The following is a 139,292-nucleotide window of genomic DNA, read 5'->3' as shown; positions in this document are numbered from 1 at the left end:
ACTTTCCCCCCTTTTACATAACGAACATGCATAACATGTTCTGAAAACGGACCTCCCAAAAATATCGACTGCACACACTCGGACGAAAGTACGCTGGAGAGTCCGCTGGAAAGAATCAAACCTGTTTTATTCTTCTCACATATAACACTAGTCGCGCGCACCGTTCCTTTATCACTCGCCAATAAGCAAGAGTCCTCGCGTGACAAACGATTCACAAAAACAGTGTAACTCACATGCTCCTTTGGCTTGGAAACGGACAACAAAAGGTTCTCTTTGAAATGTGTCTTGGTTGTCGTGATACAAATAGCTGTCCGTAACAGTTACCTTGTCACTCCTGGCAGTCAAAAAGACAACTTGATATTGGTCTTTTATCATATACTTCCATTTTCAAATATCAAACCGTTTTTGAATCAAACAACCTGAGTCCGGTAAGGGGCAGTCAAATCATAAAAAAGTCGCTCAGGCGATCTCGGTCTGAAGGGCTTGGTTCTAGTTTAATACTGAGGGGGCTACTCTTCTACACTGACAATTGTCATATATTAATAACGCGCTAATAACATATATTTTGATTTAAGATCGGTGATATCGTTTTTGCTGTTGCCTAGTCACGACCACGCCCCCTCCCCTTCCCTCCCCCCTCTTGCTCAATAAACTTGAAAGGTATCAAAAGAAACATTTTCATGGGGTCTAAACCAAAAGCATTCTGTCTGATTTAAGCACCATCCTTCACAACACCTTCTAACTCAAAGGAGAATCAAAGTGTTCCTTACAAATCGGCTTTGAGCTAGTGTTACCATAGAAGACGGATTAGTATAGTTTTTATAACATAGCTCACCTGTATAAGAATGCATACTGCTCCTTGCTGGCTGTGCGACCAAGCCTGACACTCAACGCCATCTTATAGACGCCGGGGGGAGATGAAACCCTGACACAGGGCAAAAGAGAAACAAAGACTCTTAACTAGCTCTTCGCATTTGCTTTATAAAATACGTAACTGATCTGGAATGAATTAAGGATAGTACATATGAAAACTGAGATAAAAGTTACTTTACAAATGCATCTTAAAAAACGCTCAAAGTTTGCCTTTTGCCTGAGCATGTGTGGGGCAGGAATGGGAGTACTCTTAGGTAGAAAGTAGGGAAGAGTGGGGGGAGGGGAGGGGGGAGAAAGAAGGAAAAAGTGAAGAAAAAGTCTGGTGACTCTTGTGCAGCTTGAGCACATAACTGGAATAAGTTACCTAAGGAGAAGGCAGGTGAGAAGATGAGGGGTCCCTCTAGATTGTCGATAAATATTACTTGACGACTAAAATGAAGTTATTAAGTTAATTCATTACCTGTTGACATCCGCGAACAGCAAGTTTATCGGTCGATCTCTTTTTGAACGAATTTCTTGGATCAATATGATATCATACCTTAAAATCACCTGCAAAAAACATCAAACGTCAACGAAAGATTCATATATATATTTACGCTCATCAAAAGCGAACGAGGCGATAGAGAGGAAACTCTCCTAGCATTGGCTGGATGTGGAAGTTTTACTTCAGTGATCTTTTGTTCGGAAGTCAATTTACACAGACGTCCGCACTGTGAATATCGGACCGAGGCACCTTTGAGGTGAACGTCTTAACAAACAGACATCGGCTCAAGATGTCCCCCTCTCTCAGTCTGTCAGCTGTCAAACTCCCGAATTTCTTTCCTCTCAGTCACTGTAATTTTAATTTTCACCTCTACTTAGCGGTCGCGGTGACCTTTTACTAAGTCTCAACGGCATTTAGTCATGGTCCTCAACTTATATTGAACGGTCATAGAAAGCGGCCCACTCTGATGAAACTCAGAATAATATTTCAAGGATTTTTTGTTCATCTTTCTCTGCCAAAATCAAAGTGTGTAGTATTTGCGAGCGAGATTTTGTACATGAAGCGGCTAGTTATGGTATTAAATGGAGTTTTTTTTGAGTCTTTTATAATGCCCCTTGAACGGTAGGACCTGTATTAAGCAGCAGGTATGTGGTTGACCGTGAGTAATCGTATTTGGCCCATATGAGAGACATAAAAAAGAGTCTTCTCGGAATTTAGACTTGGATCGCAAAAGAGACAATAAAATTTTTGCATGTATATAGGAAGCCAGTGTAAGAGTTGGGCCCATTTTTTCCTACCAAAACGAGACAGCAATTGAAGTTTTGAGCAAGGACCTTCTTCACTATGAATAGTTCTATTTTATCATTCTTTTTATAAATATGACGGTTTTTAAATAATCACCTCCCCTGAAAAAAAAAAAACAAACAAAAAGAAACACACACACACACACACGTTAGCCGCTACGCCCCGCAGCCCTTGATCGAGAAAATATGGCGTTTTAAGGCATGAGCTATAAGCCTCCATCTGTGACTTCCAGTTCCATTATTGAACCCTTTTTAATGCACTAACATCGAAAAATACCTTGACTAATATTTCTCTGACCAAAGTATTTGCCATTTTCTTTGACCCAAATATTTGGACGTTAAATGTTGCAATCTTCAGAGCTGCTCCTTCAATCCTGTCAACTGAAGATGTTTCACTAGAGCATAGACATGAAAAAAAAGAGAAATGAGCCTTTTTATCATTCCATCAACTTTGTGCACATAATCAATACCTACATCTGGCCCTTTGAGGGGTAAATAAAAAGAAGATTTTAGCCAAACTAGTTAGAGCTCAGGTACTTTTCATGATCTTGGGATGAACCATTTAAGACAAGGGAAGTGAGTGTTCAGTGAATGATTTATTATAAAGCCAGAAGATTTTGCTGTAAACGAATTAAAAATGACTTGTTTATTTTTAAGGACTGGAAAAGAAAGTTGGATTTTGTAGCACAATAAACTCAGGAAACTCATTTTATATCTCCTTTATTTTGAGTGTGTTCTGTCACTTTACGACTCCCTTGCCTTCATTGTCCAAAAATTACGAACTTTGTAAATAGACTCCACGCGCGCGGAATCAAAGCGAGCAATCCCGAACAAGCAAGATGGCTCCGCCTGCCCGCTTGGTGAGCTAGTCAGAACACAGGATTCACTTCATCCTGCCCACGGGCGCTGCCAGCTACATAAATTAAAGTTGTAGATGCTGAAAGCTCAGTTGCAAAACAATATTCATATTCATTGCACACTCACCATAATTCTGCATAAAATCCGACGGCCATGAGGCAAGATATTAGCCAAAAGAGTTTGCTCATTCTTGCAGGCTTTGTTGCGACACTTCTTTCTAACGATCTGGCAAGGTGCAAATACAGGTTTATACTTCAAGTGAAGAGGAATATATCAACCGTGAACAAATTAATAAGGACGTAACTGTACCGTGAATTGACCACAGACACGTAGGATATGTTGTTTTTCTACCTCCTTTCAACCGGAAAATTACTAAGTTACGCCAAACGCCCTCTTATGTCGAAGTTTCGATGGCGTCCTTGAAGAGGGCGTTTTGTTGAGTTAAAAATAGCAAAACTTGAGGGACAGTGTTTGTTCATGCTACCTGAACTGGAGACAACACACGTCCAAATACACACAATTATTTGCCTCCAAATAATTGTGTTACTGGGTTTCCCTCATAACAACACAAATCGCTTCAGTTGTTGTGTAAATGATCTCCTAACCTGTTACAAGCTGATGTCTATGAGGGAAGCAAAAATGTATTTCTAAATATTTGAATTCAACAGCACACGATTTGAACCTTACAGTTGAGCGGGCAGCTTGATCGTCTGGGCGAGAATGTAATTTTTCTCATTTCTGCTCACTTCCGAACGATCAGGCTTGAGAATTAATATCTGAATTATTCTGCAAAACACTTCCTACAAAAAGTACAGTAAAACGCTTGTTACATCTTACCTTCCAGCTGTATGTAGATAGTGGAGGAGCCCAGAACACGCCAGAAGTTAACTCAACGCCTCTCAACCGCTAATGGTAATTAAGTATACGGACATTAGTATAACGAATTGATTATTCATGGTGCGCGTATTACAAGACCCCTTCTCCAAAATAGGCGCAAAACCATCTACAAATCGGAAGGAAAACAGGGTTTCAATAATTTTCGACTTTGGACATTCATATGCTCCATGCAAGAACAGTTTTACTAATTGCAACTGCGCACAAACAGCGTAACGACTGTGTGGAATTTACTCATGAGCACTTATCCCGAATCGACCAACACCGACACCTCATCCGACAAAAATATAATTCTGATATATATTACTACACATTATTTCGAAGTTTTGTGGCAATTTCGAAAATGCTTTTTCGAAAGTGACCTGGAAAGTACGTGACTTTAGTTTCTTCTACGGTTAAAGGAGAGTAGCAAGCGCTTCAATTTATTTTAATTCCTACTGTTCACAGCCGAATCAGAAGTATTTCAGTCCTTTAAATAAAAGAAAAAAGACTTCTAATATCTCATTTCATTTTTTTTACCTATGATATCTGTTGTACTGATATGATATAACTGTCTGATCACGTACAGATTTGTAACAACAAACTTTTTGAAAAGGGAGTGGCGTTTGTTAAATTGCTGCTAGTATACAGGAATCTTTCATTTTGAGTCACTGCGTGGTGTTCTAACGATTTGAATATGTGATTAAAATATGTCTAGGGGTGACAGTCATTTTCAAAGTGAATTAACAGCCAGGTTTAACTAGGATTTTACTAAGGAATGTTACAATGAGATACAAACTGTGAAGAAAGGTTTAAAGTTTTAGAAGAAAACAGGTTTTTGTTCGGTTAGATGATCGAATGATATATGTAAATGATAAAACAAGCGCAAGAGAATAATACTCACATGCAGTGAGCCTCGTGGCAACTACTTGTGATGTACGCTGCTTCTGTGAAAATGGCCTAACTGTCAGAAACTATTCGTAATATGCTTATCAAGAACCCTGCTAAAAGCCTCGGGCAATATTGAACTATTTTCGATTGAGTGCATGTGAGTAGACACAGCTTCAATAAACCGATAAAGAGAAACCGGAAAGAATTTTGAGGGTTGAAAGCAACGGTTCATTTTCGTACGCATATTAGAGGTCACTCACATGTCCAAGCATCTAATTGCTCAGAACAAAAAGAATCGTGGCTGAATACCTTTTTTTTTGGTCTGAAATGTATTGGCGACTTTTACCTTAAGGTGCAGAATATCGTATTTTACGATAACGAACGACTCGATTTAATGACAAAAACAAGCAAACAGGAAAAGTTAAGTAGAGCGTTGAAGACACTTTGGAAACATTTTGTCAATCAAGTTTTAACGTTTATGTCATTAAAATTGCAAATTTTTTTGAAACCAAATGAAAGCTCGATGAATAAATTTCATGGAGACTTAAACATCGAGACACTTAAGAAATGTTACCATAATTAAGAGTCACGCGATCAGGTAAAGAAACCTAGTTTCCAGTGTCCTTCCTCTTCCTCCCTTGAAAAAGTACTCTACTTTCTCGCGGACGGAAGAGAGGACTTTTGGTAACGAGATTGCCTCACTTTGATAAATGGTGGGAAACTCTGAAAATTCAGCTTAGAACACCGCCATTTTAAAGACAATTCAGTAACCCGGCCGCACACGCTTGCCATCCCAGAATTCAACTCCGATGGCGGGAACCAAAACTTACGGTGTACAAACAGCTGAGGCTTGGTTCGTCGGCCGTTCTTTTAATTAGCCTTGAATCAAGTTCAAATTGAATTAATTTGAGCAGACAAGTTGTAAGTTGAAGTCTGCTGAGATGAGGTAAGGGGCCAGGTTGCTAGGTTACATTCAAAACGGCCGCATCTAGGCGACGTCGTTAGAGAGCTGTTTGGTTGCAGTAATTATTTGTCCGGGTATAAATGTCCTAAATTAAGGTTTTATATTAGAGTTACCCCACTGAAGGTTTTAAAAAATGCTCTTCTCTCTCTCCTTTTTTCCTTAGCGCATATTGTTCCAAGAACTACGATCCCTCTGGTCAGTGTAACCTTACGATGTAAGGTCAGTACGTGATGTAATTGTCGTATAATGGTTTAAAATATTTCATAAGAGGTTTGGATTGTACTTTGGACTACATACCGGCACGTTTTAGTATCCCAACGGTCGGTTGAAACCAATTTTTTCTAAAACTAAATTGGGTGATGACAAAAAATAGAAGCAAGATAGAAAATGAGATTTTGTGCAAGCTCGAAAAGTCCGTTTCTACCAAACCCTCTCGACATTATTGACTTTTAGTGCGTGTTCAGTTTGGCGGGAAAATCGTTTGAACAAAGCAATGTGTCTATTATCGATATGACTTGATTCGAGTTGATGCAAGCGAAGAAAAGTTCATGATCAGATCAACCGTCCGTTGTAAAACGTTTTTTTTCCTTTTCTAACGTTTTTGATACTATCTAAAGACGTGTGAAATAATAAAGCTGGTATGAAATAATTGTTGACAATTTAGCATTTTGCTCTAACTTATGACAAAAGAGCATCTTCATAAAGCTTAAACATGATCAGAGAACTAAACTGCACTTAACACTACGCTTGCATTTTGTAACACGCACGTGAAGCACGCACATTACAAAGTCGCCTTAATTACATCACATTCACTTAAGGACAGCACGATTCTCTTCTAAAAGCTTATCGTGCATTCGGTACATAATAATTTTTTAGAATACTTTTATCAATCAGCTACTAAAATTCTTTTATATTGGTAACAACTTACAGAAAGCTGAAGAGTTTACAGAGTGACTTCGAGTTCGCGTGGGTCCCAGATTTTTACTACATAAGTCCGAAAAATGGCTGTTACGAAGGCAAAAGCTGTTTAACCAACGGTTATGGTGGTGCACTCATGACAATGAGCTCGTTAAGCGATAAAAGACCGTGCATGTTATATTGATTGATCGTAAGATGTGAGAATCTAGAATACCTATTTAAAATGCGTTTAGGTAATTGGTTAAAATCGTGTCGCACAACAACAAATGTTTTTTTAACAAAGTTTCACTGTTTGATCTCGTTTCTCTAAAAGTGCGAGAATATTGATACATAAAAGTTTGAGAGAGGCCTAAATCTGTTATAAAAAGTTTCGAAAATCATATCTTGACCTCGGAACCGTTCAATTTTCAATATAACTGTACAAATCAAATGATTTCGGGAAAGTCTAACACAATTATATGAGATGCAAATACGTCTTGCTGTTTTATGCTAATTTAAATCTATTGTATCTCCGATCATCCGCATCGCCCAATAATTGAAAATAAAATCATGTCGAAAATCACTAACGACCCAAACGACTGGCTTAAGTCATCGCCTAGATTTCTCCTTCGCGGCCGTTTTTTGGAATGTCACGCAATGCTCTCTCTCTCGCGGTAGGTGAGGGAGCTTGCATGACATCCTTAGCGGCTGCGAAGTTTACTAGAGTCTTTCCATAATCTCAGAAATTGGGACCATTGGTTAATGATCCATGTGATCATGTGGAAAACAAGTTTTAGCCATCTCTCCCTGCGTTTGGCGTGTAATGTTTTGGTCCGATTTCCAATGCACCTTTTCTGAGCCAGCAGAGAACTCCATGTTTGAATGTACCAGGTTCTTGTCTACTCGTACAGTATCGCATCAAGAAATCCGAAGAACTAAGAATCTTAATCCTAGAAGGTAACTCAATTTAATCTTTCTCCTACGCTTGTTTCGTAACCATAAGGGCGAATACTAACGAAGAAAAATCAAACGTAATTAGCTTATATCCAATTTAGATTTCTCCCTCCGATTTCGAGCACTTAAGTTTGTTTCAGACATCTCCTCCAATTTCAGATTGATCCGTGCCATTTGGACGGCTCTGCGCAATTTTAGTCCGTTTCTTCCAGTTCCGGTTGGTTCCGCTCGACTTCAGACGGGTTCTGTCCGTTTTCGAACGGTTGCCTCCAATTGCGGTTCCGCCCTATTTCGGACTGAAAGCGGCGTCAGCTCATGGAAAGTTCCGTCCGACTTCCGACTGTTGTTCTTGGATTCGGACATTTCTGCTGGATTTCGAATACTTCCGTACGATTTCATATTCTTCCATTCAATTTAGCAATATTCTGTCCAATTTAGCACACTTCCGTCTTATCTTAGACGCTTCTGTGTAACATCGAACGGATCCTTTCGACTTCGGGACTGTTGCACACACTACTGTCTAAGTACAGAAACTCTGTAGAGAATGAGAAATGATTTGAAAACGTAAATCGGGACTTAAAAAAATATTATTACCATCGACAGATTGTCTACTGCAATAGACCTAGACTTGACATCTAAAATTGACATCTAAGAGTTTAATTCCGTGAAAAGGAAGAAGAGAAAATAAAACTTTTACCAATTGCACGTAGAGCTCAACTGATCGCCCCATACGCTCATGAACAGGTATTTTAAAAGCTTCCATGATATGTTGTCCTCAGATTCTTTTCTTTACTCGTCAGTGGCTTCTTCTTAAATTTTTTGGAAGCCTTCATTTGTTTATGAATCAACAAAGTCCATTTGCTGTACATCTGTTCAGTAATAGATCACAGATGACGTCAAACGGCGACAAGAATAAAATTGTAACACACCAGGCGCAGCCAGGTGTGTCACTTATGTTCTTATGATCTACCGCTCGAATCTACTTGTTTTAGGTAATAAAGAAGCTAAAAATGGTCATGGTGACGTCATTTATACCTCTTTCCTTCGATAGCTCACTAGCAAGAACCAATTAAAATGTGTGTATAATTTACCTTATTACAAAAATAAATTTAATTTTGAGCCAGAAAACACTCCGCATGCTGATCGACCTATTGGAAAGAGGATATTATTGTTGTATGACGCAAGCGCCCATATGTTTCCATGCTGTCGTGTGTTTGTTCAACAACAGATCACAGACGGCGTCAAAGTGTGGTTGGAACTAAAAAAAAATGTCCCTCGACGCACAGCTGAGTGTGACGATAATGTTCTTACCGAGGGTAAAGTTGTTTAGAAAATAATCAGAAGGTAAACGAAAATCGAGTTGGAGTGAGCGAGGGTTCGAGTTTTCGCAGCTAGGTCGAACTACGTATGAAGGAAGTCCAGCGGAAATCGATTTTAGTTTGATTTAACTGGGGTGTGATTTATCGGGTGTCGATTGTTCGCAGCTAGGTCGAACTACTTATGAAGGAAGTCCAGAGGAAATCGATATTAGTTTGAGTTAACTGGGGTGTGATTTATCGGGCGTCGATTGTGTTCAGTTCATTGCAATAGGGGTTTGTTATACATTGGTCAATTAAAACCGTGCCCTCCTATCCCCGGACAAGGCGGGGAGTTAACGCAGTCATGCCCGGGTTTTAATACAGAGGCAGCATAATCCCACTGGCACAGGAAGTGCCCGACTAATCCCCAGCCGTCTTCAAAGCGCGGGCACACCGACGTGGGCAAGACGACTTGAAACAAGTCAGCAAGGGCATGGGGAAATAATTCACACATGACCGCGATGGTGGGGCATTTTAACAGGGATTCAGTAATGATCCATATTGGAGATAGCTCCAGTAGTCTACAGCCCGTCTTTAGAAAACAAAAGGCCAGATTGGGCCGTCTTCCTTTATGTCTTCAGCACACTTTGTTGTTGTCGGAGTTTTGCTTCTATTCTCTGTATCAAATTGCTTCCTTTTTCAATTAAGGGTCTCCGTCTTGAAACCTTTCCTCTTTTGTAAAGCTACTACTACTACTGTTGGTTCAATTTTCATCAGTAATCACAGGAAGAAATAACTCGGTGATGTGATGGGATTTTAACTGACGATGTGTCCCTACACCAAGGAAGAATTTCTGTCCTAAACACTGCGTAAATGTTTTAAAAATTCTCCGCCTCGTTCCAGGGTGCCAACAGCAGGGGCGGAGTTTCAATTGACTTCTCTCAGTATTGACGTTGGTGGTTATAAAATTTCTCAAATCACAGGAAGTCGATCGAGAGGAGTCTATCATGCTTTAGAAAACTTCAGAGGTCGAAAAAAAAAAAACGAGCGTCCTTCATTGTCAGTAGACAGTTTGGGCTCCCGCCAAGACGGAAAACATGCGATAAACAGGAAGAGCTTGGAGAGGTTATCTTACATACTTGAGTGACTAGTACAATCCCCACTCTTCCATTCTGATGTGTAACCGCTGAAATCCGGATGCAGCGTATAAATATTGACAGCGCGGTCGAAGGGAAGATCTCAAATTGCACTTAATCTCGTCATAGGATTAACATAGTGTTATATTCGTTTTCTTTGGTTTTCGCTCTACAGTGGAAGTACTAAGACATCGTCTTACTTCGCGTTGAACAAAGGTGAAGATGACTTCAGTATTGAAGCGAGCTTCCAAGAAGAGCAAGCCTCAAACTCAAGGTAGGCGAAGTTTGATCTGCAGATGTCGCAAACTGGCGCGGTATATTTGGGTTAAATGTTGTATTGCGTCTTTGATTCGCCAGCACTTTCCGCTTAGACTAAGGTTTATTTCGTTGAATAGAAAGTGGAACAGGAAAAACATGGCTTCATCCAGCCGAAACTTTGCAGCAAGGATCTGTAGTTTATTCTGTCAAGGTAGGATGGCCTGTGATTGTTTCTTCAGACTAATATTGAAGGTGTCAAAATCTATTCCCAAGGCCTCTAAATGCGTTTTATCATGGGGTTTTCTGAAACATATTGAAGACAAAATTAACCTATCAAAGGAAATTTATTCAGCAGACATTTCGTACGCAAAAGGTTAGAGAGTAGAATCAATAAAATTCGTCCCGTCTTGCTCTTTAATCAAGTGTTGTGGAATTCGCGATCACAGAAAGTTCAAATGCTGTTTTAGACAACCACGAGGCATTAGCTTGTGTTCATCTCCAGTTCTTTTAACAAACAGATCTTGTTTCCATTCAAAACACAGCCTCCGCAGTTTTAGTGAAAGAAACTGTCTTCATTCAAAGTAACAAAGTCGCCCAATTAGGCCCAAAGGAACAATAAATTTACTGTCCCCGGAAATTGCCTGCTCGAGAACCGTTTTCTCCTGCCTCTGATTAGTTGTTCACAAACTGTCGATGTTTTTGCCTTTTCTGAAGGTTAAACCGAAGGTTAAACTGTTCGTAATTGTTAAAGACGCATTTTTCTCTCAAAAGTTCTTTCGTAAATTATTTTTGAATTAGTGCTGGTTGATTTATTTTAAACATAATATAATCGCACAATGCACTAAAACTTATCCGACAACATACTGAGTCAACTTAATAGGTCTCGGAAAATTGAACCCTGGAGTGAAAATTGAGAATGCCAGTCCACCGGGAACCACTGGCAGGGAATCTTGGTAAAATGGCAAATGATTTCCATTTGGTTTGAGTCATTCATGTACAATTATGTTATAGTTTGAGGGGTTGTAACTTACTCAACAGTGGTATAGTTAATTAACATTCAACTTTATTGTGTTTTTGTTACTTTCAACGCGAGTACTTTGAGAAGAAAGAGCTCTCAGCTCAAAATAGCTCAAGTCTCAAGAAATAGTTTTGAAATTATATTTTGACTCACGATGGGAAATATATTTAATTTTGTTCTTAATTTGACAGCCCTATTCATTTTCACGCGTCAAGTGAAGAAAGTAATTGTGTGCAAGGTCGGCCAGATTGTTTATTAATGATTATGTAATCTCGCATTCTCTCGTTCAGCTTTTGGGGCATACAGATGTACCCCAAGCAAAAGGGACAGACATTGTTAGGGAAGCCATCAAGAAAGTCAAGGTGATTAATTTATGGAGAAAGATAGAATAATCCTATGCGGAAAGCTGTAGCCAAATAGCACAATGGGTAGTCTTAACTGGCAAATATGACTGTATACATGAAATTGTGTTAAATATTCCTACAATTATGGTGAAAATTCAATATCAATATTGTCACAACAACAATATACAGACATCCACAAAGAAAATTGTGAAATCGAAATTTTTTCCCTCTTTCATATTTAAATGATACAATGTACATCAGATCAGATGCCCAATATACTTTGATATTCAGCCAAATTCTTCCAACTGATCTTCAAGGGAACATAATGTGACTGTAAGGGAAAATTATTAATCCAATATTGGGAGTTACATGCAAGGGGTTTTAAAGCTTGATGTATTGTTTGCAAGCAATGAATAGATTTTTTTTTTTGGGAACTGTTATATTAACTTGCACATGTGCCTGGTTTAATTATAGAAAAAGTGCTGTCACTATTATTTCTGCCTAGATGCTAGATCAACTGATGAAAATAAACTTTATATGATAAGATTAAAAATGAACCGATCAAAAAGTATTTCATTTTGATTCGATAAATGACATAATTTCTGCAATTTTTAAGAACAAATAATTTTGAAGTTGTGGATTTTAGGAAACTCAATTTAATATATAACATCCAAAGGACCTAGCTGTTACATTAATACTTGTCCCATGAGACTTGTGTCTTAAAAAAATAATGACATCTGAAATGTTTTTGTAATACAGTCAATGGCTTTGTTTAAGGAGTAACATTTAAATGAATGTATTGGGTGATCATCCTGATAGAGGAAGTCCAGGAAACGACTGTTGTCTATAATATCAACTAATTAAGCGAGTAATCATAACTATGACAAAATTCCAGATTGTAATCTGTTACTACCAACACAATCTGGGTACTGATAGGAAAGTGAATGCATTATGCTTGTAATGGACAGAGAAAACATTACATGTGCATGCTCTGTTGCATATTTTTTGTTGAAACAACTGTTACTTTTTATGAAAATGTACAACTGATGCCTACATTGTTTCTCAAATTCTGTCATAGTTTTGATTAATGGGTAGTAGGAGTTTTTGTTGTTAAATTCTGTTTGTAATTATATTGGTAATGAATGAGTTGAACTCCAGCTTTATGGTGATCTGATTTTGTTAATCACTTGTACAATAACATTGTAAACTTATGTATGGTCCCAAGGGAAACTGTTAGTTTGTTTCCCAAGAGTCCTGATGTTTCCAGAGACAAATTTGAGGGAAACATGAAGACTCTAGGGAAAACAAAACTTACTAGTTTCCAGAGGGACCATACATAAAGTGCTTTGTAATATATTTAGACTTCCCCTTAAAAAATCGTATGGCAAAAACGTGCTGTTGTATTTGGTGCGTGGGCTACAACTGCAAAATTGTATCATGGTCGGGATGCATTTGAATTTGGTCAGGCACATGACCAGGAATCAACCAACCACAGTGCTCATTTTGTTGAGTGACAGTCTAGGTACATAACAAAATGAGTTGTACTCCACGTAGTCCTTTGAGCATCACAAATCTGAGTGGAGTTATAACTAGAGTCAAAGCTGTATGTTTAACAGGTTCTAAACACATGCAATTTGTGTGGTCGTAAGGGTTGCAAGTCTATGGTGACAATGTGAATTTCATCAGTAAGCAATAATGTTGAAATTTTCATTACTTGTAGTTTGCAAATCATATCAAAAAGAGTGAAGCTGGTGTCAAAGGCAGTAAATTGAAAAAGGTTGAGATCAAGATATCCATCAACAATATCAAAGTAGAAGATGTCAAGACAAAGGTAGCCTTGTTTTGCCTGTGTGTCTTTGTATCTGTGTTTGTCTGTACCTCTGTCTTTCACTCACTCTGTTATTATTTATTATATTTCTCAAATCATTCCTTTAAATTTTTACAGGAGGAGCTATACTCATACCCACTTCACCGTATATCCTATTGTGCTGATGACAAACGCGATAAGAAGCTGTTTGCTTTTATTGCCAAAGATTCTGGCCAACAGCATCATAACTGCTATGTTTTTGAGTGCGAAAAAATGGTAAACAAGATCATGGTTCAAATTAAATGTAGTTTCACAATAGTTAGATAGACCATACACTGTGTATATGTATATAAACATAGGGCCAACTGAGAAAAATCCCCAATTTTAAGAGGTAGTGCTTCATCATAGTATTCTGTGTCATTTATTGCAATGTCGAAAATCAGCTTGAACCCTTTCACTCTCGAGATCTCACCAGTAACTCTCCTTACCTGTCTGCCATACAATTCTTACAGTGCTAGTTCAGAGAATTTGGTATTGGATCAACCAATATTCCCTTAATTGATACTTTTCCTCATACTCATTGCTTGTACACTTGATATTGTTTTGATGATTTAAGGAGAAATTTCATTCTCAAAGGGTTTATCTTTTCACTCCCAAAATCTCATTGGTAATTCTCTTTACTTTGTACTGTACAATTCTGATGTTAGTTCTGAGAATTTGGAGTTGAACCAACTAATAATTCCCTCGCTGTTATTTTTCTTTATTCCTATTAATTGTCTGTTTGATATTGTATAGATATGGTAAGGAGAAATTCTGTTTTGGTCACTCTTGGGAGTTAAAGGGTTAAGGCCAAAGAGAACTTAAAAGACAGGAACTGGTGACTTTTGCTACAAATTTTAGTCACCTGAAAATGTTTTCTATTGCTATGGCAAGCAAAATTCTGATTTTCACTCTAATGATGGGCATTTTTTCTTCCTTTCAATTTCAAATTGAAGGCAGAAGAACTAACCTTAACTGTAGGACAAGCTTTTGATCTGGCTTATCGAAGATTCCTGGAAAAGAAGGCTCTTAATGACAATTCAAAGAAAAAACTTAATGAGATGGAAGAAAAAATCAAAACTGCTGAAGAAGAGAAAGAGGCATTGAAACAAAAAATTGCTGAACTAGAAATAGCTGCAAGTCATGGCTCAGGGCCCCCTTCAAGTAATGGAAGTAATGAGGTAAGGTGTTTTATTTTTTTCCCATAATTTAAATGTAATAATAATTGTTGTAATTTGAGTATTACCTTTCTAACTTTCTGCACATTGTCAGTCATTTTAAGAAAGGCTGAAAGTGACCTATAAACCAATACTATACATTCAAGAAAATTAGATTGCTTAATTGATTGGGGGGGGGGGGACTTTTTTAAAATAGTTTGGGAAATAGGCTGGGTATTTATCTCTGGAGAATGTCTCATTTGAGGTTGTATAATATAATTTTAGGAGAAGAGAACAGACAAAGTCAGCTTATAGTAATACTGCCTTTTTTTTTTTTTTTTTTTTTTTTTTTTTTTTTTTTCAGTGAAAGGTTCATTATGTAGTACCCACTGACAATTGTATTTTAAGAGTTAAATTAAAGGAAGGTTCTGATCTAAAAGGGATCTTTTTAAGTGTTTATGTGTTCACTGGTTTTGAGTTTCTCAGTGATAGTTTGAGAGTTCAGGGTAAGGTTTAGGAAATCTGAAGATCTTAGGTTCAATTCCTGATGGGAACTCAAGAGTTTTTTCTTTGTCCCATGCTTTTGACATGACGAACCACAGCCTTCTTCAGTTTAAGAGCTCTGTAAATCCTAAAGATCCCTTTATCAATTGTTATTATTGCTTTCTCAGGGTAACAGGAGCCAGTCTGATCCAGATGAATTTGATCTCTTGGGTAGTTTCAGTTCTTCTTCTGTGATGCCCATTTCACCGCTACAAGACATAGCACCTGTTTTCCCTCAGGATTCAGCCAGTCAAGACATATTCTTTGATCCTTTTGCACAAATACTGCCATCTCAGCCTCAAACAGCTGCTCCTACATCACCTGACCTAGATGAATTGTCACCATCACCTGTGAATCCATCTGTACCCAGACCAGCAACTGGGGGATTACTGCCAGTTGCTCTTCCTCCTCCTCCAACCAAAGAAAGTGTCAAAGCAGCCAATCGAATGAAAACAAACAGTGGTAGCGCAGCTCCAGTCATGTCACCCACGGCTATGTCACCCCCACCACAAGTAGAATCACCACCGGTTTCTCAGTCAGCACCTTCAGATGGTGAGAAGATCTGTTGACCTTTTAGCCCCTGTGATCTGATTTTTAATTCTCTCCTCTAGCTGCTACACATTTTCTTGTCATTTAGTAATGAGAATTTAGTGCTAGATCAAGATAACAATTCTTTCTGATACATTTGAGCATTCTCATTACCTGATGGTTGGGTAGTGTATGGATGTTATAGAGAGAAGTTATATGTCAATCACTTGTGGTAGTTGAAAGGTTAACAACTGGCCCTGGTTGTTGCAAGGGTGTCTGATCAAGTTCATTCTGTATGTGGAAAGTGAATGCAAAAGAGCTGACATTACTGGAAAAAGTGTTTTCTGGAACTTCTGTTTATATACTCTATTGGCCCCCAGCAGTGATGGAGAAATACTTTCTCCCTACAAAATCAATACAGTATCAAGCAGACAAGTGATGAGAAGTTAGAAAAATATCAATTAGTGGATTATCGTTTGATCTAATAATAAACTCCTAGAACTAAATATATAAACAGGAGAGTTACTTGATAGATCTTCAGATTGAATGAGTATTCAATCTAATAGCTAATTTTGAGGACCACAAGCTATCAAAATTGAGATGGAGAGTTCAGTATAGTACTTATACATACAATTCTGAAATCTGTGATTCACCCTGTTCACTCTAGTACAGACAATGTGCTACTTTAATTTTTACAGTTTTGGATACTGTCATAAAAGATTTAGGGCTGTTTTATAGTTTAATTATTTTCTTGTTACCTCAGATCTACTACAACTGAGTAGTGGCCACTCAGCTAATCCATTCTCCAGTGGTCTTAATGGCGCTGATCCATTTGCAGATGATGATCTGTTTGATCCTTTTGCTTCTAAGAACAACTTCTTTGACAGTGGGAAGGAGATCAATCAAAATTTACCGGTTTGTTTTTCAACCTTAACATACATATACTCTGTACCTATAACATAGAAATTCATTACCAATTACACTATCAACATTGCTAATCCTAGCAGTGTGCAGGACACATATCATATGAGCTTTGTAATAGACCTCGCTCTTTGTAGAGTCTCTGTGGCTCAGTGGTAGAGCATTGGAGCATGGAATCTGACAGTCTGAGGTTCGATTCCTCATGGGGACTCAGAATTTTTTTCTTTGTCCCACACTCGTCACAGGATGAAAAACATCTTTCTTAACAGAGAAATGCTTCTTATGAACAAGTTTGAGTCCTGTACAGGCTGCTAAATGGATTAATTATAGTGCACATGCTAACTGAAAGATATGATAAACATTGTTAAATTAATATTTAGCTATATATGGTTTGCACTCAACCTTCAGAGACTTAAATTCAATCAGGCAGTCAACAGACTTGCATTCCAAAGAACAGAGGGTTCAGAATTAACAATATTCAAGAAAAAAGAGTGTGCATCTGTTATTGAGTGAAAACAATTGCATTTTTCATGTAACATGAGTGCAAAGTTGCAACATAAGTACAAATTACAAATAGCACATATGCACTGCCAAAAATTTTGTTCATCTTGATGTTCTGTGATTTGTTTATGTAAATTATGTACAAGTGAGAACATGATTGCTTGTGCAATTTTTGTTGTCTTTGAAAAATTTACTTGTGCTTATTAACACCAAATTGCACTCAAAATCATGTTGTTACCTATATGTACTTTTATGTGTCTTGTCCCCACAGAGTGCATTTCCAAGTGACCTAGTCCTTCATTAGAAGAAGGAGAAAATTGGAAAATAAAACTACACCAGGTAAAATATGTCTTGTAAGAATGTGTCTAATGAAGGGTTGATTTAAGTGATAACCTTCAACAGTAGAGGACATTTTCTATATGTACATGGCCTCTTCTAAACTAAGCGATGCAGTAACATTATCTTCTGTTTGGCCTGCTGAGATGAAAAGCTGTTAAATCCCTGGTTATTTATCACCAACTTGTCATGCGCAGAAGGGGGGCCTACTAATAATTGAACAAGGTGTGTTTTGCCTTTGAAATGTGTGAGCCATCTGAAACTGTGTCATGTGTTGGAATGATCTACCTCTGTTACCATTTACACTTTTTAAGTTTAACCTTTCACTAAAACTTGAGTTTCTTGGTCTGTTCTGTTGCCAATTGATCCTTGATTTCCCCTTAATTTAGAACCTTTGGTCATTGATGGAAGGGTCAAAATTTGGTGTGTATCTTACAATATAGAATTCAAAGACAAAAATTAGTTACTAGAGTTATGCTGTGTTCCCCTTTTCACGAGGTAGCTGGTAAAAACTGTTGCTTTTAGTACCTTTCAACAGGTAAAAGGATTGTTCTACCAATTTGAAAATTTCTTTTACATCTTGTGCTTACAATAAGGGAGAACACTGGGTATGTAAACAACAAAGTAATGAAAACTGTTTCTTTTTTTATTTATTTTTTCTCACAGCAAGGGTCAAAGATGTTCTTAGACACCAAAAGTGGACAACAGAATTCATAGAGTTTTAAGTGAATCCAATACAGTTATTGTTCACAGTGCAATTGTGATTTGTATATTTAAATAAATGCAGCAATATTTCTGGATAATGAAGAAAAAAAGGATTGTTTTACTTTGAAGACTTTTTTTAATGAATGATCATTAAGTTGTTGATACTGCGGAATGATTTAACAATAAATAGAAGGATGCAATTGATAAAGAAGAAGAACGAAAAGAAAAAGAATACATTTTAAAATGTCCTTTTGATATTGTCCACTGATATTCCTCTGAAAATTATGTGTCAGATGCTAGATTTAAAGTTTATTGTTCTTTGGTAATACAGTTTGTTGTCATTGTGCATCAATCAATTGGAAGCTTCAACATTCCCCCCCCCCCCTCCCCTGGTCTGGGAATTTTATATTTTGAAGATGGGTTTGTTCAAATTCTGCCCATCAAGAAAAAATTTTGTTCGAATACCCATACAAATTTTTTTAAGGCAAAATCAGCTACTGTAATGCTTTACAAATTGACCAAGCTCCAAAACCTTTTCTTCTGAGCTGTTTTCTCATGAAAGTGGGCTATTTACCCTAATTAGCCTGCTATATTGAACCACTAACACTTGCATTCCACCAACAAGACCCATCTCTTCTAATTCAAATTTCTTACCCCAGCCAGGCAAGGTTCAAATTCTTTACCCACCCCCCTCCCCCTGGCATGGATGATTGTCAAGTCTGTATGGGAAGGGGGGGAAGGGAGTTGTTGAAACTTCAATTTGATGGATGCATCAGTAAGTCAACCTTGTAACTCCTAAGATGTTACATTTTGTAATCCTCCTATTGAGTTCCATACATACCCTTGTAAATTAGAATGGAGAATTTGGTGTTACATCAAGGCGACACCCTCAAGCTGATAAGCTTGTAAAGAGAAATTATGTGTCAAATACTTCAAAGGATTTAAGCATGAGATTTTATGGCAACAGTAAATGGCAAATATGAACTCCCAGCAGACATCTCTTGTTCCAGTTGATCCAAATATATATTTTATGCACTAAAAGGGTTGAAAATCAGTGATAGGTAGTTAAATTTTTTGTCACATCACATGGATGCATAACTTTTTTACTTTCAAGGAAACTGCATAGGATGAGCAAAAAAAGATTCAAGACAAAGAACTTGGCTTTAGTGAATTCATTTCCTGTACCTTGGTGTTATTGCAAAATATAACTATTGATATGAAACACATCTTCAAATGACCAAAGAAGTTTACTATAAACTGAAGACTGATTTGTTACCCTGAAATTATGACCATGTTGAATTTCTAAAGGATAACAGATTAGCCTCATAGTAATCCCTATATTTTTCAACTGTTTACAATGATATAAGTTAATTATTAATAAGACATAATAATTATTAACTCATTATTAATGCTATGGCTTTTGTCAAAGACTTTATTAATCTCCCTTTTTTTTTAATGAAAAGATTGCCTGGAAGAAAGGATTGATTGATCAGGAAGAGGTCATGATTTAATGTTATTCCTTGAGGGAAATTAATAGTAAAATTTCCCATGGGATATATTGTAAAGAATTTGGATTGTGATGTACTTTTAAAGAATTTGGATTGTGATGTACTTTTAAAGAGCATGATTTACAACAACAAATCAAAGAACAGATCATTATTCATTGCAGAAAAGAAATTGAGTGATTTTTTTTTCCTACTTATTGCAGAAATTGAGATTGTCAGATTGTTAAGCAGGCTATGGTTTTTAGGGTTTTGCCTAAAGGCACAGTAGCCTTTTATTCCATTGGCCACCTCTTAAAGAAAACGTCATTGAAACTCCTAAGTTAAGAGGAACCAGTCATAGTTCAGGAAAGTGTGTCGACAACTGACCCCTTTAAAAAGAAAATAGACTTCTATCAACAACTTTCTCTTGTGTAAGAGAGTTGTTTTAGTGATTACTTTCATAAGGTCACAGCTTGTGTCTACAAAATCACAAAGGAGTTGTTTTGTCTAATCACCTAACAGTGAGCCATTAAGTTTCTGTAATTAAGTGCTCTGAAAATGTTTTTTACCAACATATATTACTGGTTGAGTGGATGAGGCAACAAACTGAAAACAAAGTATTTATTTGATACAATGGATGTTGGTGTTGAATTTAGTATAGTTAATACATTTAAGCTCTTGAGTTAATGTTGTGAATACTAGTAACACTGAAATTAGGCAATAGCAATAAACTAGTGAATTAGCTCCATAAAAGCAGTAAGATAAAAAGAGTAAATTTTTACATGTATTTTACCATGAAGTGACCTTTAAAAGTACAACAAGAGACTTAGGTGTATAGTGGTGTCTTGGTTATATTTTTAATAAATAATTGAAACATGAGAAAATAATTCTGAAATAGTGTGCAAACTTCCTAATGAAACTGTTGTACTCTGTAAGCAGGCAAATGAAATTGTTGTTTGTCAACTACCAGTGAGCTTTTGTTTGGGTTTCATGTTACAGCCCTTTTTCTGGTCTTTCTGGACACAGTCACCTGTTACTCCATCAGCAGCTTTATTGAAACCTCTGAACAATCATTATGGTGAATTTTGAAAAGCTGATGTTTCAGCTCTCCCATTTGGATGCACAGAAAAACTCTTAATTCAGTGTCAAAAGTAATCTGAGATTACATTTGATTTGCTTTTCTTTACTTTGCTCTGTGATTGGTCCAGAAAACTCGCATGAAGCTCTTCACCAATCAGATGGAGAACTGAAACCAATCTCCACTTGATCGCCTGAATTTTCCAACTAAAGGCAGTTTGGTTGTTTTTACTCTAAGATCTCATTGGCTCTTAAAGGCACTTTCCTGTCTTCTAATTGGCTGTTGCAATTGCTTTAAGTTCTAGTTTTTCAACACTTAATCAAAGAGCACTGCACTCTTTAAATAAAGCAGCCAATAAACTCTCCCCATTTAACACAACATCTACACTGCAAAACTTTGGATAAAATAATCCTGTTCCCTAAGCTTGATTTAGTATTAGTGACAGCTTCAACCTAATTAATTAAAGGAAAATTTGTGTATGTTTACACTTTAATTTTATTCAAACGAAACATTTTCACATTGTTATCCAACCAGAAATTGTTGGGAATTATGTATATATTACTTACAAAAAAAATACCCCATAACATGAAAACTTCTTGGGAGTTTTTCCTTTACCGATTGGCAACATTTTGAGTTTTATTGAAAACAAGCTAAAAGGCTTTCCCTTCCCCTCCCCACCCACACACAATAATGACCTTCATTCTACTGTTTGGATGAAAGCAACTCAGGGTTCATTACATATAGTTAACATTCTTAGGATATTTATGTATTATTTAAAAGTTGAGTTTTCTTTCAAAGTTTGACATTTCTTTTTTAATATTTGAGATGCCAGAGTTAATAATTTGTCATTTCTCACATTTTTATAAAAAAATCTCCCATAAGCCTTAAACCCTTTTATACCATAAAGTCACCAACATTAAATTTTTCCTTACAGAGTCAGCCATGAATCAAACAAAGGATACAAGAATATAGGAAATGATCTCTTGCTGAAAAAGCTCTTGATCATCACACAGATTCTCCCTGTAGGTTCCATAGGAAATTTTTAGATAATAGTATGGGACATATCCATATTAATGTTGGAGTGTAATTAATGGATTAAAACTGTTTCCTTTATCTGCATTTTCTGACTCAAGTCTAGAAAAATTTAATGTTGGCTATCTGTCCCAACTTTCCAATAGCTTCAACCAATTTCACATTGATCTGACTTTTGGCCAGTATGATTTCTTTGTTAAAATCATACATTTCTCCTCTGATTAAAATATTTCCACAAATTTTAAACTGATCTGTGGTTTCTATGAAATGTGGTTTGTTGCACTGTTTTTCCAGATACCATCTGAGAAAAACAAAAGTTTATTGTTCTAGACCATGTTCCTGGGGTTCTGTTTGCTCTTCATTTGCTGCAGCTCTTGTTTCAGGTGGAATGGCATTTTTATCAGTGTCTGTAGACTCCTTATTGTCCATGTCTCTGAATCTTTTTAAATCAGAAATGACATTCTCTAGTGTTCCAACTCTTTTTCTCTGTAACCGTTCTGCAAGGTTATGAGAAATGTACAAGGTGAGAATAGGTGTACAATGTAAGAAACAGTGGCTCAATGGTGGGTCAAAAGGTCACTGGTCAAGACCTGGCTAGTTCTTCATGTTGTGTTCTTGGGCAAAACACTAAAACACTCCTAGGGGTGTAGCCAAGATTTTCAAAGGGGGTCACACTGCATCAAACAGAAAGTACTCACCAGATTGACATGTCAACCTTCATGCCTTGTTTTACTTAAAGTGACAAAAAAGAGCTAACAGAGGGAGATTCACAGGCACCTCAAGACACCCCCCCCTACCCCCCCAGCTACCCCCTTAACTCTTACAAGGCCTAACCTGCTTTCCCACCCTCCACCCAAAAAAGAGACCTGAAAAAAAACAAGAAGAGAAGCTTAAAGTATTCTATACAAAAGGGTATACATTAGCATTGTTACTTGTTCTGTCACAAGCCTGAGACAGAATATCTCATTTCAATGCTCTGTTGTTGAATTCCTGATAACTTTTTAGGAGGCTAAGCACCTTTTTATTACTTTTATTCGGCTCTTCACACAAATATGGTATTTCTAAACAGGTCAGATATACCTTTGACTATTGTGTAAACTAAACAATAAACAAACCATACACAAAAAAAAATTGTCATACCAGTCTTAGGAATTTTTCTTGTTATAAGAGATGTTTCATCTATGGACTCTTCAGTGTAATCAAATGCTGAGGGTTCATGTGCTCTGCAAAAAACATTATGTGAATGAAACAATGATGCATGAGAAGAAGATCATTGATAGCAAATCACAGTTACGCAGTATTATCCATGATCAAATCATAACTATAGAGCAGTGATCCATAGATGTCTGGTAGACTCTCTTCTGTGGAAACTGAAGAAAAACAGGATGCTGGTTTGTTTCTCTTTGGCTGCTCAGAGATGACCAGTGCTTGGCTTATCACCTCCAAGCTAGCCTATCAAAATGCCTGAAAGGCACTATTTGCCTGAGTGATATAAACTAATTACCAGTCATTGGATGGGTTGTGCACAATGTATATAAATAAATAATAACCTCTATTTGGTGAAAAAATATGCATGGATGTTTGTCCACAGACAAATTATAATCCTTCAAATATTCCACAACGCCCGAGAAAAAAATGTTTTCAAAGAGCTCACTCTTTGCTGCATGGGATGTTCTCTCTTGAGCAATCTCTGGTACAACTTCATGCACATTACAGCCATACAACACTCTCTCATCATGAATAAAATTTTAAACTGAGACTTAATGAAGTGGACATGAGTTTTGAAAATTGGGGAATATCACTCTATGGGTTATATCCTCGGATATCTCCCAGTTTCAGCCGGATAATATTCAGTCACGTGATCCATTTAGACCAACTGCGCGCGACCAAAAGCAATTGATGGATCATAACATAATTTGACAAGTCTCTCAGTTACTACGCGCTTTTTCCATTGATTTCTTCTATCGTAGATCTGTATACATTACGAAGTATACGGTTATATGGAAATATTGTCAAAATATTCTCAAAGGCTTAATATTCATAAATGTTTCAGCCATAAACTCACTTATCTTTATCTGTTGCGGGAACAGCCGAAGTCTCATCATTTTCAGTAGTTTTAATATCAGCAGTTGCCTCATCGAGTTCCTCAGCTTCTTCGTTTTCTTGCTCTCTAGCCTCGCTGACCACGTTGTTTACACCACTTCTGTATTCTTTAACTTTCAATTCTAAATACCCGTTCTTCTCGATCTCGCTGTAAAGTCGCAAAACATTGAGTGGAATTTCCCGTTCCTTTCCACTCTGGCTTTGTACAGCTTCAGCACTGTCCTCTTCGCCGTCACTACTTGGTACGTTCCAATCGCTCTCTTTGTCAGACATTGTTATTTCACGCAAGTTTATCACATTTTATTCCAAAGGAAAGCCCGCCATTTTGAACAAAGCGTAAGCTTTATATATGACAACACAGAAAGTATTCTAAGTCGTTCGTCATCCTTGACGGGAACGGTCAACAGATCTCTCGCGTGAGGAGCCTCCACGCGCGTTTCCATGAACGCATGCATTACGACTCCAACGATTCCTGAGAGGCCTATTCAAGCACTTAGTTCTTAAAGGACGCTGAGAAGACAATTTAGGCAATGAGTAACCACAAGAATGCAGAAAATAGTAGTCCGCGAGTAGCGCTGCAAACGCGCGTTTCTCCGTCCCTTGAATATTCGAGATGAGTCGCGGAGAGGTTTGCGGTGGGGGAGTTCTGGCTTAAATAATCATCGGTTTCAGACTCCTGGCATAATCTCTCTCCGGTTCGCTTTGCTTAGAGCTTAATATTTTCCCTCGGGCGAATAAACGCTTGTGCCAAAGCGTTAATAGGAAGGGTCTGCCCGCACGCTACGAAAATAACCACGTTGTTCTTCTGCTACAGAGATACCTTAATACGGGATGGCCGAATGTCAGTCGCTTCTTCCTTTTTTTTTGGTCTGTGGCCCAGCTTTAATGAATACAGAGTTTAGTGAAAATTTCTTTGGTTGTAAAACTTGTGATATTAAAGACCGAGATGAATAAGTGAACTTGAAATGCAAGTGGACGGACACTTTGCAATGGGGGTCCTACTTTCACCCTTTACACTCTAACATCAGTAAAGATATTCTCCATGCTGTTCTCCTTACATTCCCTAAGGTGCTGATAAGGAGAATTTCCGTAAAAATCAACAGCTTCTTTAGTTGCTGATCATTTCCTTTTTTCTCGTGACCTCAATGTTTGATTCAGAGGTGATATTGTAAGGAGAAATTAGATGCTAGTCACTCTTAGGGGTTTAAGGATTAAGAGGTTATTCTACAGAGGAGGGGAGATTAAAAAAACGCACTAAATTAACTCCTCTCCCTTCCCCCCGTATCATGTACGTTTTTCATCGTATCATAAAACTGAGAGACAAAAAGGCTGAGGCGAAGACTTTCCATGGGGGTTAGAAATCTACAATTCTGTTCCTGTTGGGAATGTCAGCTGTTTGTTTTTGAAGTTGCTCTTCACTATCAGGGAGAAAATTTCGACAACTCAAATAATAGTTTGTAAGATTCAATGGAACTCAAGGTTATCCTCATTGGTGTGGCCACCAATTTTGCTTTATTGTCTTATTAATACAGCTCACCTTTCATAGCTTCTAATTCTACCACTGTAGACATTATAACTTCACTTATCTTACTATAAAATTTGTTGATGACAAAAATAAAATACGAGTGAGCTTTAAGTGTATTTGTATGGCAACGAAACTCATTTCCAACACATCAATAAAACCTTTAAACTGCAATGACAGACTGAGTAAATACCAACAACAAATATAATAGAAAAAATTTTATTCAGATTCGGAGGATATTTGTGATTGGGCAAAGCAGTGCCTAGCGAGGCCTGATATAAGTTCTCTCCGCTACATCTAACTCAAGTTTAATTCCTATGTTCCATCGACTGCCATTGTCTTCAAACGTCTTTATATTAAAACACAATATACAGGTGGTTGTCAAAAGCTAAGCCGTACGAGAAAGGACGGTGTGATGGAAACAGGCTGGTCCAATTTCAAGCTTGAAGTCTTGATCTTTTCCGCCGATGTCATAGGCTGAAACGTCCATGATGGGTAGTCTATTCCTCTCTCTAGTATCAATCTCTAGAACTGTTTTCTCCCATTTGCCCGTAGAATCACTTTGCTGTAAAATCAATCAAAACAATTTTTATCGATGACTTTTGTGTGCACACTTCCGGTAAAATGGAGACTCATTTCCGCGTAAAATGGTAAAACTTCCAGGTGAATAAGGGCACATAAAAGGTTGAAATCTGATTGACGAAACTGATACTTCACGAAACAAAAATTCTCAGTGGGAGGAAAAGTATCCAGTCTTGAAGGCTAAACAGCCCATAATTCCCTCTGATGTGAGACGACCAGAGGTATGGCTACCCTCCCCTCCTCCCATGGAATGCTAGTCTATCATAGGCTAACCACCCTCACACGGGATTTTGTCAGCTTTCCCTAACAGTTCACAGGGCACTTTAAGAGTAAAGGGCCTTCGCCCGTGAACACAATAACCCGCCCTGAAGTCGAACCCAGGCCTTTTGATCGGAAGTTAAGCGCAATAACCACCAGGCCACCGCACTTTCAATTCTGGTGGAGAGAGTGGCGGGCTGGACGAGGGAGGGAAGAGGTAGCGATGATTTTCACTTACCATGCATCCGTTGGAGAGTACTTTGGGTCTGAGTGAGGTCTTAGATGTGGCATGATATTCCATTTCGTTAGAGCCCTTAAGTTTGATTGAGTATCTTCCATCTTCCCAGGCCATGGAGTTACGGCAGGCGTAGGTGATGTTCTGATTTGCAAAGTTGCTAAAGGTCTTCAGGAAGTTGAGCTGCGTGTAGTGGGCGTCGTATTCCAGCAGTTCGGTCTGAAATCAAACAAGAATACAAATACAAATTGAAGACGTAAAGCTCGCTCACACAACTTGTTGGCCAATGAAAGGGTAGGATTAGTTCCATTTGGTCAAAAATGACCAAACAGCCACGAATATGGATAATGACTTCTAGGAGACAAGAATTGTGATTGGCTGATTGGTACATTCTAGTCAGGTGGACCTAATCCTGCTTTCTCTCTCAGTAGGAGCAAGTTGGAATCGTGTAACAAGAGTGATAGTTCTATACTGCTTTTTAATTGAAGAGAAATTGTCAAGTGTCTCATGCAGTGCTCGGCACTGCATGATAGTGACAAAGACATCTCCCAAGCTTACCTCTTCGCTTTCCTTAAACGCTTGGCTCAACCACTTATCTTCCTTGTCTTGAAATTGTACTTTGATTGTAAGGTCAGAGATCTACGATGAAACCAACAGAATAACAACATTAGCGCTGGCCATTGTAAGGTCAGAGATCTACGATGAAACCAACAGAGAAACAACATTAGCGCAGCCACATTTAGCGCTTAGTGCTGACTAACTAAATCAACACATACCATATTAGCAAAGATTATTAGCTTTATTAAATCATTTCTTCTGGTCATCCGTTCACATAACGGAGAGCACACGAAAGTACACTATAGAGCCATTTCTACAAGAACCGAAGCCACCCACTTTCGAGTTCTTGGGGTAAATACACGACGAATTCTTGCCCTTGTCACAGAAAACCCAGATTGCATCCTTGATTGTTCCACCGTTAGGGTCGATCCAGAACATACCTTTCAACAACACAATAATATATAAAAATTAGAGCAATGGTTAATAGGACTGGTAGCGAGGAAGCGGTAAGGGCCTGAGGAAAAGTGTGGTTTTAAGATGATCCCCCCAAAAGATGACCCCTCGTTTCGAACCTGTTCCATGTCCTAGGTTAATGCAAACGAGAGAAAGAGCGGACAAATGAAAAACGGCGTGGGTTAGGTAGGCGTTTCCTTGACGACCACAACCACCATTTGTCACTTGCCTACTTCTTTCCTGGTCTCCTTTGACTAAGAGAGCCTGGAACAGGCTAACAGTGATGAAGGAAGAACCTACCGCTCTTGTAACTCTTGTGATCAAGGAACAGATCGTAACACGTTCTTGCAGGATATTTCCTGGTACCGTCTGGTTTTATTTTCAGGTCAATTTCTTTTTCTTTTGCATCTAACCCTCTGAGTATATCCATGGGCTAAAGGATAAAAAACATGGCAGATTTAAAACAAAATTTAGAGAAAGAAGAGTAAATGCAATATAACGCAAACTAACAAAGACTAATAGAGAGAATTAAGTTGGAGGCTAGAAATCAAACATGATTCTTTTTTCAGGCATAGCTTACCTTTATTTCTCGAGTTGGTATTTCCTGCAAAAAACGATGAAAAATAATTTAGAAATTGTAATGAACAAAAGAATGCTAAATTTACTCAAGCCTTCGCCATACATTCTTCACAACTGTCCTGGCGGAATATTGGTTACGAATGCATTTCTTAAAAAGTGCGTGATGTGGGAATCAGAAGCAAGAATTTGTTATTCATCATCAGCTTAACTTTCTGTTTTGTGTTTCACTCTTAAAAGAAACTCCGGGTCACAACTGGTTTCAGTTTTGAATCTGATTGGCTGAGAGGGTTGCCCGAGTTTTGTGACCAATCACAAAGCGATCTTATGAAGGACCAGTGGAATCCCGGATTATAATATAACCGTTGTACCACGCGCACTCTTAGTGGTTGATGGGTGTGTTTCAATGAAAGTATGAAGACACGATTGTGACGGTTAAGATTTGCGTGTGTTTTGAGAAGTATCTAGTAAAAGATATAGCGACCGTTTTGCGAATTCAAATCCCCTCATCTGAGCGCTTAGCGGTTAGGATATTTGTAAAAAGTTATTGAAAACCTTTTATTGTGTCTTTGGTTTACGTTACTTTAACAAATACTCCCAACCCTCTCGAGTCTAAACGAAGACAGTCCTCCATTGCTTAATTTCAGGCCAAATTAAAGTTTCCCTTACCTTTCCATTGCTCGAGTATAATCGGAATGATGGACCTTTTTCAACGTTTGCAATAGCCAAGTACTAAAGAAAAGGAAAGATTAGAGCGTGAAATCATCAGTAAAATGATTCCTTAGAGATGAATCAGGCACAAGTAAGAAAACTATTTAAACAAAATTTGACGCTATTTTTTTTACAAAATTACAGAGCGAAGCATAAATACTTACCTCAAGTAATCCTGGACGACCTGGTTCACCCTAAACAACACAAGAAGACGTGTTTCAGATCCTTATTGTTTGCCGTTCAAAGTTGAAACCAAAAAAAATTTTGTTGTACATATATTTTATAGGTTTGACTAGAACAGCGGGAGCAAGAACACGACTTCTTTCAATCCGGTAGTTTAGTTTTGATTTTCGTTCATTAAAGAGACCTAAAATTTGAAATTGGTATCGCGACATACTTTCCTAGGAAATTTATGAGACTCGACAAAAAGGAAAACCTCTACATCTTTCATACGGATAAAAGAATGGGCACATTATTTGGATTTCCAATGGGATTTTTTCACCCCAGAATTCCCTGATTTAATTCACAGTTCTTTTACAGATAACTTTAAGATTACCCACGACCACTGCAACTACTTCTGTTGTCATTCAACTATAACCGTCATCTGAACAGTGATCGTTATGAACACCGTTCACATTACTCATTATTTTGATCATTGTCACGATCGTCATGGGTATCAGTATCATAACCATTACTAGTACCCATCGTTATCGCTCTCGTCGTCTCTTCTTAAGGTTTTTTTTTTAAAAATGGTATGGTGCTCCGCTGAGCGCGAACCGAACTCCGCTATTATCACTGCCATTGCTTTTATCATTACCAATATCGTTCTAACGGGAAGGAAGTACAGTAATTTTAAAATCCTGAACTTACGGGAGGTCCCGGAGGTCCTGGAGGTCCGGGTGGTCCCTGAAAAGATATGATTAATAGTAATTAATAATGCATGAGAACGAGTACGAGTCTTGGGGAACAATGACAGACAAAAATTCATTTCGGAAAACTACAAAGATCCTCAAATCGATTGAAAATTTCGATTAAAGAAAGTTTAAACCGCTGTTTAGAAGCAAAAAAATTATATTAGAGAATATGTGTGTTCAGTGCTTACTTGATATCCTTCAGGTCCCTATGAGAAAAAAAATAAGAGAAAAGGAAATTATTATTTTCTGGTTATTGAATATTCATTCCTTGTACATAACAAAATGACTTGCTCAAGGCAACAGAAAAAGTCATCACAGAAACAAAGCCTTCCTTCCTTCTTCTAATTTATTAAAGCGTGATGCCATCCAACATGGCTGCGAGCATAATATTCCAGTTTCAAAATAGCTCACTTCCATTTATACCAAAAGAACGAATAAAGGAGGTAAGTTTCTAAAGAAAACGTGGTGTTGTGTTCTTAGAGGGTATTACAAGACAATTTGGTTTAACGACTGAGTTGATAATGTAAGTTGGCCACCGTAGAAATTCTTAGGCTGAAGTTTTGAGCGTTAGCCTTTCGACAGTGCGAGGCAATTTTCGATAATAATACGACACTGTCCCACTAATGGAAGTATCTTTCTGGGAATCTTAAACTTAAATGAAACATCCTAATTACTCCGCCTGGTGAAGCAGGAGAGAGCGTACTTACCGGTGATCCTGTCTCTCCCTATGGACAAAAAAAAAAAAAAAAACAACCACCAAAGAATTAAATTCGCGGAAACAGTGAAAATAAGCACAAAGTGATGAAGAAAAATCAAATAATTAAGACGGGTTTCATTTCATTTTTGAACCCTTCTTCCGCTCAGATCGACTAAAGCCTTTTTCCCTCAACAGAATCACCTTTAAATTAACCATTATGGTAGGCAAAATGAATAAAGGAAATAATAAACAGTCAAAGAAGCTCATTGTTGAAAGAATTCAACTTCACAGTACCTTAGAAAATACATAGAGAACAGAGTCGCAAAGATCATACGGTTTATAAGGTTAAAATAATTTCAAATACATACCACGTCGCCATCAGGTCCTTTCAAGCCAGGTTCACCCTATAGAAGAGAGAGAGTTCAGAGTTTTAAGTTTAAACCAACATACCATCAAAATTGTGCGCAATAATACATAACTACGATAGCTCAACCGTTCTGTGTCCCGCCGAAATCCTTTGACTCCCAACTTTGATTAAATTACAGATCTGTAGTAGAGCAAGTGTTGATGAGGTGTCGAAAGAAATTCAGAATGGCTTTAGTTTTGTTGCACTTCGCTCAGTAATGAGTATAAATAGCTCACGCTACTCTCGAAATTCATCTGCTGAAAAACTGAAACCAATCGCAATTTGGACATTTGCGTTTTCCCTGCTTCAAGCAATTTTCTTGTTTTCACTTTGAGTCCGTGTGATGTTTTCGGTCTTTGCTCTGATCAACTGCTGTGATTTCTTTGATTTGGGTTTTATGACAATCATATGGAAAACGTTCTATTACAGCGGAAGTATCTTCGCTTCCCATAACTTCAAGAATAATTCGCAAACACCGTGTTAAAACAGCGGTTCTTTCTTTATTTCCTCTACTAGTTTATGAGTTGAGCAATAAATTTCTTGCTGTTAAGGTATCCTACAATAGATAAATTCTGAGTGCGGGAAAAAAGCAATGCTTAGCAACGGGAATTAAGATTGCCTTCTGTATTAGAGATGTCCGAGGTATTACTGAAGTGTATTTAAGCTCGCTCTTGCAAACCATTTACAACTAAAAGAAAACACAAATTGACAGACAAACGAACACAAATAGGCTCACCATTGTTCCGTTTCTTCCTGGTGGACCAGGATTTCCGTTTTCTCCTGGCGATCCCTATAGCCGGGGACCAAAACAAAAAAATGTAACTTTTCCGCACAATTCCGTCCCGTTAACACGTAATAAGGACAGACAAGTCTTTGGAAGGAGAGAGGTGGGGGGCTGGGTAATCTCTTTATAACACTATACTCCCTAAACTCTTTAACAAAGAAAATCTACCGTGGCTAAAGCACATAGCTTTCGTAATAGGCATCTGCAAGCTATTTCGTCTGATTGTCGATCATACATTTCTCTCTGGACTCTTATCAATCCTCACTAAATTCAGATGTGCCAATCAATGCCTAGGAGCAAAGCTGGCAGGAATGGCAGAGGATTAAAAAGAATTGATCAGTTCCCTCGGCAAGTAAGTCAGCACAGAAATCCAACTTGCGATGATTTTCTAAATTCTTGCTTGAATGGGTATCAACAAATTGTGAATACTCAATAATTCATCCTAAGAGTGTAAGGGTTAAGTTAAAAGCAGCTTGAAAGACAGTCGCAAAATCTCTCTCTCTCTAAGAAGTTGATTCTAGCCACCCATTCATTCATTCCACTATGATAAAACTGTTATTTGTAAAATTGCTTCCGGTAAAAATGTTTTTTTCCTTTTTTCTCTTTCTCGTCAAAACCTACGTGCACCAACTAACAACTTCTGAAGCTTATTCAAAGAAAAAACGGCCCTTTAAAACGTGAAAGGAGTTCGGGCGAGGTTTTGACGCGCAAAGGTACTAACCCTCAGTCCTGGAGGTCCATCTGATCCTTCAACACCTGGTGCTCCTTGGTCGCCCTTTGAGTAAACAAAGCAATCAGTTAATAGCCGTGTCTCTCGCAAACACGAACATTTGAAAAACGGGTTAAATCGAATCTGCTCCAGAACTTGGTTCAGTGTCGCAGCGCTAACCAGGGAAAGAAACCCATCCACTCCTTTAGAGTGGAAATCAGAGAAAATTTGCTTTACCTGTGGGCCATTAGGTCCAGTCTCTCCCTTAAATCCCGTCCAACCTTTGTCTCCCTTCTCACCAGGTACACCAATTTCACCTTTCTCTCCTTTGGGTCCTTGATTTCCCTAAATGAGCAAATAAAGCAGATTCATAGTTGAATAAGTAAATAAAAGAATATCGAAGGAAGGGAGGAAGGGTAGAAAGTAGAAAGGAACGAGAGAGTAAGGGGAGAGATGGATAGATAAATAAGGAACGGATCAATGGACAGGGGAAAAGGGGACGGAAGGACTGAACAGGGGGAGGGGCGGTAACAGGAACAGCGGATGCAGACACGGAGTGAGAGACGGAGGAAGGAAAGGAAGAACGGACAAGCGTGGGCGAAAGGAAAGGAAAGAAAAGAGTGTAGGCAGACAAAAGAAAGGAACGACAGAGGGAGGGAAGTACGGGTGGGGAGACGGAGGGAGGTGGGGACGGACTGGTGGGTGGAAGGGAGGGAATACAGAATTTTCTCCATTAAAAAGACAAATCATAGACTTTTGAATAACTTTGACCTTCATTTAGTTTTGACTAACTTTTGACTGTATCATGGATTTCTTAAGGCCCACCACGATTGTTTATACACGCCCCCCATTTAATCCAATTTTAAAGATGAACTGGGCTAGCCTGTCTAACTATCGCAAATAAATAAATGTAGTTGAAAACCAAGATGAGGCCAGGGACATGAAATGCACAGGAAATAAAAATAGAATGAAGCTCCGCTTCCAACTATGAATCTTTTTCCTCACCGGGGCTCCAGGAGCACCTCGTTTACCAGGAACACCATCTCTTCCCCGACGTCCCTAAACATGGAAAAAAAAAAAGGAACTTTCAGACTTCTCATTAAAGAACGCTATTTTTACATACTTGTTTCTACGTCAAGAGCGCATCTGCTCGCATGTGGCTTAACTCTCTAAATACCTGGGGTGACCCACAATGAATTTATCTGCATAATATCCATAAATTTTCAATGAACGATTCGAACACGCGCGAGAGGGTAGTCACACGCACGATTGACAGAGGTAAGCTCTCTCTAACACCGCGGTCAAACCTCAAGCATGCGTAAGAGGGTCAATTTTGGCCTAACGGCGGTGTTGCGCAAAATGTTTAAAAAAAAAATCCAGTCGATTCATCCTTTTGTTTTGACCTTGACTAAAACATTTCAAAACATTCGCACCTTTTCTCCTGAAGGTCCTTGTGGTCCCTGATCTCCCTTAGGTCCCTCAATACCAGCAGGACCTGGGTTACCTGCTTTTCCTGGTTCTCCTGGGGCACCTCTCTCTCCCTACAAATTGATCACAGACGACTTTAAGAAAATAGCAAAGGATCACATGACAGTATCGGCACTACACGCGCGGAAGGAGGACTACACGCGCGGAAGGAGGACAAAGGGCAAGGAGCATATAAAAAAAGTTTATCATTGAGTCGGGTCAGGCCAGACGGGGAAATGTTTAGGCCTCGGTCATGACGTGAGCATTGTGCGCAATATTCTTCTCTATTCGGCTTTCTTGTTCAGGCAATAGGTACATATTAAGTGTAGCTTACAATACTGACCTTCAAACCTGGTCGTCCGTTTATACCTCTCGTGCCATTTCTTCCATCGCTACCCTGCAAAGGAAAAAAGACAAGGTGAGATGGATGGCCTTGTTAGAAGCCTGCTACCCGATGGGCAGTAATGAGCCCTCCCTTACCAAACCTTCAAGAATCTGTCAAGCTCCCCCCTTCCCCTTCCCCTCCCCCTTCATCAAAAACGCCAAAATAATAGTTTCTGTAAGTCTCCAGGCTAGCAGCACTCCAAAATGGGTGGTTGCTTGGGTTCCCTGTGTTGCTAGTTTCAGACGCTGACAAAATCTCGACTTGAGCGATTTTTGTTGGTCCCTTTTGCCTTATGTCCACCGTGAGAAGCAACTTTAACCCTTTAACTCCCAAGATCTCATTAGTAATTCTCGTTACTGTCTATCATACAGTTCTTTTGATGTTAGTTTGCAGAATTTGGTATTGGATCGACTAACAATCCCCTAATTAACATTTTTTTTCCTTATCACTTATCTGCTTGATATTGTATCGATATTGTATCGATAAGAAGAAATTATGTCTTGGTCACTTATGGGAGTTAAAGCTTTAAGGATTTTTGCTCTCTTCAACGGGATGTTTATTGAATCACTGGCCATCCCCATCTCCCTTAGCAAATCGCTTAGTTTCATCGACAGGTGGCAAGTGCTCCTGGGTGGAAAAGGGCAGTGTAACAACACAGTCTCCAAACGCGAATGTTTTAATTTCGCGTTTGTACGCTATCCCAACTAAGCTGAATGGGCCTTCCAAACGACCTAGGCCTTACACTAAGTTTACATGTGACAAACGTCTTGCATGCTGCTAGGACCAGCAGTGACCATGGCATCCAGAGAGGATGTGGAAGAGAGAAGACATCGGTGTTTACAGTAAGGATTCAACCCTGTCTTAGTACTTACGTCCCCTCCAGGATTTCCTGGTTCACCCTTTGATCCCGGTGGGCCACGACCTCCCTAAATAATAGCAAAAGAAACGATGTACTTAATGTGATTTACTAGAAGTGCACTACGAGTGATAGCCTATGCACATGGCAAACACCAGCAAGTACACTCCATCGTTAAGGACCAAAAGCAGTGACATTTTCTTTGTCTCCTCTCTATACTTAGAAATTATGACTAAATTAAAGGTCCTGAACAAAATAAAGGTTGTTGCGGTTTTCCTCAGTTTGAGTGTTCTCCAATTGCGCAGGTAAAGCGCGTTATTGTCGCAGATGTTTTCGCGAAATGGAGCGACCTTACCAAGGTGTAGACCCATAATTAAGAACTTGATGAAGATAGGGCAACAGCTCTAGAATCCCTTCTTTTTCCAGCCTGGGTACGGGCGCTTTATTTTTTTTTGTTCTTTCCTTAATTCGCTTTTTTAGCGAGAGGAAACGAGGGCGAGGGATTTACAAACGATCTTTACTGCATTAAAGCCAAGCTTACAGGTATTCCTGGTGCACCGCTGCGTCCATTTCGGCCTGGAGGGCCTGCGTCACCTTTGGGCCCCTGTGGTCCTGGACCTCCTCCAACTCCTGGCGTGCCGGGGGGTCCCTACATAAAGCAAAACAATTGTTGAATTCGCTGCATTTACATACATTTCAGAGCGCCGCTGAAAAGTAGCTGGGGCGAGGGTTCCCATGCTACGTGTGTCTTTTGTAGTTTTATTTTAGCGAAGTATTTTAAGTTTTTCTATAATTTCGAATCGCCGGATAGATCCTCGTATAAAAATCGTTGTGGCCGTTGTTTATGGGAACACAAGGAATCTGGGCGCATACAAGTTTTGTGTTGTATTTTGGCCTTTTTTTCGTGATAACCGATGTCTAGACGTTTTTTTTTTTTTTTTTTTTTTTAACAAACTGGACTTCAGCCTCGCTGTCGTCCGATTTTGTTAATCACTCGAATAATTACCGACCGAATTCGACTCCACTCAGTCCATTATCAACTATTTATGTTATTGTTTTTTTGGTTGGTGTTGTTAATATTGACTAAATACCATTGGTCCTCTGTCTCCCTTTGGTCCAGCGGGTCCTCGTTCTCCAACTTCTCCCTAGAATTGGTTGAAAAACAATGTTATTCCTAATAGTAAGCAAACAGCAGTCGTCGTCATCATCATTATCAACTGACGGCTGCCAAGAAAATCTAGAAAAATGCAAGGTACAAAAGTTGAGTCTTATCCAGTCTATAGCAAAACCAAACTCAAGGTATTCACGATGGCCGATCAGAGGAAAGGAAAACATCTTAAAGATCCAAGAAGAATTTAAAGTAGAAACAACCAAATTGCCTTAGGCGCGGGAAAACTGTTACGACCAAGCCATGATTAGCTTCAGTTTTGCATGTGATTTTTGGACAGGGTTGCTTAGGGTTAGGGTTAGGCCGCCTGAATATTCTGGATTAATCACAAAGTGAAAGCAAAACAAATGTAACCTTGGATTACTTTCGACACTCAATTGAAATTGCTCTAATATGCAAAGAATAAGTCAAAAGAGTTGTCAAAGTGCATATGAAGTAACAGGTTTACTCCTGTTTGACCACCCACCGGTCCACCATCAGAACCTGGAGGCCCAGGCTCACCATCTTTTCCATTGTTACCCTGACAACAAGGAAACAGACATTTTTAGCACTTTCTTTCATCTTTTGCAACCCCCCCTGGTGCATAGAGTACTGGAAATGTCTGGAAAAACGTATGCCATCTTTCCTTTCTATTTAATCATCTTGGAGTTTAGAAGTCTACTACACAACAAACTAATGAATGAAAACAATCATTGAGATTTATGCATTTGAATTTGGATTTTTTTTTTTGCTGGGGTGGGGGGGGGGGGAAGAAAACTATAGAAAAACCTTAAAGCAAGATTGGAACTAAGAACAAACCCAACCCACAAGTGATGTCACGATCAGCGATCAAACCTGCAACACAACTTGGGGAGGCAAGCGATCTCACTTTCATACCATCTTCTATTTCCAACAACTGCACGGTCGTGATTCCATTTGTGAAATTTAGATGTTTGCTTTGTTACTATCTTACTTTTGCAAGAAATTTTGAACTTTAAATGGTTTATGAAGATTGCTATTTACAAACTCGATACCCAAACTTTTCACATGTATGCCAGACTTGCTGGTCTCAAAATTCACTCCTAGAGAGTGGCAGCAGAAAATAAATTCAGCGGTAAAAGGTGAGCCACAGTATTTCTGTATTGATATCAGAGGAGGACATAAGTAACTACTCACAGGAAGCCCAGGCAAGCCATCTTTACCAGATCGGCCTGGTTCTCCAGCTGCACCCTAAAACACACAAAAAGGTGTTATATTTTTAACAAACATCTTAATTTACTTTCAGGAGTATCAAGAGAATATAAAGAAGTATTACATAACTTTCCACGCCAATAATATTATATTGAAAAATTCGTGTTTTGCAGGTTTCCTTACCCATAGAAATCTTGTACAAACATTCCAGAATTTAATTTAATTTAGTTCATCCCTTAACAATGATGAACTGTTTTAACAGTAATAAACATGATGTGATAATTCAGATGAGCTATCAGGCTAACCAGAAGCTTATATATATGGCTTTTTACGCCTCTTAGCCAATCAAACCTCTCAAACTGGATGAATTATTGATGCAATTTCAATTCAGCTCATGTGCATTTTAATGGAAAAGCGTTCCTACAGCATGAAAGATTTCAGAAGTTTTCGACTGAATTTCGACGGTCTAAGCTATTTTTCATTCAGACGAAGACAACATTCTCTTTCACTTTCACTATTTCCGAAAACTACATTTCTTCATCAACGCGCTGTGATACTGATCAATGAGTTTAAGTTGTCGCTCACCTTTTGCCCATCTGCACCATCTCTCCCTGATGGCCCGGTATTTCCTGGAGGTCCCTAGAAAGAACACACATACCAGGGTGAATTCAAATCTAAAAGAAAACAGCGATAAGTTCATATTTTAAAGAATAAAGCTCAGAGTGTTCTTATTCTTGCGATGTTTGCTTCCAAATTTAAGTCGTCTCTCATAATCTAAGAGCACTTTGCTTTCTGTTTTAATGCTTGAGTATCCTTTTTTTTAATTATTTTCCTTTTTCTGGCTTTTTCTTCTTACTGTTTTTTTATTATCTCACCTAAAGATTACCTTCTTCAAATAAAAAGTTCTACAGATGGCAATATTAGTCCTGATGGCGTCTCCAGCTTACCCTGCCTTCTTAATGTTCTGTTAATACTTCATTGTATGTGAGTGTGTGTGCGTGTGTGTGCTCAAAACAAAACACTGAAATATGAACATAGTGTAGAAAACATACAGGAGGGCCTGGTTGTCCTGGTTTTCCTGGAGGTCCTTGGGTACCTGGACTTCCCTACGTAATTAATAAAAATCAAACTGATTTTAGTAATTGTGACGAACTATACATACAAACTCCGAATATAAACCACAATTATCCTGGAACTTACAAGAGTAAACAAAACAGAATTTGACCTTAAATGTGTGTTGGTTACGTAAAAAAAAACCCTATCATAACAAGCAAGACCACCATGTTGTTTAACAAGTTATCATGATAGTAAGTTACCAAGTAACCACCTTCACAAGTTTACCACGCCCAGTGAACACATTGTATCTTAGAAACAGGAAATATGCTGTTATTTCAGTACATCCGAGAACAAAATTGTATTTCATACATGCTGAGATTGACACTGTGAAGTACTATGATCGTTCGTGTCTGATTGGACGAACGACGTATTTTCAAAGTCGTTCGCTTTCAATCTTTGAATTGAAATGTGAAAAAAACTCAGTATGGATGAAATAAAAACATCATACCATGATGCAATGCATCAAAAAACCCACTCGTTCGTTTTTTTGATGCATCGCAACTCGTGAATAAAAATCGTGCGTGCGTGCGTACTTTCCTTGGAATAATCTCTATATCCTCTAGCGCCTGGCATTTTACCTGCTGTCCCTGATCTCCTTGTCTTCCCTTAGCTCCAGGCGCACCAAGCTGGCCCTGTAGACAGGACGGCAGAAATCAGACACATATCAACAGATTGCCAACAAAAACTAATTTAAGACCACCTTTGTTACAAAAGGGATTGCTATGTATAAAGGAAGTAAGTTTCTATAGAAACTGTGATGATGCGTCGGTGGGAGAGTATAACAGGGTAATTTAGTATTACAACTGAGTTGCTGACGTAAACTGACGCCAAGCTTTCTTAACTAATTTTATGCAAGGGGAGAAAAACTAGTTAGATCTTGGGAAGTCAAGGTTTTGGCAAGATTTTTTTTAGACCATGTACTTACAATATCTACTAACGACTGGGAAGGTTAAGGTCTTGGTGACTATTTTTAGACCGAGTACATACATTAACTTAACTAAAGGTCCGAAATTTTTAGATCAAGTACCTTAAAAAATCTACAAACGGCTGTTGGGACAACTTGGAAGGTTAAGGTTTGGGTGAGAATATTTTTCACTCTATGGCCTTAGCTGTAGTTGTCTGAAAGCTTAAAAATTGAAAAAATAAAAAAAGAATATCTTACGAGTGTTCCAGTGGGGCCCGGCCGTCCAGGAGGTCCAGGAGGTCCTTTCACACCCTTTAATAAACAAAAGCAACGATAAATATTAATCACCACTGATGGGGAAGTTTGCAATAAAAAATTAAGTCATTCTAAAAATGCATTCATATTGGCAAGCACTAAGGTTAATTTCTATGCTACATGGCTGGTTAGTGGTGTAGATAATTGATACACAAATTGTTCAATTTAGGAGGCGGCGTGGCCGAGTGGTTTAGGCGCTAGACTGGCGCTATAATGAGCTGGTCTCGGGTTCGAGTCCTCCTCCCTCTCCTCCCTACTACTCACTGGATTTGTTCCCGGTCGCCCCGAGTTCAACCCCTCAGCTGCGCTGTGTGAATAGCTAACTGGTCTGCCTCCAGCTAGTTGGAATTTTCAAACACTATGTTTATTTGGAATATTTGTTTCACTCTTTGCGCATATGAGCATATTTAAATGAATATATGCGCGTTATAAGTATTAAATTTATTAAAATTTGTTATTATTGATTGCTTTTAGTTTTTCATGATCCTTATAACACCTTTGTCAGAGGCTTAGGGTGCCAAAATAAAAGGAATCCAGCATATTGAATGAGCATTTTTAATAAAAAAGAAATTATCTTCAGATAAAAGCTGTCATACCGTATCTCCACGTGGTCCACGAGGGCCAACAGGTCCTGGAGGTCCCCCAGTTCCCTTGAAATCAAATTGAACTCACAATTAACTTAATAAAGCAAAAACTTTTAGTAAACAATCATATAAATTTATCCCTACAGCAATTTTTTAAATATAATGTAGTACCTACCATTTGTCCTGGTCTCCCTGGTGGACCGGGATTTCCTGGCGGACCTTGAGGTCCCTAAAATATAATCAATTAAATTCCATTTTTAATAATGTTTTGGCCACCTGATGCAACATACACTTATGACTCACCTCTCATAAATTGAAATAAATTTGTTGCTAAAATAACCCCCAGATTAAAGTAAAAAGTGTGGATAAAAAAAACATGACGTCTGCATTCAAATTGAATAACTCCTTTTCCTGGAGGTTTTCCCAATTTTACTATAAACAATTGTAAAACTATGAAGGGAAAGACTAAGAGAGGGCGTGGCTTTGTATCTCATTTGGTAGCTGTGCTCACCTGGTATCCAGGAAGCAAAGGTTCAAAACCTGAATTTTTCAGGCTTCTTTTCTACAATTGCTAAAAATTTCAGCCACTTGGGATGATCACTGCTTTACTTGAGTCTTGACATTGTAAAGTATGGCATACAGTAACAGTATAACCTAACAACTTACAGTGTCACCCCGGCTACCAGGAGTGCCATCTTGACCATTCACACCATCCTCACCCTGCAATACAAAAACAACTTTCAAACATCACTATCATGTTTGAACAGAGGCACAACATCATGGAGTCTACTTGTTAATTAGAATGCAGTCAAAATTTGACTTAAAAAATTAACCTTTTCTCCTGGTGGGCCCGGAGGTCCTGGAGGTCCTGGCATTCCATCTTGTCCCTGTGAAAATCCAAAATGAACAAAATGTTAGGATGGTTACAGTTCTTAAAGAGCCTGGAATCTGAATAGAGCCTAACTTAACATGCAGTTCAAAAAAATTAGCATTGGCTTCATTGTCAAACAACCTGCCCAAAGAGTAAAGGGGGTAGGTTTCTCAGTAAAGAAACTGAGGTGCTGCAGCAGTGGAGGAGTAAAACAAAATAATTTGGGTTTATCAACTGAGTTGATAATGTAATTTGACCCCTATTGAGAGCTTCAAAGCTGATGTTTCAAGTTAACAAGTTCGGTGGGACAACTGCAGGCCTTTAGGATGGGTTAACCAGGGTTGTTAGGTTTATGGATTTTAGGTAAAAGTAAATACAAGAGGTTCTAGGAATGTTGATGGTGTGATTTGTGCAGTGCACAAAAACAGTGGCCATCAATTCTTGTTTAGCTATTAGGTCGTTAATTAAGTTTTGCTAATGTTTTGATTGATGGAAGTGAGATTTTTGTCAACTTTTTCATAAAATCAAGTGTCAGAAAGTTGCCACAAAGTTTCTCTTAGGTAGAGGTTGACAAAAAGCTACTACTACTTCCAAAAGCAAGCAAACAAAAATAGAACAAAAACAACAACAAATCTAACAGCAAAACAAGAGTTAGGACTTTTTCATACCGGCTCTCCGTCTTTCCCATCAGGCCCTCGTTCTCCAACAGGTCCACCATCTCCCTGTCAACAAAATAATTTGAAAAAAAAATCACATAACCAGATAAATGTCTGCTCACTTAAATTCAAATCTGTTTTCAAATGCTCTATTGACTGGAGTATTCATTAAAAGTTATCCTCAGAGGGGTACATGAACTTTCTTACAATCCTTCCTCCAGGTTCAGATCTCAGAGGGGAATGGTTTCCAAACTAATATTCCAATTCTTGGAAATAAGCTTAAAACCTCTGTAAGATTGGAATGTTCAATGTTATCATCAATCATGAATTGGGAATTTTCACACAATTCTACTAGTATTCTACTATTGGTCCAATTTTCTGGATCAAGTATTTACTTTTCCACATTAGCAAAGTTCATGAAAGGTTTTCTTCAGTTAAGGATCAGAATGTAAAGTCACCTTTGAGCCCTTTGCTCCAGTGGCCCCTTGTCGTCCTTGCTGTCCTGGTAAACCCTTAAGAGAGTATGAATAACATTAATATAAAAAAATTTGAATGTATTTTAAAATCATGCTTGGGTTACGTCATAAGCAAAAGCTTCCAAGCTAGCAACTTGAGGATCACCTCCAGTTGCAAACAAGGTTACAAAAGGAAGACAAAGAAAATGGCTTTCTGGAAACTACATCTGTCATGCTGAGTTCAGAGATAATTCACTCAAGCTTTAGAAACCCCCTCCCCCTCCCCCAAAGAGAGAAACAAAGAAAGGTAAACCACTAAAATAGGCAGCCACAGTAAGATTGGAGAGAGACAGAGACACAGGCTTTCAGGAGGTTTAAAAGATTTGAGCGGTAGTGCAGGACCAGAGGCAATGCAAAACACACATAAGAATAGTTTGAGCAGGATCTGCTGCAGACTAAGCTATTTAACAGCAATAGTATTGACATATCAAGAACTTCCTGTCCAAAATTAAGACAACAAATATGACAAGTGAACATGTACTTACAGCCAGACCAGGGGAACCAGCTGGGCCAGGTGGGCCTTGAAGACCTCTCTCTCCCTAAACAGAAATACACATAACAAAATAATTAACCTTCAATTTGTCATAATTATCATCACTGATGAGTTACAATTATGTTAATGCTTTTCTCAAACTTTGAGCTGTATGTTGCAGTCATAACTTTGATGAGAACCAAAAGTGCAAAGATTTGACCTAAAAATTGCGAAGTTGACCACGAAATGGCTGTTTTGTCTTTTCTATTCCTGCAGTCTGATGCACTGCCTCAGACAAGCAAAGTGGTTGGACATTACATTTCAGCGCTCTCTTCTGGGATGGGATATCAAGCAAATACTGGTGCAATTTGTGAATAAATCACACAACTAAGAGCAAGTAATATGTAAGGATCATTAACAAATGCATGGTTCACTGCCAGTAGTATGCAGTAATTCAGGAAACAACACATTTTTGACTCACAGCTTTGCCGTCAGCACCAGGTGTTCCAGGCTCACCAGGGTCTCCAGCAGCACCCTATGTAGATGAGATAATACAATGATATCAATAAATAAATATACAACAAAATAAATAGATAATATTAATCAAATATCCATAAATTTAAACTTGATGCAAATCAAATTGTGAATCAATTCACATCTCTTCTATTACTTTACCAAATTCCAAGCATGAGCATAGACAGTCCTACTGGTACTCAAATCACCAAGAATTAGATTTGATTATTCAAGAAATCAAGGTGAAAAAAAATACTTACAGCAGCACCTGGAGGTCCACGATCTCCTTGAGGGCCTCTTTCACCCTGTAAATAAGTACACAATATAGTAAATGACTTGAATCTGGTTTTGTCGAGGAAAACAGGGCTCTGAGAGAGTACTGCCATGATTAAATATCCTGCAGCTATACATGAACAATTTTTCAGAGCAGTAAGCAATGACCACTGATTTTGGTCTATTTGAAAAAATCAAAGAAAAACATACCCTTGCTCCTGGAGTTCCATCCACTCCACTCTCTCCTGATGCTCCCTAAAATGACAAAACTATCCATTTCACTTCAAAGATTTTAGTAGTAATTCTCCTGAACATCTTTCACATATTTCTGATGATGTCAGTTAGGAGAATTTGGTATCAAATCAAACAATACTGACTAATTTATACTTCTTTTAAATTCTTATGCCTTATCTCCTTCATAGCATTTCAATTTGGTAGGGGGAAACTATTGCTGGTGAAGAGATATCATACCATTGTCTCAGAAAAAATTCAAAGCAATGGTGTTTTTATTACAGAGTTGAACCTCTGCCACTCACATGCTGAATATAGAAAGTCCATAATTTCATGAGTTTAATTCAAGAAAATATTATATATTTTAAATGACCAGCTCCCAGTTGGCTTGTTGGTTCAGTTGGTAGAGCACTGCAACAGTTTCGCAGAGGTCATGGGTTCAAATCCCGTTTTTCAGGCCTTATTTTAACTGCTGCTTAAGTAGTGTTCATTACTGCCAAGATTGCTTTCATATTCACAGCAGTTACACCATAAGACAGCATTGTGGTACATCACACTCTCTATTAATAGATAATGGCACTTACAGTCTCTCCAGGCTTTCCAGGTAGACCTGGTGGTCCCTGACTACCAGGGGATCCCTAAACAAAAATACAAACAGAAGCGATTTAACAAAGCAAGTTGTAACAATGATTCATCACATCCACCACTTAAAAAAAATGCCACAAAACCCTTTTGATCTGTTACTTTGAGTATAGTAATTATATGTTGAATCGGAAGTCAATTTTTTTAACTGAATATATACCTGGGACCCTTGTGCACCAGTCTGTCCTCTTTCTCCGCGTTCACCTTGCCTTCCCTGTTTTGGAAAAATGAATTAATAAAAAAAACAACAAGAACATCAACAACAACTTGACAGGGGTACATCAACAAAGTCACTTAGTGACAACTCTGTTAATTATTTCCTCTATTGGCTTGTCTCCTTAACCCTTTAACTACCATAAGTGATTAACATGTAACTTCTCCTTATAACATCCACTCATTATCTTGCCAACATCTAATGAGAATATGCAAACTTATCAAGTAGGATTTAGAAGCCTTGATGTAACACCAAATTCTTCTGACTTATTTACAAGGAAACATGTAGCAGCTAGAGGAGAGAATTGACAATCAGATCTTGGGAGTTAAAGGGTTAAATCACGATTGCTTCACTAGTTAATAACATTGTATGACTTAATAATTAGGTAGCAACATAATGTCATCTCTCAATTTTAACCCTTTAGTCCCTGAGAGTGACTAACATCTAATTTCTCCATACTATTCACCCCTGAATCAAACATGAAAGTCATGAGAATAGACGAGATGATCACCAACTACAGCTGCTACAGGAGTATAAATTATACATACTGATGTTAAGGTGTAAAGGATTAAACCAAAATCTAACTGTTGTGGATCTCTCTGATTTCAAGTTTTCATTTGGCAGAAAAAAAAAATCTGGGATGGTTGGCAATCAGAACAAATTCCAAATTTTCTGGGGATTTTCTCCACATATGAAAACCAGTCACAAGCAGTTACATTATTTACAAATGGCATAATGGGCTCTCTGCAACTGAAAAGGAAGAAAAACACTATGAGAATCAAAATGTGTACTTGAATTTTAAAAAGCAAACCTGTTTTCCTGGAATGCCAGTCAACCCACGTCTGCCTGGTGCTCCAGTTTCACCCTAAGAAACATTAAAAAAAAATGCATATTATTAATTCCCACTATTTCATGGTATATACAGTTGTTGTAGAGTTATCATCAATAATCTTTCTCTTCTTTTCCTGTGCTTCATTTTAACATATTTTGAAAAAGAATTAACATCAATACTGTAATTAATAATATATTCAAAACAAACCACTCCAATTAAAATTGGTATGCAAAAATTTTAAAGAATTACTAAAATTTTTAGATTTTAACCTTTAAATTCAGAGTGCAAAGATAACCAGACCATGCCACAACTAAGAGAAGATAACTACTAATATATCTTTTATTTGTCTGTTACAGCTAAGAACTAACTCTGAAGAGTCAGTTACCTTTGCTCCTTGAGCACCTGGTGCCCCTGGGTCACCATCCACACCTGGTTCTCCCTAACACAATGTACAATAATATCATTACCAATAAATTATTATAGTTATTATTACTACTAATATTGATATCGATATTATCAATTTTATTATAGCTCAATGCAAAGTTGCTGGTTTACAAAATCAATTCTCTGGAGGGTGAAAGCCTCCACACTTTCAAAATTCTTTCCTTGAAAATAGCATCAAATAAGTGCCACATGATTGCTTAACAAGAGCTTATCTTTTACCTCTCTATCACCAATATTTTTTAACTTTTAATACAATTATCACAGTGAATATCACTATCATTTTCATTATCATTCACCATTGATCCTTTTGGTCCAGTAAGTCCACTTGGTCCTGGATTTCCTTGCGCACCCTAACAATACAAATAAACAAGTGAATAAATATACCAGTATCCAATGACTACCCTTGTATTGGGTCTCACTGAAATGACGTGAAAAGCCTTCAAATAACCCTAAAGTCAGTGACAAAATTGTTCCCAACTTTTTTACAAAAGGGATTCCAAGCATCTTAATTCTGCCTAATGAAAAAAATCTCTTGTATGTTCTTATACCTGCTGGCCAGGAGCTCCTGATGAACCATCTGCTCCAGGGTCACCCTAAAAGAACAACATCACCTTGATTTGATTAACAGGCAAATAAGAAAGTGACTGATCACAAAGTTTATGACATGCAAGTAAATTTTAACTCTTTAACTACTGAGAGTGACTAGCATCTAATTTCTCCTTAAAATATCACCCCTAAATCACAAATCACACATTGATGTCATGAGAATAAAGGTTCATTATCATGCATAAATGTACACAGCAAAATTAAAGCCCAAATCTGGTTAGCAGCAACCAATCAATTCCCAGAACTTCCGTATAGTTTGACAAACGGCAGAATGTTATATAGGGACTTTATGCCTTGATTAACTGTCAAGTTGTACATACCGGTGCACCAGTCTTGCCATCTCGTCCGGGTACCCCTGGTTGACCTGTGGGCCCCTAAGGAAGAAACAGCACATTAATATGGCATTGAGAAAAGTCTCAAAAATGTCACCTAACAAGCCAAGAACCACAGCATAGTCATATCTTAGGTTAATATAATCAAATAATACCCTGTCCCAATCATCCCGTTTCCATTATCCTATGACCCTTAAAAAATAATGCAACTCTTTCCCAGACCTAAATAAACAAGAAAAAGTTAAAAACAAAACGAAATAAAAGAATAGATATCTAACTTGTGTAAACAATGTAAACAATGTAAACAAAATGATGCTACCAGGCCCTTTCTTTCTTGAAAAGAGAGCAAGATCAGGAAGAATTGTCAAGAATATCTGGAATCAACCCTCTGACCCTAAAGAGTGACTAGTACCTCATTTCTCCTATCACCCGTAAATCACATATTACAGTCACAAGAATTAAAGATCACCCACTAAAGAAGCTACTGCATGTTACACAAATTCTCCTTGTCAGAACCCTAGGAAATGTATGAAGGACAGTAGAGAGAAAATGCATACTGATCACTGATGCGAGGGCACAAAGGGCTAAACCATGAATTATTACTTTCTTCATTTCTCACCTTTGCACCAACTCGGCCAGGTTCACCACGTTCACCTGCAGATCCCTAGAAAACAAGAGGTACAAGTTTTGTTAAGGGTTAAAAAAGTCATGCAAAAGATGACCTTATCAATAGATCAGGTGACTGTTTTGAAACCCACATCATATAGCCTATGGGAGCTAACTTGAAGTTTAATTTTGGATTTTCACATTTTATTGGTTCTCCTCTAGATACCTTAATACCATTAAAAAATCACATATTTAGAGATTGAGAATGATTTCAGCTTCAAAAGACGTTTGACTGGTTCTCTGTTTCTCAGCTTACCTTATCTCCCTTTGCTCCATTGAAACCATTCTCTCCAGGTGCTCCAGTTGATCCCTGCACAGTTCATAAATCATGGAAAAACTATTTAGTGCTACCCTTCAAATTAAGTGTGACTACGATCCTATACAGTCAGAAGTGAATTTGTCTAGAGCTTAGTTTCCATGTCTTATTTACTGTCCCTATTATCTTGCTTTCATTTTGTTCCTTTCTAGACTAGATAAGGCTTTTGAACAGATCACAGGATCATTTCTCTCTTTTTAGTAAGAATGGTTTTGCAGAACACTTCTGAGACAATTTTGCATCATTGTTCAAGTTTTGACTGCTTATTAGAAGACACATGTTTAGCTTATATGTATTTTGCTGAAACTGGATTTTTATCTAAGGGGTCAGAAGAATTTTGTCTATCAGCACATGTCGTTGTCTTTCTGCCTATGACTAAACAATGTTTTAGATGGGTGCAACTCCTTGCATAAAGTACAAGAGGCCAGCCAGAGTTACATTCAAACATAAACAGCAGGATTTGATTCCACTTGTCAGAGGAAATGAAGACAAATCTCAAAAAGTTACCTTTCGACCAGGAGTACCATCAGGACCAGGTGATCCACGAAGACCAGGAGGACCCTGAAATAAACAGTAACTGAATAAATACAAAAGTTTTCTAAATTGAAGCTGTCGAGCAAATGATGCTGGATCTCTGTCCAGTATCTCACTTAGCTGTCTAGGAAAGTACAGAATGAGGCTTATATCTTTTTTTCTCACAGTTAACCAAACTGAAGTTTTGATGTACTTACCTGAGCACCTGGTGCACCAACTGGACCAGGGGGGCCTGTTGCACCAGTTTGACCCTGAAAAAATTGATGAAAAAAATTGTGAAACTCATATATTCTGGTCTTCATTTACAATTAAGATCAATTCAAACCAAAGAGATAAGCAAACTTGAAAGGTTCAAGGTTGTAAATGCAAAATTCATAAAAACCCATATGGTGGGTAAATATGACAATTAAGGTTAAACCTCACCCGTCTGCCAGTAGAACCAGAAGGTCCAGGTTCCCCAATTGGACCTGGAGGTCCCTAGAAAAGATCAAATCAAAGTCAATGATATAAAAACCAATAAATAACCTTGCAATTTGCTATTCGAGGTTCATTTACACAATCTTTTAAACTGATATCCATTTTAGCTGCTCTGCTGGAAATTCATCATTAATGAGGTAAAACCCTTCAAAGTCTAGTCATGAGATAAAGGAAATGATTGCCTGCTAATAAAATAAGCTCTTGATTGTTCAAAAAATTCTCCTTATCAGTACCTTGGGAAACGTACAGAGAACTTTATAGAGAATACACAAACTGTTGTTACGATGTACTTACTAATATTAGGGTGTAAAGGGTTGAAGGTTTTCTTGGTTAATAACTTACTTGGCCTCCTTTTTCTCCCTTGGATCCTCGCAAACCTGGGCGACCAGGTCGACCCTATGGCAATGGAAGACATTTCAGTTTTTAAAAAAAGACACTGGATAAGCCCCAGCATACACAGACTTGCTTACAACCACTGAAAGGTGAAGTCAGCTAAGGAGCCCACAAACTGATCCAAGCTTCAATAGCATGACCTAGCTAGGACCTGGCATTTTGGCACCTGACAGTTTCATGGCGTCTATTAATAGTCCAGGATTGACAGAGACATTATGAGTGGGAAGTTTTACATGAGGATACAACAAAGTACCCCCAGGGCTTAAATAGAGACCTTCTTATCTGGAGTGACATGAAGTCAGTGACAGATGTTATACCAGTCCAATGCAGGTTCCCCTCCCCCCCCCAAAAAAAAATTTATAAAGTTTCCCAGACTGGTAACCATTCATACCCTTGGGTGGAGAGAGGCAATATGAGGGTGAAATGCCTTGCCAGAAACACAAGACAATGAACCAGCCAGATCTTAAACCTTCACCTCTCCATTTGAAGAAACAAACCACTATGTTTCCCACCTGAAGTCCAACACACTGACCACAAAGCCAGCACATCTACTACCATTGTACACTCTTAGCACTTACTCTGTCACCAGGAGGACCTGAACTTCCTCGAGCACCTGGAACACCCTGTGAGGCAAAAGAGAAATTAATTCATGCAAAGAAATTTCTCATTGCATGACAAAGTAAATCTGATAAACAAGAAAAACTTCTACTGAACACTTAAAACTGCAATACCAAGTCAGTAAGCACAGCGCTGAATACATGCCACATATCAGAGTAAGGAGCAAATAACAAAAAAATAATACTGGGGTGGGGATATCGAAACAAAGAATTCTTCTTTTTTGGCACTACATCCTTTATAAGCCAGAAGATATTTTGAGACAAAGAAATTTTCCCATATTCTCATTTTTTTTCCTGGCTTATTTCCCACTTTTCTCCCAACTTTTTTCTCAACTTTTTTTCTGACCATTTTCCTGACTTTTTTCTCAACTTTGATTTTGAAGGGGAATCACTCCAGCCCAACATGAAAATAGCTTTCAATTAGGTCATCACATCCAGTGTGGTATTCCTACAACAAAGGAATATAGTTTGCAAGTTGAATGCCATCACATGTGGACGTTTTCAAAACAAATGTCAGAATTAGAAGCATGGCAAAAGTGCTGGCCATTTTGGCATCCCACAGAAGAGAAAAATATCTTGTTTTAACAACAATATGAATCTGCAATGTTTGTCAAGTCAACAGCAGTAACTAGATTGGGGTCAGCAACCTCCCACAGAAAGTTGGAAAAAATGTCAGGAAAAAGTCAAGAAAAAAAATGAGAATATGGGAAAAACTTTAAGGAAGATTTAAAATTGAAAGTGTAATTTAATGCACTTAATAGGCTCTGTAAACAAACAATTCCCTTGTTGGAAGAATCTTGGTTTCAGACAAGTTTTAAAAAACACCCAAAGCTCTGATGGGGGGGTAGGGGGGGAGGCGGAGGAGGAGTTCTGGACTTTCTCCACCCTCCTCCCCTCCTCCTTGATGCTACAATAACAAAGTAAAAGCCAATGTGTCTTGGTGACAACAGTACTAACAGCATTTCCAGGAGCTCCTCGTTGACCTTGGGGACCTGGTTCTCCAGTGACTCCCTAAAATAAGGCAACAAATGGAGTTTTTCTAGTTTTCTTTACTCATAGTGAATCAAACACCTAGTTATCAGTACTTTGCAGGCAGAAGTTTATGAAAGAGATAGAGGTAATTCCCTTCTTTGGCAAATTTCAAATTTGAAAATAAAAAAAGAGCCTTCTTTGGTCCTGAGTTTGGTTTGCACACAGAAATGGGAGAGAACCAAAATATATTGTCTATCATGTATCAAACTTACCCCAAAAAATTGTTAGAGCAGTGAAAACATTAATATTGTTTCATTTTAAATAATTACTAACAGTTCTTTTAAACATTTTACATCAAAATCCTTGAAATGTTTCAGGTCCTTGGTAACAATCCTGAAACTATACAGATTTTTTGCAGAGCCAAATAAATAAAGTTTTCATCTGAGTAATACTGTTGTAGATATCATGTCTCTATTTGCAAAATGAACTGACTCATTAAAATTTTTTTTTACAAAAATTGTATAAAAACAAAGTTTATGTGGTAATTATGAATGGGTAATTCTTTTTAATCCTTGTCAAGTTTTATCTAATTCAGCTGTAGATCATAGGAGGTTTCCTTTAACTCTGTACTCCTGGTGAGTGACTGGCATCTAATTTCTCCTTACAAAAACTTTCATATAGTTAAATATAAAGGTCATGAGAATAAAGAAATGATCACCGATCAAAGAAGTTCTTGATTGTTACACAATTTCTTCTTGTTAGCACCTTAGAACATAAATGAAAACTGTAACGAGAATATACATACTGATGACATGGTGTAAAAGGTTAAGGACAAGGGATTGAAGACAACACATATACATACAACTGATCCTTTTTCTCCTGGTACTCCACTCTTGCCCGATGCTCCATCTCTTCCATTTTCACCCTTTGCTCCTGCTATACCTTGAGGACCTTGCTCACCCAGATCTCCAGTTCTTCCTTGTATACCTGGTTCGCCAGCATCACCTTTAGGTCCTGAAATACCTACTGGACCTGGAGACCCTCTTTGTCCTCTTAGACCCTGATGAGGAAAAGATGTCCATGTTTTTGGTTAATTCACTGCCAATAACACAAAGGAAATGAAACAGCTAGTAACTAAACTCAATTGTTTTTTGTTCTAGTACCCATCCAACAAAGACTGATATTTTCCAACACCTGGCATTCTCCTGAAACCTTTAAAAATTAAGAGTGACTAGCCTCTTATTTCTTCTCACAATATTACCCCTGAATCACATTTTTAAGGTCACAAAAATAGAGGAAACGATGGCAAACTAAAGAAGCTCTTGATTTTTAAACAAATTCTCCTTGTCTGCAACTTAGAAAATGCACAGATAACAGTATAATGGTGAATATGCATACTGATGTTAGGGTGTTGAGGGTTAAGGGACCTAAATGTTGAAATCAAGATGAAAATCCTTGCTTGAGATGTTTTGAAAATTTTGCATGCTTCTTAACTGGAGGACACTCATTCTTAAGACATTGAATCATCAGACTGTTCTCATGAAATCCTCAGGGAAGCAATTTTCAGAATACAAACTTTGTAACTGCTGCTGCATGCCTTCTTCCAATTTCTATCATTCCCATGAATAAGGCACCAATTTCTTTTGGAACAGAAGTCACCTGTGATGAGTGAGTCATGTGTCCTTGCTGTTCCAAAAAAGGTGAACCCTTGGGGTTTTGAGGGTAATTTGCCTTGGTTTTTTTTTTTAAAGACTTTTTGTATGTCACTTGGTTGTATTACACTATTGTCACAGGTCTTAAATTTATACAATGTTCAATAAGGATCATAGTAATTCAGATTTGTAGTGAAAGTTTCAACAGTTAAATTCAGTATGGAAGAGTTTTTTTTATCCACAGTTACAAACTTTCATAGTCAATCAACACATTTCCTCATCAAACAGAGGATTTGCTTCTTCTGAAGAGTGACAAAGCTTTCACAATGTTTTTGCTGTCTTTAAAGCCTATGTTGACGCACATTTATCCACTAAGGAAGTCACAAATTTAAAAGACCAGCTAGGAAGATGACTATCCTTTAGGTGAATGAGAAAACAAGAGGCTTACTTGAGACAACAGCAAATTTTGAGATGACAAGACTGCTATAGTATTTGCAAAATCATTGGATGACACAAGTTACCGCAAAATTTATAGGATTAAATTCATACCTGGCGTCCTTGTGGTCCAGGGGGCCCCTCATTTCCTCTCTGACCAACTGGTCCTTGTCGCCCAGGCTTTCCTGTGCTACCAACCAATCCAGGTTCTCCCTAAAATCATAACAGAAAGTTTGGTTAATCCTCTGAAACCAAATGGTAGAAAGTGGTAAATGTATCTGTGAAAAGGCAGATAAAACTTTTTACACTTTCTTGGTATTTATCTCCATCAATCCACTAAAGCCTGGTGGGCAGCTGGTGCACATTTGCTTGCTTGTGCTCAGCTGAAGGCATGCAAACTTATCACACCACAATTATGTCCGTTTTTTACTACCTTATTATTTTCTGTAAATATCAGCCTCACAAAGTCCTTGCCAAGAGAGAAGAAAATGAAGGAACCAAGGATTCAACTCTGCTACTTTAAGTCATTTCTTTGAAACAGTTCAAAGTTTCTGCTTATTGACACATATTTATCTAGTACAAACTAGCCGCAGGCCCAGTTGTTCTAAAGGGAAATAATGCTATGCTTTGGATAATTCGCTTTCCAGCCAATAAATGGTAACAGAATGCGTTGTGCCATCCACTGGATTAAGATTTATCCAGTGCATAGCAATACCCAGCCTTCAAACAACTGGGGCCAGAAAGTTAATTCAAGTCATGTTTCTACAAACTCATGAGGTACAACTTTCAAGGCAAAGATATATCTCCCAAATTATTGGTATTATTTTGCAATGTGATGAAGCACTGGATCTACAAACCATGTGCCAACAACTGTTTCAAGGACAGGTTTAAATGCCAAAGAGAAAACCAAAAGCAAAAAAAGAAAAATCTGGAAGGGATTCTACATCTTGAATGCACTCAAGCAGAGGTGAGCAACTAGACTAAAACACATATTTTAGAGTATTTGGGCAAGAAACTTACAGGTTGACCATCATAACCAGGGGTCCCAGCAGTACCAGGTGATCCCTAGAAAAAATATAGATATTTGTGTTAAGATCGTTTATTAAATAAATCAAATTAGCCTTGTCACTGATCATTACTTGCCAGATACATTTTCTTCATCCCAAAACTGTGCAACTAATCAAAGATTTTCCCTAACAATTTCACCTTAGAGTAACTACCATCCAATTTCTCCCTGAAATATCACCTCTAAATCCAGTAATAAGGCTGTGAAAATAAGGAAAATTATTGCCAGCTAAAGGAAATTGTGATTGTTGAACAAATTCTCCTTATCATTACCATGGCTAATGTTAAGAGAAAAGTATGGAGAACATGCATACTGATGTTGGGGTGTAGAGAGTAAAGAGATGCTTCAGGTTGGAATAGCTCATGCTACAAACACCACCAATCAGCAGCTTGAAGTTTAACTTACCAAGTATACAACAACAAAAATTCCCACAAGTTCTCAAGTTATTCTTTTGGCTAACAACATAATTAGCAGTGTCTTCCAAGCTATCCATTAAGAGGAATCAGCCAAATTTGATTGCCCACGGCACACAGCTTTTTCTGAAACACAGCGCTGGGCTTTGAACTTAGAATTGTAACCACTTAAAACCCACCATCAACCATTTACAAAAATGAGTGTGAAGATAAAATAAGAGGTTTTAGTCCTACCCTTTCACCAGGAACTCCAGAGTTTCCTTTACTTCCTTTAGGTCCTTTTTCTCCCTGAAGGAAAACCACAATAAAAGTCATTACTAACTGTCCCTTGGTTTTTCCTTTCAAGTTTTTCAAGTTGGAGTAGTTGACAGAGATGAACAAATTCTATTAAAGGTGGTTTTCTTGTTGACTATTGATAAAGTGGCAAATTAGTTCATCCTTCTGAGATCCTTCTCAACCACATTAATCACCAAATCAAGAAGGACAAAGTGTTGGTGACTAAATTTGCCATGTGACAAACAAAGGACAACCTATGTACAGAGGTCAGCAAACACAGATTAAAATTGACATTAATGAAGTCATTATGGTCTAAGTTTAAAGTGTGATTAAACAGTTGCATAAAATAAAGCAGTCTATCCTTCTCTCTTGCCAACCATATTGCTCATTTCAAACACAAGCTACTGTTTTTTTTTTTTTTTTTTTTAATAACCTCACAGTTGATTTCGAAAAATAATTACCCTGGAACATTGAAAAACCACCTCGATTGTTCAGAAGGATTTGAAATTACAGCACAAAGAGATTCAGTTTTCCATTCTTACCACATCTCCTTTATGACCAACATCACCAGCCAGACCAGGTGGTCCTGGGGGACCCTGAAAAATGGACATACATGTAAGATCACCTGCTAATAAACTAGATTAGAAAAATAATGATGATGATAAAATTTTCATTCACTGTTGCACATTACAGATTTATGATAGAAAACATTTATAGGCACACTAAGAAATAGGAGAAATGAAGGGCCAGAAGGCTAAAAGACTGTTAAGTATTCAAGCCAGCCTTAAGTGCAGTTAACTTGCTAAAATAAGACAAATGAGGGAGAGCAGAAATATGCTTCTAGAAAATAGTTAGTAATAATATATATATAATAATGATACCAAAGGAAAGGTTGATACTAAGACAAATGTTTGCAGTGTTGTTCTGGCAGTAAAGAAAGTTTTCCTTTTTTTGAAGACGTTAGGATTTTTTAAATTACCTGGGATTTTGTCCTAGAGATTATAGTAGCTGTATAGGCAATTGTTTCTTATAGATTCTTAGGATGATTAGTACTTTTACACTATTGGCATGCACACAAAGTGGTTCAACATTTGACACGTGTTTCCTGATCATTCATATCTTTTTGCATGTCATTCTTGCTCTTGTCTTCATCACTGACCCTTTCTTGAAGGACTACACCCCTTCTGGTGCTATTCAGTGTCAACCAACAAACAACACAACAAGTATTTCATATCAACACACCTTGGTATAAAGTCCCAACTGAATAAGGATCTCATAAATGTTACAGGTTTATAACCAGCAGTTATGAAATGCATTACTTACTGGTGCACCAGGTGGACCACCCTCTCCATTAAGTCCAGGTTCTCCAGGGTCACCCTATGACATACATTACACACTGATTCAGAACCACATTATAGATCATACATGCCCATCCTTATTCCCATGATGCTGAGCAGAAAGGAGTATCTGCTACACCTTCAGAGCAGGATAAAGGTGCATTATAAGCCAACCCCCCTGCATCCCCTGACAGTTGCTGGTACCCATTTACACTCCTGGCCACGAACAATGCTATGACAACCTATGAATGTCAACTAAGTTGATTATGTGTATTAGCTGCTGTAAGGAGTTTCTGCAGCTTAAGTTTCAAGCGTAAGCCCTTAGTCAGCTAATGACCAAGAGTTAACGCTCTTTTTAATTATCAGCTTTTGAAAATCTTGATGGTGGCCAATATCCATGATCAACTCAGTTGACAAAACTAAATCATCTTGCAATACTCCCTAACAACACAGCACCACCGTTTCTTCAGAAAATTACCACTTCATAAAACTTTTGATTTGGGTAGCCAATCCAAACAGATGCATCTTTGCCAAAATATAGTAGAATCCAGGTTCACATTATAGCTTCCTTAATGTAAAGCCCATGCAAATGACTAGATGCTACAATGCCATGAAAAGGCTATGAATAAAACTGTTCCATCACTTTAATTAGACTCATTTTCATTAAGGACCACAAAGGCGCAACATTTCAGATGTTAATTAGCTGATTTAGAGCTATCAATAAGAGCCCATCAAAGCTGTTAGCTAGCCTGCCATTTTTAGGCCAAGACTTTCACCTCATTTTACCATGATGGAAGGCCTAGTCCCAAATCTTGCAACAAAACAACACGGCATCCAGCACAACCTGGCTGCTGTGTGGTTTTGTCATTGCTGATGGCCCTGTTTAACCTGGCACAACTGTACTTTACTTTGACTTACATCAAAGCCATCACGTCCAGCTTCTCCTCTGGGTCCTGGCGGACCAGGACGACCCTGAAAGCAAACCAGAAAAATACCTTATCAAACCAGATTATGACACAGTTCAGCACAGCAATGAAGAGTTCCTAGGAAAATGTGATTGCAGAATCCCCCACTACTGTGCCAAATTCTCTAGCAACATTGTGACAACAAAGCTATTATATTTAATTTTATTTCCTGATACATTTCATAATGAGAACCTGAACAATTTGTATTAATGAAGAGGTGTTTTGAAGCCAATTCTACAAATCACAACTTAAAACTGGATGAAATTTCAACATATGTAAGCTATAAATTTAGTGTCCTATCCAAGAATTCATGGTGCTTTGAAATGGAAAGTTCAAACAATTCATAAATATATCTATAAATACATAAGAGGTACATGATTTAAAAACAAGAATTAAGATCTTTGAAAGTTGTTGGTACCCGGTTAAACTTTTGTTGAAAATTGTTACTATAGCATTGAATATAAACAGTTATCACAAGCACCATTGAAAGGATATCACTGAGAGTGGATGTCATGGCCCTGAAATGCCACCTTTAGTGCAACTGCTGTACTTCAAATGTGTGCATTAATTCATAGTTTTATCTCCACTTACAGGGGGTCCTGTATCTCCTTGTTTACCAGGCTGTCCTGCTCCCCCATTTGACCCCTAAAAGGTGAGAAAATGGTTCTGTTGCAATCAAAATGCATACAAAGTACCTGACCATCTTAATAAAGTACTGAGTACTGAGACATAAGGAAATAATAACCAAAAAAAGGTAAAGAAAAAAGTTTAAAGTATTCTGTACTTACTGGGGGTCCACGTTTTCCTGGGCTTCCTGGAGGTCCTCTGGGACCCTAGTTTTATAAAAAATTCACATAATATTAATATTTGATGACATTTTTTCTTACCTAACTCAAGAGTGCATTAATCACTATCACCCAAACCTTCTCTGTTTGTTACGACAACATGATCAACAATTACTCCACATTCTAGTTCACCAACTGTTTAATTGTCTTCTGTGCAATTTCTTCAATTGCAGCTCGCCTGCAAGGAGCATTTCTTTATTTCTATATCATCTGCAGTCACAATGTTATCTGTTTCACTGGATTGTAATCAAATTTTTTTAAATAGGAACAAAAATTTCTCTAGTATTTGCCAGGTTTCACCAAGTGACTTCATAGCTCAGTTGGTAAGTGGACTCAGTCTGAAAGGCAGGAGTCTGAATTCCAACCCAGCCTTCATTTTCCTCAGCTTTTTTGTCTGCAGTTTCTCTAATAGCAGTTCACCTGCTAGGATCTTAGTCAATCTGATTTACCAAACATACATTTTTTTTACATAATGCAGTCAGATATAAATGATGTAGCATTTTGTCTCAGATGAGGCACAAATCAGAAACATTTATGAAATTTCAAGCAAACTTGTTATGCATCATGTTCAAAGATACAATTATTTATAAAGTTCACTATGTTGGCATTCTAGATTTTGTACCGCAAAAGGATACCAAATAAAATTTATAGAAATACAGTTGAAGAGGGACTTACTGGAGGGCCAGTTTCGCCTTTGATACCATCCCGGCTGAGACCAGGATCGGGTCCTTTTACTCCAGCCTGAAATGATCAATATACACCTTAACCCAACTCCCAGAAGTGATCAACAAGTAACTTCTCCCTACAATATCCATAGACTATCCAGCAAACAGGTAATGAGGACACTCAAATGTATTAGGTAAAAGTTGTTATCTTCATCTAACACCAAATTCTCATAACTAATTTACAAGGAAATGTGTGGCAGCTAGAAGAGAGAATTAACAATCGGATCTTGGAAGTTGAAGGGTTAAATTATTTAAAAATATATACAATGTTTAACATTCAGCAGAGCCCCTTCCTTGCATGGACTTTTGAGTGTACTTCTCTCATAAATTACAGAAACTCTTTTAAAGACATTTCTCTCTTTTTTTCCAGGAAAGCTTCAAAATATTTTTTCATCCACCATATGCAACTAGCAAGCCATTTCCAAGTTCCAAAGACCCTCACTTTTAAAATGAGGCTGATGGAAAATATATCTCATTAGCATAAGAATGAACATCGATTTTCAGACGAAAGGCTTTGCATGTACCCCCATTAATTAACCCTTTAACTCCCAGATCAAATTTGTAATTCTCCTTACTGTCAACCATACAATTCTTACAATATTAGTTCAGGGAATTTACTACTGGATCAACTAATTATCGCCAAATCGACAGTTTTCTTTATTCTCATCACTTACCCGGTTGTTATTGTATTGATATTTTGAGGAGAAATTCTGTCTTGGTCATTCATGGGAGTTAAAGGGTTAATGACATTTTAGAGTGATAAACATCTAATTTTTCCCAACATCATCACACGTTGAGTTTATGAGAATAAAGTAAGTGAAGGCAAAATAAAGAAGCTCCTGATTGTTCGCTAAATCCTCCTTGTAAGTATCATTGGAAGTGTACAGAAAACTGTATGGAGAACTCAGAAATTTGTTATTTAGATGATCTCAAAAGACACTGCTAACCCATAGAGGCATGGACTCTATAGTTTATATTTGACACTCTATAGGTGTAGTTAAATATTAGAGATCACAATGAATAAATTGTTTCGTGAACATGGTTCTCCTCTATATCCCTAAAGTAAACAGCTCTCCAAGCAGTGACCATTTCAGTCACCATAGAAAGTTGAGGTAAAAGTTTTTCTTCCTTGATCTCAAACTAAAGAACTTCCAGAAACAATTTCAGACATTGTTGGTTACATAACTGATTCTCTCATTTTCTAAATTTAAGTCAAAAGACAGGAAGGTACTAACACTTCCAACTGAACCTCCTGGAGGTCCTGCTGGTCCCTCGGGTCCAGCCTCTCCTGCTTCACCTTTCGGACCAGGTCTTCCAGGGTCACCCTGTAACACAGGCCACAAGAAGTTTAGAGATCACAACATTGTTCTACCATTTATGCATTGCAGACCTATCATGATGTGAGGTATAACTTTTTCTTAAGCTTCCTGTTGAAAGCTCAAGTTTTAAGTTTGTTTAGGGTTGTCATTTATCTTCCAAAATGACACTTGTGGGAATTCTGTGCAGGTGTTGGGTATCTAATTTAATCATCAGCCAACAACCTCCAACTGCTTTCGTGGCTTGTTTTTCACATCACACTTTAAACAATTGAAACAATACACAATAGTGTTGGGTTTGCACCAAAACTCACAATTTTTTTCATCCAAAGATGCTCAGAGAAAATTATTAAGTTTTTTTTTTTTTTATGAAAATATGGATGTTCAAGGCAAGGGGCTATTAAAAGAAGTGAAGTAAATCCACAAAAAATTTTTAGTCTCACTCTATGAGATTGCTCTAAAAGCCTCCAAAGAGTAACAGAATGACTTACTAACAACATCATATACTCATTAATACATTACTCCATTTAGTAACACCCCTGTCATGGATGGAAGCCCAAGTGAAGGCCAATGCCTTTTTTGTTATTGACTGTGGTATTTTACAAGGTTTTCTAGCCCTGAGAAAAGCAGCAACTGCAGGTATGTAAAATTACAATAGTTTTTTTATATATGTGAGATACCACCAATCAGCTGCTGACATGTCATTTATCTTTCCGTCCACTCTGACAGGTTGATGAATGAATGGCAACACCTTCATCATTTTCAATGCAAGGTTGTTTATTGAATTTTCTCATCATTAAGGCCAAAAGGTATTTATTTAATAAACAAAATAATACATGGATTCCTTTAGGCATGGAATTTCTCTTCTTGCGTTCAACTTGATATCTCTTTCATTCCCACCAATCACTTGTGAGATATCAAAATGAACACGAGAAGAAAAATTCGATAACAAGGGTGCTCATGTATTATTCCATAAGCAATTGCCATTTTGAATTTAGTTTGCTGTTGAGTACTGATCCTCTGCCAAAGAATTTGTGGATTTTTGGACACAAGCTACTTGGAACATGATTAAAACAGTACATACATTATATCCTCTGGGTCCAGGAGGACCTGGGGGGCCTGGCTCTCCACGGTCACCCTATCGAGGAAAAAAATAATCAGAGAAACACCATGAGAACTCATAGACATACTCTGCAGAATATTTAACAATTATTCCATGAGTGTGTGTGGAATAAAAGATGATAAATAGCCAACCAGGATGCTAAAACCATTTTTCTATCAAACAGGCATGAATGGAATAACTGTCTTATCAAATTAACCACTTTTTGGTAATGTTATAGGAACTTACTGTGACAATGAGTTTAGGTTAAAAAAGCTTATTTCAATACTCCTACATAAACCAAGCAGTTACAAGTTCAAAAGCCGCAAAATAACTGACAACCCTGAATGTGCACATCATTGTTAGATCATTCATTGCTTGCTCATTGGGATTATTTCATGTACACGTGTATATATTTGCTGCTTATATATATGGCCCAAAATTTATGCCTGCATACTTCTAACAGTATTTCCTTGCACTTAATAAATTTGTTTCAACATTATAAAAATAGCAACACCGAGGTGAATCGTTTTCCAGAGAAAGTGATCCAATATATGAGCTGATTTATTTATAGTACTTCACTTATTGATTACATAATGAGAAAAAAGTAGGCACCAACTATCACTGGTCTAAAAAGTTAAATAATTATTTAGCACTTAGAGCTTTCATTGTTTTAGCTGCCAAGGCAAATTGTACACAATTTGGGCACCATGTTTAACTGGTCAAAGTATTTCATTATTTAGCACTTAGAGCTTTTCTTGTTTTAGTTGCCATGACAAATTGTAAACAATTTTGGCACACAAAATTTCAGCAAAAGTTGCATATTTGATAACTGTGTTCAGCAGTCTGTTGCAAGCTGTTACATTTTGTTGAAAAGCTATCATTATGGAATTTTGTAACTACTGTAGGTCTTCATTTAAATAGGTTTAACACAAAACTTTCATTAAGATACTACCTTCTGATTGAATCAATATATTTAGAAAACATAGACAACACCAATTCTTATGCTTCCTTGATCAGTCATTCAACTCCTAAAGAGGATTTTTGATAAAAAGTCAGGATATTGACTTACTGGATCACCATTTGGTCCTCGAGAACCTGGGTTTCCTGGCTATAATGTTAAAAAGAAGTCAACAGTAAATGAGCTTTCTTGCTGGAAAATCCCCACAGCATGAGAGAAGAAACTGAAATATCACTGAGCTCTCTTACGTTAGGGTCAATGTGGAAAAGTTCGCTCAATATTTCAAAATTTCCATACTACAGCTAAAGTAAATCAATGCTTTCAATCCTCAGATCTTTTTAGAACTCCCCATATCAACTGCTATACTGTTTGACTATGGGACCTCCACAATCCTTTAACCCCTGTTACAGAGTCTAAAATCTGATCTCTTCTCTCAGTGATGCTAACAAACCAAACATAAAGGACCTGAAAAATTAAGGAAATGATACTTGCATGCTAAAGAATCACTTAACCATCAATTGCAAATTCTCCTTGGTAACAGCATAGAAAATGTAAAGGGAACAGTAAGGAGAATGTGCATGCTGATCAATGCAAGGATGTTGAGGCTAACAACAACAGAATAGTGAGTAGTACTTACTATGGGAGGATATGTGGGAACTGAATCTACAGAAAAATAAAAAATGTAAGCCATGAGTTGTACAAAATAATACTTTTCTTTTTTGCACCCCTGACTTTTGGTATGTGGCAGCTTACAGAAAAAAAAAACATCTTTTAGAAAACTTTACTTTTTATTGTGAGTGACAAAAGTTCCATGATTGTTTACAGTTTTTTTTTATGTATAAATAAAAAGAGCATACCTCTCTATCTGTGTTGCACAGCTTCTGAAAGCTGTTAATTACAATCAATGGCAACTTACAATTATAGAAACAATAGTAGTTACATCCATTATAGCAGCAATATGGTGGAAGACAGTTTGCACGCTTTGGGCAGTCCCGGTTCAATATGCAGTCATTAGTGACATCTTTACAGTTAACAATCTTCATGATTGGACATGGGCTATCATTTACTGGAATAAAATAGTTATGAAAATGTCATAAGTAAAGCAAAAAAGGCCAAAGTAAAACAGACATGAAAAGATTGTGAGAATTCACCACCATATGCTTTTTGAGGAGAAAGGGGAAGTCCTAGCCAATTTGAGATTGAGAGTTTGTATCAGCTTTGTGTGATATTTCCTCTGCTTTGTTTTTATTGTGATTAGTTTAGTTTTGGTTTACAACACTCAGTCTAATAGTGCTCTGACCCCCAAGAGTGACTAGCATCTAATTTCTCCTTACAAAATCACCCTAAAAGTAGCACATCACATCAAGGTCATACGAATGATTACCAACTAAAGAAACTCTCGATTGTTAAACAAATTCTCCTCATCAGTACTTCTGGAAATGTGTAGAGAAAAGTAAGGAGAATATGCATACTGATGTTAAAGTGTAAAGGACTTAAGTAGAGATAAATGGTATGTTCAATTCAAGGAAGAAGCAGAGCCAAGATGGTGTTGCTTACAGGATTGAAGCAAGTGGCAAAGCTGTAGTATGTGAAATGATTTGGTACTGTTATTCTGTGAGTGATAAGTTCTTAAAGCTAGGAATATTAGAATCTTTTAAATATTTATTGGTATCCAGCTAAAATTCTTTAGATTATTTCAAATTTGGTCCAGTAAAGCTCTTTAACTGAAAGATTGACTTTCAATTGAATTTCAAGCACCTTTGAATAATATTACCATTAAACATAGACATTTACAAGCCAGGATTCATTCCTTGTAAATCCCACATATAATCTAACAATGTTCCATTCATTTAACCCAATCAAAGTACGTCACCTTACCAGCCAAATAAACAGAAACACATCTTGGAAGTAAGTGTAATGATGCCCAGTTTAAAGAGAGTATTTCAAAAACAAGTGGGCTCTACTAAAAGTTCCATACTACAGCCTTTTTGCCACATAAACCATTGAGCCCTAGGAGTCATTGCCTACTAATTTCTCCTTACATCGTCACAATCAAATCAAATGTGAAAGTCATGATAATACAGGAAATAATCACCAATTTAGGAAGCTCTTCAAAGTCAAATAAATTCTCCTTGTCAGAACCATAGGAAATACAAAGGAAAAGTGTGGAGAATATTAACATTAATCTTGGGTGAATTTATGTGACCTGTTTCTGATACTTGTTGAAGTAAATTCAAGAAGCCCCTATTCCAGTGGGAGATACAAAAAAATGAAACCTGGCCTGTAGAGAAACTTCTTTATACAGTTTTTTCTAATTCACATGCAAACTTAAACCACATCAATAACTGTGCATAAAATTCAGTCTGATGTGAACAGCACTTGTGAGAGTAACAGATGAACAAAAAATGCTAACTTTGGAATTAATATTACACAGCAACTATTACTTTTAAATGTAGCTGTTGTAGTTACATTTACAGTTTAAATAAACTACTTTTACTCTTAGCTTAACCTGGGAACAATGCTAGAACAAAAGGCATTACACAGCACATTACAAGTAAAATTTTCAATGCTTGTTTACTCTAAGCTAGCTAGACTTGGAAAGATGAGAGAGGCTGGAAAAAATTTTGTACAGTGAAGGATTAAAAGGACAATAATTAAGTTTGCATTAGAGGTGATAACTAATTTTACTGGAAATGATTAAGATGGCACAAAACAAACAGCAACAACAGCTTCACGGTTGTTAGTTTTCAAACAACTACATGACATGGTAAATGATCTGAACAAGTAACAAGGCCACAAATATGATATGATTATCAAAAAGGAATAAGAATAGTGCAAAGGTTATTTTTTAAAAAAACAAAAAACCAAAAAGTGACTGTTTACCACTAAAATCTTGATTAACCCTTTCCCTTCCAAGATCTCATTTGTAATCCTCCTTACTATCTACCATACAGTTATGTGAGTTCAGAGAATTTGGAATTGAATCCACTGATAATCCCTAAAGTGATAATTTCTTTATTCCCATCACTTGTCCGCTTGATATTATATTAATATTTCTAAGGATGTAAGTTAAGTGTTAATAAGTGTTGAACTCCTTCGTCAAATTTGACGGAATCATTTCTCAAAATCTATTTCAAACTTATTTCATATTTATTTCCTCAGCGGAGTAGATATAGCCTAGAAATGTTCCTTTAATAACTTGTGCCTTCAGGTAAGGGTAAGATGAGCGAAATTATGCAATCTTGAATTGAAAATTGAAGTACGATTAGTGTAATTGACACAGTTGATGAAAACAGCTGATAAAAACAGCTGATAATGCTAAACATAATGTGGTGAGCAAAAAGTTAGAATCGTGATTACAATGAGACTATACAGTTATGCCAACAATCACTGATGTATGACTAAATTAATCAGACGTTAAAATTACGATAAGAACTGACAGTGAGAGGAATAAAAGTTGAGGTGAAGCGATGAAATTTACAGCGCTGTAGCGCTGCATGGCGATGTCGCATGCATTCTCAGAATTGATCATTATCGTTCTTTCCGCTTACCTGTATTTCTAGCTGTTTCTTGCGCTCTGGAAAATCTTCATGGCAATTCCAAGCCTGCGAAATCTCGACGAAAACAACTGTTTTCAACCCGAAGTAATTGAAGAATTTCCTCGGAGGAAAGGGAAATCTGCGCGTTTTCTACTAGCCTTGTTCCCAGGCTTTCCTGGCGCCGCATCCTCACTTAACAGAAACTCTGCAAGAGTCTTAGGGATGGACTACAAATTTATATTTTTTCCTCAAAATTAGCGACAATCTCGCTCGGTTTCACCTTTGCTTAAATATCAAGAGCATCCTTTTAAATGTTGAGTCCTCTGTCGCAGTTTTAAAGAGGGATTCACAACGAGTGTAAACAATTTTTTGACAGAATTTCTAAATCTAATTTATTAAAACTTCTCTGATACGTCTTTTTTTTCAGTAAATGACGCAAATGGAACAGTGAGATGAAAAAGAAAACGTTTTGAAAATGTCTTAGCAAGCACTGAATACCTCATTTTATAACTCAATCGCCTTTGTCCAACATGAAACAGTATCTGAGGTCAAGCAAGAGTAACGCTATTACTACTGTAAACGATTTATCGTGACTGGAAAATTTTTACTCTTTTTTTTGGCAAAAATAAAGAAAGCTTTCGGTCAGAGAATCACATGAGATTGTTCTTGATAATAGAATTTGTTTCCCTTGAAGTATTCATAATGTTTTAGCGACGATTTCTCCCTTTACAAATCATGTAACGCTTTTTACCCTTGCAATTTTTCGGCAAATTCCGAAAGAATTTGAAACATATCATGTTTCGCCGAGACCTCAAATCACGAAAATAAAATACAACTCTCTTTTGTGCTCTTTGTTCAAAAACTTGAAAAAAATTCGCTCTACATAACTCTAATTAGCCCTTGGATAATTTTGAAAATTTGAACCGCCTAATAAAATACTTTCTCTTTTTTCCTTTATTTTGTTTTGTATCATTTGTGCTGTAGGTTACCGATGGAATTTCTAGCACGAACTGGCACCTATATCTTGGTGTTTAGTGAAAATCCCCGAAGGAGCACTTTCACCTTATATAAATATTCCAAATGATCACTAGAAATAGCGAAGAAGTCGTAATTTCAACCAAAAATTCGAAGCTACATTTGATCCATACCAGAAGCGCCTGGATGTGAGCTGATCGCTCGGTAGACAAAAGCCCTTTGTGACTGTCTAACGCAATGCCTGATTATGAACTGCGGCAAGATAGCTCACAAAATAGCGCTTACGTTCAAGTAAAAAGCTTAATTTCTTTTAATTTTACCCTTAACCGATAGATACTTTCACAAGCGGGAAATCTGAGCCTATAAAAAACCACCAGGGAAAGGAGAGCTACCAGAGTTACCGCAAAACAAACGTCCCCCACATTTGCAAGTACATGGAAACATCTAGACACACAAATTAGAATGTGCGAAGGTATCAAAGACTGCTTCTGTTAAAGTTTTCTGAATGAAAGTAATGTTTTTCGATAAATCTGTTGATGAACCTTCAGAATCTGGACAAGCGCATTTCACACGCATAACGTCGATATGCTCCACTATTGAAAGAGGGGTCCTTTGTTGCGAGAGGATATTCTACCGCAAATACGAAAAAGCTTGACCTAATTTTCTCCAGTTTTTCAATATCGGTAAATTTCAGTGGCCGGCTAAGGAGAAACGGTTAAGTGACAGTGATATTAACTTCCCATCTACGTGATCTCAACGGAGATCCATCATGATCATGAAGAAGCCCTTGTGTGAGTAGAAAAATGTGATGGGATCGCATGCGATCGTAATGTCTCCGCGCAAATTTGCGCCAAAAAACATTATGCTAAGCTGCCACATACCAAAGAAGCTAACCTAGTTGCAACCCAAAACTTATTAAGTATCCTTTAAAATAAAATTCAAACTGTACATGCGGTAATAACTAGAAGAACACATTCCAGCCAACCACGTCCATCAAACTTACCTTGTCCTTCTACGAGAATAAATAATGAAATTCCAATTAGAAGTGTCCTAATCGCATTGGAAGAAAACATGGTGGCAGTAAGCCTTCTATGACGGCCCTTGCTGGTGCAAAATGCTTTAGAGCACTACACACCAATCTTTGGACCTCACAAAGCCACTACAAGTTAATAATGGTGGATGCGGTGGCAGTCGCTTGAGGCGCGGTTCGCGATCAGGCTCTGAGCTGAGTGGTGAACGAAGACATTCAAGACCCTGCAAATTGACACCACTTCTATTGTATTACAGACGCCAGATCAGACTTAGGACTGAGTTGTCTTTCATAAGATCACATCTCTATGCCCCTTTCATTCCTGCAATCCCGAGCGGCATTTCGGCCTCGCTTAACAGACTAAAACTTAAAAAATAAATAGCCGATTCATGAGATGAAATAATTTATTTTTTCTTCTTCTTGACACAAAACTCCCCTTCTCCTAATCTATTATTTGAGGCAATGGTTTCAAAGGTGAGCAGAGAAAACAGCTAACTCTGACAACAAACATTCACTGTCGAGTGGAATGCGTGACACAGGCCGCGTGACCTCTCTGAAGTGACCGCAAATAGTTTTCTCTTGGGGATTTAATAGCTTGAATTTCAGAATTTTGCCTCATAGTGAACAAACAATTGTTTATTACAATACCGTAAAGACTGATATACTTTTTAAATTTTATCTGTTATTTGAAACTGACTCAAAGAGTTCCGCTCTCATTAGCCTCGATTCCTAATGATATTTTCTGGAAGCGGAAAAGCAGAACTTTCTTAGACTTTCTGCTGTGAACTACACTACGCAATCAAGAAGGCTTTGTTATCATCCATTGGGAAGATAGTATTACAACACGTCAAAAGACACATGTAATGACGTGACAGAGAACTTCAAGTTTTGAGGATTTGAAAGAACTTTACGGTCACAAAGCTCTAGCTTTCCCGGAATATTAATAATGACGGTTAAGAGAGAGAAAAATTAATTTTTCCTTCTTTCGCTGTTGCAAGCCAGGGACGTTAAGGGTTAGCTTTAAAGCCTAGAAGGCTGTTGGAGAACCAAGAGCTGGCGGCGTGTTGCATGGCAAACTTGAGAGAGACACGCGAGTGAAAAGGCACTCGCACCTTGGCTTGGGAGAGTACGGCTATACTAACTTAGGCTAACCTAACCCCTTGTCTCCTCTCCCTATTTAACACTGAGCAAAAAGCTCCTGCTCTGATCTTCTTTATCATGCTTAGTAAAATAGAAACGACCTCAAAGGACGAAAAAAAAATGAAAATAAATAAACTGTTGCCGGAAAATGTACAAACAGAGAGGAGAGATAATGATAAAATTTACCGAGTAGCCCTTCTTTTCACCACCCCAGGGGATCCCGCCTAGTCCGGTCATCGCATATCTCGCCCCAATCCCATTCGGCCCATCCTTGAGGCGAGTCTAGTTGAAAATATGGCGGACTATTTGAGTTTTTGAGGTGTTTGACAAACAAAGTAGGAAACGGAATGAAAAAATCGAAACTACAGTCCAAGAGAGGGGTTCGAAATCCTGATCCTCAAATAATTTGCGAAGTACAAAGTGTGTTGCGCGGAAGAATTTTCCATGCCGATGTACCTCCTCAAATGCATGGCTTGGAAGGGCAAAAGAGGTTAGTTCTTGTACATGCAAGGTTGAACGAAAAGGTTTTTCATCCGCTGCGAGACCGGCATCAAGCATTTCTGTCTTTTTCTGAACAGGGAGTTACTAGATCTTGTCCAAAGGTGCGCACAATATGGAGAAAGCAACTCTGTTTTACTGATTGGTCCAAGAGGTAGTGGAAAGTCTTTGGTGAGTTCTCTTAACCCTTTAACTCCTTGAAGGGATCAACTAGTAACTTCTCCCCACGACAGCCATACATTATCCAGAAAACAGGTTATAAGAATACTCAAACTTATCAAGTAGAAGTTTTCATCTTGATCTTACTTCAAATTCTCATTACTAATTTACAAGGAAATGTGAGGCAGCCAGAGGGGAGATTTAACAATCAGATTTTGGTTGTTAAGGGGTTATTAATAACCGCTATTTTGTTTTCTTGCAGCTGGTGAAAAAAATCCTTGAAGAATTATCTAAAACAAAAGGAGTGAAGCAGAACCTATTAGAAGTGCATTTAAATGGTAATTAAGCACCCACAGTGCAAAGTTCATATAGACTGACACTGGTTGGTAGATAGCTCTCTGTTTTGTACTCCCTGGGGTTCTTCCATAGAGTTTACTTTTGGAAGTAAGATGCAGGATTGTAGAAATTATATTCAGTTTTAAAAAGAACAAGCAATTATACTAAAGAATAAAGGGGGTAAGTTTCTAAAGAAACTGTGGTGCTGCATCGGTGGGAGGGTATAACAGGTAATTTAGTGTTAACAACTGAGTTGAAAACGTAAATTAGTCACTGTAAAGGGTAAAAAAACTGACATTTCGAGTGTTAGCCCTTTGCTCTGACAAAGGGCTAACACTCAAAATGTTAGCTTTTTTAACCTTTACCGTGGCTAATTTATGTTTTCAACTCAGTTGTTAACACTAAATTAACAATTGTACTAAAATTTTGGATTGTTATTTATAAGATGCAAATTAGGATGTGATGCATTTTTCTGCAATTCTGAATATCTCCTCATAACCAACTAGTGTTTCAACTGTATGGACAAATTTTGCATGTATTTTTTTCTTCTTCTCCTCTGTCATAGCCAAACTCTATTAAGGGTGAGACTATTGATAAATAATCTCAAAAACTGTATTTTTTGCCGGTAGGTCTTGTTCAAACAGATGACAGATCAGCTTTATTAGAAATAACAAGACAATTACAACTGGAGAACACAGTTGGAGACAAAGTCTTTGTAAGTAAGCTTATTGAATTAACCCCCTGTTACTGAAATTTGCAACAATGCAGCAATCAATTTGAAGCTTCAATGTCTTCCCCCCCTTCTTCCAGCCAACCACTTTGCATTTGAACTTTTAGAGATTAATTTGTTCGGATTCTGCCCCTGCCCCCACCACTCCTGGGGCCAAAATTGTGTTTAAATGCCCTGCTCAAATGCCTGTTTTGATTACCAATATTTTTGTTTTGTAAGAGGCAAGGGTAGTGATTATGACTCTCTTGTAATCTTTGCTTTTAACTCCTCTACATCAAAAGACAAAACACACTTGTTCCACTGGAGAGACTAAACAGTTCTGGTTCAAATTTCCCACCCCACCCAGGCAAGGCTCATATTCTTCAGGGACCAAGGGGGAGGGTGTGTTGGAGCTAAAAGTTGATCAGTATATATTAGCTTACAATTATGGCTTTTGGTTTCAGGGCTCTTTTGCTGAAAACTTTGCTTTCTTGCTGGATTCACTGAAGAGTGGTAAGTTTTTTTTACTGCTTTTTACAAAATAAAAAATTATATGCCTGAAAATTTGTATGGTTACATTAATTTATTTCTCAGAAATGAACATTTTGTCCATATTATTGTATAACACACTACTTATAATCATGGTTTTATTTAATGTATCCATTTTACATAATTTCAGGTCTTGCTTTTCTATGGCTAGCACTTTTAAGTACAGAACTCTCTAGTTGATTTGCCATCTAGAGTGATATTTTTGAGCACTTAGTTGTCTACAGTGACACTGTGAGCATTACCTCCCTGTGAGGGGCTCTTGGAACATACTCCCTCAGAAAATAGTGGAAAAATGAAGTAGCTTAAGCATGTATACCCCCCTCATATACACTTCTTTTTTTTATCCAGGTGGAGAGGAGAGCCAGTCAATCCTGTTTATACTGGACGAGTTTGACCTGTTTACAAACCACAAGAACCAGTCCTTGCTGTACAATTTATTCGATGTGTCACAGTCAGCCCAGACTCCAATATGTGTTATAGGACTTACATGCAGACTGGTAATATAATCACAAAATTGTGTATCCAGCAAAGCCATGCTATACTTAAAGGCTTTGATATGTTTTATAGGATGTACTTGCAGACTGGTAATGAAATGACCACATGATTCTTATCAGTCAATCAGGACATGTACACGACCATTTGGGCTATTAGTGTTCATACTGAGGCACAAGAACATGATCAAGCTCTAATCTTAACTTTTTTCTCATGTGATTTGTAGTTTTTGATTCCTTGCTACTGTTTTTTTCCTCAGGATGTTGTAGAGCTGCTGGAAAAGAGAGTGAAATCAAGGTTTTCCCATCGCCAGATTCATCTTTTCATGTCAGAGACCTTTGAAGATTATTTGCAAGTAACAAGGTGAGGTCTGATTTTTTTGTTCTAATAGTGGTGTCTAGAGCAGTTACTTTTCAAACAAAATTATTTATTTACTAGAAAAGTAAAGGCAAGTGATAAATTGTTATATCTTTATTTATTTGTAATCACTCACCATTTATAGGTGCTAACAATTGAGAGAAAAATCTTCTGTGTTAATTTAATAGTTAACCTTTTGACCCCTAAGAGTGAGGAGCATCTAGTTTCTCCTCACAATATCACCCTGGAATCACACGCTAATGTCATGAGAATAGGGGAAATGATCACCTATCAGGGAAGCTCTTGATTCTCTTGTTGTCAGCACTCAAGGAAATTTATTGAGAAAATTATAGAGAATATTCTAGCTGATGTTATGCCCAATTTTTTAAGGTGGCTGGTTACAGTTTGGCTAAGCTGTGACAAGCAATATTTAGCAAACTTGTGAACCAACTCTCCCCTTTTGCATTTAAAGGATTTCACACCTGGGTTGACAAAAGGATGGAAGTTCACAATAGTGGGTGCAGCATGGTAATAGTTATTAATATGCTCATGTTATGGAAAAACCCCATTAAACAGTTTTTGAGGATGCTCTTGAAAATCCTTATAATAGATATTTTTTTAACCTCAAGATTTTCATTTTTGCAGTAGGGCCACCCTGTTAAGCAAATTTCAATAAATTTGGAAAACTGTATCCAGCCACCTTTAATGTCAATGACACTCTTAGGCATGATGTTCAAACTGTCCTTACACAATTAGGTTGGTGATAGCCAATCACTTTGAAGAATTTTGTTATCACCAGTGATAATAGTTTTATTTTGTGGTGGTGGACTCACACTTTACAGGATATTAATTGAAAACCCTGCATGACCTTTTACATCTTTTGCCTCAGAACAGTTTTGGCATTACCCTCAAATTTCAAGGATAGGCAATTTGTGCAAGCCTGGAATTCCCACATTGAGGTACAGAAAGATTCTTAATTACAGTGCAAGCTCTTTTAAGCAGACACTCCACAATGAAGGTGTTAGTAAGTGGCTGGGGTGTAGGCTTCCTATAGCATTAAATTTTGTTCCTGTAAGAGGTACAAGTGATAGATAGGCATCACAATGAACACTGGATGTGTAGAAAGAAAGATTTTTTCCTTTTTGTCACAAGGGTGAGATATAGAGAAACTCTGAGTCTTTATGAAATTACATATTAAGATTATAGCAATTGTCCAACTAGTCTACTTTGGGCTGATTTGTTGGCATGGAGATGAGCATCCAATTTTTCATTACATTTTCTGGTGACTGTCATCCTTAGGAGCTGTTAGATAATGAAGAAGCTAAAGCTGTATTGATGAGACAATTCAGCATAGCAAAAGATGTAAGGAACTTGCATCGTTTACTGGTGAGTTGAATATTACTGATACTTTTCAATGCTGATTGCTATGCACATTCTCATAAGCTGCAAGAGCAAGTTATGAAGATACTACAAATCTTCAAAATAGCACCTAAGGTGCCCATTTTAAATTAACCCTTTCACTCTGAGGAGTGACCAGAAAGGAATTTCTCTATACAACATTAAGCATTTGACCCCTTCAAGTGATCACCATCAATTCTAATTTCTCCTCATAATATCACCTTTGAATCAAATAGTAAGGTTAGGAGAATAAAGGAAATGACCACCACCTAAAGAAGCTCTAGATTGTTTGAGAAATTCTCCCTGTCAGCACTTTAGGAAAAGCCTAGAGAACAGTATGGAGAATTTGCAAACTGATTTTAGGGTTTAAATAGTTAATACGTTTTCAGTGAGAAAGGTTTGGAGAAGAAAGAAAATTACCAACTGGGTGATTTCATTTGACTTCCACTAAATTCTCACAGCTAAGATTGTCATAAAAGTGTATTGGAATGTGTGGAGAATTGATATTTGAATATTAGGAGTGAAAGGGTTAAGATGGCAACAGTTTTTGAAGGGCAGGACTTATGCAAGGGAAGTTCCTGAACTTTTTTTCCCAAACTGTGGCAAAATATAATTATTTATTTGCCATATAATGACTTGGCATGAACAATTTTTATACAAGGCTGACTCTTAAAGTTTTCTTGACAACACAATTGAGTCGTGATTATTTTTCCAAAGCTAACATGATCACATACTGAAAAAAAATAAGTTCATGTATAAATGTGCAAATTGAGGGAGGTGTTAAAGTAAGGATTTTACAGTATGAGTTGTTGAAAATACAGTTGCCCTGACTCATAATATACATTTTATGCTTTAGACTGTTCCAGTTTGCTGTATTTCTGAAGATCATCCATTTATAGAACCAAAGGACTTGATGGATGCACAAACCAAACTTGGAATTGACTGCAAGGCAGCAATGTTGTGTGGTAAACTACCTATAGAGTTTTATCCTGCTTTCAAGAAACTGCAAATATTTATATTAGCTATAGATTTCACAATATGAAGTGCTGTCCACTGGTTTTAAAATGAGTCAGCCTAATAGTCATCAAGATAAAATCATCAGTGCTCCAATTCACAATTAGAATCCATGGTGCTGTGTGTCTGTTCAATAACAGATCACAGAAGACATCGAAATGTGGTAAGAAATGGCACAGACAGCACAGCTTAGTGTGTTCCTACTGCATTTTGATATCATCTGTGATCTATAACTAAACATACACAAGGCAACATGCAATCTATTTGTTTTATCCAATAACAAAACGAAATTTGTAAATAGTGACTCTGTCTGTGCCCCTGTCCTCCTGGTCATAAGTAGGAACCAATCAAAAGGAGTGTACAATTCTGCTTCTTATGTGAATCCCTGTGATCAATCTTTCAAGCTGAGTCTTGTTTCACTTGCAACAGAACCAGAAATTGGTATTATCGTGCCAAAGTTTACATCCTCTTGAAATTTTTATTGGGAAGAATATCATGCCTTGAAGACAACATCAAATAGGAGTATATTTAATAAAATGAATAAATTTGCATTTATTGTTAATCTTTTGTAGGAATTTCTGTGCTGGAGTTATGTCTTATCATTGCTATGAAGCATTTGATCACACTATCAGAAGGAGATTCTTTTAACTTTGAGATGGTTTACCAAGGTATTTTAGAATCATCATTAGCTTTATCATTGCCCATCATGCTTTGGGAAATATTCCCCCCCCCCCCCTCCCACTTCTTCCTTCAAACCCAATTTTTATCAATTAAAAATTATGTGTAAAATTATGACACTGACTATGTTTTGGGATTCTAAAAATTATCCTTCCCTTTGGAAAACTGTTTGTAACTGCTCTAAAACTTTGACCAAGGACACTGCCACTTTGAATCTTGCCATGGCAAGTAATTCAGCTTTCTACCCTCTCTTTTTGCATCAGTTCATCAGTCAAGGTATTAAATTAATTAGGTTCCTTGTTTATTTGCAGAATATCAAAAGTTCGCTCAAAAGAAAGGATTTGCAATTCAGTCTTTTGAAAAACCGGTTGTTCTAAAGGTTCGTGTTATCTATCAGCAATAAACCTACTACAAAAGTAAAATCCCACATCAAAATGCCACATCATCAGTTTTGGTGGTCGAAGTATGAGAAACATTAACATATATACAATGTTATGTTATGTTATGTTATGTTATGTTATGTTATGTTATGTTATGTTATGTTATGTTATGTTATGTTATGTTATGTTATGTTATGTTATGTTATGTTATGTTATGTTATGTTATGTTATGTTATGTTATGTTATGTTATGTTATGTTATGTTATGCAAGGATTTGAAGTTTCCAAATGGGAGTTTAAAGAGATTTATTGTTGCACCTGTACATGTATATCAGCTGATTCACCAGTTTCTTGTGTTTTAGGCATTTGAACATTTAACAGCATTGGAGTTTGTGAAGTCAATTGACAGTATTGCAAAAAACACCCCTAAAGAATACAGACTTGTCACTTTGCTAGTTGATCCGACACAGATAAATGATGCACTACAGAGATATCCTGACTGTCCAACAGAAGTCAAACAGTGGGCTACAAGTGCCATTGTATGAGTATGCTTTGCTGTATATATTACATTTCCTAGAGGAAAAAGCTCTATCATGGAAACTTTGTCAGGTTCTGAATATATTTTTGTACTTTATGAATAAATGTTTCTGCTGATTTAAAATCAATTTGTTAGTCTCTTCACTTTTTTTTTAACTTCTAAGCATCCTGTTCAAGCTTTCTTAACCCTTTCACTCCCAAGATCTAATTAGTAATTTTCCTTACTATCTGCCATACAATTCTTATGTTAGTTCAGAGAATTTGGTATTGGATCAACTAATAATCCCATGATTGATATTCTTCTCGATTCTCATCACCTGCCTGCTTGATATTGTATTGATATTGTAAGGAGAAATTCTGCCTTGGTCACTTGTGGGAGTGAAAGGGTTAATTACTTCTCTTAATTCAGCTTCACTTCACACTTCCCTTGCTCCTAATTACTTTAGTACAGGGTCCTCATTAAGTGCCAGCTGTTAGCTTAAATGAAGTTACCTCAAGTACTGAGCCGCCTGCTTTGCGTGAAATAATGTGCGTAAGTTATGAACAAGGAGAACTACACCTTTGCACCATGCTGAGAAAGGTATACTGTACCCTCTTCTAGTTGCTCACCTAGACACACCAAAATTTTGTAACCTATGGGACTCAACTTTGATTGAGGCTCTTAGCCTATCAGAGCAACATGGAGAAAGAAACATCAAGGAGTAAATGGAAAATATGTAAGCATAGAGAATGATTTCTCTGCCATTAACTTGTATTTTGCGACACATTTGCCTCTATCAGGGTGGCAGTGGAGTAGGCCTTTACTTACACTTGACTTTCTTAAAGCCTTATGGTTCATGTGGGGTTTTCTACCTTGTTATGTTAGTCAGTACTTCACAATTACATTTTATGCCAAAAAAAATTGGTAAAAATATGTATCATAACTCCCATAAGTAAAGGCCAAGAAGTGGCGTGATTTCATGTGGCTGTGAGCAGACTTTAGTTGTGAAAATAAAAAAGGGAATGATCAGTTGAACAAAGTGTTGAGTACTTCCTATTTTTCTTTCATGCTTATATCCCTCTTCCAATTTCACTCTTGTTTAAAAATAACATACTGAGTCACCAAAGAAAATTTCAAAAGTGTTTTTGGGGTCAAAATTAACCGCATCTCCACTTCGTCCGCCATCTTTGATGTGATGGGGGTGATAACTGACCGAAGAGATGCCTACTTGGAGGCTCATATCGAGATTTAGCCAATAGCATTCTAGAAAAGTGTTAACGAGAGCCAATCAGATTGTTGCGCGGGAAACATCAACCAATCACCAGTGTAACAAAGTAGCGGGAACAGGCTGCAGAAACTTGCGCGTTATGTTTGTTGAGATGAAAGAAAATATATGAACTTGAATTCCTACCTCTTTTATATGACGAGAGGTTAGCGGGAAAGTGCGGATTTTTTCTCGCTCCCTCATGGAAGCTTTCCGAAAGCTTGAGAAAATTGGAGAAGGAACATACGGCGTTGTCTATAAAGCAAAAGATATCGAAACAGGACAAACGGTCGCTTTGAAAAAGATTCGGTTAGATGCGTAAGTAGTACAAAGTTTTGTGCATGCTAACCTTCGGTTCATCCCTGGAATTTCCAATATTTAGTTTCACTTTAAGGTCTATTCGAAAATTAAGGATAGTTTGACTAAAACTCTTCGTGTTTTTTGCAGTGAAATTGAGAAAAATGGCTTTAGTTTCTTTAAAAGCGTGGGGATAAACGTGGAAACCTGCGAACGCTCATTGTGAGCTGGCATGAGTTGTTTAGCCATTTATTTTGTAAGCTAGTTAAAATTGCGTTACCTTGTATTTTTCTCTCAGGGAATCTGATGGAGTTCCAAGCACAGCAATAAGGGAAATTTCTTTACTCAAAGAACTAAATCACCCAAATGTGGTGAGGTAGGTGAAGATAATTGAAAGCTGTAACTGTTGTGGTTGTTTAGACCTGTGGTTTCTCTTGACTTGAGCTCACTGCGATTAAAACAACGGCAATCAAATATTGAAGACACTGTCGGTGACTATCGTCAAATGGTACGAAAAGAAAATGCTTCTCTAAACACCAAATAAAAATACCAAAAGTCCTGTAGGAATTTTGTTAATGAATGAATGAGTGGCGAATGTTGGACTCGACCAAAATGTAGTTCAATTTGTGAAAACCACCCAAAGAGCGTAGGATTATTGTCGTGAAGCCTCTAGAACATCTTAGACGAATACGTTATTTAATTTTACGATTGTATTTCAACTTCAGCGCTTTGTGTAGCATTTTACAGCTAGGGAAAAGAAAACTATTTGTGAGATCTTCGTGTGTCCTTAATTTGTGTCGTGTGATGTCCATTGCGATGTTTTTCCTTATGTTAATTGGGTTCCCTCTTCTTATGAAATCCCACCAGAGTCACTCAGCCTCCATTTAACGAAACTATTTTCATACATTTCTCTTAAGTCAGGCTTTTTATAGTTAGATTGAGTGCTGGTAATCTCATAGCACTGCATCTGAGAATATTAGGCTGATTTCGATAGCCATTGCGTTTGCTATAATCTCTCAGATTGTTCATTTCGTTAGAAAGTACATAAATAGCGCTCACTGTCTAATTTGACCTGGGATCAAACGGTAGTGTAAGTTTTCAAGGTTGATATTTTTTATAAGCAAAAGGAAAGCGACAAAATCGTTCCTTGTCATCTATTGTTTGAATTACACCACCATATGTATTATACCCACGTGTTGACAATGGTGTGAACAATGGAGCTAAGCTTGCCCCTTTTTCAAATGGACAACTCCTTGTAAAATATCGGGATTCAACCATTGAATTCAATTCATTCCTCAACTTGCAGTTTTGGTATTGTTGTTTCTTTTTCTCTATTGTCATCTTAATCACAGATGGAACCTAGGTTTTGTCTCAGTTGCATTAATAATATTAAAATAATAAATATTACATCAATAATGCTGATAATCTTGATGAAAGTAATCTTGTTTTACTGTCTGATTGGCTGTACTGTAAAAAAAAACCCTGTCAAAACATAAGGAACATAAGCAACATGCTTTCTTTTGTCCAAAAAGCTGATTCATCTAAAAATTTGTATTGCTAAGTTTTAAAACTTTGGGAGGAATTTGGAGGCAGTTGTAATCTTTCTTTCATTCACACAGATTGTTGGATGTGGTTCCCAGTGAAAAGAAGCTCTTCATGGTGTTTGAGTTCCTTGATAGAGACCTTAAAAAATACATGGACTCAGTACCTGCTGGTGGAATTTCACTACCTTTAGTCAAGGTAACATAATTTCCATTAGTGAAATTCTACTATGCCTCAGTGTTAACTGTGTTACCTGCCTCAAATTACTTTTTCACCTGCAAAGAATCAAATTCCAGACCTTGAAGTTTTCCTCTTGGATGTTCTGCAACTGAGCTACAGTGAACCCAATGATGAGCTAGGTCATTATTAGATCTATATGTCACATGCAGCCTGCTTACTGTAACGATCAGCTATCTTTTTGAACAGCCTAAATCCATTAAACAATTATGCTGAGATTAACCATCTGTGCCAACTCTAAAACTTTTTATTTCCAGAGCTACCTCTATCAGTTGTTAAGTGGTATTGCATTCTGTCACTCACACCGAATCCTACACAGAGATCTAAAGCCACAGAATCTTCTTATAGATGCTCATGGATCCATAAAGCTGGCAGATTTTGGTCTTGCTAGAGCTTTTGGAGTACCAGTTAGATCTTATACACATGAAGTAGTAACCCTGTGGTATAGGGCACCTGAAATTCTCTTGGGTTGCCGTTATTACTCCACCCCCGTAGATGTGTGGAGTATTGGATGTATATTTGCCGAAATGGTCAGTACAGCTGCTTTTTCCCCATAACTGCCTCTTATCCCATCTTTAATGTGTTCTCTTGTTTTTAAACATACCCATTGACTTTTCACAGATAACCAGAAGAGCTCTTTTCCCTGGAGACTCAGAAATTGATCAGCTATATCGAATTTTTAGGTAAGTTAAGAGAACAAAAAAGATTTGAAACATATCTCCAATTAATACTGTAAAAATTCTCAAGGGTTAGTTTTCTTCAAACCATCACAGAACTGACACCATTAGTCTCTTAATGTTAATTGATAGAAGATTCTTATCCAAAGAAGAGATATTAAGTAGTGTGGCACTTTACTTCACAGAACATTAGGAACTCCAGATGAGAGACTATGGCCAGGAGTATCTGAGCTCCCTGATTATAAAACATCTTTTCCCAAATGGCCTGTGCAAAATCTTCTCCAAGTTATTCCTGCTTTAGGTCAATCAGGTGCTGATTTATTACAGGTGAGTCTAGGGGATATTCACTGAATGATGAAACAATAGGAAAAATTGATAAGAAATCATTATCACTCATTTTGCAGGCTAAAATAGAGATCAGCTCATGTGATTGATCAGACTGTTTTGTGAACCTTTTCTTTTTTTCAGTTTTAATTCTCAAAGCCCTTCGAACTGATAACAATGGTAACAAAGTATATGTTCTTGGGTACAAATGTTTCGTTTGAACCCTCCCCTGGCAGCACAGGCTAAACTGACTCATAGTCAGTTACTTCAAACATTAATTCAGTTGTTTTATTGGTTGTTAAGGTTTATTCAGTCCAAAGTAAACACTTCATGATCTTGTAAATGAAAGATATTCATAACTTAATTTATCCAACTCTGCTTGTGAGATAATCATCAACAGTGCATTTTTGTTATTACTTCCTTGCAGCAAATGCTTAAATATGAACCAACGAGTCGCATATCAGCCAGGAATGCTCTAAGTCATCCTTTCTTTAGTGATGTACGAAGAAGTGCACCAAAATCATGAACCACTTTCAAGGTTCTCCATCCTCCCCACTTCCATAACTAGAGGATGACAGAATAACTATTTATAACTAAAAAAGTGTTTATAAATGTCACACAAACTTGTTCCTGGAGCTCAATACTCATGGAACTCACCCAAACAGCATGGTGGCCATAGTTTTGTGCTATTTCAGATAAGGCACTTTTCTTCTACTCTCATTACAATATTGTCACAAGAACATCATTTTAAAAACTGCAGTAGAAATGCAGTTTCCATACTTCTTTCTTTACAAGATGAATTAGAATTATTGCAAAGAAATGGCTGAGAGTCAGCTATATTTTAAAGCCACTTCAAATGCTGGTGTTTTTAAATTTACTATTTTGTGGAATTTCTGGTCATTAGCTTTACATTACTCATTGTAAATACTTGTACTCGTGTGCCTGTTGTACTGTAGATACATGATACCTTAAGATGAAAGGCACTAACAGGAGTGCAAATATTTGAAAGAAAATTGTACATGTATGACAACAGAAATAATACATTATATAATTCAAAAATAAATATTTCAAAATATATAATGTTCAGTTTTTTTCAAAGACAAACTTGTGGTCTCTGAAATATTTGCTTCTGAGCACTTAACAGTATTTGTTCCAAATGACTATAAGAATCAGCATCCATCCCACTTAAGGCAAGAGTCTTGAATAAAATAAACAAATGCTAGCCAAAAAGTTATTTTATTTAAAAACTCTACATATATTACTGACATGGACAATTTTTGCAAGTCCTATACAATTCTCCACATAAAAATAAGCCATTAACCGATCTGAATCTCTTCTAAATGCTCTCAGTGCTGGCAATGACTCTAGATCTCTCAAAACAACCAAGATTTACTGCAATCAAGATCACAATAGGTATATAAATGTAATGAAAACTTAACCTTTTTTTTTTCTTTTTTAATAAAAGCTAACACAAACAAGAATGTTGACTGGGAAGGGCAAAACTATTAACCAAATAAAAAGAAATAGCTTGATTAAGAAAGGTGTGCTTTAGCAAAGATGTGCAAATGGTAAAATACCAAAAGAACATTCTTTAATTAATACTACAAACTAAAAAAACCACAGCCAGATTATAATGGCATTAATGGCTAAATAAACATTCTAGAAATGTTCCACAGTCTTTTTGTGATGAGAATCACAAATTCAACCAATAAACAAGAAATGAGCCACAGTCCATAAAATCAGACTGATGTTACAAATACTGTCTTGTATTGCCTTGTTTTCCTCCAAAAAAGGATTTGGTCACACATTGTGCTAACACCACTTGCAGTTACATATTTCCTTGCAAAAAAACAAGGGAATTCTACAGAAAATACAAAATTAGTTGACAATATTGAAATATGGTTACAATGAACTATCACAGTAGCCGAGTGTATGCTATATACACATGGCATCTTATAATAGCTTTTAATTACTTTTGAATTTGAAATTTGAAGTGCAAATAAATACATTGCAAAGGGTGTTTGACAAGACATCAGAGAATGTCATGTGCAACCAAACATTTTAATGAAATTTTATTTCATGAATCTGTTCATTATGGCAAACAATGTTTATTGAGGACAAACTTTGTGAAGAGAGGAATTGTCCACAATTGCCCTAAAAGCAAAATCCCACATAGCTCTTAAGATGAAATTAAATATACACATGAATGTTTCTGTACATACTCCATTAACTGCCACACCATAATTTTTTTTTTGTGACTTAGTGCAGAACTTATTCAGGGGCTGTGCTGAATTGAGGGCCTTGCCTGACTAAATGTCCTCATATTTCTTAAAATGAATAAGAGTAAAATAGGAAAATATCCTTCATTGTCTTGATGGAAAAATGCATTTGCCTTCTGCACTGGCTTGCTCTTCCTTGGCAAAAATGCACTTTCCCCTTTGTGGTCTGATTCTGAGAACTGCATTAATGCTAGAGGAACTGTCCTTTATTTGCAGTGAAGACATTGTTTTTAGAGAAATAAGACCAAAGTGTTCCTCATTTGTATATAAAAGTTTTATTCCCTGAACAAGCTTACTGTATTCAAGTAAAATTGTTATGTTATGTATTAAGTTCTCCCTCATTTGAGAAAAGTGAAGAATATCTTTCTCTTATCTTCAAATTAGCTCAAAATCATCATCTTTAATCTTCTATTTAAACAAACATGTACTTGTCTCTTCCCAAAGATTTATTATCTGATGTTAACTTTCAGCTGCCCCTTGCTGTACACTGTTATTATGGCTTCAGTACACTGACCATGTGACACATACAAAATTCAAAGAAACATTTTTTTTACTACAGTTATAACAATGTAGCATTGTCTAAATTTTTTGGCACTTCTGGTCACCACTATCAAGGACAAAACCTTCTAGATAATACCTTCTATGAACAAATAGGCTAGCCCAAATCAGGACAGCATCGTCTACTGAAGAAAAACAGGATAGACATATAAAGCAAGCCAATTCAAATCAATGTTTTTTCCAGTGGTTTCAATAACTTTTTCCATAAGTAGCTGGCAGTTGTGTAATAGGTGGGTATGCCATAAGACAAAATCCAAACATGAGAACCCGCTTGAAGCATAGACAGACAGCTGTCTTGAAGACGGCAATGGACTGCCAGTGACCAACTTATTTAAACACCTGCTTAATCCAGGGTTTCCATTGGCATACTATAGTTGTAAAGTTTAGGCTGAAAACTCTCTGTCGTTATGGTCACTCTGTATTCATGGTTACCCAGGTACAAAGACTAAATGTTGGCAGCCATTAGAGTTGATTTTCTTTCCTAAACAAAATCCAGGCTCCCAATGTAACCATGAACTGATAGCAATTGTATGATATGTCTAACTTTTCTAGAGAAGTCCAATTCCAGTACACATTCTCACTGATAAACAGAGAGTGTGTTTTGCCAAAGTATTTAAAGTTGACATTCATACAGTAGTCATGGTCATACTGTTGCTTGAGGATTTATCCACCCATGGATAAGTGGCTATAATAGGTGGGGCATTAGACACAGGACCATTGACACTTGACAAGCTCTGTGAGTGTGATGTGGGGTAGTTTTGGAGAATCTTCTGCACAGGGTTACCACTTGATGAGACGACAAGACCGTCTGGGTAGTCCTTTAACAGTTCTGAGAAACGTTCCTTCACACACAGTGCAGAGAGTCTGGCATCTCCATCTTGATCCCAACAATCTTCTATAGTTTCCTTCAATGTTCTTAGACCCTTTAAAGTTAGAGCAGATTTAAGCATTGATTTTGTTTTTCTTATCTCCTCTTAAAGCTGCTTATCTTCATCACAGTCAATTAACAAGCAAAACATTACATGGGACAAATTCAATCGTCCTGACTGAACTTGCCTTGTTGATAAAGAATTTGACATAAAGCATTAAAAGGTTCCATTCAAGAGTTACCAAATAAATTGTCAAATCTTTCCCTGTTTGTCCTTTTGTGTGAGTGTTTGTTTTTGTCTGTTTTTCATTTTGTTGTTGTTGTTGTTGTTTGACTTTGTTTTTTAATGTCTCCAAGATATGTAACAGTAAAGCTTCCAGTACCTCTCAAAGTTCTTAAGACACAGGATATTTCACCAAGGAAATAAAAGCAATTTCAAGTAAATGGCAGATTTCTCACAAAAAGTCTACACTTAAACAAATGCATTGAAAACTTAAATACATGGGAAAATAAAACTCTCATCATCTGATAATCAAGATGAGAGCAGTCCAAAAAAGACTGTTGTTTAAGACAGAGATTGATTTTTTTACTACCTGGGCAGAAGTTCTTAACAAAGGTAAATGATTGTTACTTCATACTCCATTTCTGATAATTACTTCTAAGTTTGTTCAACTTTTGTTCCCTTTCACCAACAACCTTGTTTTTCAAGGGTACCCTCCCTCATGTGATCAGACCATATTAACAACTGCATTTAAAATTACTAACTGGATGATTATGTTTCCACACATCTGGAAACCCTGGCCTCTTCTTCTGCCTGGCAACATAATCCTGGATGTCTTCACTTGTGATGGATGAGCCCAGCTCAGCTTCAAATGGTGGCCTGAAGTCTGGCACAGGCTCATCTGGAGGGGAAAGAAGATGAATGTTTAGAGGGACACATTTCAAACAAATAAGTAACTAAAAGAAAACTCCAAAAAATTCTTGCTTAAGTCTACCTTCAAGACCAATAACCATTTGCAAAGCTGTTGAGCCTTTATTTCTATAGCACAAATTGACTAGGTGTGTCTACTCCCAAATACAACAAACTCCATATCATGATTTCTCTTTGGAATGGCTGATTGTACAGTTTCTGAAGCATACTTTTCCTTTAACAGACAGAAGAGCAGTACCAAACTTACTTCCATAAATGTCAGACCACCTCATTCCTACTTCCCAGAGCACAATTGACATGGCATAAACATCGATTTCTTTCAATGATGCCTCACACTCCCTTAAGTTGACAGCTCCATCTAAAACTTCAGGAGCCATATAACGAAGTGTTCCAACCTACAATAGAAAATGTCTGAGCATCACAAGGGGAAAGTACATGGATGTTGATGATCCTGCCTTACTTGATTGAATTGTGCAAACTTACCTTGAATAATTTACCCTGTAATGAGAATGCATATTAAGGAAAGGTCTCTCTGCATCTGTGACCTGAGCTTTCAAAGCTTTCATTGAACTGATATGTTATGAGGTTCTGTACTGAAAAGACAGTCCGTACCATTTTCAGCAAGTTTGAAATTATGCATATCTTAGTTATCAGTCATACCTCTGTGATTATGTCATCACTTCCTTTAGTAGCTCCAATTTCTGGCATTTTCATGGCAAAACCAAAGTCCGACAGTACACAAGTGATGTTTGGACTGACTAGTATGTTCTTACTGCTTATATCACGGTGAACAAAACATGGTTTACCTTCATTGTTATCTGAAAAAAAAAATAGTGAAAATGTCATGATAAACATGCTTGGTTACTGTAAGAAGGGTCTCAAGGAAATGACATCACATATGGTTCTAAGGAGAGGGAGAAACAAACCTGGAAAACAAAAAGACAGTAAACTTGATCTACCACAAATGAAACCAGAAACTTAAAGCTCTAAAGGGGTAGAATTTCATTCCATCAACTAATTAACTACAAGTGTACTCTAAGTAGGTGATAAAAAATGCCAAGAACTGGTCAAGTTACAGCTGCAATGATTTCAAGGAAAAATTACAGGTTACGCAATTGAAGTACAAAACTTAGGGCTTGAACAAACCAAAAGAAGAAATTTATTTGATCAACTTCAACTCTTGCATGAAATAAATCAGATTCTTTCACAGGAAAGAAGAACCTAAAGAACCAAAAATGACCAAAATTTTTAACCCTCTAGTCTCTGAGAGACACAGGTGTGAATCCCATCAAAGCCTAAATATTTTCTTTAGGGTTCTTTTCTGCAATTGCTAAAATTATAGTTAGCCTGTGAGAATCGTTACTTTACTAAATCAAAGTAAAGTAAATTTGAGGTTACTAAAATACATAAAGAGGACATACTGAGCCTTTCACTCAAAACATCTTTTTACTAATTCCTCTAATTGTGTACTATTCTTAAGATGTTATTTTGCAGAATTTGGTATTGAATCAACTAAAAATCCCCTTGTTGATATTTTTCTCTATTTCCATCACATGTCTGCTTGATTATGTAAGAAAAAATTGTGTCTTAGTGAAAGGATTAAAGCTCTTGATTTACCATCATTGTGTAAGTAAGCCAGCCCAGATGACAGTGAATGGCCAAGACTGCACATTTCTTGCCAGGTCACAGTGTTACACTTTAGATACTGCAACAGGGAACCTTTACTGTGGTATTCAGTCACAAGCAAATATTCTGGTCCATAACTTTGCTGCCTTTGAGTTGCAAAATAGAACTGCAATAAAGAAAAATATATACACACTTGTCCATAGTATGAAATTAACTTAGGGAATAAAATGCAATCTAGTAGCCTCAGGTAGACTTTTCTGGACTACTCAAAAGATCACACTGAAGATTACAAAGGGTAAAAAAAAAAAAAAAATCAATGAATTTGAAAATGTCATCAAATTTGTGCATATTTTTTAAACTGTTTAGCAGGGAACCCTTCAGTTAAGTAATATTAGATCACGTTATTAGATTTTTCCTCCTGCTACTATACAGAATTATTCAACTGAATATTCCTCTGTTAATTTACTCTCATCATTCACTATCCCATATATGAATGGACACCCTGAACATGCTGCAGCAACTTTATTTGAAACAAGTACAAACAGAACTGCTTGTCAGACACCCTTCACTCCAGCATGTTGCCTGAATTGTGCTGCCTTTTAATACAGAAAAGTCCATTGATGCAAACATACCCTTAAGATACTTGGATGTGATAACTGTCCTTCATAGACCTCCCGTTCAGACTCCCACGTGCCTCTGTGCCCTGGCGGAAATACTTTGACAGCCACTACTTCCCCTTTAAGGTAACATCTCCACACCGACCCATAGCGCCCTTGTCCAACCATTTGGTCAAAGTGCAAACCACTGATGTCAAGTTCAGGTCCAGGAGGTTCCTTCTCTTCGGGGTCAGTTGGAGCATATTTACTTTTAAAGCATTTAGACTTGTATGCATAGATAACACCCACTGTCATGCATACAGCCAGAACAACAAACATAACACATGCCACCACAATGGCAACCCTGTCTGATCTATCCCCAGCAGAAGCTGTAAACCAAGGAAGTAAATAAAATGTTAAAGTTTGCTTTTTTGCATCACAATCCACACCCATTTCTCTCCTGTATATGGGAAGAAATGCTGTCCAGTAATTCCTTAAGGTGTAATGGTTACAATGGTGAATGTACTTGTACTTGCTTTAAATCAAATTCAGATTCTTACTACATTCTGTAAAGGGGGTAAGTTTCAAAAGAAACTGTGGTGCTGCATCAGGTAATTTGGTTTTTTTTTATGACATGAGTAAACAATGTGAATTGACTTCCATGAAGAGCGCTAGTCATTCATCACAACAATACATCAGCTTTAACAGGTCTTTCTGTTGGCCAATTTAAATTGTCAACTCTGTAGTACTAGTACATGTGTATTTGCTCACCTGTTGACATGTCTGTTGTTGCCGTTGTTGTTGTCGACTCGGTATAATAAACAGGAGTGAAATTCCTGTTACACATGTGGATGTTGCAGCAACAAAACCCAGAGACATTATGACTTCTGAAGGCATCATAATTTGGATTTTGAATACAATCATCTTTACAGTCTCTAAAAGCCTCATTAACAGACACTTGAAAACACCCTTTCTTCAAAACTATGTAAAATGTTTCATTTCTTTCATTGACATTGTCTTTCCACAAAACGAAGCAGGAATACTCTGCAGTATCACAGGTTTCATTTCCATTCAAAATGCCCTTTTCTGGGTGGTATGATTCACATGTTACACCTTTTCCACCCTCAAAAGAACCTGGAAATAGAATAAAAAGAGCCAAGAGTGTTTCATTGGGTAAAATTACAGGGGGGGAAGGAGTTAAATATTAAGTGATCATCAGTGTAATTAACCCTAGTTTGGAGGTTGAAGGACTCTCTCAATGTAACACGGGCAACACCTGTGCCACTGAGTGAATTCTCTACACATTTCTCAGAGAAAAACAGCTTATATACAGCTTTGATCTAAAAATACATCACCTCTGTCGCAGAACCAGATAAACATAAGCAGCCAAAATTGCACATGTTTATAAATTTGATGTGATCAAATCATGGCATAGTTCAATTTTTGGTCAACAAACCCATTTCCCTTGTCAAATATGCATATGATTGTGTATCAGAAGAGGGGCCAATATTTTCTAGTATCATTGTATGTTAAGCTGTGTATATTTAGTTTATTTCTCTCACGTAAGACTGTCTGCGGTTAACATTCATTCGCACCCTGATAGCTAGAGGGCAATTTCTTGTTTACTAAGAGCATCGTCAAGGAGCGATGAAAATTTAACTTTCTTGACAGTATGCCCTATCTACCTCTAGGTGAGGATGTAGACGAGGATAACTTCTGTTCCAAGATTAGTGCTCCAAAATTCATTCGCCATAGACGTTCAGTCTACGAGATTGATCTCGCACAAACCCTCGAGGCCATAAAGTCTTGTAATGGATTTAATGCGGTTGTCCCGAGGTAGAGTTCTTAAGAATTCTAGTCAATTTACTGTCTAGATAGGTTTGCTGATGCATTCTTACCTTGGTTCACACACATCAAGGATGTAATAACGAGCAGGAATAGGAGACAGGAATCTTCCATCTCAACAAACGATCTTTACCAATCTGCAAAAGGATAAAATCGTTAGCGTGACTATAGCTTTTGATATGGAAGCACCTTGTGTGTGTCTGGGCGCCACAAAGGGCAGCAAATCGAATAGTTCTTCCATAATGCGTAAGTCCTCGAGAGACGAAAGTATATTTGAAAACAAATGCAAATTTAAGAAAAACAGTGACTTGGGAAAGTTCTAGGTCATAGTAGACAACAGATATCTTAAAACGAGAGTACTTTTGCCCGAAAAAGGGAAAGATTTTGAATTGAGACTGTTTGCTTAACCATGTCTGGTGGCTACGCGGAGTTGTCCATAAATCAAGAGCAGAGGTGATTTGGTGTTTTCGGGTTTTCGTTTGACTTCCTAAAGTCCTTCAGATATAATTTTTTGCAATAAAACGTAAGATAAATTCTACATTCAACTCTCAGAGATAACAAAAAGACGTTTTTACAGCCATTCTAAATCACATCTACTAAAGCAGCCTTCAAGTCGCCATTAGCTGAAGGGGTACAAATGGTCTCAGCTAAACGAAAAAATCGAGATTTTGGCATACATTAACAAACTCTAACCTTTCTTGAAAAAACAGCTGTACATTTGGCATGAAGAATCAACAAGACAACGCTTCGAATGATAAATATTTCCTTGGAATCAACGATGGTGTAGTAAATACAGTCTACCTCCCAACAGCGAATATTTAGCTGCATGTATTGAATATCGACAATAACCAATCAGATGCCTCGAGAAGAGCACGTCAATCAAGAGAAACTTATCTCAGGTAGAAATTTGATCCCCTGTATAATAAATTCCTTACTTGTTATGGCTAAGCGCTATTATTTCGGAATAGCGAAATCATGCAGCTGTTTTCGGTTCTTGTGAAGACTTCTCAACTCTCTGACATGTCTTTGTAAAGACGCCAGAAACATACGTAGCTTGGTCACGTACTTAACGCAACAATACGGAGAGCTTTGTTTTCAATGGGAAGGGACGATTTGACTCTTGGAAGAATTAACAAAGATTATGTTTTTAGTCTATGGCTCCCGTGTGTCTGCGTCCTTTCGGAGTCAATATTGCCCAAACGCCATTAAACATAAAACAAATTATGTATTTCTAAACTTCGTTCTAGGTGATTTTCTATCACTGAAGACGACATTAATAGTTATGTGATGTTCAAATAACCTTCAAAACGCCCTGAGGCTTGCCCGCTTAATTTTCAGCAGATAAGCCGATTGATTAGACACAATAGCGTTTGTCGCGAGAGGAGGGTTGTAAACAGTTTATTTCAATATAAATTCTCGAGTAGATTCATGTTTTCTTTATATCTGTTAATTCATCAATTCAGCCACTCATCGATTCATTCACCCCTTCATCTATGCATTCATTCCCGATCGTTCATTCACTCGCTCCATACCTCATTCATCCACGCACGCACGCACGCACGCACTCACTCACTCACCCTCGCTCATTTATTCAACCACTTTCCAACCACGAACGCGATCGCAATGTAGACCCCATAAAAATCAAAGGGCGTGATATTTGAGTTGTGGCTGAATTTCAATTTTGATTAAATTTTTCCCATAATTAAATGATCTATAGTAATTTTAAGTCGTCATTTGAAAATAAAACAAGGAAATGAAATTATAGACTGTTATATTTAATTTTAGAGCAGGGGAAATGAACACGCCGAAGGAAACAAAGGATGAAATCTGTCGGTTTTTAAGAACAGAAGAACCGTCTGGTAGCCTCCGAGCAGACACTCGTAATTAGCAACAGCGTTTCGGCAAAAGCGTTTCTTCGGCCGTGAGAAAGTATGAGGCAACGGAAAGAGGTCCTCAGGGGATCTAGTTTGATACCGTCTGAGACACATTTTGATTCTTGATGTTAAAAAAAAGAAAAGAAAGAAAAATAATGGTTACCCCCGGATGCCTTGGTATTTAGTAGACACTAGAAAATAAGCTAAAAACTTATATCTTATCGATTGACAACTTTTCATAACATCCGAAAAAAAAAATTTTACATTCTACCTTGTAACTATATAATTATCAATTTCTTTGACATTAAATTGATCCGACAGTAATGTTAAAGCCCTCTCAGTTTACAATTATTTTCACTATGCAAACAATTTCGCTTTCGGGTTTTGTTTGTCTTTTTTTGTCTTTTAATCCCTCTCCTTTACCTCTACCCGATTTCTCTAGGAAGAATTATATGACTAGTCAATTATTTTTTGCCTAGGGAGAGGAGGGGGGTTGGAGGATTTCGTGAGATCACATGGTTTTCAGCGGGAAGAGAGGGGAGATCAATCGTCGCTAACAGAGCAAGCCAACGTGAAGCCGTACCCTCCTCCCCAAGGTGAAACGGAAGCGAGGGAACGTCGTTCCCTTGCCTCCGTTTCACCTTGGGGAGGAGGGGTAAGGCTACACGCAGGCTAGGAAAAGTAGTGCTTTAGAAAATTGACTGCTAGTGAGGGAGGGGAGGGGTAATTAGAATACTACAGAGTTTTAGGGGGGATTAGAGGGGAGTAATTAGAATACTACATAGTTTTAGGGGGGGAATAGGGGAATTTTATTGTGACGCAAGCAAAATCCTCCAACCCCGGTGGTTTCAAGGGCGTGCACATACTCCTTCACGAATCTCTTTCGAAGATGCTCTTTGCTTTTCTGCAGAAACCTCATTCGTCTGGTTACTTCTTCCTCTCCAATCTTCTCAAGATCCTCCTCTAAGATGGAGTTTGGCCTTCCTCTAAGTAACGTGTTTGGGGTGAGCACTGGTTAGCGCCAATAGCGTTTGCAAACCGTACAGTCTCATATCACCTTCTTAGTCAGCGCTCTTAACTTGGGTACCCAAAACTTCTCTCGCATGTGACATAAGGTTATTGAGACTCCTCCATGCATCATCTGCTCGTGGAGTTGTTTAACAATAAGGAAGGCTAGCTTGCAACTTCGGGGAAGAAAGATTGGGTTGTAATCCTTCACTCTTCCGACACATCTCAATACCACATCCTCAGCCTTCTTCAGTGCCACATCTGACTTGACATCCTGAGATGCCTTGGCCTGGTGAAGCCAGTACTTCTCTGCTGCTTGTGTTTCTTCTGTTGTCAATGGTCCCTTCTGTTTCTCTTTCTTCTTGCAGTTGCCAATAAAGCGTCTCACAATGGCAGTTATCCTTAGAAGCTTTTTACAGGATGCATACTTGTTAAGAATCTGATCCACAGTTGGATTTTTCTCTTCTTTTTTGGCAGGAAGCTGTTTCTCGAACTTAGGCTTCACACTCTCTTTTGCTATTTCTACGGTTTCCGACACCTCAGGTTGCTGTGGCCATTTTCCCGGACAACTTAGCCGGTCTGGTCCTTTAAACCAAAGCTCTCCCATCTTGCAGGGCTTTGTGCCTCTGCTTCCTTAGTCACTGGGATTGTCTTTCGTTGGGAAATGGTGCCACTTCAGGTATAGCTTGTCTTGTATCACTTCAGTACGGTTTCGAACAAACTGTGACCACTTCCCATGACCTTTAATCCAGTACAGCACTGTCGTACTATCGACCCAGCAGTGATACTCTTCAACTAGCTGACCTTCCATTACTTCCTTCACATGATTCATCAATTTGATCAAGGTGTGTGCTGCAATAAGCTCCAACCGTGGGATTGACAGGTGTTTGGTGCTATTATTGACTTCGCAACAACCAGGCTCTGGTGAACTGGTGCAACATGATGAAATACAAGTGCGTAAACGGCTGCTGAAACTGCTAGCTTGCTTGCATCAGCAAAACCATGAAGGTAAATTCTTCTCACATCTTTACTCACAACACTGCGCGGAACACTTACTGACGGACACTTCTCCATTCCCTTCAGCCAGTTGTTCCAAGATCTTTGTATCTCGTCTGGTACCACTTGGTCCCACCTCAGCTTCCTTAAGCAAACCTCACTGTACAGGATCTTTCCCGTGATGGTCACTGGTGCTGCAAGTCCCAAGAAGTCATAAACACCATTAATGGCCGATAACATCTTTCTCTTGGTAAGGGGACCGTCACTCATGGTTCCCAATGGCTTCATGAAACCAACTGAAATTGTGTCCGCTGCCTTGTTCCAGGGTACTCCAAGTATCTTTGTTTCTTGGGAATGGGTTCCAACCACTAACTTTGCATAAAACGAGCTTGCTTGTGATAATAGGGTTTCGTCATCAATTCCCTGTGGTTCTTCTAACTCTGGAATGTTGCTGTGCCACTTGTGCAGGTGAAACCCTCCTTCTTCCATTATTCGCGTGGCCTCCTTTTCGAAACTGATCAGCTCTTCTACACAATCACCGCCTGATTGAACATCGTTCACATAGGTGTTTTTTAGCAACTCATCAGCAGTACTGGGGTACTTATCAGCATACTGGCTCACATGTTTTTGAAGTGTGGCCCCAAGAATATATGGGCTTGGTCTTGACCCAAAAATTACTCTGGTGAAACGATACTGCCTCACCGTTCTTGAGTCGAGGTTCTCATAACCTAGAAGGCGAAGGGCATCTCTATCTCTTGGGCCCACTTTAATTTGAAGAAAGGCCTTTTGAATATCTCCGGTGATACACAACATCTTCAGACGATTTCGAAGAAGGATGTCAAATAATATGGGTTGTAAGGGGGTCCTACTTCCAAACAGTCGTTCAAGGAAGGTACTTAACAATGTGTCTTTGCTGAACAATCATAAACTATCCTCATCTTTGTGGATTCGGCCTGATCTCGGATCACTGGTTGATGAGGAATATAATGGATGACCTCCCCCGTAGGTGTTTCGGGCACCTCTTCCAAGATTCCTTCTGCTAATCGCTCTGTCATAACCATATGGTACTCTTTAAGTCGCTGCATCCTCTCTAGTTTCTGTGTTGTACTTCTTAGCCTTCCAATAGTCAGTTGTTTGTTTGAAGGCAGAGGGGGGGTGATCTGGTTTCCATGGCAACCTTGTTGAATATGTTCCATCATCCAAACGTTGTAAGTGATCTTTGAAATCTTCATGGAACAACTGCTGCACATCAGCTTTATCAGTCAGTCCTAGGACCTCCTGCGAACACATCTTAGCTTGAAGTTAGGAAGAAACCCTTTTCGGTCTCCGTACTCAAAGGCGTTAACTTTCCTGTGATCACCCAACCCAGCATGGTGTACTCTGCACCAGGATCAATATCTGGATCTACTCCTAGGACAGCTGGTTCAGTTGTTTTGATGCGCTGGACATCTGCAGCACCAAGGATCACATGGACTGGCAAGTTATCTTCCATCACCATTTCTTCGCTGAAGTGTAGTCTCCTTATGCGGTAGTTGGCCTTCTTTAACTCCGAGATTCTTGGGTTAGGGAGGTGAGTTAACACTGGTTTCTCTGCATTTATGCAACGTAGCTCAAGCTCAAAGCCCTCGATAGCGTTTGATTCAACGCGGACCTTATCTCAACAAGTTTGTCCACTGTCCCATACATTTGTTATATGACCCTCCTTTCAGTTCGGTATGGCTTCAGGTTCAGTTCTGCGAGCAAACTTGAGCTGATGTAGGAGCTTCCAGCTCCACTGTCCAACATGATTCGAGCTTGTAGTCCTCCAACTTTAGCAATTACAGTTTCATGCAAGGTACACATGTTTTGAGAATCCATTGCACCATAAAACCTGTCAGACCGACCCGATGACTCAGGGGTACCCTTGTGGGTGGGCGGGAGTGTCGTCTTCATCTTGTCGCATACAGAGGTATGGTGTCTTCCATTACATTTGCCACACCCTCGTCCTTTACATTTGGAAGCCAGATGCCCAGACCTTGCGCAGTTATAACATAACTTGTTTCTTGCTAGATATTCCCGTCTACTGGCAATGTCTAAAACCTTGGTACAGTCACTACTACGATGACTGTTTAAACCACAGTAAACACAGGGAGGGGGACTTTGCGGCTGCCGTATATTTCCACCAGTCATAAAGTTTTTGTCTGGTTTCTTTTGGCGATTGTCTCAATTCCCAAGTACAGTGGGGCTTGTAGGGGGCAGGCTAGATTCCACCAAGGGCAGGGGGTTTCGGTCTGTGTACTTCCTCAAATTTTCAACTAGCTCTTTAAGTCCCCATTTCTTCCAATCATCATCTTTTTGGGCCATAGCCTCCCTTATCGCACCCAATACGACAACTAAACAATTAAATTCACTCATCCCGCTGTAGAACAACAGGAAGCTCAAGCTCACGTCTCGAGAAAAAGCCAACGATTAATTCATGAACGCGCCACGCGTTGTGTGACTCGGTGTTAAGCTACGAGAGGAACCGTTGAAAATTTGAACACGTTGTAAGGAATAGTATGGGGAACGAAATATGGTCGATTTAAAACGATAAATATTTCGAAATATGAATATTTTACACGTATAATCAATAACTCTTACTCACATCCTGTGTGTCCGTTGTAGTTTCTGGCGATTTCTACTGTTTTAAGCTTGCTTTACCATCACTGTTAAGACGAAGTCTTTTGACATAAATAACAGTGATGGTAAAGTAGAATAAAACCTCTGCCATTATCCAGCCATTTTGACCTCACGCTTGGTCAATAACGCACATGAATATATTTCATGCAGACCCATACAAATCTGGCAAGGGATGACAGTACAAAATATGCACTTCCGAGCCCGGAATTTGTCAGACGTATAGGTCAGTGGACTTCCTTTTTCTTGTAATTCGGTTCATAAAGTGTTAACTTCAGCACTGATCACACAAGTATATCGTCAAAACCTGTTTCACTCACGAGTCTGAGCCAATGATTTAAAGAGAGCTATTGGTCAGTGTTCTCACTGTTTTTGCGTCTCTCAACTTGATGCCAAAAGCACATCAGCATAAGGTTTTGTAGCCAATGCTTCTCAACCTACGTCTTTAGCAAATAAAAAGATGCTGATTAATATCAGCGAGCCCGCAAAATGCCATGAGTATTGGTCAGAGGATTCTTTAAAGCAACAGCAGTCAACAGCTGTCACTTAAACATCTCAATGTGGATGTCTGCTTTAAAATACAGTCAAATTCTCAATAATAATACCCAACTTTACATCCACAGCACATTGCTTGCTATCTGACCGCTTCCTGTGTTGAAAAGAACCTGTTTTGGCGAGTTATTAATTTTTAGGTTTACTACATACATAGGAAGGGCTTTTCTTATAGTTTCGCCATGACTGTTATTTTTGTAGGTATTATGGCAAATTGACACGCTTATGACTTGCTAACGCAAATTTTCAAGACATGAACCGGAAGTCCATGCATTACAACCATGCGCACAGTTTGTGGATTACTTCTGCGGAACACCTTCAATTTTTGAAGATAAGCACTCATCATTCCACATCTGAGCAAGATAAACAGGTGTATGACGTTTTGTGCTCCTATTCAGGGACGTAATTAAATCCTCATCAGTAAAGTAAGCCCAACAGTGACCATACTATGCATAAATTTAACGTGGCTGTACATGTTCGGTGAAGCACGAAGAGTTCAATTTCAACACAAGATAGGAGCCTCAAAAATGAATCGTTTGCTGTTCACTCTGACCGTTGTCGTTCTGATGGCTGCACACGGTGAGTACTGTACAACTTTGGAATTTGAAAGGTAGATTTATCGCACAGGATATGTTGTGTCTTATTAAAAGCATCGCTGAATGATGCGACACTGAAACATATTAAACTGCCGCAAAATAACCGTCAAGTATTTTCGTTGGCTTCGGCCGCCAGCATGACAGGCTTTCTTCCCGTCAACCGGACAGTAATCCTTGAAAATGCATGTAACAGCTTTCGTTTACGTTTTGGTACGAAATATATAATCTTAAGTTGAACCAGGAGAAGAAATCCGCGTTGAAAATCATTCAGGTCTCGGTAATTGTGAAGAAGAGCTCCCCAAAAAACCTGTCGGCCGACAGTCGGCCGACAGTTGGCCGTCTGTCGGCCGACAGTCGACCGACTGTCGGCCGACAGACGGCCGACAGGTTTTGCCTGAAATATAGGCTACCTGTCGGCCGACAGTCGGCCGACAGTTGGCCGACTGTTGGTAATGTGTCGGTAACCTGTCGGTAGCTTGTCGGTAGCTTGTCCGTGAAACGTTAACACAAACTTTAATGTTTTCTCTCGGTTTTCGCTTGATACAACATCCAACATGTGTAATATGTTGACAATTGACTTTCAAAATTTGGTGGCTCTTAAAGGAGCCGTTTTGTGAGTGGTGAAATATACAAGATACTTCACTCGTAGAATCGTGATTTTAGCGGCGCGCGCCTAAATCAATTATCGCATCACGCATCCAAGTCTAATTATCGAATTGTTACGTATAGTATTTTATTACTTAACATAACGAGTAAAAAGATTCACAGTTGTATCATTTATTAAACTTGAAATTGGAAATAGCAATTCATCCCAAACCTGCAAGATAGATTACGATGCTAGCAACAAATACATACATACAAGTTTTGTCCTTTATGACGCGAGAGAGCAAGATAGTGAGTCTGAGTCCAGTAAGCTTCTTTGAACACAAACTTTAATCACTTGAGAGGCAGGTTACCTTTAGAGCTAACGAAACAACAACAACGCGATAGCGACTCTCTTATTGTAAAATATGTTTTTTTCCGTGTAACCCGAGAACTGACACGTGAGTAGTCCGAAGTGATTACATAACCAGTCCAGAAAGTTACATAACAGTTGAGAGTTACATAAGAAAGAAAAAGCAAACGTTGATGTCCGGAAGGTTTTTTGCATATCATAACATCTTTCCCTTTTTCCTATTTTTTCTTTTTTTTTTTTAACTATAACTCAATGTCAAACTTTTTAGGTGGCTTGATCAATCGTCCATGTCGTGTCCGTATTTCAGTTGTAGTAGCTTCGTGAGGTGGTCTTGCACTCAGCTCTGTTTGAGGTGTTGGGGGTAGTTGAGATCTTGGAGGGGACATGGATGTTCCTACTTGAGAACTTGCTGGAGGGGGTTGGTCCTGTTCCTGCAGATTGTCTGGAACGGTCAGGTCATCTTCGTCCATTTTGAAGGGGGTTTCTTGAAGTGGTTCCATGGTAGAACGCAACTGCTTGCGATTACGCCTGTAGGATCTACCATTGACTTCAACCTTGTAACTGCGAGATGCCACTTTAGAAGAAACAACTGCTTTTGACCACTTTGTTTCTCCAGGCATCTTCATGCGCACTATGTCACCTGATTTGAGTTCTGAGAGTTGTTTAGCATGTTGGTCGAAATGTTTCGCTTGCTTGACACGATCCCTTTTGAGAAGATCACTAACTGTTTGGTCAGTCTTGAGTAAAGACTCTGAGAAGGGTAGAAGTGTCTTAGTTCGGCGACCAAAAAGTCGTTGGCACGGAGACATACCTGTCGCAGCAGTGGGGGTGTTGTGGTGATCCAATAAACCAAGATATGGATCGGATTGAGACAGAAGAGCTTTCTTCATTAAAGTCTTGCAGGTTTTGACTGCGCTTTCGGCCATCCCATTAGCTTGTGGATAGTGTGGTGAGGTGGTGATATGAGTGAACTTCCACGTTACTGCAAATCTTCGGAACTCTGAGGATGAGTACTGAGGACCGTTGTCAGAAACTACGTAATCGGGTACCCCATGTCGCGAAAAATGCATCTTCAGCTTGTGAACGACTGTCTGGGACGTAGTATCGGCAAGATGATCCAGCTCGATAAAGTTGCTGTAGTAATCAACTAATACGAGGTAGTTTCGGTTCTCGAAGGTAAACAAATCTGTTCCAACTCGTTGCCATGGCCTGTCAGGAACTGGGTGAGGCTGAAGAGGTTCACTGGCTTGTTCAGGTCTCACACTTTGGCATATAGAGCATTTATCAATACGATTCTTGAGTTGTGCAGACATTCCTGGCCAGAAGAAAACCTCTCTGGCCCTTCGAAGGCATGCTTGGAGTCCCTGATGGGACTTGTGTGTTTCCTCTATCATGTCACGGCGAAGGCTCTCTGGGACAACGATCTTCGTTCCTTTGAAAACTAGGCCATCTTGGAGCGTCATTTCATCTCGGTATTTGAAGAAAAGCTGTGCGCTTGTAGGTACCATGGAAGTTTTTGTAGGCCAGCCAGCGCGTATGACTTGTGACAACGCTAGTAAAGATTCATCCTTGGCCGTTTCCACTTGAAACTTGGCAAGTGTCGACTCTGATATCGATAAGTCTTCAACAAAGTTGACAGTTTCTAGATCTTTATAGCAGGATGAGGTGCTAGCATTTGGTACCTTTGACTGCTTAGGTAGAACGCGAGAAAGTGCGTCAGCGATGTACATCTCTTTGCCTGGCTTGTAAGTGAGATTCAGGTCAAATCTTTGAAGACGTAGCATCATACGCTGTAATCTCTTAGAAGCTGTATTGATTGGCTTCTTCTGTATAGCAATCAGTGGCTTGTGATCTGTTTCGACTGTGACGTGCTTGCCATAAATGTAATGCTCGAAGTGCTCACAAGAGAATACAACAGCTAAGAGCTCCTTCTCAATCTGTGCGTAATTTTGCTCTGTCGACGTCAGTGCCCTGTTGGCGTAGTGAACTGGCTGTCCTTCCTGAAGTAGAGTTGCGCCAATGCCATACTGTGAGGCATCACACTGTATAGTGACATTCTTACTCACGTCAAAGTACTGTAGGACTGGGGCTTTAGTGATGAGCTCTTTTATCTCCTTAAAGGCTTTATCTTGGGGGTGTTGCCAATGCCATTCTATTTCCTTCTTTTCCAACTGTCTTAAGGGCTGTGATGCTGTAGACAGATGTTGGCAGAATTTCGCCAGATACTGCACCATTCCCAGAAACGTTCTGAGTTCAGCGAGATTGGTAGGCACCGGATAGTCCACTATAGCTTGTACCTTTAACGGGTCAGGTTTTAGACCTTCCGCTGTAAGGAGGTGTCCTATGAAAGGAACTTGTGACTGTCGAAGTTTCAACTTCTCGCTGTTGAGAGTGAGGTTTCTTTCTCTTGCGCGACTGAGGAAAGCCTTGAGATTCTGATCATGGTTGGCAATTGCAGCTTCATTAGAGTCTCCAAAACCGCAAACTAGGAAATCATCGGCGATGACTTCAACACCTGCGAGTCCTTCTACTAGCTCGTGCATTCGTTGTTGCCATACTTCTGGGGCTGAGTTTATTCCGAATGGCATTCTGAGCCATCGATAGCGACCAAAAGGTGTGTTCATGGTTGTCAAGTAACTACTCTTTCCATCAAGTTGTACCTGCCAGAATCCACATTTGGCATCTAACACGCTAAAGACTTTAGCACCACTAAGGCGAGTTGCTACTTCCTCAATAGTTGGAAGTGGATAATGCGAGCGTTTCACTGCGCGGTTGAGATCTCGAGGATCCAGACATACTCGTATTTTCCCGTTAGATTTCTTCACTATGACAAGGCTAGAGACCCATGATGTCGGTTCAACTACCTTGGCGAGGATACCACTCTTCACCATGTTATCCAGCTCTAACTTGAGGGTATCTCGAAGTGGGACTGGCACTTTACGAGGGGGATGTACCACCGGGCGGAAACCTTCGTCCACTTGAATGGAGTAGGTTCCTTCAAGGCAGCCAATTCCAGTGAAGATATCGGTAAATTCATATAGGATAGGATCACTTCTAACATTTGACGAGACGTCAATTCTTTCGTCGTGAATCGCATTTACGTCAGCATCCAAGATTTTGACCAGGTTCATCTTTTCACACATCGTTCGACAGAGGAGGGGTGTTAAATCTTGCTTCACAATGTGATAAAGAACTCCATATTTTCTTCCTTTCCGTTCAGTTAGTAGGCGGATTTGACCAAGTGGCCAGACTACAGTCTTGTTGTGCATGATGAGCCTTGTAAACGACTGTTCAAGGTTTGTACACTGTTTGTCTCCTGTAGCCCGGATGTAGGCACTTTTGGGGAGAATATTACATGAAGCACCTGTATCAATCTGAAGTTGTACTTGGGCATTATTGTTAAGGCACGCCGTTACATAAGCTGATGTGGGGGAGGGTTTGTGGCTGTAGATTTCACAATCTTGTACGTGATTGACAGAGCGAGAGTGGCATTTTTTTGCAAAGTGTCCGTCTCTGCCACATTTGGTGCATTTCTTGCCAACTGCTGGACAAGCTGACTTTTTCATCTCGTGAACAGTACCACAAAACTTGCATTCTCGTGTGTATACATTGTCGGGGTTACCAGAACTTTTCCCTCTTGACTTCCACGGAGGAGTCCGCTTCTTACCTGAAGTGTGTTTATGCGGTGTTGTATCCTCAGTCTGGGTCTTAGGCGGTTTCGTTTTCTTGGCTTTTACCCTATTCACATTGGCTTCTTCAGTTGTCATGTCTAAAGCGCGTATATCAGTTAGCTCTTGTGTTCGCAGGATATCCAACGCGTTATCCAAAGTGAGATCTTTCTTCTCTAAAAGTTTCTTGCGTGACCGATCATTCTTGACTCCAAGGATGAGGCGGTCTCTTATCAAGCTGTCTCTTAGGGTTAGGAACCCACAGTGTTCAGAAAGGCGCATCAGTGCTGTGCAATATTGATCGACACTTTCTCCTGGTTCTTGCTCTCTCTTGTTGAAGAGGTACCGTTCATACGTCTGATTTCGCTGCGGCAAACAACGAGATTCAAATTTAGCCAGGACGTCATCAATATTGTCAGCGCTTTCGTCTTCAGCGAAGGTAAAGGTGTCAAACAATTGGACTCCTTCTCTTCCAACGATGTTAAGAAAATGAGCAACACGGACTGGGCCGTCCTTTTGACTTATCCCAGCCGCCCGTTCATAGATTTGCCATGCTCTCTTAAAGTGTAACCAGTTATCGCCTCTACGTGACCTGTCTTCGAGATTAAAAGGATCTGGAGGTTTGGCTAGCGGTACTGTGGTGGTATAGATCGGTGCAGCAGCCGATGAACCAGAAGGTTGCTGACTAGCAGAGGTCGAGGTCATGACCAATATAAAATAAACTTCCACCAACAACAACAAAGCTCGTGAAACGTGATCCCACTCCTGACACCAAGTTTTGTCCTTTATGACGCGAGAGAGCAAGATAGTGAGTCTGAGTCCAGTAAGCTTCTTTGAACACAAACTTTAATCACTTGAGAGGCAGGTTACCTTTAGAGCTAACGAAACAACAACAACGCGATAGCGACTCTCTTATTGTAAAATATGTTTTTTTCCGTGTAACCCGAGAACTGACACGTGAGTAGTCCGAAGTGATTACATAACCAGTCCAGAAAGTTACATAACAGTTGAGAGTTACATAAGAAAGAAAAAGCAAACGTTGATGTCCGGAAGGTTTTTTGCATATCATAACAATACATACATACTTAACATACCATAAGAGGCCGCGTTGCATTGTTGGGCGATTTGAACGAAAGTGTTTGTATTGATACGTAGCTTATGGTTTTCAGAGTTTTTGGCCGAGTTTTCGATTAAATTATCTTCCCATGCGATTCTTAGATTGTCTGGTGTGTTGTAAATTACGCAAGTGATATATCCTATACGCATCTGATAACATTTTGGAAGAAACGTTTCTTTACATACTACCAACTTTGCCGTCGATCGGTAAGTAGGTGAAGTCTGTCGAGTCATACATCACCATTACGGATTGTTATGTCACGTTAACTGTTCGTTTTTAACACAATTTTTTCTTTCTTCTTAACCTGTCGGTAGACTGTCGGCCGACTGTCGGTCGACTGTCGGCCGACAGTCGGCCGACAGACGGCCGACAGGTTTTTTGGGGAGCTCTTCTTCACAATTACCCAGGTCTCAATTAGTTTTCATTGTTTCCAAATGATTTCTGTGCTATGGATGGACTCTAATTTAGGCTCGACTTGATTTGTTCAGAATCATAACTCAGTCCTAGCGCTCTTTTCTGTTTGTTCTTTGAAATTTTGGGGATGTATGGATGTGGTTTGGATTACCGCTTAACTTGATCTTCTTTAGGACACTAAAGAAAATTTTATGCGAAATTATTTCATGCAAAATTGTATGCAAATTAGCTGGTGGCGCATTGAATGTGCAGTTTTCTAGCACTCGTGTAGGTCTGAATATGTATCGTTTTGCAACTAGTGAATAACTGTCGTTTTTGAACTGTATTTTCCTTCATCGATTGACATTTCAACAGTCCAAATATCTATTATAACATAGCGCGCGTGCTTGCCCTATAGAAGTCCTACTGAGCCATGCGTAAACAAGATGAAGTGAGAATATTTTTAAACGTCCAGCAGTCCGATATTTTTCCATATTTCTCTTCGAAACCAAAAAAAAATGTTTATACGAAAACTTTCTACCTTTATTTACAATCCTCAAGCGCCTCCAGGCAGCCTAAAATTTCGAACTTGATGTTTCTCGCTAACCCTGTACACAGAGTGTGAAGCCATCCAAGCGCTTGACACTTAAAAACTTTTCAATGACACGGTTGGACACGATCCTCAAATAACTCCATATTTCTTTTTGAAATATACCAACTTTTCGTTGGAAAATATTTAACCTCCATTTACAATCCTCAAGCGCTTCTAGAAAATGAAAAAATGCCAACGTTATCCGTTTCGCTGACCTTGTACACAGAGTGCGAAAAGATCCAAGCGTGACACTAAGAAAATTTTCACCGGGCACGGTCTTCGAATAACTAAACGTCCAGCAGTCTAATATTTTTCCATATTTCTCTTTGAAAAATGCCAATTTCTACTGGAAGTATTTTATCTTCGTTTAGAATCCTTAAGCGTTTCTAGACAGTGAAAAAATTTGACCTTTGTCCTTTTCGCCGACTCTGTTCATAGAGTACGAAGCGTGACACTTTTCTTCGGATTCTTCCGGACAAACTTCAAAATACTGTAAAGAAAGTGTAAAATGACGAACGGCGAATGTATTTACCGTGAAACAGTTGACTATATGTCCAGGATGGCTCTTGAGAAAGACGATTTTGGAAGGTTTTCAGTGATCTGGGAATTTCGTGTTATAAGAAATTGAGTCACGGCGCGCGTTGCATCAAGGTTGGAAATGGGTCTTTAACTTGATCTTCTTTAGGACACTGAACATTCATTCAATTCACTTCAGTGGACATTTTGCTTTGACGTCGCATTCACAAGCGCAAAATAAATGTTTAAAAATTTTATGAGAGCTGCATCAAAGAGTAGACACAGATAGTGAAATCTATAAAAGTAGACACCCATGGAACGCTACTTTCCGCTTGCTATAAAAGAGTGAATAGCGCATTTGTAGTGGGTCTTTAATCCCAGAGAGAACAATGTAGGTAACGTGCTATCTGTACAAAAATTTTTATCATTTTCTTTTTTTTAATTCGTCAGCTTTTGCTTTAAACTGTTACGTCTGCTCATATACTGAAGACGATTGTAAGAAGAGCAAGATGGATGAAAACAAAGCCAACTTTTTACGCAAGTGTTATAACAGCGATAGCTGCTACAGATATTGGTTTAAAAGGAAAGATTCCGATGCCATGCTTGAACTTGGATGTGCTGCCAAATCGACCTGTGACCTCGACAAGTCCATTTGTGATCAAGATTCGAAAGATATTCCGGACTACCAATGCAAGGTTAGCTGCTGTTCTGAGGACGGATGTAATACAAGCTCATATTTCACTGTCAACATCATCCTGTTGGCCACTTCCTCTGTCCTGGGCCTAGCACTGCTGAAGTAAGCCGTGGAAGGCTTTACAAGTCTACTTTTCATTTCGCTTATTGCTCGTTTAAACTTATTTGATACTTAGTTGGCGTGGTACCTAAAGTTTTAGATGCACTCAGTTTTTAGAGCAGTCGGAGCAGCGGAATCTCCCGTGCACGTTTAGCACTTCTGGCAATTGTTATTACTTTTTAATCATTTTGCTGGTTTTAACTTTTTGTTGTTCCATTAATATTTTCGAAATCTATTTTCTGTGGCCTAATTTTGTGTGACTGAATAAAAGGGCGTTCACGATCGTTTCATTCTGAAGCCCATGGTATTGTTATCTTTGTTCTTTTCTTTTTATTTCTCACGTGCATCTTCTAGGGCACTCGTAATGGCCTAAACACGAGCTATTTGTCCACACACGCCTCGTCAGACGAATACATTACTTACTCAGCAATTAGCATTTTATCTGATGACCGCCGCTGTTTCTCCTTCTTCCTTTCTTTTCTCTTCTCGCCGCGCCGTGCGATGAAACAAGACTTCTTCTCAGGCCCTCTCTGCACCATCGGCCTCAATCTGAGATTTAATGATAACATATTTTTCAAGAAACAAATTTGACAAATAGCAATTGTGGCGTTCATATGACAAAATGGTTATCAACTAAGTTAGATCGGGCCGACCAGGAAAGTAATTGGTTCTCGGTCATAATGTATAGACCTACGTACGCTCTGCCCTTTTTTTATGACCTCAAGCTTAACATTCCCCTGTCTGGCCCTCCCACCCAATCGCTAACTGCATATCTCTATATGATAATTGGTACTTGGTGATTTCAAAAAATGAATCTAGTTGGTTGGCTATTTTTCGCTAATGAACCTTATTCACCCTTTGGGGCGAAAATTGATGTGCTCTTTTGAAACTAGTAAAAACAATAGCTGGGATTAACTCGTATTTCGCTAATGAGGCTGTTCAGAAAAATGCAAAACGATAACCAACGTTAGGCTAAGAGATTTCCTACATAAGGCCTATTTTTTCAGTCTCAGTCGTGGGTATATCGTCAGCATTAGCTAAATCAAGCAAGTGCGCGCAGTAGTAAAACCTCCACGAGGCTATGCTTTATCGGCATCGCTAAATTATCCTTGTTTCTCAATTCCAGATTTTAATGATCTTATTTTGAAAAAAACATTTATCGGCAAGTGGTACTACTGTGCATAGATATACGTCCTACATATTTCCTTACGTCCATAGATCTTCCAAAATAAGAAATACAAATATTAACAAACATATGTCGTAAATGTCTCCAATCCAGATTTTAATGAAAAAAATGACGAATCAACTAATAGGGCCGTCATTGCGCTCAAACGCAAGTTTCTCCGCCATCGGAAGATTTGAGACACCGTATTTCAAAATTTCACTTCGAAATCAAAGTTGATGGTGATGATGACTGTAATCATTGTAACCATAAGAAGCAATCCAAAGACTTGACTGAAAACAATTTCTATTTTTCAAGGTGGGCCGAACGCGAGGAGCGCGGTGTATACTCTACGTCAGCCTCTCGCGGGTGAGACTCTTTTTCAACATGGCGGTGTCACAGTGTTTTGAGCAGGGCGGAGAGAGATAGTTATAATAAATAAAGTTGCAAAATTAAGTCGGTTATTTACTGATACTTTTCCTAACCCGTGGTAAATTTCTGATAACATTGCTAAGGACACCAAAGAAATAGGAAAATTTCCCACACAAGCACATGGTAAACAAGTGCGACAGTTAGGATTACTTACAAATTCAGAGCTAACTGAAAAATACAAGGGCTCGTTCATTATCTCAAACGTGAAATCCCAACAAGTGGAAAAATTCTCCTTCCGTGCGCGTCTGAAATCTATCGGCTGAACCGTTTGCATGCAAAGCAACTCACTTGAATCATAATGAAATATTATCGTTTGTCTCACGATGTGTTACTTATGATGTGAACCGCGACGTTTCGACTGTATGCTGCTAGTCTTTTCAGGCTATAAGGTTAGGTCTACTGGTTTCGGGTCTTCTTATAAAGCTGGATGCTCCGCTGTGATTGGTTAGTTTTTCTACAGCCGTGATTGACACGTTTCGATCCTCGATGCTAGTGAGTTGTTCTCGTGGCAGTAGTAAAGGGGGTATGTGGGACCGGCATGAAAGTGAGGCTCTAAAATATTTTTTGAATATGTCACACAAATAATAGTCACACGTGAAGAAAAGAAAGGTCCTTTGTGCGAATGGAAGTTTTTTTAGGCGGGAACTGCCATGAAAGTGGGGCTGTAAGATATTTTTTGGGTATGTCACGCAAATAACAGTCACACATGAAGAAAAAAAAGTCCTGTGTGCATGTGGTAAGTATTTTTAGGCGGGAACTGACTAGTCGGTTGAAAGTAAGGGTCTATGAAATTTTTGGATTTCATGCAAAAATGTCAAACAAGAAGAAAAAACAGGAAACCACGTTATACGTCTGAAGTGCCTAACCATGACTCAAAATTTTTAATGGTTCTTCTTAGGGCCTATTTACACGGTACGACTTTGTCGCATGCGACAAGCTTACGACAGGCTTACGACACGAATTGTTTCGTGTAAATCAAACCTACAACTCGCTTACGACTCTTAAGTCATGTCGTAGGCCTGTCGTAAGCTTGTCGCATGCGACAAAGTCGTGCCGTGTAAATAGGCCTTTAGACGTTTCAGTGCAGTCACTGTTGTGACACCACTGAATCTGTCTTGTGAATGATGTCGTGTCCAAAATGTAAACATGCCGCTGTATCTGTTTACACACGTGTTTCACTTTATTGAGATAGGAAAAAAGATCCGAGCGCATGGGCACGATTTTGAGGAAGTGATGCATGCGTATGACAATTGGAAGAATCCGATGAGAGATGTCACTGATTTGATCGGACAACTGGAAGCGTTGACAGGTGTCAAATATTCGCCTCGATGGTATAATATTCTCGAAAGAAACAGGAGACACACATTGGACCACTACCTGTTTACATGTAAAGGCATGCGTCAGTTATTTGTTTACCCATTGGTTTTATTTTATTTAGATTGGAAAAAAGATACATGCGTGTGGGCACGATTTTGAAGAGGTCATGCATGCGTATGATAATTGGAAGAATCCGATGACAGGAGACACATTGGACTAAAAAGAAACCAATAGAAAAACAGAGAAGGATTGAATATAAGAGCGACAACATTGTAGTGCGGCATTCATTTTTCGAAAACAAGATGTGTGATGTGAGAGACAATCCTCGTTGGGCTTTGACTCATGTAGATGATATGTTGGATATCTTGGAGAATCATGCAGACGAGTGTGTTAAAGATAATCTTACGTCATCATGAAAAAAGCAGTGAAACAATTCGTTTAAAGCATAAACACGATTCATTGTTTAAGGTTTTCACTGTTTGACATTGATTGACACAAGATGTACGATAGAATTTCTTTTCAAGTTCCCTCACCCTTTTACACCAAACATCACGGTTCCATTCTAGAGTACATCTTTCTTTCCATAACTCTACCGATTTATTAGCTTTGATCAATAATTGCTTGATCTCACTCTTGAAGTCTCTGAATGATGTGATCTATCTGTCGAGGAAGATAGTCTTTTCTGAGATGCATCACTCGTACCCTCCATCGGACTTCTGAGGTGACCTCTTGACGTCTTTGACATGATTTACATTGATGACAAGTACAGGTAAAATCGTAAGGATAGATGGATTCGGGCATTTACTTCTTAGGAGTGACAATCTTGTAAAGTGGTTGTTTCAAAGCCGGTATATGTTTCAATAAAGAAATCACCGTCGTATTCTTTCGAAGACAAAGTCCTTGTGGTCCTTGTTGTTTCTTTTTGACAAAATTTTTAGGATCCCAAGTCGTGGTAGACTTTGTCTTGGGAGAAGGCTTCGCCGTCTTCTTCTGGCTCTTGGGATTCTTCTTGGCGGCGGCTCCGGAGGCAGGACGCGATGAACTGTGGCTTTTTCTTTAACGCGAAGGTTCATTAAACACAGCTGGATCGTTCTCGTCCAATAAGGCGTTCATACGTGCCGCTTCTTGTAATTCAGGATAGTTTTGCGCTTGAGCTGTCACGTCGCGTATAATATTGTCAAAGGCTGTTTGGGTTGTTTGCGTTCCCGGCGTAGGTGCCCCCGCGTCAAATTTGGTACCGTTGGAGGCGGTTGAGATGAGAGTAATTATACACGTTGGGACATTTTTTGTCGTCTTTATAGACTTTTTTTAACGGACACGTCTAAAATGTAATGTGAGAATGGAGGCGCCGTCGATAAACTGAGCCAGATTGTTGTTTTCCGATTCACTCATCTATGTTTCGATTTCGTCAATGTAATTGTTTCGCAGAGGAATTCATTGGATCTTTTTGGGTTCGTAGTAATAACTTCCTTCTAAGACAGGGTGATAATAATTCTGTCGCAACAGGTCTGTCGTCTGATCACCCATGAGGACGGGAACACCAAACGAGGCACGAATCTTTTGCTAGCACGCTCTACCTGTACTCGTCTCTCTGTGATCTGTGCAACTTTATTTTCATATTATTTTATCATATACGTCAATTTTTCTTACACGCGACTTAATTTTTTATCAGATCAGATCTTACACGCCTGAATATGATTTACGAGCTGTAAACTGGATGTGTTCTTATGCACTGAATCATCGATTTGTCAAGAATACCATTCAAAGTTACATCTACGCTATAAAGTTATACTTACATCAAAATTTTTTTTTTTATTAGTACATGTCAAACTTTGTGATGAGTTTCAACAACAATTTTCAGAAACCTGTGGTACAAATCCTGAAACCGCCTTTTATGATTTAGTTTTTGATCATCTAGTATCACCTTGCATTAATGAATGTCTTGGATTATATTCACAATATCATCGAGGAATGCGATGTTATTCTCATGTAAACTTTTTTATGGGAGTACGATTATTTGCACTCGATAGATATTATCTTCATTAAATTAAATCATTTCTTCTTTTAGATCAGTACTAGAGAACGTCATGCTATTCACGAATTATTTTTTTTGTATTTTATTGAAAATAAGAAGGAGAGGCATGAATCTAGCTTTTCAATTTAATAACGTAGAGTTTTATATCAAAGTGAATCGTGTTTATGCTTTAAACGAATTGTTTCACTGCTTTTTTCACGATGACGTAAGATTATCTTTAGGATATAACACGACGTTAGAATTCATTTTACATGTAAATAATATGGTAACCATTTGTACTTTTTGACTTTTTTAGATGAATGTAAACCACTTATACCACCCTGAAGAAATTGAAGATCTTTACGCATTATTCTGTTTGATTGTAACTGAATTAAGAACAGAAGGATTCAATCTATCTTTTCAATTTGAAAATATCGATTTTTTAAGAAATGTACTTCGTGTGTATGATTTGTATACATGGTTTCGTTTTTTTTTTGATGATGAAGTGGGAAGAGGCTCAGAGTATTATTGGTTAGCCAACTTCTTAATTCATTAAGTGTAGGTGATACAGTAACCATCTTCACTTTTTGATTTTTTCAGACTGAATTTCCCGTGGAAGATTTTCGTCAATTCTTTAATGCGTTGCATGCGTTTTTAATGAGTGAGCATGAAGAATTGTTATTACTGTTTACGAACGTCAACTTTTTCACTTTTGTCAATGCGTATATGCTCAATCTTTCAATAGTTCAATATGGCTTTACTAATTATGAAGGTCCACCCGTGATTGAAAATGCAGATTGGTTAACTACATTTAATAATAGACTGATGTACACAATTCCATCATTCATTTCTATTCGTTACCCATATAACTTTTTTTTAATTTGGTGTATATCTACAAAGTATAATAAAAAGAAAACAAATGTGTCTTAATAGTCTTTGTCATGGTATGCAGAATCTAACCCAGCTGCGATTTCTTCATTCCATGATGCGCCATAGACCCATCCATGTCTCATCCCTGTCGGTTCGTAAATATGATGTAAAGCCGCATAAAATACAAGTTCACGATGTCTCTCGCGTAATTTTAAGTCTTCAATCATAGCTTTGAATTTTTCAATGTCTTTACATTACATCAAATCCACTCTACATAAATGGCATTGTCAATCACTGTCTGAATACTCTCGGTTCTTTTCTCTTTCTTTTAACAACGTGACAAAGTCTGCAAAGGCCTCAATTACACGACTCCTTTTTTCCATAAACACCGGACCTTCATTATCTGCAGGTAAGAGATAATATTCATATCCTCTTAAGATTCTTTTCATGTCACACTCGTCTGCATGATTCTCCAAGATATCCAACATATCATCTACATGACTCAAAGCCCAACGAGGATTGTCTCTCACATCACACATCTTGTTTTCGAAAAATGAATGCCGCACAACAATACTCCGATATCACGCACCGCCATCTTGGATCGAGTGCCGCACCAAAACGAGGCTGGACGGGCATGCGGTCATTTGGAGGGTTGCATTACATGGAGTTTGAGTGGAAATAACTCGCAAATATGGCTCACGATCATTGCTGTGTAAATTACTGTACGAACGACAAACGAAACGAAAGTGGTCAGAATTTGTCGTTTTTCAACTTTCCTAAAAATTCTTCACAGAGATCGAAGTGGATTGCCGCGATAAAGCGAGATGAAGGGACGCTTTTTCAGGTGAGTGTCGAGTCGTGACTACAGCGAGCTGTCAAACGCACATGTGCACTTTTGACATATATGTTCGGGAAGTTTTTCGATTTAAGACTCAGTTAGTTCCCGTCTTACTTGCTTCTTACACGTGAATTGCGTACTCGATTCATATCCAGAGGAACTATAGACTCATTACATTAGATTTTGGTCGATTTTGGCCGAAACTGTCAAACGCACATGGCACCGGTTTGTTTGTTTTCATTGACTCGTATATGATTATTAATATTCCATGAGATTCTCCCTTGTTATCAGCGATTTAATTCAGAGTGTTAAACTCGTTTCCTAGATCAAGAAAGGCTCTACTCTAGTGTGTTCTGCTCACTTCAAGCCAAGCGATATGTTTAAAACTATAACAGTGCTTACACGTCTGAAACCAGGAGTTGTTCCTTCGCAGTTTCAATGGACAAAGTCCAGCCAAGACCGCCCACAAAATAAACTACAAGAGTTAAAAACTATGGCAGAACAGCAAGAACAAGAGGAGCGACGACAATCTTTTGTCGATTCATTCCAGCAGGATGTCAAAATGGAGGAAGGGGAGACTGGATCAGGAGGCCAGGGAGCCAGTGCTAGTGATGAGCAAATGGAAGAAATGGCTACGGACGAACCGGGAAACGAAAACATAGAACCCGCCGAATTGAGTGCAGTGGAACAAATTGAAATCCTTAAAGCACAAATCAGTGATTTAGAGCAACAGGTGGAAGATCTAAAAGGGACCAGATTTGGAGCTGATAACATTTCCAAAGATTCTGAATTGCTGACATTTTACACAGGCTTTGTATCAAAGGAACGATTTGATAGCTTTTATAGCTGGGTTGAACCTTATGCTAAAACCATGATAAAATGGTCCCAGATTCAGCGTGAACGAGGCAAAGAAAACTACAAGCGAAGGCGCAGCAGTGGCAATTTTGCATTGTCACTCTATGACCAACTGTTTTTATTTATGATCAGACTAAGGTTGGGATTGCTGGAGACAGACTTAGGAGTAAGATTCATTATTAGCACAAGTACTGTCAGCAGAATCATTTTAACTTGGGCAAATTTTCTGTATACAATGCTTGGCCAAGTGCCAATTTGGTCCACAACTGCTCAGATAAAAAATAGTATGCCTCAGTGCTTCAAAACCACATACCCTAAAACAAGGGTTATCCTAGACTGCACTGAGATCAAAGTCCAAAGGCCTAGCTCTAAGGTTCTGAACTCAGAATTTTACTCTGCATACAAGTCGCATACCACCCTTAAATGCCTCGTGGGAATAGCTCCTCATGGTGCAGTAACATTTGTAAGTTCTTTATATCAGGGAAGTATATCAGACAAAGAGATAACAAGGCGTAGTGGAATTTTGTCACTTATCGAAGAAGGAAACGAGGTCAAGGCAGATAAGGGTTTTCTGATTCAAGATTTATTACAACCCCAAAAAGCTACATTGACAATCCCTCCTTTCCTGTCTAAGACAAAGTCTTTGCAGTTCACCTCCAAAAGTAACAGAAACACAACAAATTGCCCGCCTCCGTATTCATGTCGAGCGAGCAATCAGACGAATCAAAGAATACCAAATTTTTGAAAAAGTTTTGCCACTTTCGTTGGCTGGTTCAGTAAACCAAATATGGACAATTTGCTGCCTTCTTACAAACTTTAGAGGGCCACTATATTGAAACTATAACTTGCCTGTTAGTATTGTGTAGTTCCATTACATTTCCTTACCCCCCCCAAGAAGATTTTTCTTACCCACCCCCCCCCCCATCTCCCAGCATCTGGAAATGCAATTAACCTTCAAATGTTTCTTTAATGTTTTTGGTCTTTATGAACCCAACCCTTTCCCCTCCCCTTCATCTCCAGGCATTTACAATCCTTTCTATGGGGGCAGTATTGAGATTTTTTGGAGCTACACTTCCTTCAGCAAAACTAGGGTTAGCAATAAGTTGTAACAGTTAACCAGTTACTTAGAAACAGTTGACAAATAAATCAAAGGTTGGATTTGACTTTACAAAGAACAGTTTTTTACAATTATTTCAGTGATTCCAGAAAAAAAATCACCTCTTCCTTTTGGGAAATTATGGTGAGAGGGTAATTTTCCTCATTTCCAGGGGGATTTCTGATATGGCCCCAAATCATTATTTTAAAGGTTTACAAATTTTAGGATAGAAGTGGTGCCCCCTTGTAAGGGAGGTTTGAAATCACATTCTCTATACAGCTCACATGAGTTGGTTACATGTACTTAGTCCAAAAATCCTAAATCCTTTCATGAATTATTTGTCTCTGCTGCTGCAGCATACATCCCATTTCAAGCACTTATCAAAACATTAGGCTTAGTCATACAGATTTTTTTAACTATGCTTCACAAAGCAGGCTATGCCCCCACTTTTTTTAACAGTTCAGGGAGGAGGTATTCAAAATAAAATTTGTCTAATTTCATCTTCATCTCTGAACAAAATTCTGCATCAAACCTCACTCTTTCTAAATGAAAGTCAGATTTACAATAAACATAAAAAATCTACCCATTCACAACCTGTCAACATCATCTGTCCCATGATCTGGTAGTAATAGCTATGTGTTTTTCGAAGTTTATAAACCCCATTTACACATTTCAGATATTTCAGCTGCGAGATTGAATCCGTAATAGGGCACTTGATTTCCAGCAGCCCCCAGGGATTGTTTTCAGAGGGATCATAGACCCTTCGATCTGGAGAGGCAGCCAGATGTGGACATGATGGGTTGATAACAATCCCAGCAGGGAAAACATTGCAATCTCCACTGTCAGCATATGCAGACGCTGCCTCTTCTTCAGTATTAATACCATGCCTCATGGCTGCAGTTTGCACAGTCTTCTTTAGTTGCCTTGCTGCCAGTGATTCAAAGTCAGCCCTTCGGGCACAAACATCTTTAAATTTACTCGAAGATAGCCTCTGTGCCCTCAGATCATGCCACTTCTGAGTGTCAGACTGCTCCCTTGTTTCTTCCTCATATAAACAGGATTGTGCTTGTGAGACACTAAGCCCTTCAGCAAAGTTAAGTTCTGCCAAAGTAGGCACAAATGTATAATTGCTTTTAAGCAATGGTACACCAAAAGGCGGTGGCTCCTGTGGCCCCTCAACATTAATGTGAATTTTTGGATCATTGGTTGTGTTCTGACGTTGTTGGTATGATATAACTGAGCCATGAGCTACTCTCCCTAGTTTACTATTCACATAGTCCAAACTGTCAGTTTCTGGATCAATATTGTTTACTTGCATGTCTTCATATTGTTTGAATGTGTCTCTCATAGAATCAATGATTTTGGGTAAACCAAAATGTTCCGGAATCGGATTATACAGAGTGGACCGTACTCCATCTAACCTGCGTATTTTCTTTTTTTGTGTTGCATCATTGCTCGGTGGTTTCACTTGCTGCACCAGCACCTTTTGCACCTCGCGGGGATTGATTCCTGCTGTCCTTTGAGGAACGTGCCATGTTTGTGGTAGACTTGTTTTTGACATGGCAGGAGGTACACTTTTTAAGCCCAGTTTTCTATAATGCTCAAGGAGGTAAACCAGCCCTATTGCATGGTTACAGAGCCCTGCACCTGCTTCACAGTTGCAGGAGGTACTGGTTATTTTAACTTCGGGAGTCCTTGATATCTCAACCTAAAAAAAATTAAATGGATAAATATCTGCTGTGAATGTGTGTGTGTATGTTTTAAGAATTAACTCGTATGAAAATTACATCAAGCAAAGTTCGAGCTGAGACAAAACTTAAGTATTATAAATAAGCTTACCTGTGACCTCCATGGCTCTTCATTTTTTCTCTGTGATTTGTAGCTTCGAGCTCTAACAATTACTTCTGTATTCTGAGTTTTTACTGAAAGCAAAGTGCGAATATGGAAGTTTAATACACTATAGATTTTGCACAAGAGATTTCGAATGGCGAATCGTGCAATAAACGAAAAAAAAGTACCATCTAAGATGCTTAAAGAAGCATGCGTAGCGTGAAATCACACCAGTGTTGCAGTTACATTTGAGACTGAAATTAAACTTTTACCTTCGACATCGAAGATATACCCTTCGCAGAAGTTACTATAACCAAGAGTTACCACCTTCTTCGGGACTTCTCCATCGGTCTCAAGCCATGTCTCGATAAAAGAGGCGTCAAAAAACGGAACATTGTGGAGAGATTTCGACCACGCAGCAGAAAATTCACCTTCAGCCATATTGGCTAAACAAGCATGTCGTCCAGGATGCCCGTCCAGCCTCGTTTTGGTGCGGCCCTCGATCCAAGATGGCGGTGCGTGATATTGGAGTATTAGAGTGGTTTAGCAAGAGGACGGGAACGTCATTTCAGAATGGCACGCGCAGCAAAAATGCCGAGAAGAAACTGGGTCGAGAACGCCGTCGCGTTGTGTTGAAAAGTGACTTAGCAGTCGTTTCAACGAACCGTCCACGCTATATTTGTTCTTTTGTTTCGTTCTTGAATATCCTAACCTTGGCTCTTTAGGATCATTATCAGCTTTGAATTTTTTCGGTTTCGTAGACCACTCGAAGGACAACGAAATTATCCTCTTTGAGGGTGTAACAAGCACAAACCGAGGATAGTTTACTACAAGTGAGTAGTTAATATGAATCCACATGGGCGGTTAAACTTTGAAACTATTCCATTCCAGTCTCGAGTCTATCAGATTTTGAAGCCCACTAAATATTTTTTTTCTATGATTTGTATCGCTGTCATTTCGTTTCGTGCTTCTAGATTTTAGCACTACTCGTTTTTCTTCATAATTTTGTAAAGTATAATTTGGAATTTAAATCGTCGCAGTTTTTTCCCTTGTTTACTGAATATTCTTCTCAATCATGACGGTACACCTCTTTTGAGCACCACCCTCTTAGAGTTGCAATGCATTTTGAACGGAGTTATCAGAAGTTATGACGAAAACATTTAGAGATCAAGCGACCCAACGATGGAGTTGTTTACAATGAGTTCCCGTTTAACTATGAACAAATGAAATGCACTCAAACTAGTCACCAACGAAACGGTTAGACTGAGGAATCAGACTTCGTTCCTGTTTTATTTTTGTTTTTGTTTAATTTGATTTTTTTTAACGAATAAAGTCGTTCAAGACTGAATCAAATTAATAGATTTAGAAAGCCGTGCCGAAATCAAGTTGATTGTTATTTTCTTTCGTAGATGACTTTCTTGTCTTAGTTTTCACCGGCGCTGATCAAAAACTAAAGACATAAAAAAGTGCAAAACCCGAGCTATTCTCAAATTTTTTTTATCTCTGACTTCAATTCGCAGAACAGTTTTTAGTCACGGTTAAAATGACAATGACAACAAATAACACTGAATAATATAGCAGGTAACCTTCGTGTTGTTTCATTTTGATAAACTTCAACATGAAGCAAGCTTAATTTATTGATGACATGATTCACGATAAAATTAACAGCAACCATTCTTGGAGTTTTCATACATGGTTTAAGAAATGTATCAAAGAAAAGCCCTTACGTTGCTTAAAGCCACGCTCAATTACAAAAGGTAACTGAGTCCTAAAATCTTAGATCGCTTGCTGACGATCGTGTTTCCTTTCGGGAATCCAGAATAAATGTAGCGGTAAACTTTCACAAATTCACCGAATAAAATAAAGAAAGTAACCTGGTTTTATTGGAAATGAGTTCTAAAATCATTCCAAACAGCATCATCTCGTTTATGAGTACACAATGAACGCAAATACTTGGCGTTTTGATCACGACGGGAAAACCAGCGAAATGACGTCCTGAACTTGATGGGGAGAACGGCAACGCTAACACCGGAAGTCGAAATAGAGTCGTGTCCAGATTATCCGCGCGCTTTCCCGTTCTGAAATGACGTTCCCGTCCTCTTGCTAAACCACTCTATTATCATACGCATGCATGAGCAATGTGTGTCTCCTGTTAAAAATCGTGCCCACACGCACGTATCTTTTTTCCAATCTCAATAAAATAAAACCAATGGGTAAACAAATAACTGACGCAAACAGTTAGCGGTCCAATGTGTGTCTCCTGTTTCTTTCGAGAATATTATACCATCGGGGCGAATATTTGACACCTGTCAACGCATCCAGTTGTCCAATCAATTTACTACATACATAGGAAGGGCTTTTCTTACAATTTCGCCGGGACTGTTATTTCGCAAAATAATCATGACACAGCTAGAGCTTAGGCTGCCTGTGGGTGTTATGGCAAAAGACCTGCTAATGACTCGCTAGCATGTTGTTGAGGATAACAAATTTACAAGACGTGAACCGGGAGTCCATGAAGTACAACCATGCGTACAGTTTGTGGATTACTTCTGTGGAACACCTTCAGTTTTTGAAGATGAGCACTCATCATTCCACATCTGAGCAAGATAAACAGGTGTATGACGTTTAGTGCTCCTATTCAGGGACGTAGGTAGGAACACAGGGGTGGTATATACCCCCCCTCCCCCCCCCGACCATTTATGTTTGTCTGTTGCCATTTATACATCCGTAGTGACCATACAATGCATAAATTTGGCGTGGCTGTACATGTTCGGTGTAGCACGAGGAGTTCAACTTCGACACACAAAAAGGAGCCTCAAAAATGAATCGTTTGCTGTTCACTCTGACCGTTGTCGTTCTGATGGCTGCACATGGTGAGTACTGTGCAACTTTGGAATTTGAAAGGTAGATTTATCGCAAAGGAAATGTTGTGTCTTATTAAAAGCATCGCTGAATGAAACATATTAAACTGCCGCAAAATAACCGTCAAGTATCTTCGTTGGCTTCGGCCGCCAGCATGACAGGCTTTCTTCCCGTCAACCGGACAGTAATCCTTGAAAATGCATGTAACAGCTTTCGTTTACGTTTTGGTATGAAATATATAATCTTAAGCTGAACCAGGAGAAGAAATCCGCGTTGAAAATCATTCAGGTCCTAGTTAGTTTTCATTGTTTCCAAATGATTTCTGTGCTATGGATGGACTCTGATTTAGGCTCGACTTGATTTGTTCAGAATCATAACTCAGTCCTACCGCTCTTTTCTGTTTGTTCTTTGAAATTTTGGGGATGTATGGATGTGGTTTGGATTACCGCTTAACTTGATCTTCTTTAGGACACTAAAGAAAATTTTATGCGAAATTATTTCATGCAAAATTGTATACAAATTAGCTGGTGGCGCATTGAATGTGCAGTTTTCTAGCAGTCGTGTAGGTCTGAATATGTATCGTTTTGCAACTAGTGAATAACTGTCGTTTTTGAACTGTATTTTCCTTCATCAATTGACATTTCAACAGTCCAAATATCTATTAGAACATAGCGCACGTGCTCGTCCTATAGAGGTCCTACTGAGCCGCTATGAACAAAGTATTTATTTACGCACGCTCGTGCATGACGTAAGCATTTTTTTGCAAGTTCCCTGCAGTCTGTCTTCTCCAACTGCACCGTGCACGGCAGCGTAAACATTATTTTGAACAATCAAAACCCTTGATAACTTCGGGTCTTTGACTTTTAAAACATTACATTACCGTGAACCGTACAGTAATCTTTGAAATTGCATGTAAAGGTCCGTTTAAACGGTTTCAACATTTGACCAAGATTCGTTCAACAAAAAACAGATGATTGTTGAACAGATGTTGTGTAAATGTTGAAACCGTTTAAACGGGCCATTCCACATTTTCGAGAACAAGGAAAAGTTGAATCGCTGTTGAATGAAAGTTGAAACCGATTTAAACTTGATTCAACACGCTTTCAACAAGTTTTCAACATTTTTTACGTTTTCAACAATGTTGGACGACCTGTTCAAACGCACCGAATATATGGTTCAACAAAGTGTTGAATGCAAGGTGAAGCAAATGTTGAAACCGTTTAAACGGGCTTTAACAGCTTGCGTTTATGTTTTGGTATGAAAATGTATAATCTTAAGTTGAACCAGGAGAAGAAATCCACGTTGAAAATCATTCAGGTTTCAGTTACCGTAATTTGCGGCTGATAACCCGCGGGTTATCTGTTAATTTTTCCACAAACAGTTGTTGGTGCGGGTTATAGGAAGGTGCGGTAATACAATAATTTTTAATGCTTCCATTGTAGTTAAAAACGATTAAAAGGAAAAAAACAGGTGATAAGATCCACTACAGGTACTCTTCAGAAAACTTGTGCAATAACTCATTTTTTTCTCGTAGATTGCTCATTATAATAAGAGACTTTATTTCTCTCGATGAAAGCCGATGCAAATCGAAAACATACAAAACTCGATAACATAGCTTTTATCTTGTTCGTACTCTCACTTTCTTACCATGTCACAGCTTGTTTCTTTGTTTAGTTCAAAAAAACAATTTTCATCTACACGGGAAGTGAACTTGAAAATAAAAGAATTCATCTACCGTGAAAAGACTGGCTTCAGTATGGCAAGCCAATTGTAGCAATATTCAATACTAAAATTCAATTTCAATTCAATGAAATTCAATTTCAATTCAATGAGATTCAAGTTCAATTCAATGAAATTCAATTTCAATTCAATGAAATTCAATTTCAATTCAATGAAATTCAATTTCAATTCAATGAAATTCAATTTCAATTCAATGAGATTCAAGTTCAATTCAATGAAATTCAATTTCAATTCAATGGAAATTCAATGGAAATTCAATGAAAATTCAATGAAAATTCAATGAAAATTCAAGTTCAATTCAGTGAAATTCAAGTTCAATTCAATGAAATTCAAGTTCAATTCAGTGAAATTTCAATTTAAATTTAATTTCAATTCAATTTCAATTCAATTTCAATTCAGTGTAGACTATGCGCAAAGCATCTTGGATCAAACATACGGGAATCCGCTTCCAAACGCTTTTCCCGCCATTTTTTAACCAACAAAATGGAGGAACATCTTCGAAACCTTGCCGATTCGTTGGGCGAGTGCTCAAGACTCGTGTCACAAGTGTTAGCAAGCTCTAGTTCAAGCTCAAATACGAAAGTTCCGGACTCAGTCACTCAAGTCGTGTCTGAAAATAACTTAAGTTCAACTAACAATGTTGCTAGTGCCGTCGAGCGAGCTCGATCCATGTTGCAAAGAAGTCGAAGTACAGGATTGTGTTCTCGCTTGAGCCAACGGGAGCGACTTCGATCAGCATCACCGTCCGTTCCTACCAGTAACAGAGGAAAGAAACAAAAAACAACTCCAGAACAATCTAAACCGTTTGAATTTGCTCTTATGCACGTGGGGGATGACGACGAAGAAGAAAGTTTGTCAATTAACCACGATAATATTTTGTTAAGAGGATTTGTTAATTTAGTTAATACAGATGGAGAGGACGACATCCGATCCAAAATTGGTGATGCGATCAGACTAAAATATCCGTTAGTTGGCAACAGAGATTTTGTGTTTCTTCGAGCAAACCGGCGAAAGTTAAGCACACCTGTTAGTTGTGAAGAATACACGTACAAACAAGTGAAATTGCTCTGCGGGCAAGGAGCCATTTACATTAAAATGAAAAGTGAACTAAACTGTATATTATGTGATGACGATGGGAATAGCTTAATCGAAGATGATGATTTGCCAGGTAAATTTTGTTGTGTTTTTAAAATTTTTAAGGCAAAGCTTTAAAACTGGGTTTTTATTAAGAGTAATTTATTGTAACTTGTTTTTCCTTGGCCTCATTGTGACCATTTGTCCATGGCAACAACCTAATTTTGACATAATCTTGGGAGGGCCACAGGTTTGTCAGCCTATGACTGTAATGTGTTTTACCCTTGTTAAATAAAGTTAGTAAGTTATTTACATCAAAACTTTCTTCACATCTTAATCAACTTTTTAATTGTAGTAAAAAGTCTCCTGGTTATTTGTTTTTCTCACAGTGGAAAGTGTCGTTAAACATTTACAGAAAAGAACCAAAAAAGTCAGTTCTTTTCATTCTTATACATATATTTTTTTGTGCAGAAATGCTTAGTCAACAAACTCCTGAACAACAGAAACAAACAGGAATGCAATCAGTATCCACCTTTGAAGAGAGCAGTACAGGAATTGAGTCAAAAAGGGAGAAGACAGAACCTGATTACACTGAAAATCAGTCTGTGGATCTTCTGGCCAAGGATTGTGTAAATTCCTGTAAATCTAATGGTATTGAAAATCCTGCTGAAATTTTGCACTATGCACAAAGTCTGATTGTGACTGGGAGACCACTGGATGTGCAAGATGTAACTGTAAATCTGGAAGGTGAAACCAACTTCATCTTAATCAATCGACAAGATGTTTTGAGATCAGCTATGGAAGAAGTGCAATTTTTAAAGGACCCCAGACTAACACTTGCAGTTGGATTTTATGGTGAGAGTGCTGAGGATTATGGTGGTCCACGGAAAGAGTTCTTTCGCCTGTGTTTACGAGAGATCAAAGCTAAGTACTTTGACAATGGCCTCAAAGACCATCTTTCTAATGACTATTCAACCATTGGGTTAATAATGGTCCTTAGCACTTTGCAGAATGGTAGTATCCCTAGATTTTTAAAAGAAGATCATCTCCAGGCCCTTTTTTCTTCTGGAGAGCCATCAAATCCTTGTATCTCAAAGCTTCGCTTTGGCTTTAAAACCCTGGGGCTTTATCAAATAGGAAATGGTATACCTAACTTCCTTCACCTTTTCAGACCTTCAGAAAGTTCAGCCTTGTCAAGAAGAAAGCTGATTGTCCTCCTCCCACCAAATTTCTCTGAAGGGGGTAGCAATGTACACCGTTTCGAATCAGAAATTTATGATTTGTTTTCTAAATACACCAGGCTAGCAGCAAGTGGGCAAAGGGGGTCAATCACCCTGGGACATATACTTCAGTTTGTCACTGGTACTGATGAAGAGCCCCCACTTGGGTTTGGTGTTGCACCTTGTATAGAATTTGTTGAGGCAGCAAGCCATGGCACAAACTCTCACACAGAATGCCCATTTCTACCTACTGCAAACACTTGTGCAAATATATTGTATTTACCAAGACATGCAAAGGATGTATTGCTGCCAAGTGAGGAACAACTCTTCAATCTTTATGATTTAGCCTTTGCAAATGCATTTTTTGGAAATCTGTAAATTTAGATTCTATTAAGTTGTGAATACAATGATTTCTAGCTCATCGTTTTGGTAAATGTTTACAAGTGAAACAAGTGATGAAACATCACTTCCAGATGTTTTGACCATATGGCACATTGTTGAGATGGTGGGCAAAGGGGTGCTACATTTAAAGGCGTTATGTTTTGCTGGGCTTGGCCAATATCTTGGGTATCATTTCAACAATGGACTCTAAAGACTGGGCCTAAATTGTTGTATTTCCAGCTGAAATTGTGTAAGATGTTTAAATTTATATTTTAAATATATATTAAAACATGTTGAGTTGCAAAAATTGCTTTCTTTGGACCACTTGCATGATAAAAAGGTAATGTTTAGTGGTGCCTTATAATTGTGCTGCACAAGGATTTGTCACAAATAACAATTCAACAGTTGATTTAAAATGGGGTTTTATCTTAAGAATTGTGAAGTGTTTCAGTCTGTGCTAAAAGTATTTTCAGGAGCCAATGCTCATTCAGTCATTGCACTCATAACAATTCATGGGAAAGAATGAAGTACTCAGTAAAAAAATTGATTACTAAGTTGTGCAATGGTTTCTAGAAAATGGGGGAGGACATAAGTTGTGTTTTATTTGTGAATTAGCTGTCTGTGTCTTTTAGCAAAGACTTAAAATTGAAGAAAATCTTCAACAAAAATACTTTTTTAATTTGTTGCTAGACACAAGAACTTTCACTGCTTGATTGTAGCATTGTATCTGTTGAAATGTGAGGATCATACCTGTGCTATCAAAAATAGACAGCTGCTTAAATAAGTAAAAGAGTTTCTGTTTTAAGGTACCTGAATAAAGTTGAAGTTTAAGTCATCTTTTATACTGGTGTTGAATACTGAATTTCTTTGACAATTAGGTAACCATATCAAATCCTGTTGCATGTTCATTTTGCATTTGATTAATATTGACACTCAATTGTTAACTTTACTGTCTGCACATCCCACGCAGCAACTGAAGATGGCCACATGATTTACCAAAAAGGTATAGTGTTATTGACAGTTTTCAACGCTCTCCTTTACTATTTGGTGAATGTTAGTGTAGATATCTATGCCCATTTGCATCGATGACATGAATGGATCGATCTGCTCAAGAACTTTGGCTTGAACTGACTGATGTTCAACTGGTAATGTCACTGGAGGAACAACAACATTGTTGTTGCTATCTTCAAATGGAGATGGCCCATCTGGGTCAACACCATAGAACTCCAGGTCATCAGGATCCTCATCTAATTGCCCATGTACCAAGGGGTTGTCTTCATTTAACATGCCATTGACCCACATCTGATATGGGGACCAATGGTTTGCTGTCCTTAACTTGTGATGGTTGAAGGCCTCCATATATTCGTGAAGCGCAAGGTTTATTCTTGGGAGGAATGTCAAATGTAGCGCAAACATATCCGTTGCATTGTCAACGTTAAGCAGGCCTGTATCCTCCATTGCGTAAAACACGTAGTAGAAAAGATGACACACACACCTGAAGACGTCCCTCCAGAGTCTTTCAATTCTCTGATTTCTCGTGGAGGGACCGGCAATGAAACTCCCTCTACCTTCACCTCTTGCTTCCACCATAGCATCACAAACTAATACATTTTCCACACCATAATCCACACGAATACGTGATGGCCACAACCCATCTTTTTCAATTGCTTTCAGAAAGAGTTCCAGAACAGTTTGTGAAAGATTATTATTACTACATCTAAGAAACACAACTCTTCTAGAGAAACCATCCATGCATCCGTGGATTACAAAACCCCAGCGAATGAGAGAATGATGACCATTTAAATGCCACAGAGAATTTGGCCATGGCACGGAGTATTGCCTACGAGAAATAACCATTCCCCACCTCAAGGCAGTATTCGCTGGATCCACCCTTGCTAAACACTCACGAATTCTTCTTCTTTGAATCCTCAGTCCAAGTGACTTAAGGTACCCGGCTAAATATGTTCGCCCGGTTGTTAATCCATGACGAGCAATATACTCTAAAAGTAATTCATCCAATTCTGTATCCGGCAACAAACTAAAATTCGCCGTGCTTTGCAAGCCATATGATTGTACTCTACGATAAATTGTCCAACGAGAGACACCAAACAACAAAGAAATTTTTTCCAATGAAAATCCAAGTCCGAGAAGATCTTCTAACGTGTCAGGAGATATAAGGAACTGTGGTCTCCCAGGATTTCCCGTTCTGAGAATTTTACATTTATGTCGAGAAATTGATGAAGGTTTTACTGCTAGAGTTTTGAGATGATTTTCAATAGCCCGTAGTACTTCTGCAAACGCAGTAGCTAGAGATTCCCACTCGATCCGATCTTGCTCAATGTCAGTTAAGGCAATAGAACTCAAAAGACTAACGGTTCGATCGAGAACTACAGATTGTGCTTGCACGTCACTGATATCCGTTTCACTATTATGTATACACTGCTCTGTTCTATCGAGCACTGACGATAAAAATTCAGGTAAGTCTTTTTCCACGTCAAATTCTGGCTCTACGTCCGCCATTATGCTAGTTAAATTTACCGCGCGAAAACATAAAGCCTTAAAGTTCCCGTATGCTAGTTATCATTTCCGGTTACTAACCGGAAGCAATTTTGAATGTTTGTTTTTTTTCATTGAATTGAAATTGAATTTTCATTGAAATAAACTTGAATTTTCATTGAATTGAACTTGAAATTCATTGAATTGAAATTGAATTTTCACTGAATTGAACTTGAATTTCATTGAATTGAACTTGAATTTCATTGAATTGAAATTGAATTGAAATTGAATTTCACTGAATTGAACTTGAATTTTCATTGAATTTTCATTGAATTGAACTTGAATTTCATTGAATTGAACTTGAATCTCATTGAATTGAAATTGAATTTCATTGAATTGAAATTGAATTGAAATTGAATTTCATTGAATTGAACTTGAATCTCATTGAATTGAAATTGAATTTTAGTATTGAATATTGCTACAATTGGCTTGCCATACTTCAGGGCAATTCACACGGAAAATGATGCCGACATGTTCATTTCGTAGCGCCGCATAATTACTTTGCGCGACAGAATATTCGACGCATGGATGGACTTTGATTAACGCTCGACTTGATTTGTTCAGAATCATAACTTAGTTCTACCGCTCTTTTCTGTTTGTTCTTTGAAATATTGGGGATATGTGAATGTGGTTCGCATTACCGCTTAAAGGCGCATTTCCAACCTTGATGCAACGGGGGTCGTTTGTTTTTGTTTTGAACCACCGCTTTTGTTTAAATAGCGCCTCTGATTGGTCAGTTATTTTAACCTTGTCACGTTGTCTCAAAATACCTTCTGCGTTTTCTCCGATGAATTTGAAGAGCTTATCAAAATAATTCTGTGTAGAAAAGTTCTTTACGTTTTAATCCGGTATGGAATCAGATGAATCCATTCACTTAGTAGATTCTGAGGCAGTAAACGCCTATGGATCGGTTGTTGCTAAAGAGAAACGCGAAAATTCTTGCGAGCATTTCGAAGAAGGTGAAAATGTTGATCTACGTTTTCATTCATTCATCAATTTTTTTTTAAATTGAGGTTTGCCATCCTTGTTAAATAGGACTAAGGGTCAGTTGAAGTTTCCTGCCCGTGGAGAGGATCTTGCGCCCGAAAGAGTGGTCGAGGTTGGTGTCCATGCAAAGCAGCAAATACGAATTGTAACGCGAACTGTCAATGTCGCTGACGTTCCTGCAATGAAGTGACTAAACTTAAAGTAATTAAACGTCCAGCAGTCCGATATTTTTCCATATTTCTCTTCGAAATCCAAAAAAAATGTTTATACGAAAATTTTCTACCTTTATTTACAATCCTCAAGCGCTTCCAGGCAGCCTAAAATTTCGAACTTGATGTTTCTCGCTAACCCTGTATACAGAGTGTGAAGCCATCCAGGCGCTTGACACTTAAAAACTTTTCAATGACACGGCTGGACACGATCCTCAAATAACTCCATATTTCTTTTTGAAATATACCAATTTTTCGTTGGAAAATATTCAACCTCCATTTACAATCCTCAAGCGCTTCTAGAAAGTGAAAAAATGCCAACGTTATCCGTTTCGCTGACCTTGTACACAGAGTGCGAAGAGATCCAAGCGTGACACTAAGAAAATTTTCACCGGGCACGGTCTTCGAATAACTAAACGTTCAGCAGTCTGATATTTTTCCATATTTCTCTTTGAAAAATACCGATTTCTACTGGAAGTATTTTATCTTCGTTTAGAATCCTCAAGCGTTTCTAGACAGTGAAAAAATTTGACCTTTGTCCTTTTCGCCGACTCTGTTCACAGAGTACGAAGCGTGACACTTAAAAAAAATTTTCTTCGGATTCTTCAAAATACTGTAAAGAAAGTGTAAAATGACGAACGGCGAATGTATTTACCGTGAAACAGTTGACTATATGTCCAGGATGGCTCTTGAGAAAGACGATTTTGGAAGGTTTTCAGTGATCTGGGAATTTCGTGTTATAAGAAATTGAGTCACGGCGGGCGTTGCATCAAGGTTGGAAATGGGCCTTTAACTAGATCTTCTTTAGGACACTAAACATTCATTCAATTCACTTCAATGGACATTTTCCTTTGACGTCGCATTCTCGAGCGCAAAATAAATGTTTAAAAATTTTATGAGAGCTGCATCAAAGAGTAGACACAGATAGTGAAATCTATAAAAGTAGACACCCATGGAACGCTACTTTCCGCTGGCTATAAAAGAGTGAATAGCGCATTTGTAGTGGGTCTTTAATCCCAGAGAAAACAATGTAAGTAACGTGCTATCTGTACAAAAGTTTTTATCATTTTCTTTTTTTTAATTCGTCAGCTTTTGCTTTAAACTGTTACGTCTGCTCATATACTGAAGACGATTATAAGAAGAGCAAGATGGATGAAAACAAAGCCAACTTTTTACGCAAGTGTTATAACAGCGATAGCTGCTACAGATATTGGTTTAAAAGGAAAGATTCCGATGCCATCCTTGAACTTGGATGTGCTACCAAATCGACCTGTGACCTCGAAAAGTCCATTTGTGATCAAGATTCGAAAGATATTCCGGACTACCAATGCGAGGTTAGCTGCTGTTCTGAGGACGGATGTAATACAAGCTCATATGTCACTGTCAACATCATCCTGTTGGCCACTTCCTCTGTCCTGGGCCTAGCACTGCTGAAGTAAGCCGTGGAAGGCTTTACAAGTCTACTTTTCATTTCGCTTATTGCTCGTTTAAACTTATTTGATACTTAGTTGGCGTGGTCACCTAAAGTTTTAGATGCACTCAGTTTTCAGAGCAGTCGGAGCAGCGGAATCTCCCGTGCACGTTTAGCACTTCTGGCAATTGTTATTACTTTTTAATCATTTTGCTGGTTTTAACTTTTTGTTGTTCCATTAATATTTTCGAAATCTATTTTCTGTGGCCTAATTTTGTGTGACTGAATAAAAGGGCGTTCACGATCTTTTCATTCTGAAGCCCATGGTATTGTTATCTTTGTCCTTTTCTTTTTATTTCTCACGTGCATCTTCTAGGGCGCTCGTAATGGCCTAAACACGAGCTATTTGTCCATACACCTCTCGTCAGACGAATACATTACTTACTCAGCAATTAGCATTTTATCTGATGACCGCCGCTGTTTCTCCTTCTTCCTTTCTTTTCTCTTCTCGCCGCGCCGTGCAATGAAACAAGACTTCTTCTCTGGCCTTTTCTGCAACATCAGCCCGCTCAATCTGAGATTTAATAATAACATATTTTTCAAGAAACAAAGTGGACAAATAACAACTGCGGCGTTCATAGGACAAAATGGTTATCAACTAAGTTAGATCAGGCCGATCAGGAAAGTAATTGGTTCTCGGTCATAATGTATAGACCTACGTACGCTCTGCCCGTTTTTCTCCCCTCCCACCCAATCGCTAACTATATATCTCTATATGATAATTGCTACTTGGTGATTTCAAAAAAGTAATCTGATTGGTTTGCTATTTCGCGCTAATGAACCTTATTCACCCGTTGGGGCGAAAATAATGCGCTATTTTGAAACTAGTAAAAAAAATAGCTGGGATTAACTCGTATTTCGCTGATGACGGCTATTCAGAAAAACGCAAAACGGTAACCAACGTTAGGCTAAGAGATTTCCTACACAAGGCCTATTTTTTCAGTCTCAACCGTGGGTATATCGTCCGCATCAGCTAAATCAAGCAAGTGAGCGCAGTAGCAGAACCCCCACGAGACTATGCTTTATCGGCATAGCTAAATTATCCTTGTTTCTCAATTCCAGATTTTAATAATTTTATGTTGAAAAAAACATTTATCGGCAAATGGTACTACTGTACATAGTTATACGTCCTTCATATTTCCTTACGTCCAAAGATCTTCCAAAATATAGGAAAAGTAGAATGGAAACTTTTCAGTCTTTTCCCATTTCGAATGTGAACTAATTTTAACTTTCCAGCCATGAGGCTTAGAAAAAGAGGTTCTCTGTTGGGACATACGGTGAATGGCATTTCAAACTGAGAATCATGCAATAGATGGGTGAAAAAATCACAAAGTTCAAGGGGACAATAATTAGGTAAATTATTGCAATAACGGCGCAGAGAAATTTCATCGTTATCCTTTCGTTCCACTGGACAAAAACAAATTTTAGCTTGAAACGCTTTCCAAACTATTTTGTGTTTTCCAAAATAGCGTTTTCCGCCAAAAATGGCTTATTTAGGAGTAAAATTAGTGTCAATTCCGCAAAAATACGTCGAATAACACCTTTTTTTTAAAGACCTAGAGGGAGGGTGACCTCAAAGTGGCACTATCTAGGCAGAAAGCACGGAAATGTCTCATAAATGATAACACCAGAAAGACTTCGATTTTCACGGAGGAAGGAAAAGAGTCGTTTCAAAAGGGCAAAACTTTGTTTAATTCCACGGACAGTTAAATGTCAAGGCATTTTACCCATACAAATATTCCATTTTCCACTGCATGGTCTGTTAAACATGGTGAAAGTGCCCAAAATTCTCTGAACGTTTAATATATGAACAATAAAGTCTATGATTTTAACATAATATTTAAAAAATCTGATAACCTGGTTTATTTAAAATTCGGCATTGGATAGCGTCAAATGCAGCAGAAATTCTGCGCGATGTAACGTCAAGCGCTGCAGAAATTCTGCTCGATGAAACGTCAAGTGCTGCAGAAATTCTGCACGATGTAACGTCAAGTGCTGCAGAAATTCTGCACGATGTAACGTCAAGTGCTGCAGAAATTCTGCACGATGTAACGTCAAGTGTTGCAGAAATTCTGCACGATGTAACGTCAAGTGCTGCAGAAACTCTGCACGATTTACCGTCAAGTGTTGCAGAAATTCTGCACGATTTAACGTCAAGTGCTGCAGAAATTCTGCACGCTGTAACGTCAAGTGTTGCAGAAATTCTGCACGGTGTAACGTCAAGTGCTGCAGAAATTCTGCACCATGTTACGTGTAGTGTTGAAGAAATTCTGCAGTAGTTTCAGATAGGAAATTTTAAGGGTCCTAATCTAAACCGTCATTTTCAACTCTAGTTTTTTAATGTTTTTCTATATACGTCAACAATACTCTTCATCCTGACGCTTTTTCCATGTTTTTAAATAAAACAAGTGAAATGAACCTCACGATTGGAATCTAAGGGCTCCTAACGGGACCCATAGCTTTAATGAGTAGGTAATTCAACTTACAAATCAGACTTACACTCAAAAAAAATTTTTGATAACATAAACTTTGTCAATTGAATTGTTTACTAACTAGTAGATTGTCATTGACATATAAACTAGGAAGATACAAGACTACAAATTTTAGTCTCTATCGCTGCCTGTTCGGAAGGCAAAGCGGTACTGTCTATCCTTACTGCGCTTCGCCCTTTCCTCAACGCAGCCACCATTGCATAGCCATTGGGGGTTCCAGCATCAATAACCACGTCCCCTTCTCTGGAGAGGTTTTCTACAAGCCATGTGTAGCCTTGTGCTGGGAATGAATTCAGGAAAATCAAATTTTCTTTACTGGCGGACAAATGTCTCGAGGTTATTTGCCTTGAGACAGACCAGTGTCCAACTACAAAGGTTTCTAAGGCTTCCTGTAAATACGGACCTAAAAAAATTAAAATGAGTATCAACAATATGATATATGCGTATTATACACTTACTAATTTCTTTCGACACTGCTGGAACGTTTTAATTCACCAAACCTTCTTATAAATTGTGCATGTAATACGCTCTCAAGGAGAAAGTTTAAAACAAGTTCAGATTATAGAATCATGATATATATTTTTGTTAACTCTACAAGTACATCAAATAATTCAATTCTGTTGACTATGAGGTTTTTAAAACTTTCTTCTGAGGACAGTTGTTTAATTCTAGAAGTATCTTACCTTGTGCTGTAGTTGGAGGTTTATTTTGGACGTAAAAGTAGCCATGCTGTGCCAGAGTAGCGCCCTCTTTTAGCATTTTTTCTTTTAGATTTTTTACACCTTCAACCATTGTAAATAAGACAATGTTAAATGATGTAAGCTTACAGAAATTAATGCGGGAAACAGCGCTAATTACATCATCAGCATTCTGTGAAGAGAAAAATATGAGTCGTAATAAGTAAATGCAAACAACTAAAAGTTATCCACAAAAAACAGGATTTGATTAGGATTGTAGTAAAATCCTGCATGTATTCGTTAAAGGCGATTTTTCCGTGCCGTTCTCAGCCTAACTGGAACGTAACATGATTTTTTATCATAAAAATGAAATGAAGTAAATGTTCATATTAAGTTCATTTAACTTATCTTATAACATTTCCCGGTTAAAATGAAACTTTTCGGAAAATTAAAGCAACAGAAGGCGACAAGAAACATAACGTCTTATGCTAACAAGGGCAATTAAAATAACAATGCCTCGTCACTTAATTCATTTCTTTCCAAGTCACTCGATAGTCGAACGGTTGCGGGAGAGTCTCACCTAGATTTTTATCTTACCTCGCACTGCTCCCCTGCTTCACCTATGGTTAAAAACGTTCCAAAAAAAAGTCTCACATAAAAAAGCTATATGCATCCTATTTTGACCACATTCATCAGTTAACTCTATTGAGCTTACAATGAAAATCAGGATTGCATGGTTTACAGTCTATCAGGTAGCCAGAAATTCTTGATACAAATGCTTCACTTATTATTCTTTCTCGATCCAAAGCAGGTAACATTTGATAACATGCCTGTTATTATTAAATCTTACTAACTATCTAGTTGGCATTCGTTGCACCTCTTCTGTATACTTTTCCTATAACTTCCTTCCTCCCTATTGTGTCCCGATCGCTTGCTTGATTGTGAAGTAACGTCACAGAAGAGAGGAGTTAAAGACTGAGAAAGCTCAACGTTTGTATGCGGCCGTTGTTCTGCATGGGAAGGGTCATGATCCACTTCAAGTTCCTCCAAACTCTTTTTGATCCCGTTAGCGAGTTCGTCGGCCGTTTTGGTCACAATTTTCTTAAATGAGTCGTCACTTGCAAACCTATTAAAATACCGTGGGTTCACAGATCCAAACCGATACGCGCCCCGTGAATTTATTGGAGTGAATTCGAGCTGAAAGAAGAATTGATGATAGATTTTAGGCTTACAGTGAATTGATACATCAGTAATTTAGCTATAACCTGGATTGAATGGGAATTTAGAGTCCAATGTCAGCAATAAATGTATACTGTATACTTTAAATCACCTTGAGTTTCTTCTTGAGAGGTGATGCTCCAGATTCTTCAGCAACAGAACCTGATGAGTCTTGGTATGATTCGGCTCCGATTATGTTTAAGAAATTTTCCACTCTTTTTCCTCCTCTGTATAAATACGCGGCTCCCGAATTCACTTTAATGCACCACAGTTTCGCTTCATTACTGCGCTTATCTTTTGGAGGCATCTTAAGTAGAAGGTTAGTTTACGACCAAGGCTGATCAGTTCTGGGATACACTCCTGAAGACCTGAAGACCTGAAGACCTGAAGATCTCTTATCGTGAATCATCATTGCCTTTTTTTTATACTACTGAGGGAACAATAATAGCAGTGATGAAAAGAGTCGCGATGAACTGCATTTCCGTCAAAGCTTTTTACACCTTCAGAATAAATTAAAAAGGTGACATTTTCCTGTGAGAACCAGTCGACGCAACTTAAAAGCTGCCTTGACACTTCCTGTTGTTTTTGTGTTATAACTGTGAGGCCTTGTCCACGCTATGCCTTTTAAATTTTGGTATTAAATCGTCGTTTCCTTCCAATCGTGGGAACAGTTAATTTTGTTTTCGCCCACAGTCCAACGATCTCTGGCGGTATCATCGGGCATATATACATAACTAGGTCTGAATCAAACAAAAACCGCGGGCGTTTTGAAAATGGCTCCATGTTCGGTTAATACTTGATCAACTTATGCGCACGGTAGGCCAGTCAGAGATTTGAGGTAGCGATTTGGAATTTATCCACTATAAAAAGTGGATACCACAGTGTTTAAAGGGGAAAAATTCGCTGAAGATTCCATCTTTGACATCAAAACCCATGACAAGCCGTTCGAGACCTCCCAATTCGTGCCACCCATCAGGCGAAAAATATGTTCTCACTAAGGCGAAGGAATAAGATTGCTTCGGACTAACTCTTCGAAAAAACATTTGAAGAGGTCCTTTTGAAATTCAAACAACGTTTCAAAGCATGAGGGTACCCAGAAAACATCATAGGAAGGACTCTGTCGGGGGTCAACAATCGGCCCTTTCACATACACAAAAGCCAAAAGGTCACGAACGATTGTTGCCTTTTGTCACAACGTGCCACCAGACGGTCAAAAAATTAAATCATAATATTGATGAAACATTGGAGTCTGATACACAATCAGCCCTTGCTGAAAACAATTTTTACAAAACCTCTGATCATCTCTTACAAATAGGGAAAATCCCTCAAAAGATATGCTTGTGAAAGCAAAAGTATAATTTGAAGGCGATAATACGACGCGACCAAGAAAGCCTCATGGGGAGTCCGTGCCGGCCTTTCTTTACCTTTATTCTCAAGAAAGAAAAAGTGTTTCATTTCCTTTCTTCATCTGACAATTACCGGTGCGGCTAAACACACAACAGTAGATGACATTTTCAGTAGATCATCCCGCAGTGAATCAAAGTTAGGTCTACTGGTGAAGTATACGTATACCGTGCTCGACAGCGTCATGCCTTTTCTGGTTTTAAAAGCAAAATTTAGAGGCGAGAAATCGGGTGAACGAAACTTGCGAACGAAAGCCATTAGCGTGTTAGTATTGATTTTAAACAGTTTGGCTATTGTTCTACGGTGCAAAATAAAGCAAGAAAAACCGCCTCGCTTCCTTTGATCTCTCTGAAATATCCACGGATATTTACCAGAGCACAGGCGGCCCAAGCTCCAGCTGTGAGATGATCATCTTGCGCAATAACAGTCATGGCGGAATTATAAGAGTTTGTATGGGAATATTTACGACCGCTCTAAAGAATAAAAAAATACGTCAAATTCTCAAAAAAAAATACCTCACCTTACTTCCACAGCGTATTGCTTGTTATCTGATCGCTTACTTTGATGAAAAGAGCCCATTTAAGCGAGTTGTTCATTTCGAGGTTTTCAACGTACATTTTCTTATGTACGTTGAAAACCTCGAAATGAACAACTCGCTCAAATGGGCTCTTTTCATCAAAGTAAGCGATCAGATAACAAGTGATACACTGTGGAAGTAAGGTGAGGTATTTTTTTTTTGAGAATTTGACGTATTTTTTTATTCTTTAGAGCGGTCGTAAATATTCCCATACAAACTCTTATAATTCCGCCATGACTGTTATTGCGCAAGATGATCATCTCACAGCTGGAGCTTGGGCCGCCTGTGACCAGAGGAAATCTTTACCACGGTAAGCACCAGGCTCGGTTAGTGTCGAATACTCTTAGTTAATGCAGCCTCCCGCGGTAAAAGTATTTAATGTCCCATGCAAATGCGCTCAACACTGGAAAATATAGGAGCCGATAATGTTTTTACCATTTCTGAGAGCATGCTCTTGCTTTATCTCCACTATAATTCGCAAGCTGTCCTCTGTGTAATTCAACCGAGGCAAGACAAGAGTGATATCTACCCATTATTTTAAAAACCGCATACATCCGCCTAATCAAGATCTAATGTAATCGTAGAATTGGGCTTTTGTTTGTTTCGTCCATATCAAAGGTATACTGTTTCTCCTGCTTCTCTTGCGCGGCCGCGGAGAAGAAAATACTGGTTCGCAGGCTATATAACCAAAGTCTGTGTGATATACTTTCAACGGTAAATCCATTTATTTCAAGAAAAACGTAAACCTAGATCCAGTTTAACTGTTAATTGTAAAATAACCTCAAATTCGGAAAAAATTATATGCATGAGTGTCAACGTTGACCATACGACGCCGACTTATTGTCTTATCACAGATGCTACGAGTATTTCTCTTCACGATGCCGATACTTCATTGGGGCATGACGAAACGCCACAGGGTGAGGAAATTTTGATTTTCAAATTTTATAGTGAAGCTCGAAAGAGGGGCGTTTTTGATCTCTAAGAAAAGCAACACCTTTGAAAAAATTATCCGGCCACAACACAGATCACCGCGTAATCGAATCACTGAAATCACAATTTTTTCTAACTGTACAGACAACCGACCGCATCACAAAGCCACACTACATACTTTCAAGTTGACTTTAACCCGTGCTTAAGGGTCCACTAATCGAGAAAATACAGCAAAACTACAGAATACAAGGCCACTCATTTACCTCTCAATGAATCACAACACATCCTTTTGTGTTCTGCCTCATTCTTCAAAGCATGCCGACGAGTTGGACTTCTGTAGCCCTTTATTCTGTTTTTGCTACAACTTCGTAAATCCAACGTCGGTTTTCTTATCTGACACAGATTTTTCCTGCGATTCTCTCCACGATGCGGATTCCTCTTTGAAAGTTCTAGAAACAGAAAAATGTGAACCAGATTGTGCACCTCCAGGTAAATAAGAAGCCAATTTTTTTTTTCCGCTGACATCAATGGTAAGAAATTCCAAAGACAGTCATTTTGGTCTTCTAGTAGATTTATTTTCCAAGTTTCTGTATACCATGAAATCTTAAGGTCAGAGTTCTGCAAAGTGTCGATAATCTAGCGATTTTAAGGTATGTACAAGCTCGGAAAATTCGTTCCCTTGAGAATCAAAATAATTTTTGGAGTCGCTTGACATTTCTGAACAAACATCTGGTACTCTAACGAAGTTTGAAAGGACCTTTCAGTAGCAATTGTATGAAAATTTCCGACTGCCGGACATGAAGACACAGCGTAAAAAGTAACATCGAACACACAATTACATTAAAGTGAAACAGATAAGCAGGCAGTCAACGGCCTCTACAAGTTGCTCAAGCGTGCAAAAGGAAATTTGGCCCTAGAAGCTTTAACTTTTCGTCACATTCATTGTACTTTCAGATCATCATTGGCTCATTTCAAGAGTCACGGGGAAAAATGTTTTCCTTCACCTATCAAAATCAGAAAATAAGTCGTACATCATTCAGTGGCTTACGAACATAGCAGCAGCCACTGTGAAGTCATTTCTTAACAAACACGTGGATTTTATCATAACTGATCGAGAGGAAACTGGGAAAAAGTCATTTCGCAATAAGCTAAAAATCTCCAATGAAAAACGAAGCTCTCTGATGCTTGGAATTGCAACTACTAAAGTACCAGCAATAAGAGGATCGTCTTCCTTTTTTAAAATTGCGTCTACTTGGAACATAAAAATCTTAAAATATACTGATCTAGTGTCTTGCATGGAAGAATACCAATATAAACCAATCCGGCTGGGTGCACAAATTAGGATCAATACAAAGGGCCTTGTTCATGCACTTCGCAATCCTTTCGTAAAAGTAGAGGATCAGACAAGGAAATACAGACCAGATATTGTTGAGATGAAATCATTCCCATACCTTGACTTTAATAATGAGGGAACATCATCACCATTCGATACTTGGTTTAGGCAAAATAGATTATGATTACCACAAAAAAAAAAAACAGAACAGAACAATAATACATTATTAACAGCTCTAAAGCCTTGACATGCTGCATTTCTCTCACCGTAGAATACGAGGGATATCGGTTGGGTCTATCTTTGTCGTAATTTAGATTATCAAACATATGTAATAATACAATGTAATACAATAAATTGGCTTGTTTTATTACGCTTTTGTTCGTTTACTGCGCAAAGGGCAAGTTAATCAATGTTATTGATCAAAATTCAAGGTTACCTTCGTCTTAAGTGATTATACTTTCAACGAAGACTTGAACAAGTTTTAATTTCCATTTAATATGGTCCCATAATTTTTTCTCAAATTTAGATTTATCTGCTAGACGAGACGAGGAAATTTTGTGGATCATTTCCATTAACTGTTGCGCAAAAAAGTGCATGAGTCAACTGTCTGTAGAAGACATAAGATATGCTGAAGCAAAGAAAAAGGCAGGAAAGCGAAACTATTTTTTAGAGTACCTGCATCAACACAGTAGCTCTGATGATTCCAATGAACTACAAACTGAATTTTATGTAAAAGGAAAGATTGTGTGTAGGGAAGCATGGCTTCTTGCACACAATTTAAATACGGAAACCTTTAGACGAATTTGGGGAAAATTTAAAGATGGTGCAAATGTGCTGGAGCATGGGAATAAAGGAAGGAAGTCAATCACTAGTAAGACTGCAGATTGCATTGCCTGGTTGCAGTTAAGTTCGTTCTAGGTGATTTTCTATCACTGAAGACGACATTAATAGTTATGTGATGTTCAAATAACCTTCAAAACGCCCTGAGGCTTGCCCGCTTAATTTTCAGCAGATAAGCCGATTGATTAGACACAATAGCGTTTGTCGCGAGAGGAGGGTTGTAAACAGTTTATTTCAATATAAATCCTCGAGTAGATTCATGTTTTTCTTTATATCTGTTAATTCATCAATTCAGCCACTCATCGATTCATTCACCCCTTCATCTATGCATTCATTCCCGATCGTTCATTCACTCGCTCCATACCTCATTCATCCACGCACGCACGCACGCACTCACTCACCCTCGCTCATTTATTCAACCACTTTCCAACCACGAACGCGATCGCAATGTAGACCTCATAAAGATCAAAGGGCATGATGTTTGAGTTGTGGCTGAATTTCAATTTTGATTAAATTTTTTCCCATAATTAAATGATCTATACTAATTTTAAGTCGTCATTTGAAAATAAAACAAGGAAATGAAATTATAGACTGTTATATTTAATTTTAGAGCAGGAGAAATGAACACGCCGAAGGAAACAAAGGATGAAATCTGTCGGTTTTTAAGAACAGAAGAACCGTCTGGTAGCCTCCGAGCAGACACTCGTAATTAGCAACAGCGTTTCGGCAAAAGCGTTTCTTCGGCCGTGAGAAAGTATGAGGCAACGGAAAGAGGTCCTCAGGGGATCTAGTTTGATACCGTCTGAGACACATTTTGATTCTTGATGTTAAAAAAAAGAAAAGAAAGAAAAATAATGGTTACCCCCGGATGCCTTGGTATTTAGTAGACACTAGAAAATAAGCTAAAAACTTATATCTTATCGATTGACAACTTTTCATAACATCCGAAAAAAAAAATTTTACATTCTACCTTGTAACTATATAATTATCAATTTCTTTGACATTAAATTGATCCGACAGTAATGTTAAAGCCCTCTCAGTTTACAATTATTTTCACTATGCAAACAATTTCGCTTTCGGGTTTTGTTTGTCTTTTTTTGTCTTTTAATCCCTCTCCTTTACCTCTACCCGATTTCTCTAGGAAGAATTATATGACTAGTCAATTATTTTTTGCCTAGGGAGAGGAGGGGGGTTGGAGGATTTCGTGAGATCACATGGTTTTCAGCGGGAAGAGAGGGGAGATCAATCGTCGCTAACAGAGCAAGCCAAAGTGAAGCCGTACCCTCCTCCCCAAGGTGAAACGGAAGCGAGGGAACGTCGTTCCCTTGCCTCCGTTTCACCTTGGGGAGGAGGGGTACGGCTACACGCAGGCTAGGAAAAGTAGTGCTTTAGAAAATTGACTGCTAATGAGGGAGGGGAGGGGTAATTATAATACTACAGAGTTTTAGGGGGGATTAGAGGGGGGTAATTAGAATACTACATAGTTTTAGGGGGGAATAGGGGAATTTTATTGTGACGCAAGCAAAATCCTCCAACCCCAACCAGGTCTCTAAGGCGACTCTAATCACAGGGTAAAACATATTTCGAACTGAGCTAGTTTACAATTCATTTTCTGACTCCAGAGTGGAGTAAGGTTTGACAGTGTTAGAACGCGAGGTGTAAGTAGTTCCTGACCGAGACGAAATATCATCTTCAACTCTACTACTCTCATCGCCAGTTGTTGTGGATGCAACGACATTCTTCAACTCTTCGGATTTAACATAATAAACGAGTTCATCTTCTTGGTTGTAAAAATCGTCCATATCTATATCACCAAAAATTGCCTCTCTTTCGCCTCGGGAGGGTTGCGCCTGTTTCTTCTTCGGCAACTTATTATCACCCTGTTCTGCATCTTCCGGTGGTTTTTCGCTTCCAGGGAGGCCAGAAAAATACGAAAATGAGTGCATTCTGTTAATTTCACGGGACAAAAATGAGTAACTAAATGGAAGAGACCTAAACCTAGCTAGGGCCAGGGCCCTGTCATAAGCCGTCTTGTGCTGCTCCATGCATGTGTGGTCAACTTCGCTGCCAATTTTGTTCATTTTTGTTTCTCTCGATTTCACTGGAAGCTTAGCCCTTAGCTCCGCTGTTTTGAGTAGTTTGGGTAATTTATTGTAGTAATCTTGCGCTTTTTGTTTCAGTGCATGTTTACAATGTTTATTTATGTGGAGCCTTTTTCCAGATGGGTCCTCGTTTCCATTTTCCGTCAGCTCTATTCCACCCTCGTCACCAGACTGTTTTACGTCTAAATCATCGTCGGACATAAAATCGCTGCTGTATTCGTCGCCTGAGTTTCCCTGTAAAAGAGATAATAGATCCGGACTAGCCAACCCTCTATGAGACTTCCTAGAACGACTTGACTTTTTGGAATCTCTTAGTCTTAGGCCAGTTGAATCTGCGCCTTGATCGCCTGCTGAG

The 139,292-nt window shown here is 38.3% G+C and overlaps 16 protein-coding genes and 1 long non-coding RNA gene across 26 annotated transcripts in view; 8 read left to right on the top strand and 9 right to left on the bottom strand.

The window, feature by feature from the left end:
• Positions 1-6,881, bottom strand: part of LOC113685732 (deoxyribonuclease-1) — a 9,817-nt gene extending 2,936 nt beyond the window's left edge. Inside the window, exons 1-8 of one of the 4 annotated variants that reach the window (XM_089181669.1) lie at positions 6,675-6,843; positions 4,796-4,838; positions 3,856-3,924; positions 3,145-3,243; positions 2,438-2,555; positions 1,334-1,422; positions 836-925; positions 234-334 (exon numbers count right to left, since the gene is read on the bottom strand). In XM_089181669.1, coding sequence (XP_089037795.1) covers positions 234-334; positions 836-925; positions 1,334-1,422; positions 2,438-2,555; positions 3,145-3,206 — 460 coding nt within the window. In that variant the 5' untranslated portion in view covers positions 3,207-3,243; positions 3,856-3,924; positions 4,796-4,838; positions 6,675-6,843. Of the gene's footprint in view, positions 1-233; positions 335-835; positions 926-1,333; positions 1,423-2,437; positions 2,556-3,144; positions 3,244-3,855; positions 3,925-4,795; positions 5,037-5,091; positions 5,192-6,674 lie in introns of those variants that run through there. The other 3 variants (XM_089181670.1, XM_089181668.1, XM_089181667.1) reach the window with 3 other exon arrangements.
• Positions 6,882-7,201: 320 nt separating this feature from the next.
• LOC149039551 (uncharacterized) lies at positions 7,202-8,610 on the top strand. Its single transcript, XR_016179552.1, has 2 exons — positions 7,202-7,600; positions 7,757-8,610. It is a non-coding gene; the product is annotated as an uncharacterized LOC149039551 (long non-coding RNA).
• Positions 8,611-9,928: 1,318 nt separating this feature from the next.
• Positions 9,929-20,556, top strand: LOC113685724 (PTB domain-containing engulfment adapter protein 1). The gene is made up of 10 exons (XM_027203260.2): positions 9,929-10,305; positions 10,427-10,500; positions 11,598-11,669; positions 13,372-13,482; positions 13,597-13,734; positions 14,454-14,678; positions 15,326-15,749; positions 16,489-16,640; positions 17,419-17,486; positions 18,150-20,556. The coding sequence occupies exons 1-9, from the start codon at positions 10,254-10,256 to the stop codon at positions 17,449-17,451; spliced, it is 1,281 nt and encodes a 426-aa protein (XP_027059061.2). The 5' UTR covers positions 9,929-10,253; the 3' UTR covers positions 17,452-17,486; positions 18,150-20,556.
• Positions 20,557-21,210: 654 nt separating this feature from the next.
• Positions 21,211-24,251, bottom strand: LOC113685731 (uncharacterized). The gene is made up of 3 exons (XM_027203268.2): positions 23,848-24,251; positions 22,923-23,005; positions 21,211-22,279 (listed from the first exon to the last, which is right to left on the bottom strand). Exons 1-3 carry the CDS (start codon positions 24,156-24,158, stop codon positions 22,101-22,103), a joined length of 573 nt encoding a protein of 190 aa, XP_027059069.2. The 5' UTR covers positions 24,159-24,251; the 3' UTR covers positions 21,211-22,100.
• A 1,114-nt stretch (positions 24,252-25,365) lies between these two features.
• Positions 25,366-67,801, bottom strand: LOC113685699 (uncharacterized). 4 transcript variants are annotated; one of them, XM_089181665.1, is made up of 68 exons: positions 67,439-67,744; positions 62,838-62,987; positions 62,559-62,584; positions 62,033-62,071; positions 60,946-60,999; positions 59,781-59,870; positions 58,496-58,561; positions 57,764-57,808; positions 57,567-57,620; positions 56,929-56,982; positions 55,997-56,050; positions 55,216-55,269; positions 54,632-54,685; positions 53,939-53,983; positions 53,033-53,131; positions 51,694-51,891; positions 50,817-50,870; positions 49,821-49,865; positions 49,192-49,245; positions 48,796-48,849; positions 48,570-48,623; positions 48,346-48,399; positions 47,779-47,832; positions 47,476-47,520; positions 46,845-46,898; positions 46,467-46,511; positions 46,215-46,268; positions 45,860-45,913; positions 45,454-45,507; positions 44,589-44,642; positions 44,371-44,424; positions 43,766-43,810; positions 43,543-43,587; positions 43,251-43,304; positions 42,783-42,836; positions 42,241-42,294; positions 41,795-41,848; positions 41,089-41,142; positions 40,922-40,975; positions 40,431-40,484; positions 40,268-40,321; positions 39,615-39,668; positions 39,031-39,084; positions 38,389-38,442; positions 37,922-37,975; positions 37,322-37,375; positions 36,633-36,686; positions 36,090-36,143; positions 35,540-35,647; positions 35,015-35,068; positions 34,101-34,154; positions 33,724-33,831; positions 33,296-33,349; positions 32,528-32,635; positions 32,303-32,356; positions 31,534-31,587; positions 30,760-30,795; positions 30,402-30,419; positions 29,883-29,900; positions 29,651-29,686; positions 28,945-28,974; positions 28,739-28,801; positions 28,074-28,097; positions 27,794-27,926; positions 27,377-27,480; positions 27,041-27,121; positions 26,486-26,701; positions 25,366-25,972 (listed from the first exon to the last, which is right to left on the bottom strand). In XM_089181665.1, the coding sequence occupies exons 1-68, from the start codon at positions 67,506-67,508 to the stop codon at positions 25,796-25,798; spliced, it is 4,365 nt and encodes a 1,454-aa protein (XP_089037791.1). In that variant the 5' UTR covers positions 67,509-67,744; the 3' UTR covers positions 25,366-25,795. The 4 variants fall into 4 exon arrangements, 3 of the variants coding, with proteins under 3 accessions (XP_089037791.1, XP_089037792.1, XP_027059036.2); XM_089181666.1 differs by lacking the exon at positions 67,439-67,744 and adding an exon at positions 65,473-65,634; XR_016179551.1 differs by having other exon boundaries at positions 25,613-25,972; positions 27,041-27,178.
• Positions 67,802-68,857: 1,056 nt separating this feature from the next.
• Positions 68,858-75,835, top strand: LOC113685761 (origin recognition complex subunit 4). Its single transcript, XM_027203308.2, has 13 exons — positions 68,858-69,095; positions 69,184-69,274; positions 69,525-69,600; positions 70,228-70,313; positions 70,772-70,820; positions 71,205-71,353; positions 71,608-71,711; positions 72,595-72,664; positions 73,005-73,091; positions 73,960-74,068; positions 74,690-74,785; positions 75,107-75,174; positions 75,537-75,835. Exons 1-13 carry the CDS (start codon positions 68,953-68,955, stop codon positions 75,717-75,719), a joined length of 1,311 nt encoding a protein of 436 aa, XP_027059109.2. The 5' UTR covers positions 68,858-68,952; the 3' UTR covers positions 75,720-75,835.
• A 1,173-nt stretch (positions 75,836-77,008) lies between these two features.
• Positions 77,009-81,488, top strand: LOC113685713 (cyclin-dependent kinase 2). The gene is made up of 7 exons (XM_027203248.2): positions 77,009-77,273; positions 77,551-77,628; positions 78,872-78,992; positions 79,289-79,561; positions 79,653-79,714; positions 79,894-80,035; positions 80,460-81,488. Exons 1-7 carry the CDS (start codon positions 77,158-77,160, stop codon positions 80,556-80,558), a joined length of 891 nt encoding a protein of 296 aa, XP_027059049.1. The 5' UTR covers positions 77,009-77,157; the 3' UTR covers positions 80,559-81,488.
• Positions 81,253-89,774, bottom strand: LOC113685711 (bone morphogenetic protein receptor type-2). The gene is made up of 9 exons (XM_027203246.2): positions 89,429-89,774; positions 88,789-88,872; positions 87,662-88,024; positions 86,927-87,279; positions 86,286-86,460; positions 85,329-85,486; positions 84,916-85,063; positions 84,503-84,639; positions 81,253-83,792 (listed from the first exon to the last, which is right to left on the bottom strand). The coding sequence occupies exons 2-9, from the start codon at positions 88,847-88,849 to the stop codon at positions 83,496-83,498; spliced, it is 1,692 nt and encodes a 563-aa protein (XP_027059047.2). The 5' UTR covers positions 88,850-88,872; positions 89,429-89,774; the 3' UTR covers positions 81,253-83,495.
• Positions 89,775-92,457: 2,683 nt separating this feature from the next.
• On the bottom strand, positions 92,458-93,426 carry LOC149039550 (uncharacterized). Its single transcript, XM_089183119.1, has one exon. The coding sequence runs from the start codon at positions 93,424-93,426 to the stop codon at positions 92,458-92,460; it is 969 nt and encodes a 322-aa protein (XP_089039245.1).
• Positions 93,427-95,820: 2,394 nt separating this feature from the next.
• On the top strand, positions 95,821-104,763 carry LOC149039549 (uncharacterized). The gene is made up of 2 exons (XM_089181663.1): positions 95,821-96,399; positions 104,108-104,763. Exons 1-2 carry the CDS (start codon positions 96,294-96,296, stop codon positions 104,455-104,457), a joined length of 456 nt encoding a protein of 151 aa, XP_089037789.1. The 5' UTR covers positions 95,821-96,293; the 3' UTR covers positions 104,458-104,763.
• A 1,866-nt stretch (positions 104,764-106,629) lies between these two features.
• On the top strand, positions 106,630-113,110 carry LOC149039548 (uncharacterized). The gene is made up of 3 exons (XM_089181661.1): positions 106,630-106,780; positions 107,483-111,089; positions 111,409-113,110. The coding sequence occupies exons 2-3, from the start codon at positions 110,937-110,939 to the stop codon at positions 112,681-112,683; spliced, it is 1,428 nt and encodes a 475-aa protein (XP_089037787.1). The 5' UTR covers positions 106,630-106,780; positions 107,483-110,936; the 3' UTR covers positions 112,684-113,110.
• On the bottom strand, positions 112,503-115,329 carry LOC149039547 (uncharacterized). The gene is made up of 3 exons (XM_089181662.1): positions 115,137-115,329; positions 114,874-114,956; positions 112,503-114,742 (listed from the first exon to the last, which is right to left on the bottom strand). The coding sequence occupies exons 1-3, from the start codon at positions 115,303-115,305 to the stop codon at positions 113,594-113,596; spliced, it is 1,401 nt and encodes a 466-aa protein (XP_089037788.1). The 5' UTR covers positions 115,306-115,329; the 3' UTR covers positions 112,503-113,593.
• Positions 115,330-117,133: 1,804 nt separating this feature from the next.
• Positions 117,134-127,639, top strand: LOC149039545 (uncharacterized). Of its 4 annotated transcripts, XM_089181657.1 has the most exons (3): positions 117,835-120,634; positions 121,012-121,395; positions 121,841-121,977. In XM_089181657.1, exons 1-3 carry the CDS (start codon positions 119,950-119,952, stop codon positions 121,843-121,845), a joined length of 1,074 nt encoding a protein of 357 aa, XP_089037783.1. In that variant the 5' UTR covers positions 117,835-119,949; the 3' UTR covers positions 121,846-121,977. The 4 variants fall into 4 exon arrangements, with proteins under 4 accessions (XP_089037782.1, XP_089037784.1, XP_089037783.1 ...); XM_089181656.1 differs by lacking the exon at positions 117,835-120,634 and adding an exon at positions 117,134-117,737 and having other exon boundaries at positions 121,012-122,980; XM_089181658.1 differs by lacking the exons at positions 117,835-120,634; positions 121,012-121,395; positions 121,841-121,977 and adding exons at positions 117,256-117,737; positions 126,983-127,639.
• Positions 122,799-124,661, bottom strand: LOC149039546 (uncharacterized). The gene has a single exon (XM_089181659.1). It carries the CDS (start codon positions 124,659-124,661, stop codon positions 123,153-123,155), a length of 1,509 nt encoding a protein of 502 aa, XP_089037785.1. The 3' UTR covers positions 122,799-123,152.
• A 2,467-nt stretch (positions 127,640-130,106) lies between the features above and the next one.
• Positions 130,107-133,525, bottom strand: LOC149039544 (uncharacterized). The gene is made up of 4 exons (XM_089181660.1): positions 131,864-133,525; positions 131,388-131,730; positions 130,540-130,726; positions 130,107-130,245 (listed from the first exon to the last, which is right to left on the bottom strand). The coding sequence occupies exons 1-3, from the start codon at positions 132,056-132,058 to the stop codon at positions 130,719-130,721; spliced, it is 546 nt and encodes a 181-aa protein (XP_089037786.1). The 5' UTR covers positions 132,059-133,525; the 3' UTR covers positions 130,107-130,245; positions 130,540-130,718.
• Positions 133,526-134,404: 879 nt separating this feature from the next.
• On the top strand, positions 134,405-137,413 carry LOC149039543 (uncharacterized). The gene is made up of 3 exons (XM_089181654.1): positions 134,405-134,649; positions 135,065-135,151; positions 136,522-137,413. The coding sequence occupies exons 1-3, from the start codon at positions 134,538-134,540 to the stop codon at positions 136,911-136,913; spliced, it is 591 nt and encodes a 196-aa protein (XP_089037780.1). The 5' UTR covers positions 134,405-134,537; the 3' UTR covers positions 136,914-137,413.
• A 906-nt stretch (positions 137,414-138,319) lies between these two features.
• Positions 138,320-139,292, bottom strand: part of LOC113685682 (uncharacterized) — a 4,884-nt gene continuing 3,911 nt past the window's right edge. The window contains exon 4 of the mRNA XM_027203213.2: positions 138,320-139,292. This exon is cut by the window's right edge and continues 500 nt beyond it. Coding sequence (XP_027059014.2) covers positions 138,434-139,292 — 859 coding nt within the window. The 3' untranslated portion in view covers positions 138,320-138,433.

This window comes from Pocillopora damicornis, chromosome 9 (assembly GCF_964200805.1).
Source record: "Pocillopora damicornis chromosome 9, jaPocDami1.2, whole genome shotgun sequence".
Taxonomy (NCBI): Eukaryota; Metazoa; Cnidaria; class Anthozoa; order Scleractinia; family Pocilloporidae; genus Pocillopora; species Pocillopora damicornis.
This window is presented reverse-complemented; position numbering and strand designations above follow the sequence as displayed.

Bases quoted from the DNA above. Each gene is read 5' to 3' on its own strand.
- LOC113685724 (XM_027203260.2), top strand. From the start codon at position 10,254: ATGACTTCAGTATTGAAGCGAGCTTCCAAGAAGAGCAAGCCTCAAACT. The intron at 10,501-11,597 runs GTAGGATGGCCT...TCTCTCGTTCAG, and splicing joins CTGTAGTTTATTCTGTCAAG to CTTTTGGGGCATACAGATGT. The intron at 15,750-16,488 runs GTGAGAAGATCT...TTGTTACCTCAG, and splicing joins TCAGTCAGCACCTTCAGATG to ATCTACTACAACTGAGTAGT.
- LOC113685731 (XM_027203268.2), bottom strand. From the start codon at position 24,158: ATGTCTGACAAAGAGAGCGATTGGAACGTACCAAGTAGTGACGGCGAA. The intron at 23,006-23,847 runs GTGAGTTTATGG...TGTTTTTTGCAG, and splicing joins CCCGCAACAGATAAAGATAA to AGCACATGAACCCTCAGCAT. The intron at 22,280-22,922 runs GTATGACAATTT...ATAACCTTGCAG, and splicing joins AAGAAAAATTCCTAAGACTG to AACGGTTACAGAGAAAAAGA.
- LOC113685699 (XM_089181665.1), bottom strand. From the start codon at position 67,508: ATGTTTTCTTCCAATGCGATTAGGACACTTCTAATTGGAATTTCATTA. The intron at 37,976-38,388 runs GTATGTTTTCTA...TGTTCTTTCTAG, and splicing joins CAGGACAACCAGGCCCTCCT to GGACCTCCAGGAAATACCGG. The intron at 27,927-28,073 runs GTAAGCTATGCC...TTTATCCTTTAG, and splicing joins TACCAACTCGAGAAATAAAG to CCCATGGATATACTCAGAGG.
- LOC113685761 (XM_027203308.2), top strand. From the start codon at position 68,953: ATGAAAAAATCGAAACTACAGTCCAAGAGAGGGGTTCGAAATCCTGAT. The intron at 69,096-69,183 runs GTTAGTTCTTGT...TTTTCTGAACAG, and splicing joins GGCTTGGAAGGGCAAAAGAG to GGAGTTACTAGATCTTGTCC. The intron at 75,175-75,536 runs GTTCGTGTTATC...CTTGTGTTTTAG, and splicing joins AAAAACCGGTTGTTCTAAAG to GCATTTGAACATTTAACAGC.
- LOC113685713 (XM_027203248.2), top strand. From the start codon at position 77,158: ATGGAAGCTTTCCGAAAGCTTGAGAAAATTGGAGAAGGAACATACGGC. The intron at 79,562-79,652 runs GTCAGTACAGCT...GACTTTTCACAG, and splicing joins GATGTATATTTGCCGAAATG to ATAACCAGAAGAGCTCTTTT. The intron at 80,036-80,459 runs GTGAGTCTAGGG...ACTTCCTTGCAG, and splicing joins CAGGTGCTGATTTATTACAG to CAAATGCTTAAATATGAACC.
- LOC113685711 (XM_027203246.2), bottom strand. From the start codon at position 88,849: ATGGAAGATTCCTGTCTCCTATTCCTGCTCGTTATTACATCCTTGATG. The intron at 87,280-87,661 runs GTGAGCAAATAC...CTTGGTTTACAG, and splicing joins AACAACAGACATGTCAACAG to CTTCTGCTGGGGATAGATCA. The intron at 85,487-86,285 runs GTAAATCAAGAG...TTTTTTTTTCAG, and splicing joins GGCTTACTTACACAATGATG to ATAACAATGAAGGTAAACCA.
- LOC149039550 (XM_089183119.1), bottom strand. From the start codon at position 93,426: ATGTTGTGTATCACCGGAGATATTCAAAAGGCCTTTCTTCAAATTAAA.
- LOC149039549 (XM_089181663.1), top strand. From the start codon at position 96,294: ATGTTCGGTGAAGCACGAAGAGTTCAATTTCAACACAAGATAGGAGCC. The intron at 96,400-104,107 runs GTGAGTACTGTA...TTAATTCGTCAG, and splicing joins CGTTCTGATGGCTGCACACG to CTTTTGCTTTAAACTGTTAC.
- LOC149039548 (XM_089181661.1), top strand. From the start codon at position 110,937: ATGGCTCACGATCATTGCTGTGTAAATTACTGTACGAACGACAAACGA. The intron at 111,090-111,408 runs GTGAGTGTCGAG...CTCGTTTCCTAG, and splicing joins ATGAAGGGACGCTTTTTCAG to ATCAAGAAAGGCTCTACTCT.
- LOC149039547 (XM_089181662.1), bottom strand. From the start codon at position 115,305: ATGGCTGAAGGTGAATTTTCTGCTGCGTGGTCGAAATCTCTCCACAAT. The intron at 114,957-115,136 runs GTAAAAGTTTAA...CTTTGCTTTCAG, and splicing joins GTATATCTTCGATGTCGAAG to TAAAAACTCAGAATACAGAA. The intron at 114,743-114,873 runs GTAAGCTTATTT...AATTTTTTTTAG, and splicing joins AAGAGCCATGGAGGTCACAG to GTTGAGATATCAAGGACTCC.
- LOC149039545 (XM_089181655.1), top strand. From the start codon at position 119,950: ATGGAGGAACATCTTCGAAACCTTGCCGATTCGTTGGGCGAGTGCTCA. The intron at 120,635-121,011 runs GTAAATTTTGTT...TTTTTTGTGCAG, and splicing joins CGAAGATGATGATTTGCCAG to AAATGCTTAGTCAACAAACT.
- LOC149039546 (XM_089181659.1), bottom strand. From the start codon at position 124,661: ATGGCGGACGTAGAGCCAGAATTTGACGTGGAAAAAGACTTACCTGAA.
- LOC149039544 (XM_089181660.1), bottom strand. From the start codon at position 132,058: ATGCCTCCAAAAGATAAGCGCAGTAATGAAGCGAAACTGTGGTGCATT. The intron at 131,731-131,863 runs GTGATTTAAAGT...TTCTTCTTTCAG, and splicing joins CTCTCAAGAAGAAACTCAAG to CTCGAATTCACTCCAATAAA.
- LOC149039543 (XM_089181654.1), top strand. From the start codon at position 134,538: ATGAGTGTCAACGTTGACCATACGACGCCGACTTATTGTCTTATCACA. The intron at 134,650-135,064 runs GTGAGGAAATTT...TATCTGACACAG, and splicing joins GCATGACGAAACGCCACAGG to ATTTTTCCTGCGATTCTCTC. The intron at 135,152-136,521 runs GTAAATAAGAAG...TCTCAAATTTAG, and splicing joins ACCAGATTGTGCACCTCCAG to ATTTATCTGCTAGACGAGAC.